Genomic DNA, 144,179 nt, shown 5'->3' on the forward strand with positions numbered 1-144,179 from the left:
TTCTTGCTGAGATTGTGTGCTTGCTTTTGTGTCTTTAATTTCAGTGATCAGTCATTTTAGAACAATTTCAAAGAATAATTCTCTTGAACGCAATAGCCATGGCAACCAAAGAATCTGTTTGGATAATCGAACCCCGTCATTCCAGTTGCAGGTGATGACATGAGCTTTTCAATTGTTAGCAATGACAAACAGCCCTTAGAATTATAGGAATTAGTGGTAGTTGACAAAAGAGTGTTACCATTCATGAGGGCAGTAATCTTTGATGCTTGGTCTGTCATAACCCGACATCTGAAGTGGGAACAGGCTACAAATCAACTTTATGTTCCCATTTCAAAGCAAAACTCAAGATAAGATTCCTGCAAGTTATTCTATTGTATCAGTAATTTACATCGCTGTGTTTCAGGAATTGAATTGACTATGAATCTGTGATGAGACACAAAAATACACACTCAACACACATTTGGCAACAATTTTCAAATAAGGAGATTGTGAATAATGCCTTGCAATTGTTCACATGCAAAATTTCTAGCCACGAAGAAGTAATCGAACTGCAACAAAAATAAACCTACTCTGAACTACCACATGAAGTAGGTGTAAGCCCAGTACTCCAAAATGTTGACCCCGTCTTGGAAGAATTTCCCCAAAAACTGACACTGAGGCCTACCTAATTTGTGTAGTCATTCTCACTTAATCCATTGAATGATCCATTTTCCCAGTATCTGCAGTAAACAAGACAGATGCATATTGATGCTTTAATGTGATTAATAAAATACACTGCAACCCAACATGTGGCGTTATAATCATCAATAAAATAATACCAAACGCAATACAATTTCTCTCAGTAAGACATTCTCAAAGAGGCAACATATAATCAAAATGAATAAGCTGAACAAACTCGATATTCACCAACGTTTCTCCAACTAAAAAGAGCTATTTATGCTGCTTCAACAGTTGTTTCAAGTTATATTCCATGATGCAAGTTGATTTTATTTATCATATTCAATGTCCAAATGTGAAATGGTTTGGTTACTGCAACATCCAACTTTAAGCCAAGCAACTTGATGAAATGTCAACATGTTCAAGATGAACAAAGCCTTTCTTCAAACCATCCTTGTGCTACTTCATTAATACACAGAGCTTAATCTCTAGCCAGGCCATCTTGTGCTTTTTTCATTAATTCACAGGATGCTCTTTAAATGCATACACGACACGAGTCCATTGGTAGCATAAGTTCTAGAGCAAAATTCACAAAAGGAGATGGAAACAGAGATATTCGGATGCTTTTCACAGTTTTCAAGCATTAAAAGGCTCTTCATGTGGGATAAAAACCTTCTGAGTGAAGAATAAACAAAGAACGAAAGATGAGAAAACAAGTCTGATTTCATATCCGTGTATCGATGCCAGTATCTACTACTTGCCTCTGAATACCTTTATGATGTTTCAAATTTTTAAAATCTAATTTTCAAGAAAATGATGGTTTATAAACCACCATGGGTCATGCATTAGCTTCTGTACATTTTTTTATGAGACACCATTCAATTTTGGGACACTTCAGTTTCATTCCCAGTTATCACTTGGCTCTTCCATAATATAGTTCTGAGAACTTCACTTGGATATCTTCAATTCCAACTGTTCATTTCAACTCACAACACCTTTTATCTATAAAAGTCCATATGATTTAGAACCATACATTATAGGACCTACAAGGTTTATTCAACAAACTTGATTGTTTATAATTACATTTATCTTTTTCAAATCAATGACTGAGCAATATGACAACCCAGATCTTCAGACAGCATTTTTATCAAATGCAATAAGATGCATCTACTGCAGGTATATAGATTTTGTTTAGAGAAATGGAAACATTAAAATTCTCATCCACCATCACCCTTAACCAAAGGAAAACTATTTTACACAATTTTAGCATTGGTTTTGAAAGATCAACACATTAATCTTTCCTTTATGTGATTTTTTATAATCAAAATGTTTTTTTAGATGAAGATAACCAACCCCAAACCTTAGTATTTTTTGTTAACTGTTGATCTCTCACAATCAAGGACTAAGAATCAATTCCATCTTTATATGGTTCACTTTGAAGATGAATGATTAGCTACTTATCCCACTTTCAAGAAGTATCTCTATAAGAGCAATGGATATTAACAAGAAGGATCCATTTTGCCTTTCTTCATACATTAATCCCATATTGTACCAAACAATATCACCTAGAGAACCGAGGATGACCCATAAAGTTGGACTGAAATTCATAGACACGGCTGAAGAAGTTGGACTGCACTTATGTTTCTAGTTTTTCTTCCCATGATACTTATCAGAGGAGAAAAACCTTGAGCTGTATTTTTTTCTTTTCTGAATAACCAAGGAAAAACCACCAACACCAAGTCACATGAGATTGCAAAATTACTAGAAAGATCTAGCCGGCAATTGCCTACAAAATATAAATCTTCTTATTCCAACCCACTCTGATACCATGATCAAACACTTTTCTGCCTGTGATGTAAAAGTTCTACAGGATTTGTGTAAGAGAGAGAGATTGTTGAGCAAGTGAAGAAATTCAAGGAGAAGAATAGAGACAAATCCATGGAGTTCTAGTTGACCCCTCTTCTTTTTTTTAAAACAATTTAGGGTTTATTATACATGATGAAAATTGTCCTTGAAAAAGGAAATTCTTTCTAATCAATACACAACCACACCTGGTCAACTCATTCAACTAAAAGTAGACAAAAACGTCCTTCTATACTAAACTGATCGCCTATGGCAAGAAAAATCATTAGATCAGACTGAAATAGAAGCTAGCTCACATACTTTTGTTGGTCCTAGTTCTATAGGTCGGGGACTGACAAAATTCTCAATTTATATGAATCTGAAAAGATCCTAACCGTGCACTTCTTCAGTCATCTTTACAATCCTAGTTTTGGAGGGCCAGCAATTGGTGAAATTTTCATTGCAATTAAATTCATAGGAATTTGAATACCTAGAAGAATAGGTTGGTATTGGCTAGAAATAAAAAATAACAATTTGGAAGAAAGTCAAAACTAGCAAAATTGGATTCAAGTGCCACACAATTCCACCAACCCCAACAGGCCTGGAGTGAAGGGAGTAAACAGATTGGCTTGACATGGAGTTGAAAAACATATGCAAGATAAAAGGCCTCGAAAATGGAACTATAAAACTGCCTTATCAAAAATAAACTGAGAAAATTTACCAATCAAGAGCAGTTAGTTTTATAACCAAGGGAAGAAATTGAAGACAAACACCTTGAGAAAATAACCTGAATGCACATTATGAGAGAACAAGAGAAATAGACAAGTCTCTACCTGGACTCCTTGCAGAATAGTACACATGTTCACATGGGCACATCTGGATCCAACCTTCTTTGGATTGCAGCAGCCGCCTAGCAATAATTGATACTCAACATAAATAACAGAAAAGGATATGATAAGCCAGTTCACACAAAGTAAACTTACCTCATAATTACCAAGTCTGTATTGGTAATTCATTTCTTCTCGCAATTGGGCTTGCTCTTTCATGGCTTGTGCCTGAATATGGACCATGAGAAAATTTCTAAGTTCCCATCTCCCAATCAGTTTAAAAGCAAATGACAAATAAAAAACATTAAAATCACAGTCACCAGTATCGTTCTCAGCAATTTCTTGGCAAGGTTTTTCTCGGAAGTTTTTTTTTTTGGGAAAGTGGATTTTCTTGAGAAAATCTAGTAAGTTTTAAAAATGAAAACAATATAAAGAATATAAAAAATAATAGGTTCTGTTGTATTTCTTATGAAAATATAAAGAAACAGTAAGAGAAGCTAAAATATAAAAGAAACAAAAACTAGAAAATGCATACTTGAAGTATATAAAAATAAGGAATTTTTTTTAATCACACAAAACATCACAATAATATATGTTCTAGCAATATTTTGAAAATATCACGATATTATCACATTGTTTCTGTCCTTGCAAAGAAAATGCCAATATCATGATATTTCCAAAATATATGTGATATTGGTAATTATGATGAAAATACTAAAAGAAAGGGAAACAGATCACTAGCTTGACCAAAGAGGACAAAATATAAACATAATGGCTAAGATATATGTCTTACAACCAAGCACATATTTTATGCTGAAAAAATCCCAAGACCATAAAAATACAAAAAACTTTACTGAGAGTACCATAATGATGACTTTAAAGATGAACTGAACTCACGAAGAAGGAAATGTCTGAACCTACAGTAAGCTAGAACATGTTCAGAAAGATAATTCAATAATGGTCAACCTAGCTTCTTCAGTCTTCGTTCAGACATGTTATGGTGGTCGGATTTAGACAGGACATGATGAACAAAATTCATATTTGATAAGGACAGTAGCAGGTCAGATCTAAGAATTCATACTGAAGTATACAAAGTTCCTAACTTAATAGGTGTAAACTGTGTAATGAAACAAGTGGAAGTGCAAAATACAATGTGCACAAGCACAAGTCTACCAAGGGACAATACAAAACAAAAAAGTGCATACAATAGCCACTAAGGGCACTCACAAAAGAACACAACACAAATAAATAAGTCTGTATTCGGTATGTATGCTTAAGAAAAGCATAAAGAAAAGAGGGGGGCAAACAGCACACACACACACACACACACACACACACACACACATATATATATATACATACATACATATATATATATATATATATTCAGTTATAGACAGTTTTGTAATATGTAAAGCCCTATAGAGGCATTTTAGTCTGTTTACTTGTAATAAGGAATGTTCATTAGGAATATTATTTTTTCCTTCTTATTTATTTTTCTTTATTAGTCTTTTAGATATTAGAGCATGGGCACTATGGTTTTTTGACCATAGAGTCATTGGGAGCTCCCAACAAATCTATTTGGGAGCTCCCAAGTGGCCTCCCTCTCCCTCTATTTTGTACAAATATGGGTGTTACCCCCCTTCATTCTTCAATGCTTGGATCTCAAGCATATGCTCAATAAAGTTATATTTTTTATCTTTTTGTGTTGCCATTATTGGCTCTTGTATTGTCTCATAGTGGACTTGTGTTTGTGCACTTTGTGTTTGCATTCTCGTAAGCCCTTAGAGGCCTTTGTTTATATTTTTCATATATTTTATTATATGGTATCAGAGTCATAGTGCTCTTGGTCTTGTGGAAAGTGGTCATCATGGAAAAGCATTATCAAGTGTTCGTGTGATCGTGGTGCTTACGGTGACTCAAGTGGACGTGTTCTTCCACATTCTCTCTCTCTCTCTCTCTCTCTCTCTCTCTCTCTCTCTCTCTCTCTCTCTCTCTCTCTCTTCTAACATTCAAAATGGAGCACAAACAAAAAATGGATCTCCCCTTCAAGCTAAATGGTTCCAACTATATGGTGTGGGCATCGGCTATAGAAAATAACCTCAAAAGAAAAAAACTTTAGGATATGCGATGGGCACTATCCCAGAGCCTCAACTCAAGCTCACAAAAGTAGAAGAAAATAAAAAAAATCCTTAGAAAGAGATGCTCGAATGAAAGCTATTCAAGATCATCAATCTAAAGTAGAAGATTGAAAAAGTAACCATGCAAAAATTCTTGCATGGTTTATGAATAATGTTGAGCTCAAAATATGTGTCAACATTACAAAGTTTCATAAAGTTAATAAGGCATGGTTCTTTATGAAGGGTATGTATACCTAAAAGAACCTTGCAAGACACTACTACTTATAAGAAAAGATTAGGACTACTAAGCAATTCTACATTGGGTGCCGCAATAGCTTCATCTTCTCCTCCAGGTATGTGTTCTTGGATTCTTGATTTGGGAGTTTCCTTTCAATGACACCACAAGATAATATTCTATCCGATATATGCACTAATTCAAAATTATCTTGTGTTTGTACTACGGATGGTACATCTTTGCAAATAAAAAACATTGGAACCTTAGACTCTAAAAAATCTCAAAAATTTTGTGTTCCAAAAGTTAAGCTGCTTCCAAAATTAAATTTAAATATTTTTTCAGTTTCTCAAATATTCGATCATGGATGTAAAATTTCTTTCTCATCTAAGGGCGTGCAGGGTCTCCGGTCTAGGAAGTTATTGGGCAAGGCCATAAGAGAGGAGATCTCTACTTTATGGATTCTTTAAATCTTCCCTCAAAATCTTTTTGTAATTATGTCAAAGATAAAAACATTGAAACTTGACATTTATTCAAAGATATATCTCTTCCCTTTTGTGAAAAAATTTTGTAATAAAAAAGATGTCATTTGCAAAGATTGTATTCTTGGAAAGATGGAATCTACTCAATTTAGTAATAGAACCATTATTTCTACAAAACCTTTTGAATTAGTGCATTCGGATGTATGGGGACCTTTTTCGGTCATATCAAAATGATGTTACTCGTATTATGTTACTTTTATTGACGATTTTACTATATATGTGTGGATCTACTTCCTCGATCTCAAGTTTAAAGTTTTTTTCTTCTTTAAAGAATTTCATATGATTATCAAAAATCAATTTCAAAGCAATATTTTCATTCTTATATCCGACTCAGGTACCGAATACTTGTTCAATGAATTTCAAAATTACTTAAGACAAAATGGCATTTGTTATAAAAAATTTTGCCTTGGAACTCCTCAACAAAATGGGAAAGCCAAAAGAAAAGATAGACATATTATAGAAACCGCAAGGACCATACTTATTTCTAAAGATATTGCAAAGAGTTTTTGGGTCAAGGCCGTTCTAACGTCAACTTATTTGATAAATAGAATGCCCTCATCATCTTTACAAAGCATTTCACCATATGAAAATTTATTTGAAAAAACATGATTTTAAACGTGTAAGAATTTTTGGATGTAAGTGCTTTGTTCTCTTACATAAAAAAGATAAGTTATCTCCAAAAGTCATTGAATGTGTCTTCATTGGATATGGAAGAACCCAAAAAAGCTATAGATGCTTTGATTTTAAGAATAACAAACTTTATATTTCTAAATATGTGACCTTGGAAAATGAAAATGGGCTTGATAAAATTGAGAATAAAGAAGTAGATTATATTTTTTATTTGATCTTTTACCAAGCAAAGGTAATTCTTGTGATATTTCTTTGAATGATAATGAAGAAAACTTAGTAATGATAATGGGCATTCTAATGAAGAGAATGCTAAATCACCATTAAATATTGGTGATGTTATTGAAAAAACTATATAAATATAGACTCGGTGTGAGCAAAGAAATCCTCCAAGTGCTTTAGAAAGATACACACATGACTACTATAGAAGAAACCTCACTTAGAAGATTCAGTCGCGTCTCTATCCCACCAAGTAGGCTTGTATACTATGACACCTTGACACCTTGACACCAAACTATAGGGGCATGTTTGATAGCCTTACACTCTTATCATGAACAATCACATTATAATGAAGCCAAAAACATTTAACATTGGGTAAGCCATGGATGTAGAATTAGTTGCTCTTAGGAAAGCTATGACTTGGGAAGTAGTTACATTACTCATAAGAAAGAAAGTCATAGGATGTAGATGGGTGTTTAAGGTCAAAACCAAGAGTGATGAGACCCTAGAAAGATATAAAGCTAGATTAGTGGCAAAAAAATATTCTCAGGGATACGAAATTGACTATGAGGAAACCTTTGCACTAATAGCTAAGATGACTAGTGTTAGGACCCTCATAAATGCTGCATCTATTAAAAAATGAATAAATAGAATGCCCTCATCATCTTTACAAAGCATTTCACCATATGAAAATTTATTTGAAAAAACATGATTTTAAACGTGTAAGAATTTTTGGATGTAAGTGCTTTGTTCTCTTACATAAAAAAGATAAGTTATCTCCAAAAGCCATTGAATGTGTCTTCATTGGATATGGAAGAACCCAAAAAAGCTATAGATGCTTTGATTTTAAGAATAACAAACTTTATATTTCTAAATATGTGACCTTGGAAAATGAAAATGGGCTTGATAAAATTGAGAATAAAGAAGTAGATTATATTTTTTATTTGATCTTTTACCAAGCAAAGGTAATTCTTGTGATATTTCTTTGAATGATAATGAAGAAAACTTAGTAATGATAATGGGCATTCTAATGAAGAGAATGCTAAATCACCATTAAATATTGGTGATGTTATTGAAAAAACTATATAAATATAGACTCGGTGTGAGCAAAGAAATCCTCCAAGTGCTTTAGAAAGATACACACATGACTACTATAGAAGAAACCTCACTTAGAAGATTCAGTCGCGTCTCTATCCCACCAAGTAGGCTTGTATACTATGACACCTTGACACCTTGACACCAAACTATAGGGGCATGTTTGATAGCCTTACACTCTTATCATGAACAATCACATTATAATGAAGCCAAAAACATTTAACATTGGGTAAGCCATGGATGTAGAATTAGTTGCTCTTAGGAAAGCTATGACTTGGGAAGTAGTTACATTACTCATAAGAAAGAAAGTCATAGGATGTAGATGGGTGTTTAAGGTCAAAACCAAGAGTGATGAGACCCTAGAAAGATATAAAGCTAGATTAGTGGCAAAAAAATATTCTCAGGGATATGAAATTGACTATGAGGAAACCTTTGCACTAATAGCTAAGATGACTAGTGTTAGGACCCTCATAAATGCTGCATCTATTAAAAAATGGCTCATATATCAACTCGATGTTAAAAATGCATTCCTCAGGAGGTTTGTATGGATCCTCTACCGGGATTTAGTATTGAAAAAAATAAAACTCTTAGACTTAAGAAGGCCTTATATGGTCTTAAGCAGGCTCCTAAAGCCTGGTATGATAGATTTAGTAGTCTTATGACTCATCTGGGTTTTCATTATTGTTATTTTGACACTACCTTTTTTGTCAAAAGTACATGTTATAAAGTTGTTATACTTCTACTTTATGTAGATGATATGATTATAACTAGAAGTGACAACAGAGGTTAGTACTATTAAAAATATTTTAAAAGAAAGTTTTGATATGTCTGATTTGGGTTTTTTAAGATATTTCTTAGGTATGCAAGTTGCTTATTCTCCCAGAGGGTATATTCTTTCTTAAATGAAAGCTTGTTGCTAATATTTGCGCCAAGTCTGTCATTTCAGATGTTAAGAAAGTAGAAACCCCTGAAGTGATCAATACAATGGAACTCTTCTCAAAAACACCACACCTTATCGCCAACTAATTGGGTCACCCACTTGTCTATCACCAGACTTGATATAGCTCATGCAGTTCACTCCGTCAGTCAGTTTTAGCATGCTCTGACCACCGTGCACATAAGTGTTGTGTTTAGAATTATAAGATATGTCAAGAATGCCATAACAAAGGGACTTCTTATCCTCATCATCTTCCTTAGATTTACTTGCTTATACTGATGTTGATTGGGGAAGAAATCTCAATGATAGAGTCTCAATTACGGGTTTTTTGTGTTTTTAAGAGACTCTAATTTTGTGGAGATGCAAGAAGCAACAAAAAGTATCTTTGTTCTCAACATAAATTGAATATCGTGAAATGGCTATGACAACAATTGAGCTTGTATGGCTAAGAAGTCTTCTTAGAGACATAGGAGCAATAATCTCAAAACCTTCGAAGATGTGCAGCGATAATAAGAATGCAATCTACATTGTGAGCAACCACACCTTCCATGAGCGAACCAAACACATTGAGATGGATTGTCATTATGTACGTGACGAGAATTTGAGAGAAACTGTTGAGTCGCCAAATGTTACATTAGAGTACTAAATAACTGATTTCTTCACCAAAGCTCTTTCTGAACCTCGGTTTATCTGTCTCCTTAACAAACTTTCAATTATTCCACCATAAGCTTGAGGAGAGGTGTTATAATATATATATATATATATTCAGTTACAGACAATTTTGTGATATATAAAGCCCTATAAGGGCATTTTAGTCTTTTTATATGTAATAAGGAATGTTCATTAGGAATATTATTTTTTTGTTTCATTTATTTATTTTTGTTAGTCTTTTAGATGTTAGAGCATAGTCTCTATGGTCTTTTGACCATAGAGTCGTTGGGAGCTTCCCAACGGTCATAAATATAACCGTTGAGAGCTCACAACTCTATTTAGGAGCTCCCAAGTAGCCTCCCTCTCCCACTTGTAGTTTGTATAAAAAGGGGTGTTACCCCCTTTCAGTCTTGAATGTTTGGAGCTCAAGCATATTGTAACGCACCAAAATCCCGGCCTTATAAATTTTGGGAAAAATTGAAATTTTAATAATCAATCATTGTTCTAAGTTAAAATGATAGTTCAACAAAAACAATATTTGAAAAGGACAAGCCGACGAAATTATAGGCGAAATTTTCAACCAACAAATTGAGTCCCCAAATGTCTTGAATTTGGGTTCGCATTTCCATACATTCATTCAAAACCATCAAGATTCAAAACAAGATTTTAAATAGAAATAGTGTCATACAAAAGTCCTTATACAAAATTACAAAACGTGTTCAGGAGTGAACAATAGAGAGTAGATTCTTGATATCATGGCGTCATTGCACCATCGCCTTTAACAGTGTTGTTAAAAGCGCGTTTCGCCTTGAGGAGAGGCCCTCTACGCCTCAAGGCGCCAGCCTAAGGCGTGAAGAAGAAGAATAAGAATTTTTCAATTATATAATCAGTTTCTATGAAGAATTTTTCTATATAATCAATTTCTCAATTATATATGTTATATATTTAATTAATCATATAAATTTGTGTATTTGTGTGGAAAATAGATATACATACACATTAGGACATTATATTTTGTTGTTAATTCTGTTATGCTATGTAGTTTTTTTCAAAGCTATATAATTCGTTTCTAAATATATAATTAGTTTCTTAGTTACTTTTTTATAGTTTTTTTAATCAGTTTTTTTTTAATTTTGTTATGATGTGTAGTTTTTTTCACAACTATATAATTTGTTTCTAAGTTATATAATTAGTTTCTCAATTATATAATAAGTTTCTCAGTTATATAAGCAATTTCTCAATTACTTTTACATGTTAATCTCATATTTTTTAGTATTTATTTGAGATTTTCTATTTATTATTGGTTGTTACTTAATCAATAAAGCATTTTTTTATTTATTTGTATTTTTAGATATTTTTTATAGTTTTTTAAAGTTTTCAAAAAAAGATTTGAGGCTTAAGCTTTACACCTTGCCTTAGTTTTTTGTGGAACGCCTCGCTACGCCTCAACCCTTTTCACAACATTAGCCTGCAACATCCATCTATTCATCACATGTATCTTATAAAACGGGTCAGACTCATGAAAGCCTAGTAGGTGCAACAACAACAGACCGTATAACAAGACTAACATATGCATTATCATATTCTACAATGATTTTTAAAAGAAGCAAAGTGAACATCATCATCATCTTGTTTCGATAATTATCGACCTGTGGGTACTCACAGGACAAAACGTAGAAACAACTAAAACCGTTCGGGGGTTTATTATTTTATGTAAATTTATAACCCAAACGACTAGTTGAGTCCGCTCCAATAGGCACAGTTTCAGATACCGAAAGAGAATTCTCCAAAGGCAGGAATAACGAGGGATGCATCCGAACTTCTGTAAAAGTTTATAGGATCTACCACCTAGGATAATATCAGGTAGCCTTTGTAAGGTCCGCAAAATTTTCTATGTTAAATTCTGGTGTTTTATACGAAATCCAAACCTACTTTTTGTTTTTTGTATATATATATATATATATTGGAGGACTGACCTAACCCAATCCAAATTGGGTCCTAAACCCAATCCTTTTTGGGATGGATCTAGGTTGGTTCCGACCGGATCCAGTTGGGGATGTCGAAATGTTGACATCCCCCTCCCCCCTTACTCTCTATTTAAACCCCCTACATGGGGGGTTTTCTTTTTAAAACAAACAAGCCTCTCTCTCTCTCTCTCTCTCTCTCTCTCTCTCTCTCTCTCTCTCTCTCTCTCTCTCTCTCTCTCTCTCTCGGTGATGGCGGCAGTGGCACCACTCGGGTGTTGCCCTCCCTCTTCTTCCTTGCTTTTCGCTGGCAAACCAGAGCCACCAACGGTGGTGGCTCTAGCCCTCAAGAGACAGGGTGCCTAACACCCTCTTCGATGGGTTTTTCTGCAAAGGAAAATCAGGTTGTTGTTGCTTTTCATTTTTGGGCAACCAGTTCTCCCCTCTTGTGTGGTTCAGACGGGGAACCAGAGCCACTGCCCTGTTCCACCAACCTAGGCAGCGGCAACAAGGTTGTCGTTGTGCCAACCTGGGTTCAGATTCGCCAAGGGGGCCCAAATCTTGTCAAGGAGAGGGAGGGGTTCGACCTTGTCGAGCCCACCCATTCCTCTGCCCCGGGGCTTTTTTTACTTTAAGTGGGTTGGGTTGGGCTCGACTCGGTCAAGCCCACCAGCCTAGTCGAGCCAAGGTGTCCCAAGTCGAGGTGCACCCTGGGGCTCAGGTTGGGCTCGGCTCGGCTCAGTCGAGCCACCAAGCTGCCCTGACCCCCTTTTCTTTTAGTCGCTGCCCCTCGTACGTAGGGGCAGCAGCAACTGTTATTTGCCTTGGGCTCAGCCAAAACTGAACTGAGCTCGGTCCCTAGTCGATTAGGGATCAAGCCTGTTCGGTTGGAAACCGAGTCCGGCTCAGTAGTCAATCCATCTCAGTTTGGTCGACTCGAACTGGGTTCGGGTTCGACCCCTGCGACACAATCATCACTTATTCTATTAAATTAAATTTGTTACATCGCTCTATTCGCAACTCGCAACACGATAAAAAACATTTACAGCGCACCATTTGACACAAGAGACGAGACTTCATATTTCTAGCATGGTTACTAAGGCACAGACAATATTATAACTTACGTTCGGAATCGTTAGAGATTCAGACCATCTCCGAGGTAAGGGAAAGTTACAAGTGAGAATGATGACATAACATTTCTAATATATATATATATATATATATATATATATATATATGCTTTTAACTCAAGGACGTAGTTTTGCATATTCTTGTCCATTTTCAGTTACAACATTTACTTTATCGTCGTGTTGTAATGTGCATAGGCTCCAACTTTTTAAAATTTATTTAACTCGATATACGGTTTCACACATCGGACCCTGCTTTTCACTTTGCCGCTACGTTGTAACATGCACATGCTTCTGCTTTATACAATTTACTTAGCCCGATGTACGGTTTAGTACATCGAGCCTCTCTTACACAATTTATTTAGCTCGATATGTGGTTTCACACATCGGGCCCTGCTTTATACCATTTACCTTGTCGTCACGCTATAATGTGCACATGCTTATGCTTTAATATATAGGTATTCTACATACATATATAATTTTATAAAGTACACAATTTTTATGTACTCCTGCCTGCTTTAAATTACGCTAGTATGTATTTAAAAACACAATTTTACGCATCCTCGCTGAAACTCAATTTTCGAAAGAATCCACATGTGCATATTCCCCGATGTCTCGAAAAAACAAAACAAGTGTTTTGCGGTTGCATATTCGCAACATCCAACAATTTCATACATAGCTTATCCCAAGTATAAAGCAAGACTCTCTTGCATACTGGTATCAATATTGTCATGTTCGTGCTTATCGAACAAACTCCCTAGTGTTGGAAGGTTCCTCTAAACACCTTTCCAACCTGTTCAAAACTTTAAATTGACATGACTTAGAAATTTACAACCGAGTTTTTTCTTCAAACGAACATAACAAAAAGGCTTTGACTACGTAGCCCTCGGTGGTACATACGTCAGGTCCTTTTCGGTATCCGGAATAACTCGAATATTCCCCGACTTAAGGCGCTGGATATTGTAATTTTCAATATTATGTTAGGGGTTTCTTTCTGAGAAACTCATATCTTTCCCATCATAGTTAGTACTATCAGACATGCACGATATGTTAGCACAACGATGGATGGACTAGAGGTTTATGATAACCTCAAAGTGGGACATAGCACCTTATTAAAGAAAATCACATAAATGAAAATAATCACCTTCACAGGCAAAATGCTCGATTTGGTTTAAAAAACCAAAGCATGTTGAATGAATCGTCAGTTAATATAAGAACTGACGTACGCATTCATCCTTTAGTTCTGTCAAGAGAGAGGATAGTATGGTACAAAAACTCCGATGGACAAGTTGTTAACAACTACGCTCCTCGAGTAGCAATGACTCGGTGTCCCCGGTCATCGGAATTAGGAGACTGGGCTACCAAATATTATCCTAAGTGATAGAACTCATTGACTTCTCCAGAAGTTCAGATGCATCCCCTGTTGTTTGTCTCTAGGGAATTCTCTCTCGGTCAATAGGTCGTCTCCTTTGGAGCGAACTTAGCTAGTTGTCTGGGGTATCAAAATACATAGAATAATAAACCCTCGAACAGTCTTGGTTGTTTCGACGTATTATTTTGTGCGTACCCACAGGTCGTTAATTATCGAAACAAGATTTTTACGCGCATTTTACTTATTCTGAAACTGCACGTTGTGAAATAACACATACGTTATTGTTCTGACATTTGATATTGATGCACCTACCAGGTTATCATAAGTCTGACCCATTTATGGGATCCAGGTGATGATTAGGTTGATGCAGCAGGCGATGGCATGATAACATCAAGAACTCACTCTCTCTGTAAGGGTTTCTTTTGTAATACCTTCTTTTGTGTAAACTTTATTTATCAAAAACCTTTTTTTGAATCTATGTGGTTTCAATGAATGTATGCAGATACAAATCCATTGTGGAAAGGAAAGTTCGCCCGTAATGCGCCTAAGGTCTATTGACTTGTTCTTTTCAAACTTTGTCTTTCGAATCTCTGGAAAAAGAATTGATTGTAAAAATTTCAAAAATTTTCCTTTCAATCACAATTCTGGAAAAAATCACGATTTTAAGTGCCTTAGGCCGGGGGCATATCCGAGTCATTCCGGATGCAGAAAGGAAGAATTTGACATATGTATGATCGAAGTCTACGTATTCGAAGTCTTTGCATTTTTATTGGTTCGAAGAAAAGACTTAGTTGTGAATGCCTGAGTCATGTGAATCTCAACTTATTTTAAAATTCGAACCAGGTTGGAACGGTGTTTTGAAGAACACTCCAACACTTGAGAATTGTCTGATCAAAACGGACATAACTTTGATGCATGAGAGCATTATTTTGTTTGTAGGATAAGTGGCGTATATGTACGCCGATTATCACGAACGTGCGAATGCAAGACCCTTGTTTTATTTTGCGCAACATCAGGGGCATGCGAACTTGAAATCTCGCATGAAAACTCTTTTGAAATTGAGTTAAAGCAGGGGTGCGCAAATCTTCGACTTTAAATAAATACTTGCATAATTTAAAGCAAGCGTATACAAAACTGCGTACTCTAAATAAATGTGCGCGTAATTGAAATAGAGCAAGAGTACGCAAAACTATGCACTCTGAATAATTTTATACGTATAAATTATATATATTCAAACAGGAGCCTGTGTATATAATAGCACGATGTGAAAGTAAATAGCATAAAACAAGGTCCAATGTATAAAATCACACATCAGGCTAAGTAAATTGTTTACAGTAGGAGCCTGTGCACATAATAATGCGACGACGAAATAAATAGCGTAATTCAAATAGGACAAGAATACGCAAATCTGTGTCCTTGAGTTAAATGAATACACACACACACACACACACACACACATATATATATATATAAATATGTATATATCATAAATATTTGATCGGCATCATCATATGTAACTTTCCCCTACCTCGAAGATGGCCCAAATCTCATGCCTCGGTATGCGTGTTGCAGGTATGGAGTCTCGTCCAATGCGCCGATGTGGTGAGCTCAAAAGATTTTTGTCACTGCATAAAGAACAAGGTTAACATCCCATTTTTGAGAAAGAGGCAACGATCACGTCGCAGGGGTTGAACCCGAATCTAGTTCAAGTCGATCGGACCGAGCAAGGCAGGTGAGGCATAAAATAAGTCGGCTTGGTTCTTGAAAGAACCGAGTTGACTAGGTTTGACCAAGCCGAACTTGGTTTGACCGAGCCGGGCTCGGTGCCACAAAAAGGGATCAAACTGAGTTTGGGCTTTGTTGAACTATGCTTGGCCGAGCCAAGCAAGAGGGGCTGCCTCTTGATCGAGCGGACTTGGTTTAAGAAAACCGAGTTGAGCCTCGGGTCAAGGAAGAACAGGGTTTCACGGATGTCAATCTGTGTGGATCCTCTATTGAGATCCAAAACTATAATGAGTTTGATTAAGCTTTATACCTTTTTAACATCCAAAAGTTCATCGATTTATTCATGGTAGATGATTTTTTCATAAAATACTAGAGATAATCTCAGAAAATTTGCAAACTTTACACATATGCTCAATAAAGTTATATTCTTTATCTTTTTGTGTTGCCATTATTGGCTCTTGCATTGGCCCATAGTGGACTTGTGCTTGTGCACTTTGTGTTTGTATTCTTGTAAGCCCTTAGAGGCCTTTGTTTATATTTTCTGCATATTTCATTACATATATACACATCATGGGCCATTGAGAGCTCCCAATAGAGTTGTTGGGAGCTCCTAACAACTCTATGGTCTTTTGACTTACACAAAAAGGGAAAGACTAAAAAAACATAAAATAAAAAAAATAAAAAGGAAAAAGACAAATCTGTCCCTAATGGACAGAACCTACTACATAGGTAAAATGATAAAAAATACCCAATAAGCATTGCCTATTACATCAATATATACTAAGGTTGCCAAACTAAGAAGTGGAAGCGGAAAATGATACAGGAAGCAGAAGCGAGAAGTGATGCATTTTAAAATGCATAGGAAGTGGGAAGCAAGGAATAAAAAAAGGCAATATAAGAATTGAATGGAAATCAAAATGAAACACAAATAAAAACTAAAATAAAAGTGATTATTCTTAAATTTCATGATTTTTTAATGTAAGAAATAATTTTTTAACAAAATCTAAAAATGATTGCTAATTTAGAGAAAGCACATGGAAGTGAGAAGCCTGAGAGGAAACACATAAAAACATGAAAAGTAGAGTGAGAAAACATACAAGAAGAATAGATGAAGTGTGTAAAAAAAATAGGAAAAGAGTGGGAAAATTGAGATTTCCATCAAGTTTCGAAAGCGAGGAGTATCGCGCTTCCGAAGCGAGTTTCCAGGAAGCGGGCTTCCCACCTATCTAAGATGCTTCTGGTAACTCTAGTATATATACATATATATACATAAACATATTTTAACAATAGGATCCTACATTTGCAATTTCGGTCCAATATCTTCTTAAGAGGAAGGACTGAAACAGCTTCTAAAGGCAGACTCTGATTATCAGATATGTAGATCAAAATCTAATTGTAATGATATTTTCTTTTAGATCAATGGTCAAAGGTGAAAAGAATCCCAAGTGTATGTAGAATCCAAAGCAGATTTCCAAAATAGCTGAAGCTCAAGAGAATAATAAAAAAAGGAATCTTTTTGACATCCACATCAAAGCCCGAATTTGGTCAGCGAGTAAAGGTCCACGTCCAGTAGAAACATATCTAAGTCGACTGGATATCCAACCCATGTCCACATTACACACACCTATTGCAAAAAATAATGAAGCAAGATATTACCATCCCACTCTGCATAGAATGCTTTAAAGCTTGAACCTGTTCTTCCTTCTGTCGTTCACGCTCCCTCAGTAATTCTTGCCTGCAGACCAACAAAATTTTGATTGCTCTCTACAAGATCGGTCTGATCATGATGAAATAGAAAGCTCATAAGATCAGTATTGACTCCCTTTCTTACCAAGTTACCAAAACTAAAAAACATTTAATAAAATGAATTAATCATGTAAACTTGATCAAAACAATAGTTATAATGTGAGTGACAGACAAAAAAATAAACACGAAATTCTCTTTAGGGTGTCTAATATAAAAAGTTTAAAGGTGAACAGATAATCTGTACCATAAATGGCAATGATTAAATTGGCTTCCACAATGATGTCAGGAAAAAAAAAATTACCATCATCTGCATGGATGTGCTAGGTTCAGTGTATAGAATTGTAAGGTTCCCTTTTACTTCCTGGTTCTAAATTTAACCATTGCCAAAAGTTTGCTCTCGATCATGCACTTGCATTATTTTGCAAACTCGCAACCATGTCATATGGTCATGAAAACATTCCATGGTTTATTTTCCATCTTATGCAACCTGAATCAAACAAGACAATTGCAAGATTGTGCTTTGATTAAGTACAAAAACTGATAACCCAGATTGCCAAAGAAGCTGCTGAAGAAATTCAGGTGAGCAATTGTATCTGTTGCAGCATGTGAAAAGCTAAAGCCACCACAACAATCACTTTGATGGTGCTACCAAAAAAAAAGAAAAGAAAAAAAGAGGAGCTTCTACAACAAAAGAATCATTCAAGGTTGTCACTGGTTCTGTAAGGGGCTGGGTTTCTGGAAGCTGGGTTGTTTGAGTTCAAGCACTTTTTTAACTAGTGCAAGACCTATTGGCAAGAATACTTCAGCTGAAGCAGCCAAATACATACTATTGAGGAATTAATTGGCAATTTGAAATACATTTAGAAAAAAACTCTTTATTATAGGACAAAGCAGAGTCTCACTTCACCACCTGGTACCCTAACCTCTCCATTTAACAGCATCTGTCCATTCAACATCCAACCAGCGTCCTTTACCTGCTCTAAGTACTGAGTTGCAACTTGTACCAGACAGATGAGGAGGCCAGCACATCAGAAAAAAAGGAGACCTATTTGTCATCCTCAGTAAGTGCAAAATGAGATGAACGATAAGGATGGTCTGCAGGGGTATTTCTGCCTTTTCAGTCATATTAACATAGCCCAGCTGTATCGTGGCAGTAATGCTACTGAAGCATAAGCTGCAATGCAGCACAGCTTAAATCATTGTTTTATAATCACACTTGTTAGGGGGTTGATCTCTAGCATTGCCCCTTGCTTCGTTGCTGATTCTCACTTCTCAAAACCTTTTAAAACTTAAATATATAGGCTCTTGCTTCCCATGCTGGCAATTCGTCAAACAGTTAACAGCCTAAGACCAGTTACAAATGCAAGACTTCATGAACCGACCCAATTTAACAACTCTCCAACTTGAGAGTTCCACAAACATGACTTACATGATAAAAGAAAGAGTTTTGCGCAGAGTTACCGGAAACGCCTAGGTAAGTGGGGAAGAGTGCTTCCCCGAAGCGCGTTTCGGAAGCACGAAACGTCGCGCTTCCGAAATGCGCTGGGAAGCGTGCTTCTCTTTTATGGGAAGCATGTTTCCCTTTTATGAGAAGCGCACTTCCCCCCGCTTCCCCCATTTTTTTCATTTTGGAACTGCGACAAGCAAGGTTTGACAGCACATATTCAAATATAACAGTCAGTTTAAGCCTTATCAAGATTTACTGCCTGTCCTTTCAACTATATCTTTGAAGCTGAAAGCATAAAGTAAAGCTCAGTTGAACATCTAATTCTTATGACCGAGAGCAACAAACATACAATCACATTTTACCTGGAACTTGCAGGGAATAGCATGAAACAGAAATTCATAAGTTAACCATTGCAGAAATTTAAAGGTTAACCAGCGACTATTTCCAATAGTTCAATCACTTCTTATCTCTTGATCCCCTTTGACATTGCAGTTAACTTTGAAATTCAATTAATGTACCATGCCTTATGAAAACAATTTTAGCACCATGCAAGTATAGGCTGTGTGGGGAGATCAAGTAATACCAACAGTAGTTATCAAATGAGAATGGCAGCATTGAAATATTTTTATTCAGAAGAATTGCCAATGTTAGAAAATTATTTTGCCCTGATAAATCACTAACAAGAAGACATTTGAGAAATGCTCTTTTATGAGTATGTTTACACTAGCATACTTCTTCTGAGATACTTCCACATAGAAGATCTGCATATGGTACTTGGGCAAAATAGAGTATCAACAGCATTACTTGTGCCTATATGTAAACATATAGATGTGATATACCTGGTTATCAAGCTATGCCACTAAGGAATCATTACATGTGCAACCAATGTCACAATAAGAGAAGCAAAATTATGAGAAAACAACCAATTATCAATACGGTCTCTCATTTGCAAGCAAGAATTGGGAAAATTTTAACAATAAGAGTTATGTCATTTTTTCTCTTTTTCACTTCCCCCCTCGCTTCCGATTCACTTCCTAGGTCGCTTCCGGTTCTCTTCCTAGGTCGCTTCCTAGACGATTCCTGATTCGCTCCTAAGTCGTCCCACGCTTCCCGCTTCCTAAAATTTTGAAAGTGCCTCGCTTCCCGCTTCCGCTTCCCATATCGCTTCTTGCTCCCGCTTCCTCGACTGGCAACCATGAATAAAACCAATTCTTCTAATTTGAGGAGGAAGAGAGCCTCCCAGAATTCTCTACAACTTTCATTACTTGGATAATTCTTTGGGTTACAAGACCGTTCACTTATATACCTCTCCTGAGGCTAGCAAAACCAGAGTTACCGGAAGCACCTAGGTAAAAGGGGAAGCGCGCTTCAGAAGCGCGAAACGTCGCGCTTCCGAAGCGTGAGCGGAAGCGCCACTTTTAAATGGGAAGTGCGCTTCCCTTTTATAGAAAGTGTGCTTCCCTTTAATGGGAAATGCACTTCCCTTTAATGGGAAGCGTGCTTCCCCCACGCTTCCCCCATTTTTTTCAATTTTTTGTATTTTTTATTTTTTATTTTTATTTTTTTCACTTCCCCCTCGCTTCCGAGACGCTTCCCGATTCGCTCCTAAGTAGTCCCACGCTTCTCGCTTCCTAAAATTTTGAAAGTGCCTCGCTTCCCTATCCCACTTCCCGTATCGCTTCCCGCTCTCGCTTCCTCAACTGGCAACCATGAGCAAAACTCTGTTTAAAACATGTTCCTTTCAATAAAACTGAAAATGAATAAAACAATTGAAACTTCATCTTTTTCAAAAAATCGACAAAAAATGTGTTCTTTTGAGAGAAGTGTTTAGAACACGAAAACTTATATTCAAGTAAAATACTTTTCAAAAAAAAACTCAATTATGGATTCATTTGGATTGGATCTTGGGTTCGGATCATAATGATTCTTGAATATGAATCTCATTGTTCTGATATCCTAACTATAGAAAATTTTCTTATATATGCCTGTCCTTTTGACCTTGTTTTATAAAATTAAAACCAAATTAAATCCATAAGTATTGTTTGCTGATTTTTTTGCAACTCATTCTTTTATGTCATTTTTGTCAGCCGTCTTTTTTATTGTGAGACCTTTCAAATAATGTATTCAGTATTTAATGATTTTTGCCGCTTCACATATTGCTAACTATGGGCTTACATGACAAACAACCTCTAGTAGCTTCCTCTGTAAGCTTCTTATTAATAGATTACACTACAAGCTACTTATTACAACATGGACTCTGAAACCCAAACTAGTACCTAACTAGGATGTGGACCCTTTATGAACATGACCCATACCATCCAAATGAGACTCCTTTCTAGAATATATACCCAAAATGACCCATACAAAATTGAACCCAGAATACAAACATATAGATCATATACCCAAACATGCTACTAAACAAACCTACGACCACTATCAAGGTGGTGAGTTTGTAACATTTCCAACAACTTATTTTCAAAGAAGATGGTGAAGATTTAATGTTTCCTTCTGACATGGGACCTCATGTGAATGTTGAGGAGAACCAAGCTTGATTGGAACTTGTTCCCCATCAAGAAGTTACTACAAATGTATTTCAAGCTGATGGTCAGAAAGCCTCGGGTCTAAATGGATTCCTTGGACTATTTTACTGAGGATTTTGAAGTATGGTTGGAGATGGTTTCACAAAAGCAATCAGGGATTTTGCGCAAAGGCTAAGACTGCTAAAAAAATTAATGACTATTTTGGTTTTAATCTCAAAAAAGAGAGGATTCAAACACTTTAGATGAGTTCAAACCTATTGACTTATGTAGTTTTCTGTATAAAATAATTACAAAGGTTATGGTTAACTAGGTTTGTATCTTTTAACCATGGGGCCTTTTTAAAGGATAAAGAGATCAAGGATATTTTGCTACTTGCTCATGAGATTCTTGATTCTATAATGCACTATGATGAATTGACTCTTTGTCTTAAGATCGGCTTGAAAAAAGCATGTTGGATAATGTAGTGTGATGAATAGACTCTTTCTCTCAAGATTGCTTGGAAAAAAGGGCATGGACGTCTTTAAGAAAATCACTTGAATTTCTGTAGTTCAATGATGTTCGGATAGATAGAATTATGATTGAAGTATCCACAACATTTCTCCCAGTGGTCAGTAATGCAGCAGTGACATGAAGTTCAAGAATACAGGAGGGTTAAGGCAGGGAGATCCTATACCTCCATCGTGGTTCATAATAGTGACAGAACAACAATCCAGAAGGCCTTGAAGTTGAAAGGAATGGTGAATTGGAAATTCACCATTCCTTTCCTCACTATGATTTAACAATCTTTTACTTCTTTTTCACAAATAATGCACTCATTTCATGTAGAGCTAAGAAACAATTTATTTTATATTTAAGAAAGATCTACAAATTTTCAATAGTGTGTAAGCATGAAGGTGAATAGTGCAAAATCGATAGTGATTGCCTTAACAGTCATCAGGTTGAAGTGAAACACCTTAGAGCAACTATCAGATGACCTCCAAAAAAAACTGTCGTGCAAATATTTGGGCCTCCCGATGTTCCATGGTAAACTTGGTGCAATGTGCATGAAAATTATTTCAAAAGGTTGAAATACAAAATTTTTGTCATGTTGCACGAGGCATTTTATCTAAATTGTCCTTACTAGTATTCCTATTATATTGGTTACTTACTTTTGCCCAAAACATTAACATATTTTGGAGGATACACGCAAAAACTTTCTATGGAGACAGGAAGAGAAAAGGGTATGCACCTTACAAGACAAGATGCAACTTGTAGGATACAACTACAAGGGGGACATGGTCTACACAGGATAATATACACCAATTTGGCGAATCTAGCTAAACTTGCATTGAATATGATGTGCTTATATAGTATTTGGGCATCTTATAGAACTCAACAAAATGGATTAGTCGAAAGAAAACATAGGCATCTTATAGAACCCACTAAGACACTACTTATCTCTAAAGATATTCCAAAAAGTTTTTGAGCCGAGGCCGCTCTAATATCAACTTATTTGATAAATAAAATGTTCTCATCATCCTTACAAAATATATCTCCATATGAAAATTATTTGAAAGAATACCTGATTTCAAGCGGTTGAGTGTTTTTTGTTGTAAGTGTTTTGTACTCTTACATAAAAGAGATAAATTGTCTTCGAAAGCCATTGAATGCATATTGAAAAATTACTCTAAGAAGGATATAAATGTTTTGACTCTAAAACTAACAAACTATATGTTTCTAAAGATCTAACCTTTTTGGAAAATGAAAATGGGCTTAAGAAAACTAAGGAGAAAGAGGAAGTAGATTATATTTTTCTGGTTGATCTCTTACCACAAGAAGAGTTGACTTCTTGTGATGATTCTTTGAATGATAATGGTGATAATACTTTGAATGATAACGAAGATGGTAATAATAATAAGCATTCAAATGATGAGAATGTGAAATCACCAATAAGAAATGATGATATTATTGATAAACCCATAAAAATATATACCTGGCGTGAGCAAAGGAATACTCTAAGTGCTTTAGAAAAATATTCACAAAACTCTTGTATAGGAAAAACCTCACTTAGAAGATTCAATCGTGTCTCCAACCCACCAACTATGTTTGTATCTTATGACACATTGACAACAAATTATAGAGCATGTTTAATAGCTTTGCATTCTTATCATGAACCATCACATTATAATAAAGCCAAAAATCTTTCACATTGGGTTGAAGTAATGAATGTAGAACTAAATTCTCTTGAGAAGGCTAAAACATGGGAAGTAGCTTCATTATCCTTAGAAAAAAAAATTATAGGATGTAGATAGGTTTTCAAGGTTAAAACCAAGTGTGATGGGATGCTAAAAATATATAAAGCTAGGTCAGTTGATACTCTCAAGAATATAGAATTGACTAGTAGCTAGAATGACTAGTGTTAGGACACTCATAACCGTTGCATCTATTAAAAAATAGCCCATATATCAAATATCCTACACCTTACTGCCAACTAGTTGGTTCTCTTGTTTATCACTCGGCCAAATATAACTCATGCAGTTCACTCTGTTAGCCAGTTTCAGCATGCTCCGACCATTGTGCACATGAGTGTGGTATTAAGAATTGTCAGATATATCAAGAATACTATAACAAAGGGAGTTTTTTCATCCTCATCTTCTTCATTAGATTTACATGCTTATATTGATGTTGATTGGAGAGGAAAACACAATGATAGAGTATCAACTACTAGTTTTTGTGTATTTTTATGTGACTTTGATTTCGTGGAGATGCAAGCAGCAGCAAAAAGTATGTTTGTCTTCAACAGAAGCTGAATATCATGTGATGGCTATAACAACTATGGAGCTTATGTGGCTAAGAAGTCTCGTCAGAGATATGGGGACAATAATCTCAAAACCTTCGAAGATGTGTTGCAATAATAAGAGTGCAATTTATATTGCAAGCAACCACACCTTCCATGAGCAAACCAAACACATTGAAATGGATTGTCATTATGTTCGTGATGAATATCAGAGAGAAACCATTGAGTTGTCGTATGTCATATCAGAGTATCAGCTGGCTGATATTTTCACCAAAGCCCCTCCTACTCCTAAGTTTATATTTCTCCTTAACAAACTTTCGGTTACATTGTTGTAAGTTTGAAGGGGGTGTTAAAACATATGTATGTGTGTATATATACTTATGTACATATACATATATTTATTTTTCAGTCTTGTAATAGTGAAATGCCCTATAAGGGCATTTATGTCCTTTCACATACAATAAATATTGTTTATTAAAACAATATTTTTCCTTTTTATTATTTTTTCTTTTTTTATTTTCATACTAATATAATTAGGGAACCATTGGGGGCTCTTAGACCATAGAGTCGTTGGGAGCTCCCAACGGTTTTCCTCTCTTGTTTGGGGATCTTATCCTCTTATTCTTTATATGCTTTTTCACAAGCATATATTCAATAAACATTATATTTTTTACTTGCTTTGTTGCCCTGTGTTAACTCTTTGTATTGTCCCATAGCAGACTTGTGCTTATGCACTTTTGTGCTTGTTGTCGACTCTTGGACTTGTATGTACTTTTGCACTTTGTTCTTGTAATTTTGCATACTTCATCACAATATAGGCAGTTAGTTGGGAGATTGATATATTTGACTATATCCAAACCAGATATCACTTACGTTGTTCATGTGGTCACTCAGTTTATGAGCTCCCTCAGGATGGTTCATCTTATTGCGATTGTAAAGCCTTGAAAAAAAAATCACGTCAGATACGTGCCCTGCACGTGTCAGACACGTGTTACGGTTTGGTCTGCTGTGTCAGGCCCGAATCCGGGTCTGAACCAGACCCGAGCCTGACCCGGGTTCTCAAAGCCTTGAGAACCCGCGTCTTTTAAAAGACGCAGGCGCCTCGGGCGAGGGGCAAAAACCCTCGCCCCCTTCTCTCTCCTCTCCTCCTCTCTCGTCTCCGTCTCGTGGCGGCAGGACACCGACGACAAAAGCCACCGGCTACCCCCGAGTTTCGACAACCTCAGCCCCCGGCGGCAGTATCATCGGCCCCTCTTTCGCCACCACCCTTCTCTCTCTTCTGCTTCGTCCCCTTGCCATTCACTTTGTCGGCAGGGGACTGTGCTTCCCCCAGTCGTTCTTATTGTGCCGACAGGGGGCTCCGTCCCCTTGCCATTCGCTTTGTCGGCAGGAGGCTTCGCTTCCCCCTGCCCTTCTTGTTGTGTCGGTAGGGAGCTCTTTCCCCCTGCCATTTGTCTTGTCAACAGGGGGTTCCTCTCCCCCCGTCCCTCTCGTGTTTTCTGGCAGGGGGCGAGGCTCCCCCTGCTTTTGTGTTTCTCGGTGGGGGGCGAAGTTCCCCCTGCTCTCTAGTGTTCTCCGGCAAGGGGCTTTGCCCCTACCTTGATCTTTCTGCTGGCAGGGTCAGAGCCCCTGCTTGTCTCCTTCCCAGCAGGGGGCTGCGCCCCCTGTCCTAATTTGTGTTCTGACAGGTGTGGCAGGAAGCCTCTGCTCCCTCCCCTGCCTTTCTCTGTTATGGCAGACAGGGAGCTCCTGCTTCATGCCTCTGTTGCGGTTGTCAGGCAGGGCTGAGGCCCCTGCCTTTGGCACCCTTGTCTGCAGGATGCAGAGTTCCTGCCTCTGCCTCCTGCAGGCAGGAGGCCTTGTTGCCTTTGTTGCCTTTTGCAGGGAACTGAGCTCCCTGTCTACTCTCGTGTTTGGGTCCGGTACCACTGCATGTCTTACCGGACCCGCTTCTCGTTTATATTACGACATATACTAACGTTCTAAGCTTTCTAGGTTGAACGGTAGATCTAGCTCGCCTTCGTGGCTCGAGCTTACCTACGCCGCAGGCGTACGAGGACCTGCAACCCCTCAAGGTAGGGGATTCTTGCGTAAAAGGACAATGAACGGATAAATACTAAATAAGGAAAGATAACTAAAAGAGGATGATATATTATACGTATAAAATATATATGTATGTCTTTACATTCAAGGACGCGGTTTCGCAATCCTTGTCCTCTTTACTTTTCTTGCACTTTCCTTTTCTGTTGCCGCCGCGCTATATGTGCCTAGGCTTTTAATTCATGTCTTTACATTTAAGGACGTGGTTTTGCGATCCTTGTCCTTTTTACTTTTTGTAGTTTACTTTCTTGCTGCCCCGCGCTTTATGCGCCTTGGCATTTACTTTCTATCTTGTCTTTTCTGTTGCCCCGCGCTTTATGCGCCATGGCATTTACTTTCTGTCTTATCTTTTCTGTTGCCCCGCGCTTTATGCGCCATGGCATTTACTTGTATACATTTTTACTCCAGGATGCAATTCTAGTCCTCCTTTACATTCTCGCACTTTACTTTCTGCATTTACTTGTTGCCCCGCGCTTTATGCGCCATGGCCTTACTGCTTACTACCTTACTTTTCTGTTGTAGTCGTGTTTGCCCTTGCACTTACTTTTTGTATGTGTCGTTCGTCCTTACTTTGCTGCTGCACTTCGTGCATATGCTTTGCTCGTGCATGTATTCTTATCTCTGTCGTATTGCTCCTTTACTTGCTTACGCTTATCGATCTATCGAGGTACAACTCTATGCCTCACGAGACATCTTTTACACTTGTTTAGTCTGGATAGGATCACATACCTCATAGGTTGCTTACGTAGTTGTCTGCTCGTGTGTTTTGATGGTCGAGGTATGATTTCATACCTCGTGTGTGGCTTGTGCGTTTTACACTTGAGGTGCAACTTTGCACATCGAGTCTTGCTTCTCGATTTGCCACGACACACACTTATGCACTTTGGTTTTCCAAAAATAATGGTCTTAGGTGCAAACCTATTTTCAAAGATGTATAGCCTTGTAAAGCAGATTTTCGAAAGCCTTTTGCGAGATAGTGGCTTGATCTCCCAAATCGATGTATTTGGGAGAGGTGTGTTACAACTTCAGTTCGCCTATCCAATACGACTCGGATAACCCTGTTTAGGAGCATGTGCACGAGTAGGGCGAGAATCCTATTGAGGTACTTGTGTCATCGCTAGATCGACGTTACATCACCTCTGATGTGAAACCTAGTTTCTAGGCTTTCTGGTCAAACCAAGATAGTTGGCGCACTCCCTTCTTTCACGAGATTAGTGTTGGATTTCTTATGAGGAATCCATGCTCCTCCTCTTGTAGTTATACTCTTAGTCACGTACGATATATTTAAACTACGAAGAGCAGGACGAGAGGTCTATAGTAACCTCGAAACGTGTATTGACACATTAAGCTAAATCTTGTTATGTTGATATTCGCCTAATAGGCAAAATGTTTGCGATTGTCTAAAGGACCCGAGCACGATAAGTTGGAACTTGAATGAGTTCATTCTATAAAGCAGATGTGTTGGGAGATTTCCTGCAAGAGATCCTTACCCCTCTCATCGTGGTTGTACTTTTGAACAGGTACGTTGCGTACTGCGGTGAGTAGGATGAGAGGTGTGTGGTTGCCTCGAACGTGCAGTGGCGTGTGTAATTCACATAAATGATAATCATGCGCCATCACATGCAAGATACTCGATTGGGTTGAAAGACTAGAGAATGTAGAATAGGACGGCGGTTAAGAAACCCCCCGTCGTGCCTGTTCGGGATGATTCATCAAGAGAGATGATGGATGGTACAAAACTCCGATGGACAGACCATTAATGGCTATTACGGGCAAAGGTCTGGCTTCTCCAGTCATCGGAGGTTAAGGGAAATGGGGCTACCATATTTATCCTAGGTGGTAGTCGTCTGACACTTCTGCAGAAGATGGATGCATCCATAGGCCCAGTTTTGCCTTTGGGGACTTACTCTCTTGACTATTGGTCGTCCCCTTAGGAGCGGATTCAGTCAGTCATTCGGGGTATAATAAAATACATAGCATAATGGACCCCCGAATCGATCTCGGTTGTTTCTACGTTTTGCCTTATGCGTACCCACAACGGCCTGCTCATAACGAGAACAAAATATAACTTATGCACACGATTATGAGATATGCGTACTGTGATGTGACTTGATTGCTTGCTTAATCTCTTGGCCATATGCTACTCGTTGAATTATGCACGCATGTCGAGACATTACTCTAAGTTGGTTAAACTGTTTATGCAGTTCTTTGCTTAGTGATAACTAGTTTTTCATACTAGTTAAATGCTTATCCGTTGGCTTGCGTCTCTTATGATTGATGTGATTGCATACAGCTCGTAATCTACGAACTGGTGACAACTAGGACTGATGTAGCCGCTTGTCTTATATAAGCCGCTCACATATTGTGATATAACTGCTACCGTATGATTGCTTATCATGTGTAGCTTATGAATTGCTTGTGATGCAATAGCTTGTGCCTTACAATTAATGTAGCTACTTGTCGATGGACTGAGTCATCCAATGGTACTTATATATATTGCGAGCATTGTTATGAATGCTTGTCTTATTCAGTTGCTTTGTTTGATTGGTGGATAGAGTTAGTTACTCTTCACCTATAGAATCTGTTGGACTGTTATAGTTGCTTGTTTAGCACTATGGTTCTCACTGTTCTTGTATTTAGCTGTTTGCTTTACTAGAGTTTTGCTTACTCCAGAGTACGTTTGGTTAGATCGGTTAGTCTTGTTTTTTCCTGCTTGATCTAGCGAATATCTTGCTTATTGCAGCATTTGTTTCTCCTTGTCTTTTGCACTCCTACTAGTCTGTTGTGAGACTGACCTTCATGGGCAGGTAGTGAACAGGTTGAGACAGCCTGCGATGGCACGATGACGTGATGCATTCAAGGCAAGGCCCTTTCCCTGACGTTACGCTCCTGAGGACACTTTTTGGTAAATGTGGCATAAAGTTTCTTTGAAAGCATCTCTTCTGATTAAAACTCTGGATTACTAAAACTGTATTACCAAAACTTTGTTCTTCTTTTCATTTCAATGAAATATATATTTGAGTTGCAAATCAGTTTGTAAAGGGGAGTTTGCGTTGTAATGCGCTCAAGGTCCAAGGACTTGCTATTTCAAACATGATTTTCGTTGAACTTTTGTTTCAAACTCTGATAAATAATCGATTTCAAAGCTTTCAACCTTTTTCATAAAAGGTTTCAAGTCTACGATTTTGGGTCGTTACAGTGATACTCCAGACTGTCAAATATATGAGGGGCACCATGCACTATGGGATGCTTTTTCATCGTCCTCTTCCACATATCTGAGAGCCTTTTGTGATGTTGATTTTGGAGGCTCTACTCGAGATTGCTTCTCCACTACTGGTTTTTGTATTTTTCTTGGAATCTCCCTAATCTCGTAGAAAAGTAAGAAGCAACAAAGAGTTGTCCTATCTAAAGCTGAATTTGAATTCAGAGCAATGACACATTAGAATTGATATTATTTGGACAATGTGGCCATTGGGAGAGTTGGGAGTTCCTATCGATGATTGGACCTTCTTATGTTGTGGCAATATGAGTGTCATTCATATTGCAAAGAATCTAAAATTTCATGAAAGGACTAAACAAATTTAGATAGATTGCCATTTTACAATGAGGGCCTATGAAGATGGAGCCATTTCTCTTGAGCATGTAAGCTCCAAGGATTAGATTGCATATGTGTTTACCAAGAGTCTTGCTCCGCTGCACTTTAGCACATTCCTTTTCAAACTTGGAATGATTCCTCTTGCATCATCTCAAGTTTGAGGGGGAGTGTCAAGTCTTATGTACAATATGTGTATTACATTTTGTGTGCTACCCCATCTATGTTTATATTCTTTACAAGGGTATTTTTATACTTCTAGTAGCATAGAATCAACTGTTTTTGTCCTGTAGTGGAATAGGAGGGACATCCTCTATATATGGTTGTATTCTTTCTTTTCTCACTCAATGAAGTTTCTCTTCTCATCTTCTTTGCTCTCTCACATGGTTGGAACTCCATTACTTTCATAGGAACTTCCTTTTCATCTGGTAATGTTATTGTTTTTATGGCTTCACGAGATATGGATTTGTGGTACTAAAGTGGTGTACCCTATAAGCAACGACTTTGGATTGTTTATTGTTGTGGATGGTATTTTTGTGGAGTCTCGACATTCCTGAGATTTTATTGATGGAGCTAATCAACTTGATCTTATGAGTATTAAAGATAACATTTGTTTTCATACAAACTCAAAAGCGATGGCACGCAATGCTGAAGGGAGCAAGTGAAGGTTGTGGAAAGCATTTTCATTTTTTATCTTCCTTGATGGACAGGCATTTCTGTGGTCAGCAAGAATCAACAATCCTTACCATATTCTTTACCTTTTGTTTTCCATGCCTTAGTGTAAGCTCGATGTGCTATACTGGAAGCACAAACCTTCAGATTGGTCTCCTTTTAGCGACACTCAGCTATTGTGATATGCATCATGTAATTTCTTTTGATTGGTGACATGGAGGGGACCTGAATCTGCCAAAAGAAATCCTAAATCAACATGATCAACTTAGAATTTGTGCTGACCTGACCAACTCATACCCAATTGCACTCGAATCCAGAGGCATATTGACCACCTCTAGAACTTTTATACGTCAATCTAAGTTGTTCAAGCCAAAGAATTGTGAACGGAACTTGACCCAACTGGAGCTGCAATTCCCAACCCAATATTTCACTCATTTTCCATAACAAATGCTCATGGGACGATCAGCTTGTATATCAACCAAACAAACTGCTGTATTAGCAAGATATACACATTAACAGCCCATATCAGTAACATATGTCAACATTATGAAATGACGAGCAGGAACTCAAGAAACGGACAAAAACAAAAAAAATAATGCTCCAAGCTTCTAACTCATAACAGAAAAGGAAAAGAAAAAAGCACCCATCACATATACACAGAAAGATGAAAATTTCTTCAATGTAGTAAACATACCGTCGTTGTTCCTCGTCATTAAATACAGTTCGCTCTGCTTGTAGGATTTTTTTCGAACCTCTTTTCTGTTCTTTCAGAATCATGCGGTGGTGATAAGCATCTAGGTTATAGTACCTAAAGCACATAAGGCAAATGCTTAAATTTAGGAATGTTTAGTATATAGCACACGTCATGCAAGTGCCCTATGATCTATCTAGCAAATTACACTGAAGCTTAAATTTTCTTTTATGATCAATAGCTGTCAATACTAACAAACCTTCTAATCTATATACACCATTCTATCGGAATAGCATGGAAAAAGAAACCTCTACTGTATACAAACATTAAGGTAGGCGCATAGTAGGAAGGAGCAATCATAAGTGCAGCATTAGCATGGTTTTAACTCAAAGCTATAAATAACATGGGCACAAGACAAATCCAGGAAGCTCCATACCATGAATGTATGATCAATGATAGATAGGCCACACACAAAGCAGCAATTCAATGGAAAAAGAAAAAGGATGATGCCCCTTCCCACATTTTTTGCTTTCTGGGATCCATCTAAGTGATGTGCATGGTACATAGTTCATGATGTATCTTTTTATTCATCCTATTGTCAGCCTGTGTAAACAGGACATGGAAGACCTATGAGACCAATCAAAAGCCTTTCCCTGAGTTACAATCACAATGGTGGCACTTTAACCATGGAAACAGAGTCCAATCACTGGCTCTGTTCCACAGCTTTAATGAGAAAAACAGGTGACAAGTGCATTCATGTTTGCATTGCATTCAGGCGTCATGTATGGGACCTGTGGAAAGCAGGGGTACTGCATAAAGTATCCCACTTCCAACAAAGAGCTAACATCTCCAATAAGAAGTATGAAATGCTTAGTTCACAAGGTGGAAAACAGTCTCAGCATAAAAACAAAGTTTCCTTTTGAAATGTCCTTGCATAAGAAAGTTCAATGTTGACTCAATCAACATGCACAAATGTCTTCCAACTACTAGCGAGAGGAAGGCCTAATTTATAAGTTCCAGATTAACTAATCAGTAGCTTAGCAGAAGCCAAACATCTTCTACATTTAAAGGAAATTCACAAAAGTACACAATAAGATATAACCTATGTCACATGGGTGCGGGTGCGGGTGCGGGTGCGGGTGCGGGGATTCGGCACTTCCAAAAAACCCGGGTGCGGGGGTGCGGCAGGGGCAAAAATGTAAAAAAAAAAAAAATTATATATATATATATATATGATTTTGAAGTTTTAACAGTTTAACATTTAAGAGTAAACATTGTCATAAACTCATAATATGATTCATCATGCATGCAATATATCAACCTAAATATCAAATTATCAATCAAATAAGTAAAAGCAATTACATAAATCGACCTAAATATCAATCAAATAAGTATTGCATAAAAGAACTAAATTACATACCAAAGTATATCCTGATGAAGTAATGGATGCTAATAATTTTCTTCTTCATCATCAAATGCATCATTGGAAGAAATACTGGGCTCAGCTAAATTCATGTTCTCTCTCGAAGTCACACTCTTCTGGGTTTACATCCCAAAATTTGGATGTTCTTTGTCTGCATTATAAACCCAATTTGAAAATGATAAATACAATACAAGTATATTTAAATGAAAACTAAGAAATAATCAAATAACTAAGAGAGCAAATTAGTACCTGTATTCATCATTGCTTCGCGAAAGTAATCGAAGATTTGAATGAACATATACTAAATCCTCTGCACGCTTGATGGTGAGTTTGTTTCTCTTCATGTTGTGGATTTGAGAATATGTGCTCCAATTTCTTTCACAACAAGATGAACTAGCAGGCTGCGATAGCAATCTTAATGCAAGACGTTGCAGAAGAGGTGTTTCTGATCCAAATGTTGACCACCATGTGATAGGATCTATATTATCTTCTTCTCTCGCGAATAATGCTGGTGCATATAATCTCGAAGATGAAAATTTTCCAAACTCTTGTGTGACTTGATGTAGAAGATATTCTTCTGGAAAAAGTCTTGTCATACACATATTTCTATGTCTTGATAGCTCTGGGTCTAAATTTGGAGGGACACGACCAATACCACCAGCCTGCCACTTATTTGCATAATATTTTGGATTAAGAGAATGTGTCATGCAATGCAAAGGAGTGTTGCTCTTATCCCATCTTCTGACTAAAATTGAATGAATATGATTAAAAAAATCTGAATCATTCAATGCAGGATTTTTTCCTTCATGCATGAAAACTATAGCTTGTATTTTTTCAATCATATTATCCCACATTTCATAAACTCTGTGAAGCATGGGCACATCCTTATCAACTTCTCTTAACATTTCCCAAATAGGTTGCGTAAATTGAAAGAAGTATACCACTCTGTCCCAAAACTCATCATCAAGAATGAATTTCTTAATTTCTTGAGCCTTCATATCATCATCAACACGATAGAATGTCCAATTTTCATCAGTCACCATGTTAATCAAAGCATTCTTCACTCCTTTAATCCTCTTCATCATCACAATGATGGACGCAAAACGTGTTTCAGCGACCTTCAACAATTTCAAATCAGAATGCCTATTAAATATAGCATTAGCACGATGGTGGTTAACAACAAAATTCCTAATGCTTTTGACATTTCTTTCTAAATCTTCAATCCATGAACATAAAGCATATGCTTGTGAATTTTCTTCTTCTTTGGGGTTGCATATGCTCTTTAGGGCTAGATTTAAGCTGTGTGCTACACAGGGAGTCCAAAAAATATGAGGGTACTCACTCTCCAAACTCAACGCTGCACTTTTACAAACTGGAGCGTTGTCTGTAATGATTTGTACCACTTTCTGATCACCCACTTCTTTTATCACTTCTATAAACAATCCCTTCAAATACTCTGCATTTTTATATTCCCCAGATGCATCAACTGCTTTCAAGAATATTGGGCCACTAAGCGAACAAGCAATGAAATTGATTAATGGACGCCTTTGAATATTTGTCCATCCATCAGACACAATCAGTGTTGTGAAAAGCGTTGAGGCGTAGCGAGGCGCTCAACCAAAAACCGAGGCGAGGCGTAAGCCTCAAAATTTTTTTTTGAAAACTTTTAAAAAATTATAAAAAAATACAAATAAATACAGAAATGCGTTATTGATGAAATTGACAACCAATAAGAAATAGAAAATGTCAAATAAGTACTAAAAAATATAAGATTAACATATAAAAGTAACTAAAACCTGATTACATAACTAAAAAATATATGAGATTAGCCTACAAAAGTTAAAATATATGGGATTAACTTATAAAAGTTAAAATATATGAGATTATTCTAAAAAATATGAGATTAACATATAAAAGTAACTAAAAAATTGATTACATAACTGGAAAATATATGAGATTAACTAAAAGAAATTAAAATATATGAGATTATTCTAAAAAATATGAGATTAACGTATAAAACCTAACATCAAACCATGACAGTATATCATACACCTAACATCAAACCATGGCAGTAGAAGTAAATTTAGCCACAAACAACTTAGTTATTGTATTGTGGAATAATTAAAGATTGATAAAATTGATTAAATACTTAGTATCAAGAGCATTTACATTATTATGCCATAAAATAAGTTTGTTTGCATGTGCACACAGTGTTCTGGCCAATGAATGGAAACTCTAAATAAAGTAAAGTAAAAGGGTAAAGAAGACATGAGAGGGATCCCCAACATGAAAAGAGATCTGATATTTTTTTATGACATAAGAAGCGAACCAATACAATTAGCCAGAATCCTATATATTCCCAAACCTATACCATGTGCTTGAAGTTAGACTATTGGATTTGATTCCTGAATTAGTTATACTTGTCAAATTATGTGTTGAAAACTACGTTTCTATAAGCTAAGTAACCAGTGAAACTATGGTTCTCTTTACTGATCCAACTGTGATTTGCATCTTTTTATGAGACAGCGTGCAAAATACAACACTCCCAGTGTGGATGCTATTGAGAAAGCAAGAACAGTTCAACTGTTACAGTTGTATAAACTGCAGTGAAACAACCGTGACACTTTCATTAACGTGACACCCTTTTCTAAGATCTAGTTATTTAACTAATCCTAGGGATGATGTTTCTATATATATACCTATATATCCATTATTTTTGTAGAATAAGATTTAAGTCTGAGCAGAAAATTGGCCTATTGTTGGCCCATCTTTAAATTCTTGTATAATAGTCTACTACACTTCTAATCTTACTAAAAGTGAATCTAACTTATTGCTTATGACTTGAATAGTAAATTCCAGGACAAACTAATTAAAGTTGAACGATTAAACCTATACAAAGATTCTCACAAAGCACATATGAACAGACACACCACAGGGAGCACTTTGGAGTGGAGATAATAATAGATCGATAAGAGAATCCTGGTATTAATTCTGTGTAAAAAGGTGAATGTGGATATGATGAACATATAAGTGATCACTTTATTGAAGGGGAAAAGTGGGCATGAAAATCAATTATATAATTTCCTTCTTCGATAGGCATGTATCTATGGATTATATATAGAGAGATTCAGATGGCATATGCTAGCTGTTGGAGAGTATAATTTGCTAATGACATAGGATAAAGTTAATTACCCACTTAGTTCTTAATTTCATAAGGGGGTTTACTGTTTTCATACAACTTGCAAAAGATTGGTGTTTGAGTTGGACTCCCACTGCATAAAAGTTAGAAAAAGTTGGAGAGAAAATTCAATAGGACAAAACCAGTGTTATTAAAAGCCTCACCTTGAGGCGCGTACGCCTCACCTTGAGGCACGCCTCGCTCTGAGGCGTACGCCTCAAGGCGTATGAGGCGTGCGCCTCAGGGCTTTTGCGCCTTATGCCTGCGCCTCAAGGCACAAAGCCCCTCGCCTTGAGGCGAGGCGCGCTTTTTGCGCCTTGAGGCGCGTTTTTAATAACATTGGACACAATGGAAACTCCATTTTGCTCCCATGAATATTTTTTAATTTCTAGCAACCTCTCCACATTTGCCCTCTCTTCTGCAAGAAGTGTGGTTCGTATTTTTTCTGAACTTGGAGGCACATAACCACTCAAATTACAATTTGCCAAGGATGTTACTAAATCCTTCCAATAAGGATTTCTAGCCGCATTAAATGGGAGTGAACCAGAATAAAAATATCTCTCAACTTTTCTATCCAATTCTTCTCTTCCATATGTATTGAATGCTGCTTGTATCGTTCATCTACCTCCTACATTGACTTTTCTTTTTTTTTCAGCATCTTCTTGGTGGCTTGCAAATGGCACACTGACTGCAGAAGAATCGACCATTGCCTTTCTCTTCTCATATTCTTCTTGTATTTTCTTGTATTGTCTTCGCATTGCCTCATCAACTTTTCTGCAAGCTGAAATGCCATGTCCTGGTATCTTCAACAAATGAGCCTTCACTCTTGTGTAAGACCCAACAAAATCTCTTTCGCAGAGCTTGCATCGAAATCTCTTGTTTCCACCACCTCCTTCTCCAGTTTTTGCGAGTTTATCTACATGTACCCATAGTGGCCCCACATCATCAATCCCACTGCAACTATCAGCAAAACTAGCAGCAGAACTCGCATGTTGGGATGAGGATGACGCAAGTCCTTTCCCTTTGTCCGTCATTTTTATCCTGAAAACACAAAAAAAAAATACATTACAATTTTCAAATCAATTCGAAAACACAGGGAGAAGGGGGGGCTCAGCCCCTCCCCTGCCAACCCAACAAGAGAGCGAGAGCGAGGGGGGCTCGGCCCCTCCCCTGCTGAAAACAGAGGGAGCAGGGGGGGGGGGCTCAGCCCCTACCCTGCCGACCCAAAAAAAAAAACAGATGGGGGAGGGGCTCGGCCCCTCCCCTGTCGACCCTCAAAAAAAAAAACATATGGGGGAGGGGCTCGGCCCCTCCCCTGTCGACCCAAAAAAAAAAACAGATGGAGGAGGGGCTCGGCCCCTCCCCTGTCGACCCAAAAAAAACAACAAATGGGGGAGGGGCTCAGCCCCTCCCCTGTCGACCCAAAAAAAACAACACATGGGGGAGGGGCTCGGCCCCTCCCCTGTCGACCCAAAAAAAACAACACATGGGGGAGGGGCTCGGCCCCTCCCCTGTCGACCCAAAAAAAACAACACATGGGGGAGGGGCTGGGCCCCTCCCCTGTCGACCCAAAATAAACAACACATGGGGGAGGGGCTCGGCCCCTCCCCTGTCGACCCAAAAAAAACAACACATGGGGGAGGGGCCGAGCCCCTCCCCTGTCGACCCAAAAAAAACAACACATGGGGGAGGGGCCGAGCCCCTCCCCTGTCGACCCAAAATAAACAATACATGGGGGAGGGGCTCGGCCCCTCCCCTGTCGACCCAAAATAAACAACACATGGGGGAGGGGCCGAGCCCCTCCCCTGTCGACCCCAAATAAACAACACATGGGGGAGGGGCTCGGCCCCTCCCCTGTCGACCCAAAATAAACAACACACGGGGGAGGGGCCGAGCCCCTCCCCTGTCGACCCAAAAAAAAACCCTCCTGTGCCAAAAAATGAGGGAGCAGGGGGGGCTCAGCCCCTCCCCTGCCGACCCAACAAAAAACTGAGAGGGGGGGGGGGGGGTGCTCGGCCCCTCCCCTGCCGACCCAAGAAGAGAGTGAGAGAGGGTACCTGCGAAAGGAGAGGATGAGCCGAGACGATGAGCCGAGAGGAGGAGCTGGGGCGGCGGCGGCGGCGGAGTTGGGGCGGCGGAGCTGGGAGAGAGCTCGAGCTCAGGGGGAGAGAGAGGAGAGATTAGGGCAAAAAAAAATTTTGCCCAAATCCTCCTTTTCATCGGGGAAAATTTTTTTTATGCCCAAATCGTGGACAAAAATGACCCTGGGTGCGTTGACCGCACCCAGGGTCGTGTTGACCGCACCCGGTGCCGCACGCGCACCCACGTCGCGTCGCGTCGACGCGGGTGCGGCATATGTTTTACCGAGTCCCTGTGACATAGGATATAACCTATGTCACATGGGTGTGGGTGCGGGTGCGGGGATTCGGCACTTCCAAAAAACCCGGGTGCGGGGGTGCGGCAGGGGCAAAAATGTAAAAATATATATATAAGGGGGGTCCGGGGGTTCCCCCTGGCGCGGGTCCCGCTGCGCGGTCAACGGGCGGGGGTCTAGGGGGGGGGGAGGGGGCTTAGCGGGGGGTTATAGGGGGGCAGCGCCGCCCCCCCCCCTCCTCAAGATTTTTTTTTTAAATTCCGCAGCCCATTTCATAGGGCAAATTTTTTTTTTAAACCAAAAAAATGGACCGAAATGACCCTGGGTGCGGTCAACGCACCCAGGGTCGGGTTGACCGTGTAATGAAGTGCCAAATGAAAAGGGGCAAAGTCTTCAAGCGAAAGCACGGAAGCACGCACATACACAAGAGGCCACAAAGGGGCAAAATAAACCACAAAAGTGGTCAAGCACAAAAAGAGGAAAAAAATATTCTTCACTTCATAGAATGCTTCACAAGAAGCTTAGGAAATACATGGGGCTGTGCCCCTTATTTATACACAGCAAGGGACCCAAGGAGGGGCTCCCATAGAGTCGTTGGAGCCCCTCCAACGGTCATATTTATGACCGTTGGAGGGGTCCAACGACTCTATGTGGACCCCTCTCAAATGATAAAAAAGAAAAAGTAAAAAATAAAAAAGGAAAAAGAATAAAAGAAAAAGAAAGAAAAGAAAAAGCATATCAATGATATGCGTGTAGAGGTGAAATGACAGAAATACCCCTGTCGGGTTTTACAAAATAAATATATATATATTTATATATATAGATAGACACGTAGACATATATATATATCATATATATGTATATGTGTCGTAATCTATATATATATATATATAAATATACATCATATTTTAACACCCCCCCTCAAACACATGGTGAAATCACCGAGAGTTTGCTAAGGAGGAAGTAGAAGCGAGGCGAAGGCAAGGCTTTGGTGAAGAAGTCCGCCAACTGATATTCGGTAGGAACATATGGGAGTTGAATGGTGCCGCGTAGGAACTCATCTCGAACATAATAACAGTCCATCTCAATATGCTTCGTTCGTTCATGAAAAGTGTGATTGCTAGCAATATAGATGGAGCTCTTGTTGTCACAACACAGCTTTGAAGGAGTTGAGAATGAGGCACCCATATCTTTAAGTAAGCTTCTTAACCATATAATCTCAGTTGTGGTAGTGGCCATCGCACGATATTCTGCTTCGGTAGACAAGAGAGAAACTTTACGCTGCTTCTTACACCTCCAGGAGATAAGCGACTCCCCAAGAAACACACAATAACCTGTGGTAGAAATACGATCATCGGAGTTACCCCCCCAATCAGAGTCAGTATACGCAAGTAAAGTAAGAGGTGAAGAAGAGGAGAAGAATACTCCCTTAGTTATGGAATTTTTTAAGTATCTGATAATCCTCATTATTGTTGCCATGTGAGTAGTGGTAGGAGCAGTCTGAAATTGGCTTGCACTATGAACTGCATGTGAAATGTCAGGCCTGGTGATAAATAAATGTGTTAAGGATCCAATTAATTGACGATAAAGCGTGGGGTCTGCTAAAGGAGTGTCATCATTGGCTCTCATCTTGGCATTAATCACTTCTGGAGTCTCCACCCTTTTGTCATCTATCAACCCAGACTTAGCAATAATGTCAGAGGCAAGCTTCATTTGAGATAGGACATATCCCTTGGGGGAGTATGCAACTTCAATTCCTAAGAAATACCTTAGAAAACCCAGATCAGACATATCAAAATTTTTCTTAAGAATATTTTTAATAAGATCAATACCTTTCTTATCATTACCTGTGATAATCATGTCATCAACATATAATAACAAAATTGTTATGTATTCATTAGAAGATTTAACAAACAAAGCAGTATCTGTGTAACATGATGAGAAACCATTATCAAGAACTACTTTGCTAAAAAGATCATACCAAGCTTTTGGTGCTTGCTTTAAACCATAGAGAGCTTTGTTTAATTTTAAAATATTACCTTTCCCAATTTCAAGACCCGACGGAGGGTCCATAAGAACTTCTTCACACAGAGTTCCATTTAAAAACGCATTTTTAACATCAAGTTGATATATTGGCCATTGTTTGATGGATGCTAAAGCAATTAGGGTTCGTACACTAGTCATTCTGGCTACAGGAGCAAAGGTTTCTTCATAATCAATCACATATTCTTGGGCGTAGCCTTTTGCAACCAAACGAGCTTTGTATCTTTCAAGAGACCCATTACATTTGGTTTTGACCTTATATACCCATCTACACCCAATTGCTTTTTTTCCTAAAGGTTGAGGAATAATGCTCCAGGTTTGGGCCTTGTTAAGAGCCTCTAATTCGATTTTCATAGCTTCAATCCAATGTGGGTGATCTTTAGCTTCCTTGAATGAGGTAGGTTCATGATACGAATGTATTAACATGAGACAAGCCCTATAATTCGGCGAAAAAGATTCATAAGACACAAATTTTTGTGGTGGCCTACTAGTACGAGAAGATCTCCTAGGTGGATTGTTATCAATAGATTCTTCTAAAGAGAAGTCTCGAGAGTATCTGTCAATAGCAGGTTGATGTTCATTTCCTATCTGCTGGGTATATACATTTATATCATTAAGGTTTTCATTTTGGGAAGTATTCTCATGTTGTGGTATATCATTATAATGTAAAATTCCATCACAACTAGTATCACAAGTGATTGCCTCAGGAGACTCAATCCTAGGAGCTAAGTCGAATAGAAAAGAATAATCGATGTCTTCCTTAGATGTGTGGATATCGAAACCATTTTGATCTTCAATAAAGTTTACATTTCTCGATACATATAATTTATTGTTTCGAATATCATAGCATCTATAGCCTTTTTTATTCTCACCATAGCCAATGAACACACATTCAATAGCTTTAGGTGACAGCTTATCTTGTCCTAGACTAAGTACAAAACATTTGCATCCAAAGATTCTTAGTCTATTAAAATCAGGAGTAATTTTAAAAAGTTTTTCAAAGGGCGAAACATTTTTTAAGGAAGAAGAGGGCATACGATTCACAAGATATGTTGCGGTAAGAAGAGCTTCGACCCAAAAGTTTTTAGGAACATTTTTAGACACAAGAAGAGTTCTTGTGGTTTCGATTAAATGTCTATGTTTCCTTTCCGCAAGACCATTTTGTTGCGGAGTTTTAGGACAAGATCGTTGGTGCAAAATTCCATTTGTTTTAAAATAATTTTGAAAATCTTTAGACATGTACCCTCCTCCTGAGTCGGACCTAAAAATGGCTATATTATATTGGAATTGATTTTGAACAAGAGCGTGAAATTCTTTAAAATTAATGAAGACATCGGATTTATTCTTGATAATGTAAACCCATGTGTATCTAGTAAAATCATCAATAAAAGAAACATAGTAAGAGAAGCCCCCCTTGGACATAACGGGTGCCGGTCCCCATACATCGGAATGCACAAGTTCAAAAGGCATTTTTGACACAAAATTGCTATGAGAATATGGAAGAGAGTGAATTTTCCCAAGAATACAATCATTGCATGTAAATGTATTTGTATTACAAAATTTTTGATGAAATTGACTACATAGCCCTAGGTGGTACGTACGTCCAGTCCTTCTCCTTGGTATCCAAAATGACTCGAATATTCTTCAATCTAAATCACGAAACAATTGAAATTTCTAAATAAATGTTGGGGTTTCTTTCTAAAAAGTTGATATCTTTCTCATCATAGTAGTACTATCAAACATGCACGGCATGTTAGTACTATGATGATTGGACGGGAGATTTATGGTAACCTCGTAGCATGAAAATACACGATAATTAAAAGAAAATCAAATAAATGGTGATAATCGTCTTTACAGGCAAGATGCTCAATTTGATTTGAAAGACCAAAGCATGTAGAATGGGTCGTCAGTTAAAATAGAACCTGACATACTTATTTGTCTATTTGGTTCCGTCAAAAGAGAGGATGGGATGGTACAAAAACTCTGCTTGACAGATTGTTAACAACTATGCTCCTCGAGTAGCAATGATACGATGTCGCCGGTCATTGAAGTTAGGGGACGAGGCTACTAAAAATTATCTTAAGTAGTAGATCTCATGGGCTTCTACAGAAGTTTGGATGCATCCCTTGTCATGTATGCCTCTAAGGAATTCTCTCTTGGTCAAAGGTCGTCCCCTTAGGAGCGGACTCAACTAATTGTCTGAGGTATCAAAAAATACATAGAATAATAAACCCCTAGGTTGTCTCAATTGTTTTTACGTTTCTCATGTGCGTACCTTCGGGACAGTTAATATCGAAACAAGATTATCATGCTCATTTTACTTATTTTCAACTGCACGTCATAAAAGGAACAACGCATATGTTAGTCTTGTTTTGAATTTTAATATCTATGCAGCTACCAAATTTTTATAAGTCTGGCCCGTTTTATGGAGTACAGGTGATGATTAGGTCGGTACGGCAAGCGATGGCATGATGACGTGATGATATCAAGATCTCACTCTTTCTTTGATATTTCGCTCCTGAGCATGTTTCGTAATTTTGCATAAGGGTTTCTTTTGAAATTTCTTTTTTATATAAACTTTAATTATCAAAAAACCTTGTTTTGAATATATGTGGTTTCAATGCTTATATGGAGATACAAATCTATTATGTAAAAGAATGTTCGCTTTTAATGTGTCCAAGGTCCGTTGACTCGTTATTTTAAACACTATTTTTCTGTTGAACTATTTAAACTCTGAAAAAGGATTGATTGCAAAGCTTTAAAAAAATTCCTAAAAGATTATAAGCTCAGGATTTTGAGGTGTTACACTTTCTGGGTTGAATTTGAAGCAGAATGATCAAGGAGTTTGGTATATTGATTTTGGAGTTGTTAGCCTTATCACAAGAGATGAGGGTAAGCTTTTTATGTTAGTTCTTTATTCTGGAAAGTCTAGTATAATTACAGGGGATGGTACTCGTCATCCAATATCACATATTGGAAACTCTTCTATACCTCTTTCTCATTCTAATACTCTTAATCTCTCTAATGTTTTATTAGTTCCCAATACTCTTAATCTCTCTAATGTTTTATTAGTTCCCAATATTACAAAGAACTTTGCCTATGTTTCCAGACTTATCGATGATTCTGATCTTTGTGTTATTTTTACTCCTGTATATGTCAAGGATCTTCACATGAAGAAGACGTTCACTGAGAGAGAACGTGCTGGTAACATGTACATCTTCGAAGAACGACCTTCTCAAGTATTCAACGACCCTGCAATGAAGACTTTTTATGAATCTTGTTTCTTATTCAAAGAAAATAAGCTAAATGTTTGGCATAATCAGCTAGCCATTGTGGTTGTCCTTTTATTGAAAAGTTAGTTTTTGACAGTTTAATTCTTAAACAAAGTCTTAGCTTTTAATTTCTTGATTCTCTTTGTCCTAGTTGTCAACTATCGAAAAGTCATGTTTTACCTTGTAATATTATTAATAAAAGAGCCTCTAAATTGTTTGAGAATGTTTATTCTGATGTTTGGGGGGCTGCTCCTGTTAGTTCTTCTTCTAGAAGTCGATATTATGTTACCTTCATTGACGGTTACTCCAGATTTACGTGGATTTATTTCATGAAATGTAAACATGAAGTATTCCAAATATTTCGTAAGTTCCATATCATGGTCAAAAATCAATTTGCCGCTCTTATTGGTAACTTCCAAAGTGAAGTGGCGAGTATTCATCAAACGAATTTGTAGACTATCTCCAGCATAATGGAATTACACGAAGGGTTTCATGCCCTTATACTCCCTAACAAAATGGGATCGCTGACAGAAAACATCGTCATATACTTGAGAGTGCTTTGGCAATGATGCACGAAGGAAAAGTTCCCCTTTGGTTATGGACAAAGGCTTTTCATTCGGCAGTATATGTTATAAATTGTGTTCTCATGAAACTACTTGACTTCAAATCTCCCTTCTATGTTTTATATAGAAAGCATCCTGATTATGATTCGTTTCGAGCTTACGGGTGCACTTGTTATATCCATACAGATGATAATTGTTAAATTATATGTATTAATACATATATATATATAATACCTGATAGGGGTATTATAGTCTTTTCACAATTGTTTTAGTAAACAATTGTCTTTCTTCTTTTTCTTTTTCTTTATTTTTCACTTTTCTTTTTTATTTTTATTTTTATTTTATTTTCCTTTTTTCCCATTTAGGGGGGCCCATAATAGAGTCGTTGAGGCCCCCAACAGTCACAAATGTGACCGTTAGGCTCCCAACGACTCTTTGGGAGCCCCCTTTTGGTCTCCCTTTTGTCCCATTCCTTTTTGTATAAATAGGGGTGAATCCCCTTGTATTCTACAAGCCTCGGAGCTCTCTCTCTCTCTCTCTCTCAATAAAGAGATTTTATATTTTAGTTTGTGCCTTTCTTAAAGCTTGTGTATGTATTGTCCCATAGTGGACTTGGCTACTATCCCCTTTATGTATTTGTTCATTGTTGGACATTGTTGGACATTGTGAATGCCTTTTTAGCATTCTTTATCTTTCTGCATACTTCGTTACATGGTATCAGAGTCATTCGGTTCATAAAAGAAAAGGTGTGATATTCAGCTTTACATTCATTGTCTCTATTCTTCACACACTTTGGTGGCATCATGGAATCCAAAATCGACCTATCCTTCAAGCTCAATGGAAAGAACTACATAATGTGAGCATCGGCAATGGAGAACAACCTCAAAGGTAAGAAACTTTGGAGCTATGTAATGGGTTCTATTCCGAAACCTCAATTAGAGCTCACCAAGATTGAAGGAGACCAAGAAAAGGCTCTTGAGGGAGATGCTCTTCTCAAAGTCATTGAAGACCACCAAAAGAAAGTTGAAGATTGGGAAAGCAATCACGCCAAGATCCTTTCTTGGTTCATAAACAATGTTGAACTCAAGGTATGTGCAAATATAGCTAAATTTCGCTGAGCCAATGAGGCTTGGTTCTTTATGAAGGGTATGTATACCCAAAAAGACCTTGTAAGAGCATATTTTTTTGCAAGAAAAAATTAGAACCACAAACAAGGTCATTCAAGTATACAAGTTTACTATAGTGCATTGAACCCACTATGGAATGAGTTGACTCTTTTAGAGCCAAAATGGGTTGCTATAGAGGATGTTGAACTAAGACAAAAACAAATGGAACAAGATCGATTGTTGCAATTTTTGTTTGGACTACGTCCCGAATTTGAGCAAGTGAGGTCATCACTTCTCCGTAGATCTATTTTTCCTCCAATAAAAAGTGTTATAGTTGAAATCACACAAGAGGAAACTAGGCTTGGCATGAGTAAGAACATTGATGAAGTGCTTGTTGTATCCAAACCCGGCAACAATGTCAAAACCTATAAACCACCATACTTTGAAAAACAAGGAAACTATAGTGGAGAAAGAAAAATGATTATATGACATCATTGTTATGAGTCGGGTCACATCAAACCTGCTTACCCAAAGCTAAATGGAACATTCAAGCCTAAGGTGGCCTCTCTTAAAGAATCTACCACCAACAAAGAAGATGAAGGCAAGAGTAGAGACCTAAAAGAAACACTTGGTCAAATATCCATGGCTCTACAACAAATTCTCAAAGTCACTTCCTCCACATCGGGTGTGGCCATTGCGTCTACATTATCACCCAGTACGTATTCTTAGATCTTAGACTCTGGAGCATCCTTTCATATGACCCCTCATGAAAATGCTTTAACCGATGTATGCACCAATTCAAAAGGTTCATGTGTTTCTACGGCCGATGGGACTTTTTTAAAAATCTCAAGTATTGGAACACTTAACTCTAAAGATTCTCAAAACCTTTTTTTTCCAAAAGTAAGAGTTGTTCCAAAGATAAATTTGAATCTTTTTTCGGTATCTCAAATTGCCGACCATGGATGTGAAATATCTTTCTCATATAATGGTTGCTTTGTGCAGAATCTCCAGTCCGGGAAGCGGATTGGACAAAGCCATAGAAAGGGGGATCTCTACTATATGGATCATCTAAACCTTCTTACAAACTCTTTTTGTACTTATGTCTAAGATAAAAGCATTGAAACTTTGCATAAAAGACTTGGTCATCCAAGTTATTCAAAAATGTATATTTTTCCATTTGAAAACAAATTTTGTAAGGAAAAAGACATTAATTGCAAAGATTGCATTTTGGGAAAAATGAAGTCTATTCCATTTCCAACTAGAACTTTTCTTTCTATAAGACCTTTTGAATTGGTGCACTCGGATGTTTGGGGTCCATCTCCGGTTATGTCTAAAGGTGATTACTCTTAGTATGTCACTTTCATCGATGACTTTAGTAGATATGTTTGAATCTATTTTCTCAATCATAAATCAAAAGTGTTTTACTTCTTTAAAGAGTTTCATATGCAAATACAAAATCAATTTCAAAGTAATATATTCATTCTTAGATCCGATTCCGCTGGAGAATATTTGTCTATCAAATTTTAAAATTATTTAAAACAAAATAGAATTTATCATAAAAAATTGTGCCCTAGAACTCCACAACAAAATAGACTAGCGGAAAGAAAACATAGACATATTATCGAAACCGCTAGAACATTGTTTATCTCTAAAAATATTCTAAAAAAAAAAAATAGGCTAAAGCCGTCTTGACCTCAATATATTTAATCAATAAAATGCCTTCTTCTAAACTAAAGAATGTCTCCCCATATGAAAAACTTTTCAAATTTTCTTCCTTCTTAAATCGCCTTCGCATCTTTGGTTGTAAATGTTTTGTCATCTTACATAAAAGAGATAAGTTATCCCCAAAGGCGATTGAATGTGTTTTTTTAGGCTATGGGGAAAATCAAAAAGGCTATAGATGCTTTGATTTCAAAAATAACAAACTATATGTTTCAAAAGACGTAACCTTTTTGGAAGATGAGAATGGATTTGAAAACCTAGAAGAACAAAATGAAATTAACTACATGTTTTTACATGATCTTATAGATGATGTATGTGATGATTCTATGAATCATTCTGAAAATAGAGAAGATACTTGTGATGTATCCAATATTGAAGTATCACCATATGATGGTAATATCAGTAATGAAAATACTAATGTATATACCCGAAGAGACCAAGAAAGGCCTATTAGTGCCTTAGGAGAAATTTTCTCAACTTTTCGAATCTTTAGAAGAAACCCCTATTAAGAGATCCTCTAGAGAATCAATTTTACCCAATAGGTTTGTGTCATATGAGTCTCTTACACTTAATTATCGGGCTTGTCTGATAACATTACATTCATATTATAAACCTACTCATTATAATCAAGCCAAAACAATATCACATTGGGTTGAAGCCATGAAAATAGAATTAGATGCCTTAAAAAAGGTCAATACTTAAGAAATAGTCAAATTGCCTTCACATAAAAAACCTATTGGATGTCGATAGGTATTTAAGGTTTAAACCAAAAGCGATGAATCTTTAGAAAGATATAAAGTCAGATTAGTGGCTAAGGGATATTTGCAAGAATATGGGATTGACTACGAGGAAATATTCGCCCCTTAGCCAGAATGACAAGTGTTAGAACCTTAATAGTTGTCGCATCAACCAAAAATGGCCTATATATCAACTCGATGTGAAAAATACATTTTTAAATGAAAATCTAAATGAAGAAGTATATATGGATCTGCCATCCGGAGTTAACATTGGACAAGGTCAAACCCTTAAATTCTTTATATGGTCTTAAGCAAGCCCGCCCCCAAGGCTTGGTATGATCGATTTAGTGATATCATGATTAAATTGGGATTTCGTTCATGTTATACTGACACTGCTCTCTTTGCGAAAAGTGTAGGCACTAATATTGTTATCTTATTACTTTACGTTGATGACATGATTATTACAGGAAATGATCAAGATAGTATTGTTAATGTTAAAAATATGCTAAAAGATAGCTTTGACATGTCTAATTTAGGTTTTCTTAAATATTTCCTTGGTATTCAAGTTGCATATTCTCTCCGAGGATATATTTTGTCACATATGAAGCTTGTTGCAGATATATGTACTAAGTTTGGCATTTCAGATGATAAAAAGGTGGAGACTCAGGGAGTCATAAATGTCAAATTAAAGTTGGAGGATGGGGTTCTTCTAAAAAATCCCACACACAACTCATTGGATCTCTCACATATCTGACTATCACCAGACCTGACATCGCTCATGTTGTTCACTCTGCTAATCATTTTCAGCATGCTCCTACAAATGTGCATATGAGTGTCGTGCTCTGGGTCATCCAATACATCAAAAACACCATAACTAAAGGGCTATTCTTATTCTTTTCTTCTTCATTAAATTTACTTGCTTATACTGATGCAGATTGAGGAGGTAACCCTAATGATAGAATCTCAACTACTGAGTTTTGTATCTTTTCAGGAGATTCTTTAATTGCTTGGAGATACAAGAAGCAACAAAAAGTCTCACTATCCTCTACTGAAGCTTAATACCAGGCTATGGCAACTACTACAATGGAACTTGTTTGGCTTCGAAGTCTTCTCAAAGATATAAGGGTTGATATTACTAGAGCTTCAAAGCTTTGCTGTGACAACAAAAGTGTCATTTATATTGCCAGCAATCACACCTTCCATGAACAGACCAAACATATCGAAATGGACTGCCACTATGTTCGTGATGAGTATCTACGTGGAACAATCACACTGCCATATGTCACATCAGAATATCAGCTCGCGGATTTCTTCACTAAAGCTCTTCTTGCACCACGCTTCATGTTTCTCCTTGGCAAACTTTCGGTCGTCTCCCCGTAAAGTTTGAGGGGGATGTTAAATTATATGTATTAATACATATATATATATATATATGTGTGTGTATTATACTATAATACCCAATAGGGGTATTATAGTCTTTTCACAATTGTTTTAGTAAACAATTGTTTTTCTTCTTTTTCTTTTTCTTTATTTTTCACTTTCCTTTTTTATTTTTATTTTCTTTTCTTTTTTCCCATTTAGGATTTGTGACCGTTGGAGGCTCCCAACGACTCTTTGGGAGCCCCCTTTTGGTCTCCCTTTTGTCCCATTCCTTTTTGTATAAATAGGGGTGAATCCCTTTGTATTCTACAAGCCTTAGAGCTCTCTCTCTCTCTCTCTCAATAAAGAGATTTTATATTTTAGTTTGTGTTTTTCTTAAAGCTTGTGTATTTATTGTCCCATAGTGGGCTTGGCTACTATCCCCTTTATGTATTTGGACATTGTGAATGTCTTTTTGGCATTCTTTATCTTTCCGCATACTTTGTTACAATAGTCTCATAAACAAGTTTGACCTAAAGGCTAACATTTGTAAACTTATTCAATATTCTGATTATCATAAAGGTTACAGGTGTTTTGATATCGACAAAAGATGCATTCTTGTTTCCAAAACTGTTGTTTTTTATGAACTCTCATTTCAGCCCATTGCTAGAAATCTTGAAAATGATATTAGAAAGAAAGAATATTGTAGTCCTTGGTTGAGCAATGATCTTTTTACCAATGGTGATCGAATATTTGAGAACTTTATACCACCTGATTCAACTCAGCACGGTACAAGAGATGTTAGTGATAATCCAGTCAATATTGATGGTGTCACCTCAAGTACAGATCATGGGAATGCGGAGGCATGTCCAGGTAGATACAAAGATGGTATGGTATATCAAAGAAAGTCAAGATTGAATCGGATGGAAACTAAACAACATGATCAGCAACCTTATGATAATCAAAGTTATTATGGCTCTCCACGAGCTGATGTCAGAAAATTTGTCAAGGTTCAACATCCAATTCAAAGGTGGGTAAGATATGAGAACTTCAGTATAGATCATCAGAAATTCAAAAGCAAGTTGAACCTAGATCATTCATTAAAGCTTATCAAAATAACCGATGGATAGAGGCAATGAATGAATAAATGAATGCATTACATAAATGTGGAACTTAGGATATAGTGAAACGTCCACTTGAAAAGAATGTTGTTGGATCTAAATGGGTCTACAAAATTAAATATAAACCATATGGTAGCATTGATAGATACAAGGTTCGCTTAGTAGCAAAAGGTTTTACACAGAAACGTGGTCTTGATTATGAAGAAACATTCAACCCGGTTGTTAAAATGGGGACAATTCCAATAATTTTATCTGTAGCTATAAATCATGGATGGCCCTTAAGCCAACTTGATGCCAAGAATGCCTTTTTTACATGGGGAGCTCAAGGAAGAAATATATATGGAGCAACCGTCAGGGTATGATGAAAACGATGCTAAAAAACATGTATGCAAGTTGAAGAGAGTAATTTATGGGCTTAAACGAGCATCTTGTTCTTAGTTTGAAAGTTTTTCTTCTGAGATTCAAAAACATGGTTTCTATCGGCCGTATTTGAATCATTCTTTGTTCATTTACAAAGGTAAAGACTTCATTACTATTCTTCTTGTATATGTGGATGACATGATTGTCACAGGTAATTCAGATTCACATATTCAGACGGTGAAAGATGTCCTAAACAAAAGGTTCAAAATGAAAGATTTAGGGGTGCCAAAATATTTTCTTGGTGTTAAAGTCGACAAAAAGGAGAATGAATTAGTCATGACTTAAAATAAATAAACTATTGATCTGTTGAAGAAAATAGGCATGGCCGAGTGTAAACCATGGTTAACTCCTTGTCCAACTCATCAGAAATTTAGCATGTTTGATGGTGAGACATAAGAGAATCCTACTGAATTCAAAAGCATTGTTGGTAGTTTACAATATCTGACTTTCACTAGACCATATGTTGTTTATGTTGTGAATCAAGTATCACAATTCATGCATGAGCCTAAAAATGTCCATATATAAGCAATAAAATGAATTTTGGGATATCTTAAAGGAACCATGGGTATGGTTTAAAATACCGAAAACGTGATGATGAGGGTATGTTAATTGTGAAGGCCTTTTCTGATGTTGATTGGGCATATAGGTTCATGGTAGCAGCTACGTCAGAATTGGTTTGGATTAGATATTTGTTGAATGATGTGGGAGAAAGGATTCTCAAGTTTACTATATTTTGCAACAATCAGAGTGCAATAAAAATATCTTTAAATCCTGACTATCATGGTGGCACAAAACATATTGAAGTTGATCAACATTTCATCAGAAGCAAAATTGAGGATGGAGAACTAGAAGCAAAGTTTGTTAACACTGAATTTCAGATTGCAGATCTATTTACAAAAGGGTTGTCAAAGCGCAAGTTTTGGTTACTCAAATTCAAGTTGTCCATGGTGATAGACAAGTACAACTTGAGGCACGTTGTTGGAATGTGATGATTCTGGACCAGATCTGGTCCGATATTTATAATTTCTTTTTTTATGTGTGTTGGATCATATTACCCTTTTTTCTTGGTTGTATATTTTATTTGTTTAAGGGTATTATTGTCTTAATATACAATTGATTGTATTATAAATATTTGTGATTAATAAAACCCACGTTAAGCAAGGATTCAACGTGGGAACGTTGCAGCCCTAATTCCTCTTCTCTTCTCTTCTCTTCTCTTCTCTTCTCTTCTCTTCTTTTCTTGGGTAACATGATTGAGGCTTGTTCACGATTTGATATTTCTATTACTACATGGGGTCGACTTTACGAGTCCTATTTCTTTATTCTTGTCTATCTAGAGCTAAAACTTCAGTCACTTTGCAATCATTCATGTCACCTCTAACTGCCTCCTTCCAAGTCTTCAATAGTCTTCCTCTTTTCCTAGCTCCTTCTACTGGTACCATGTCAACCTTTCTCACAGGCGCCGTGAGAGGTCTTCATGCATTTTGTCCAAACCATCTTAAATGGCATTCACTTATTTTATCCTTTATTGGTTTGACTCTTAAGCATGTTCTAATATATTCATTTCTAATTTTATCCTTTCTTGTAACCCCAAACATTCATCTTAGCATATGCATCTCTACAATATGCACTTTGTCTTCTTGTCGCTTTTTAGTTCTCCAACATTCAGCTCCATATAATAGTGTTGGTCTTATAGCAGTCTTGTAGAAACGCCATTTCAATCGTAGTACTTTTTTATCATATAACACACAACTAGCATATCTACACTTCACCCAACCGGCATTGATCCTCTTAGTAATATCTTCTTCAAATCCCCCATTTTGTTGACTAATTAGCTTCTATAATATGCAACATGTTATATATAGGGTTGCTTAAATTTGGTAGGATCACGTTCTCAGCCCACAAAGGATCCCTTCACTCTTTAAACCTTGATAAATCGCAACTCAAGGTCATGTTTTAAAAGAATTCAGTAGTACTCTTTTATCACATAACACACAACTAGCATATCTACACTTCACCCAACCGGCATTGATCCTATTAGTGATATCTTCTTCAAATCCCCCATTTTGTTGACTACTTAGCTTCTACAATGTGCAATTGTTACATATAGATTTGTTTAAATTTGGTAGGATCACATTCTCAGCCCACAAAGGAGCCCTTCACTCCTTAAACATTGATAAATCAATGCAGAATATCGCAACTCAAGGTCATTTTCAAAAGAATTCATCTACATTTCATACTTCTCTCCTTGTTTTTTTCTCTTTATGTAGTAAGCAAGCATTTTCTTTATCTATCATGTTTCATTTCAACATAAGAGCAAGACATCTTGTCCTTTCGCATAGGTTGGTTCATACACATTAAAGATACATGCAGTCTAAAAAAAAGAATGTTGACAAAGTAAAGAGAAAAAAGACATACTTTTTTGAAGGAAATGTAGCTGTGTTGTGATCCTCCATGAACCTGTAAAGTAGGTAAAAGCAACTCAATTTGATAAGAAAAAGGATGGCTCAAGAAAGTGATAACTGAAATTGGATAAGGAGAAGGGAACTTTTTTCCCTAATCTTCCTTTTTCTCATGAAGCAAAATCTACAATTTTTGGTAGAAAAAAGGAACTCAACTAAAATAGTAAGACAAACATGTTTGATAGATTTTGACATGATATTCCAAGCCAAAACGTAAAAAAGTAAAACAAAATGCAAAAATATTAATTGAGAGGTTGCACCATACTCCTTGAACATTTGCTTTTCCTCCCAATTGGGCAGTGCTTCCAAGTTTACCTGCAGATAGATCTCATCCAGATGTTAGGTCTGCTATATTTTACAAAATGAAATGAAGTGACAACACTTAAATAACAAAAAATCAAAAAGCTGCTTCATAATTGAATATTACCAATTAAATCATAGTACCAAGACTGCAGCAAATATGCTCATTTATATTGTAACTAAAAGAAAAGAGAACAAAATACCTGTTTTACTTCAGCTAACCATGCAGTGAACTCTGGCCTTTTGTTCCTAAGAGAAGGAAAGCAGAAACAAAACAAATAAGTAAACGTCAACTTGATATAAATATTCAGACAGCAGATAAGTAGAAAATAAACAGCAAGGACAATAATAAACACATTAGCTGAATATCAAGAACAAGTGAAAAGATTAGACATCAACAAACCACTTAACAAGAGCAGTATAGCATAAATAACCCATTAAAAAGATACCCAATTAATGGAAATGCAAGCCACAGGGATGGATTTCCCAGCCATATGAATCCTAGTTTCTCTATTTGGTGAAGCATGGCAACTACAGTGTATGGTTATTTGCACCAGAATGAGGGATGCTGAGATAAGGAGGGATGGCAGAAAATCACATAAAAATCAACATAAGCATAGAAATTGTTCAAAAGAAACAGCATATTTAGATCTTCCATAATCTGAACTCAACTCCATATGCACATAAAGAAAGGATGACTTAAAGGAGTATAAAGTTATGGAATAAAGAGCAAATGGTTCTTGGGCCAAGCATATTCTCGTGATGAGTACTAAAAACAGGGGCCTTTACCTAAAACATGAATGTGTTTGCATCTTGTCCTTTGTGTAAACCTAACATGTTCACAACCTCCAAGAAAGGAAGAGTTACAATCTTAAGAGAAAATTAAGTTAGTCATTGCCTTTGCTACCAATATCACTTTGCTATAACTAAGACAAATGATGTTTTATGTCACATGGGTGCGGGTGCGGGCGCGGGTGCGGGTGCGGGGATTCGGCACTTCCAAAAAACCCGGGTGCGGGGGTGCGGCAGGGGCAAAAATGTAATAAGTAATATATATATATATATATATATATATATATATAAAAAGGGGGTTGGGGAATAGGCGGGGTTTTTTTTTTAAACTTTGCAGCTGTCAGGCAGCTGTGCTGAAAGCTGCTGTCAGCAGCTGTGCTGACAGCTGCTGTCAGCAGCTGTGCGTGAAAACTGAAAAACTTACTTTATGCTAGTCTGTCAGCAGCTGACAGACTAGCATAAAGTTTTTTAAAAAAAAATTCGAAGCCCATTTGGGCAATTTTTTTTTTTAAAAATGGACATTAATGATCCTGGGTGCGGTCAACGCACCCAGGATCGAGTTGACCGCACCCGGTGCGGCACCCGCACCCGCGTCGAGTCGCGTCGACGCGGGTGCGGCACCCTCCTAGCCGAATCCCTGTGACATAGTGTTTAGCAATTGGGACAGTCCTCAAGTCTGTTTCTGGGCACTTTCAATTGAGGTCCAAGAAATAGTCCAAACTTTGTTATAGGAGACCAAAGCAATATAGTGAAAGAAACATATGCGAATGACATATTCTGAAGCTAATGTTGGATCAAAACAAGGTCAAACAAATAGATATTTAAGTGCTTCATGGGCAAGAGATGTTAGAAGAAACATAATACAATGGGATTGATAAGTGACCTTCGATAAAAACCAGAAACGCCACTGAAGATAAGAAAACCGATAAAAAAATAAAATAAAAAAGATACCCTCACTTATAGAAACAGAAAACATACACATTGATATAATTCATTTAGCCTTACGTATTTATTTATTTATTTACTTATAAATGAGTAAGACATGTTTGGGCCATAAATTATAAACACAAATAACCAAATTAGGTGCTGAAGTATGAAAGAGATTAAATTTAACAAAGTACTATCTGCCCATTTCATACAATAACTGAAGTAACCTTGGCATATTTTTCAATTAAGAAAACCAAGAGCTTCAAGCTTAATGTCACACTTCTACTTGAGTGTCCAACAGTGTAGGACACTCAAACTAAAAACTAGAGCATCATAAAGTTACAATCACCCAAAAGAGGTAAGACTAACAAATAGAAGTGCAACACACACTTCTTGATTTCTTTGACCCAAAAAGAAATTACGAAAGTGAACATATTGTCACCCAGTCTAGACAATACAAACTGTCGTTATGGTTAGTCAAATGTACTATGTGCTAGTGGGTGCTAGCCTCCCTAAGCACAAAAAACTAGAGATATAAATAAAATTGATGCTTAAATGAAAATTTTGATTTAATTAAATGTGAAAACTAAATAGCTATAAGATGGTGCTTCCTATTTCATTGACATCATATGTGAATTTTTTCTGATACTTGCCCCACTTGACACTCACCTACCGCCCACCCTTCACCTATGAACTGGTTAGTTGCTGGTAAGTAGACTAAGTCACCTAAATGTGCAGCCACTTAGGTCCAGCCTTAACTATCTAACTCTCAATCAATTCACTTTGTCAAAAACTCCAGACCACATCCACCGACTCCATATCCAAAGGTGATCCCTCCTTGATCTAAATAGTGCAATTCCATGAGTAAGAGGCTGCACACTCAACCGTGGATGTTCACCTGAATCTCCCCAATCTGATCCTTAACATTATAGCCAGTTTTAAGTTTTTTGAACGGTATGCTTTATCTAATTATCACCTGACAGTTCATAACAACCTCATCCACAGGACTGCTGTTACTCGCACTAGACATTCTGATTTATGACACTAGCATTTCTCTTCACGGAAAGCCCCTTTTCACAGGATTTAGTCATAAAGCTACACAATGCTATACATGCCGTAAATGCAACAATTAACAATTTCATCACTAGCTTTACTTTTCCCCACTGAAAAATCTTTTATCTCTTCAAATAACAAACGATTAAGGAAATGTACCATATCAAATTTAGGAGGTTGAGTACGGCACTAGTTCATACGAAAGCCACACTAGGTGTTTACACACCACTGCATCATTTTGGAGTTTCATTAGTATTCCAAATATGTTTCTATATGACTCTACACATTTTCTTCCTAAAGTAGAGGTACATTCTTGCAAGCATTTCATGATCCTCGACAAACAACTGATTTGGCAAAAGGGAAACAAAAAAGAAAAACTACACAGAAGATTATGAGTTCGTTAACCAAAATCATGCTCCAAACACGAACGAGAGAGAGAGAGATTGCGTACCACAAATCCGTCTCCCGAATAATTCCGTATTTTCCCCACGAGTTCGTCACGGCTCCCATTTTCGACTTCTTCTCCTTGTTCTTGTTCTTTTTCTTCTTCTTCTTCTTCTTCTTCTTCTTCTTCTTTTCCTTCTCCTCCTCCTTCTTCCTCCTCTTCCTCTCCCTCTCCTTCTCTTTCTCTTTCCTCCGCCTCTCCCTCTCCTTCTCATGTTCCCTCTCCTTCCTCCTCTTCTTCCGCCGCCGCCTCATCTCGGCCTCGCTCTCCTCCTCCTCCTCCGAAGATCCAGAAGACGAGTTCTCCGTAGAAGAAGAATACTCCGCTTCAGAATCCGAACGATCCGACGATTCTGAAGAAGGCGATCGGCTCTTTCTCCGACCGTGCTTCCTCGAGCTCTTCCTTCTCCTCCTCCTCCTCCTTTCCCTCTCGCTATCGTCATCGCTCGAGCCTCCACTATCCTCTTGTCTCCTTCTTCCGCCTCTTCTGGATTCGTCCTTTTCCGATAGCGTTTCGTTCTTCTCCTTCTCCATTCTCGCCGGAGATCAGCAAAATTTTCGATCAGTTGAGTGGGAAGATGCACAGAACGAGATCGACAGAAAAGAAATGAACGATCGCAAGGGTTCTGTGAGAGCGCCTCAAAAAAACCGAAAAAAAATAATAAACGTTTTTTTCCCTCCTTAATCCTTTTGGCAGTTCGGTGTCAGTCCTGGAAACGGGTCGGGTATAACCCGAATCGGAACCGATGGAACCAATGTCAAAAACATGGATATAGAGCTGTCAACGGGTTGTGTACCCGACCCATTAAAGTATATCCGAACCCGTCCAAAAAAAACAAATCACCAGGTTCGGTTCGGGTTTGTTGGCTCACGAAAAAAAGGAATCTCAGAGCCAGACCGGGATAATTTCATATATATTTTTTATTAAAAATACATATAAAATACTTTGATTGGGTTGGGTACGGGGCAAAAAATCTGGGTTGGTTGGGTAGTCGACAAAAATCATGACCCAAACCTGGCCCGCATATTGCTAGGGTTGGGTTTCAACCTGAATATTATACGGGTCGGCATTTTGCATGCCTATACTTAGGAATTTGGGTTTGAGTCGGGTCGGGCACCTAATATAAACCCGACGCATTGACAACCCTATTATATCATAAAACACGCTATAAATTGAAAATGTTTGTTTTTAAGGAAAATGACAGGTAGACATAAACATATAAATTTTTTAAAGTGCTTTATTAGGTGATTTGTGATTAATATCGCGATATTTTCAAAATACACACTACTCTCAAAATGTTTTGATATTGAATTTAACAAGATCAATCGCAATATTTCAAAATCTCAGTGATATTTGCGACTGTGGATAGGACCCTGATTCATGAATTAATGGATCAGTAGTCTGGGTTGGACTCGCAAGATCAGAGTGGTAAGGTTTTTAAAATTTTAAACCCAAGACTCACTTGAGTCGGCCGAACCTGATTTTAACCCATTACATGGATCTAACTCAATTGCATTGATGTACGGGTTGGTTTGGACACAGAAAGTGTGGGTCTGTTTAACACAATAGGTGATGCTTGGATATGTATTTTTTGGACTCAAACTTATTTATGCTTGACTAGCTTTTATACCCGATCCAATTGGTTATATACATGCATCGAAATCATCCTAGATTATAACCTAGTTTATAGACAAATGGAATTTTACTTGTGCCTGAATCATTTTGAACTAGAACTCAAACCAATTCTATAGAAATCCAAAGATTTTTTTTAGACAGAGAAAGCTGGGGTCAGTTGCACCCCTGCCTGTTATACAACTATATCATAGGGATTCGAACTTGCAACATCCCAACACAAGGTGACGTGCACTAACTGCTCCTTGTTACGACAATGAAGCCATACATGATACTTCAAGAACAAGGTTTTGATGATGAGCAAGTAGAATCAACTGCATTTCAGCTAAGGCTATGAACAAATTGAAGAATTCGATGAAGAATCTTTGAAGACTAGTGTGCAAATGTTTAATTCATTAAAAGTCTTAGATTCTTGTAAGAGCCTTACTTAGAGTGCATATTTAGGTTGCATTCTACCTAAAATGTCTTTAGAAAAACTTTTCTAAAAGAAACCCTCTTGAAAATATTTTTAGAAAACTCTTTTCTTAAATTTTCGTGTTTATTAGTCGACCAATAGACTTACCAGTCGACTAATCCTTTCGCGCCATATTTTCTAAAAAGTCATTTTTGTCAAATTAGTCGACCGAAGGTTTTATCAGTCGACTGGACAGAATGTCTATTTTTTGGAAAATTAGCAGCAGTCGGCTAATGGTTTTATCAGTCGACTGAACAGAACATGTGTTTTCTGAAAATTTAGTAGCAGTCGACTAATGCTTTTATCAGTCGACCGAACAAAATGTTTTTTTTGAAGATTTTAGCAGCAGTCGACTGAAAGGTTTTTCAGTCTACTGATGATATTATCAGTCAACTAATTTTTCTCTAGTCAACTAAGTTTCAAAAGTTCAGATTTTCAAACGGCTTGATTAACAGATCAGTCGACCGACGATAACTGTCAGTTTACTAATAACTAACTATTAGTCGACTAACTGATGTTTCAGTCGACTAATTTTGTCGTTTTCCTGAAAGTTTAAAAATGCGTGTCTTTTCATTTTTAAAACGTTTTGATCGTTCAAAATGAACGATTTTGACACCCTTTCATACTCTCAACATATGGAATCTTTCAACTATAAATATGAGTGCATTTTACACTAAAAAACAAGAATTCAATCGATTTGAATCATTTACTTCTTGTTTTTCACTCATATTTATTCAAGTATTTGTTTTCTCACTCATTTGATATTTTCACTTCAGTTTTTCACTCAAATCTCTTTGAGAGATAGTGAATTCATGAGTAGAGTATTTTCAACAACCTCAAAAGTCAATTGCATCTCATTTGCATTCAAAAAAAAGGCTCATAGGTTGTATTATAAGTTGTTACTTATTTTCTGTAAAAAGAAGGACTCCTTGGTTTAAAGAAGTTGTTACAGCAAATGAAATCTGACACTCTTCTCGTGACCCACGAAGGTACGTCAAAGGTAAAAGAATCTAAAATTGCTTCTTTAGTTCATAAATTTGAATTATTCAAAATGAAGCAAAATGAATCTATATCGGACATGGTAACTAGAATGACTGATATAACTAACACTTTGAAATCCCTTGGAAAAGAATATTCACAAGTGGATTTAGTCAGAAAGATCCTAAGGTGTTTAACTCCTGAATGGGAGAGAAAAACCACTGCTATTGAAGAAGCAAATGATCTTAACACTCTCACTCTTGAAGATTTGGTTAGTAACCTAATGGCATATGAGGTCCAACTTCAAGACAGACAAGAAGAAGAACCCAAGAAGAAATCTCTTGCTTTTAAGGCTACTTCTGACTCAGAAAATTCAAAAGAAGATGAAGATGAAGATATTGCCCTCATCACAAGGCAATTCAGAAGATTCATCAAAAAGGAAAGATTTCAAAGAAAGGTAAAGAAAGCAGATTCTTCCAATCCCAATGAAATCAAGTGCTTTAACTGCAAAAAGGTAGGATATATCAAGAAAGATTGTCCTCTTCTCAAAATCAAGCCCAAGGAACAATCCAAGAAGAAAAAGGCATTTCAAGTATGTTGGGATGATAGTGACTCATCTTCCAATGAAGAATCTAATGAAGAAGTCGCCAACATGTGCTTTGTAGCACAAGAAGATTCGGTAAGTCAAATTGACTATGATGACTTGTTAGAAGCATTCAATGATTTATATGATAAATTTAAGAGTCTAAGTTCTAAAAATAAAGAGTTAAAAACTAAAAATTTAACTCTTGACTCTCAAAATAAAGTGTTACTTCAAGAGATAGAAGATCACAAGAAGGAAAACTCTTGTCAAGCATTTGAGATAAAAGAAATTGGAGTTAGAACCAATCTCTTACAAAAAAAAATATCTAGTCAAAAAGAAAAATCAAATGATCTTCTTTCCATAGTGACCAAATTCACAAATGGTCAAGAGAATCTAGAAAAACTTCTTGGTTCTCAAAGATGCTCGGTTAATAAAACCGGATTGGGATATAGCTTCTTTAATACTCAAAATAGACCTAACTATGTGGTGAAAAATCAAAGACATTATTCTCAACTATTTGTTAATAGAACTAAACTCTCTAGTTCTAATAGAAATGTATCTAATCATGGAAATTATAATACTTATAAGCCTAGACATGATTATTCTAGACATGATAAATTCTTTTATAAAAAGAATATTTATTATCAAAGGAAACCAAAATCCAAATGGATATGGGTTCCTAAGACTAACTCTCATGGACCCAAAAATAGAAAGGGGTCAAATGCTTTGTTTTCTAATTTTGTTATAGGTACACAACATAAAGAGCAAATGGATATTGGACAGCGGTTGTTCCAAACATATGACTGGAAGGCTGGAGTTATTTTCCATCCTCCAAAATAAGGATGGAGAAACTGTCACCTTTGGTGACAATAACAAGGGAAAAGTAATAGGTATTGGTAATATTGGTAATCCAAAATTTTCCTTGATAAAAAATGTTCTTTTAGTAGATGGTTTAATGCATAATTTATTATCTATTAGTCAATTATGTGATAAAGGTTTTCATGTTTCTTTTGAAAATGATTTATGCTTAATTTCTGATTTTCAATCTAAAAAGATCATTTTTAAAGGTAAAAGAAGAAACAATGTGTATGAACTATATCTAGATGAATTACCCACTTTTAATGAAAAATGTCTTATTGTTTCAAATGAAATTCAATGGTTATGGTACAAGAGACTTGAACATGTTAACTTTAAAATTATTTCAAAGTTATCCAAGAATGATCTTGTAAGAGGCCTACCTAGAATATCATATAAGAAAGATCACTTATGTGATGCTTGCCAAAGGGGTAAACAAATCAAAAGTTCTTTTAAAGCAAAAGATATTGTTTCAACAAAACGCCCTCTTGAACTTTTACATTTAGATCTATTTGGACCATCTAGAATTCAAAGTTTGAATGGTAGCAAGTATGCTTTTGTTATAGTAGATGATTATTCTCGGTTTACATAGGTGATTTTTCTAAAAAGCAAAAATGATGCTTTTTCGAAATTTTTTAAACTTTGTAAAAGAATTACAAATGAAAAATCTACATCTATAATTAAAATTCGTAACGATCATGGTGGTGAATTTGAAAATGAATTTTTTCTAAAGTTTTGTGATTTACATGGTATATCTCACAACTTTGCTTTTCCTAGAGCGGCTCCACAAAATGGAGTTGTTGAAAGAAAGAATAGAACTTCGCAAGAATGTGCTAGAACCATGCTTCAAGATAAAAATTTACCAAAATACTTTTGGGCTGAAGCAATAAATACAACATGTTATGTTTTAAACCGTGTTCTTATTCGACCAATTTTACATAAAACATGTTTTGAATTGTATTATGATCGCATACCAAAGATCTCATATTTCAAAATTTTTGGTAGTAAATGTTTCTTGTTAAATACCAAAGATAATCTTGATAAGTTTGATTCAAAATCAGATGAATTAATATTTCTTGGATACTCTTCTAGAAGTAAAGCTTATCGTATTTTCAATAAAAGAACATTTTGTATTGAAGAATCTTTATATGTTGCATTTGATGAGAATTGTGAGCAGATTATACCTCTAAGCGAAGGAGAAGAAGTAATACTTCAAGAAGAACCCTTGATAGAGAGTACTTCTCAAGAAAATATTCCTCTTCAACCGGTTTGGAAAGAAGTTCTTAATCATTCACATGAACAAGTTATTGGTGAAATAAAGAGTGGTGTCCAAACTAGAAGGCAATTAGAAAAATATATTGCAAATGTTGCTTTCATATCTAAATTAGAACCAAATAATATCAATGAGGCTTGTGATGATGAATTTTGGCTTTTGGCCATGTTTGAAGAACTTAACCAATTTACTAGGAATGATGTTTGGGATATAGTTGATAGACCAAAGGATCATCCAGTAATTGGAACAAGATGGGTCTTCCGAAATAAGCTGAACGAAAATGGTGAAGTCATTCGTAACAAAGCAAGGCTAGTAGCACAAGGCTATAATCAAGAAGAAGGCATAGATTTTGATGAAACCTATGCACCAATGGCTCGATTAGAGTCAATTCGAATGATGCTTGCTTTTGCTAGTTACATGTACTTCAAGTTATATCAAATTGATGTTAAGAGTGCATTCTTAAATGGACACATCAATGAAGAAGTTTATGTAGAGCAACTTCCAGGCTTTGAAAATGAGAAATATCTAGAAAAAGTCTACAAATTGAAAAGAGCTTTGTATGGACTCAAACAAGCACCAAGAGCGTGGTATGAAAGACTACAAAATTTTCTAGAACAATCTGGTTTTTCCATTGGTCGGGTAGACTCCACTTTATTTATTAAAAATCTTAATTCAGATATTCTTATTGTGCAAATTTATGTTGATGACATAATATTTGGTTCTACTAATGATTCTCTTTGTAAAGAATTTGCTAAAGCTATGCAGGAAGAGTTTGAAATGAGCTTGATGGGCAAATTAAACTACTTCCTTGGACTTCAAATAAAGCAAACTGAAGAAGGAATCTTCATCAATCAGGCTAAGTATACAAAAGAACTTCTCAAGAGATTTGGGATGGACTCATCGAAATCAAGAAGGAATCCTATGAGTACAACTACTTCTCTTAATAAAGATGAAAATTATAAAAATGTAGATACTAAGCTCTATAGAGGTATGATCGCATCTCTATTATACTTAACTGCTAGTCGACCTGATATTATATTTAGTGTTTGTATGTGTGCAAGATTTCAAGCTAATCCAAAAGAATCTCATTTAACTGCAGTAAAACAAATTCTTCGTTATTTGAAAGATACTTCAGATTTCGGTTCGTTTTACCCAAAATCATCTTCCTTTGATTTAGTTTCATATAGTGATGCAGATTTTGCAGGAAGTAAATCTGATCACAAGAGTACTAGTGAAACTTGTCATTTATTAGGAAATTTCTTAGTCTCTTGGTTTAGTAAAAAGCAAAATTCAGTGTCACTCTCAACAACTGAAGCAGAATATATAGCGGCTAGTTTAGCATGTTCACAAGTACTATGGATGAAACAGACCTTAAAAGATTTTGGTTTAAATTACTCCACAACAACTATTTATTGTGATAACACTAGTGCTATAAATCTCCCGAAAAATCCTGTTCATCACTCAAGAACTAAGCATATTGAAGTTAGACATTATTTTATAAGAAATCATGTTATTAAAGGAGATATTTCGTTAAATTTTATTTCCACTAAAGAACAACATGCCGATATCTTCACTAAACCTCTTAAAAATGAAGATTTTATAAGAATTAGGAGAGAACTAGGTATTTGCTCGTTTTGGATTTGTAAAAATATTGATTTTTGAACAAAATCTCAAAATCGCACTATATTAGTCGACCGATAAAATTCTAGTCGACTGATGTTTTAAAATTTTAGAATGAATCACATCATATTAGTCGACCGATATATTTCTAGTGGACTGATGTTTTTAGAATGAGTCGCACATTCTTAGTCGACCGATAAAGTTTTAGTCGACTAAATTTTTTTTTAAAAAAATTTAAATGAAGGGACCCGATACCCCTTGGATTTTTTTTAACCCGTCTTTTTTTTAAATAGGCATCGTTTCACTTCAATTTCGTACCTTTTCGTTTTTCTTAAAAACGAAAACCCTCTTTCTCTTTTGCCTCTCTCTTCCAAAAAAAAATCCTCAGAGTTTCGTTCGATCCCATCTTCGCCGAGATTTTCTTGCCGTGACAGGGAGACGCCGGAATCTTCTGGCCGTGATCTTGAAACGCCGAAATCCTCTTGCAGTAACTTGCGCATCTTCAAAACATGCCGAAACCCTCTTGCCGTGACAGTGTATTTTCCGCCATTGCTGGAATCTCCTTGTGGCCGACTTCACACTCGCCGTCAGCCATCGTATCCTCCTCTGTTTTTGTTTCACAACGCTGAACAACGTTCTCCTTCTGCCAAAAATCGTTTGGAAGCCGACATTTTTTTGGTAACTCTATTTTTAATCATGCCTCGTACGAAGTCTGCATCTGTAAAAGGTTTAGGTTCTCCTCCTCCTACACCTTCTTCAAGACATGTTTTTTCACTCAGATTACTCAGAAATCCTCTTTTGTATGATACTTTTGGATCAATTTCTGCACTACCTATTTTACCAGGCCGAAATGTTCTATTTCACTTATTTTCTCGTTACAACATAAGAGAATTATTTCCTGCAATTTTATATCTTTTTGATGCTTGTGCAGATACCCTTCACTATCCTTTTCTTATTCACTTGTTTTACACAAATTTACAAATTAATCATGAAACTGGAGTTTTGTCCTCTCTTGTTCATGATGTTGAAATCGAATTTGATTCAAAACTACTTGGAGAAATTCTTGAAATTCCACCTTTAGACACTCTTTTCAACACTATTGAATTAAATGATGAAAGAGTTTTTGAACAAATTCTTCTTCTAGGTGCACCTCACTGCCCTCTTTTCAAAAATACTAATCTTCAAACTCGTGCACGCATTGTTGGACGAATCCTTGCCCACAATGTTCCTCCTAAAACTGGTTCTTTTGATTATTATTCCACAGATCTATCTATGGCTCTTTATGTTTTATTTGGAAATATTTCTGTAAATTGGGCCAATTTGTATTTTACAAATTTGTGGAAACAAAAACCATTTCTTCCTTATGGTTGTCTTCTAACTCGTATTTTTAGACATTTCAAAGTTCCCTTAACAAATGAAAAATATATTAAGCAAAAAGAGTTCTTTGATCAAACAATTTTTAAAAGAATGAAAATTAAATATCTGCCTCCTTTAAATGTTGATCAAACTGAACCATCTGATCCTACTGAACCATCAATTTCTGAACCTTCACCTTCTGCGACACCTTCATCTCATGCAAAAAGAAAGAAATTTTTTACAAATCAAGACAATGATGAAGTTATGCAGAGACTGAAAGCTTTGGAGCTGCATCAACACACTTTTCGTGAAGATGTGACTCAACAACTATCTTCGATTCAGAAAGAGATTACTTCAATCAAGGATTTGCTCAACTCACTTTTCTGATCTTTGTTGTCTAAACTTTCATACTTTATGGGTTGTAATATTTTAAACTTATATCTCTAGTTTGCTTATGCTATTTATGCCCTTATTCTTTTTTATTATGACAAAGGGGGAGAAAAAGAGAAAAAGATAAAAGATAGCATTACATTGAAATTGCAGGAGATCTTGCAAGAGAAATGCGAAATTAAGAGAAAAAGTAAGCTTTGAATGAATGCATAAGAGAAAAAGTAAGCTTTGAATGAATGCATTTGTAAATGCATGAAGTAATGATGAATGGAAATGCAAACCAATCAATATGTGATATATGTGCTTTAAATGTGCTAACTTTTAATGTTTTGCAGCATATTGATAGGGGGAGTAAAATCTCCATCTATGCATCTAAATGCTTCATCTTTGATTAAGTTTGTCATCATAAAAAAGGGGGAGATTGTTACGACAATGAAGCCATACATGATACTTCAAGAACAAGGTTTTGATGATGAGCAAGTAGAATCAACTGCATTTCAGCTAAGGCTATGAACAAATTGAAGAATTCGTTGAAGAATCTTTGAAGACTAGTGTGCAAATGTTTAATTCATTAAAAGTCTTAGATTCTTGTAAGAGCCTTAGAGTGCATATTTAGGTTGCATTCTACCTAAAATGTCTTTAGAAAAACTTTTCTAAAAGAAACCCTCTTGAAAATATTTTTAGAAAACTCTTTTCTTAAATTTTCGTGTTTATTAGTCGACCAATAGACTTACCAGTCGACTAATCCTTTCGCGCCATATTTTCTAAAAAGTCATTTTTGTCAAATTAGTCGACCGAAGGTTTTATCAGTCGACTGGACAAAATGTCTGTTTTCTGGAAAATTAGCAGCAGTCGACTAATGGTTTTATCACTCGACTGAACAGAACATGTGTTTTCTGAAAATTTAGCAGCAGTCAACTAATGCTTTTATCAGTCGACCGAACAAAATGTTTTTTTTGAAGATTTTAGCAGCAGTCGACTGAAAGGTTTTTCAGTCTACTGATGATATTATCAGTCAACTAATTTTTCTCTAGTCGACTAAGTTTCAAAAGTTTAGATTTTCAAACGGCTCAATTAACAGATCAGTCGATCGATGATAACTGTCAGTCTACTAATAACTAACTATTAGTCGACTAACTGATGTTTCAGTCGACTAATTTTGCCATTTTCCTGAAACTTCAAAAAGGCGTGTCTTTTCATGTTTCAAACGTTTTGATCGTTCAAAATTGACGGTTTTGACACCCTTTCATACTCTCAACGTATGAAATCTTTCAACTATAAATATAAGTGCATTTTACACTAAAAAACAAGAATTCAATCGATTTGAATCATTTACTTCTTGCTTTTCACTCTTATTCATTCAAGTATTTGTTTTCTCACTCACTTGATATTTTCACTTCAGTTTTTCACTCAAATCCCTTTGAGAGATAGTGAATTCATGAGTAGAGTATTTCAACAACCTCAAAAGCCAATTGCATCTTATTTGCATTCAAAAGAAAGGCTCATAGGTTGCATTGTAAGTTGTTACTTATTTTCTGTAAAAAGAAGGACTCCTTGGTTTAAAGGAGTTGTTTGCTTTCAGTAGGGTTGTTACTGAAAGTGGGACCGGTTTTGGTCTGTGTGATCTTGTAGTTAACAAGGTTGATAGTGGAAATCTCAAGCGAGTTTTGCTTGGGGACTGGATGTAGGTCGGGATAGACCGAACCAGGATAAAATCTTGTGTTCTTTGTGTGTTTGCTTTTCAAATTGCAAAATCCTTCAATATTCCGCAGACAATTTTTAAAAGCACTATTCACCCCCCCTCTAGTGCTTGTTGCCTCGATCCTAGTACACTTTCACTCCTGCCACACAAGTGGAGCCCAATGGTAGAAATCCAAAGAAGATTAATATGAGCCTAAGACGGATAATTCAGGTAATGCATACAGGTGAGCCAATTATGTTGCGATCCAGGGATAAGCAAAGCAGGTTATATGTCCCCCCCCCCCAAGACGGCTGTTAGCTACAATGGGTGTTCAGGGGTCTGATTGAGTGCCATGTATATAAGCACGTGGGGCTCGTATTCTTGTGTGTGTCCGCATCACTTAGCATCAGAATCTGGTGCGGTTGCAAAGACTTAAGTACCCTTTCCCACCATTCTTGCCATGAAACGATGGTTCGAAAAGATGACAAAAATGTCCTCCATTCAAAAAAAAGAAAACGACGGTTCGAGATCCTCCATCTAGAAAAATGAAACGCCGGTTCGAGAATAATGTTAACTCTTTAAAGTCCAAACGTTCTATTTTCGCCCTAAGCAGTAAACTTTTGCACAATCTGTTGTAACAGGAGCTCCCTTTGACGACACACCCTTTGCCGTCGTCTGCTGCCACCAGACTCTCCTTTGTCATCGTCTGTTGCCTCTGGTGCATCCTTTGTCATCGTCTGCGCTGAAGCACCCTTTGTCATCGTCGGTTGTCGTCGGAGCACCCTTTGTCGTCGTCTACTGTCGCTAGAGCACTCTTTTTTGTCGTCTGCTGTCGTCGGAGATTCCTTTGTCGTCATTTGCGTAGTGGAAGCATCGTTGCCACCATCGGCTACGTCTACCTTCTGGGTGTTTCTCCTCCACTGTCGGATTACCAAGGTTTCGTTATGCAAACAAATCGATTTGTAAATCTGAATGTTAAATCTTACAACTGGTTTTACTATTCATGTTAAAGTTTGATACCACGATTTGTACTTAAGTTTGATAAATCGTACAACAATGTATATATATGAATCCAAACGTTACAACGATATGTACTTATAAAGGTTGTGATTTATACAACGATTTATAAGTTTGAAGCAGCAATGATTTATACATCTAAATCACTAGCGATGTGTATTTATGAAGTTACCTCGATTTGTACTTAAGTTTGTTAAATCTTACAATGATGTTTACTTATGAAGCCAAATATTACGATGATTTGTAATGTTGGTGATTGTTTAACGAATGAGATAATTTGTATTATTATATACTTGGGGAGGCGATTGTAACATATATTAATGCAGTTAAATTTATGTGTTGTGCAGGTTAGCAATGTCTAAAGCTCGTCAAACAAGAAATCCCCCGGCATTCTATGGGATGAATATTAGAGAAGTATTTCGCCAGTCTCATCTATATGAGCGTTATGAAAGGTACCAAAATATAATAAAGATTAAGAATAATAAAGATAGAAACAAAGTGTTGGAATTGTATTATGTGGAGGATTATCCATCAGATATTGAGGCTGAAGATCAAAGGAAGAATGAGGAAGAACTAAAGATGATGAAGAAGAAGAAGGATGATGCAGAGAAGGAAAAGCAAAGGCAAAGGCAAAGGCAAAGGCAAAGGCAAAGGAAGAAGGCGGAGGAGATGGACAGACAAAGAAAGAAGGAGGAAAAGAATGAAAAGCAAAAGGAGGAGGAGGAGGAGGAGAGGGAAAGGCGATTGAAGAAGAAGAGGAGGAGGAAGAGAAGGAAAGGCAAATGATGAAGCAAGAATATTTTGAAAAGCAAAGGAGGATAAGGCAAATGAAGAAGGAGGTGGAGGAGAGGGAAAGTCAAAAAAAGATTAAGGAGGAGGAGAGTGAAAAATAATTGAAGAAGGAGAAGGAAGAGAATGAAAGGCAAATGATGAAGATAGAAGAGGAAAAGCAAAGGAAGAAGCATCAGGATGAGGAAGAGAAGGAAAGGCAAAGGAAAGAGAAGAAGAACGATGAAGAAAAGAAGAACGAGGAAGAAAAGGAAAGGCAAAGGAAGAAGAAGGAGGATGAGGAAAATAAGGAAAGAGAAAGAAGAAGCAGGAGGAGGAAGAGAAGGAAAAAGCAGGAGGAAGAAGAGAAAGAAAAAAGCAGGAGGAAGAGATGGAAAGGGAAAGGAAAAAGCAGAAGGAGGAAGAAAATAAAAGGAAAAAAAAGTAAGAAATTGAAAAGCAGAGTTGGGAGGCGAAGGAATAAAGAAGTAGAAAAGCAATGGAAGGCGGCAGAGCAACAAGAAATGCAGAGGACGGAGGGAGGGGATAAAGAAGAGAAAAGTGTGACCAAGGTACGTAAATTGATCTTGTCTGTCATGATTTACTGTAAAAGGTACTATTGTGATAGCGATTAATGTATAGCGATTATTGCGATAGCAATTAATGTATAGCGATTACTGTGAACGATTTACTATGATAGGTATTACTATGTATAGCGATTACTGTGATAGCGATTACTATGTATAACGATTATTGTGATAGCGTGTGTGCAACGATTATTATTTATAGTGGTTACTGTGTACAACGAGGTTTAGAAGTACAAATAGGACTAATTTATAATTGATACGAATAATATGCTATTTTATGTTACAGAAATGTCTGAAGAGAAGTAGAGCACCAGGTGAAAAGCTCGAAGGGAGGTGTCAGTGGCCTGTAGTTCTGTTGTGGTATGGACAATTGAGTGAATATCAGAATGATCGTTTATAAAATATGAACTTCGGCAGCCTTTTGGACCAACATTATTTTGAAACGTGTTGGAACACCATGACCCACCTGGTAATTAAGTGGAACCATCAGACGAACACATTCCAGTTTAATTCTTTTGAGATCACCATGACCCTAGAAGATTTGGTGTGAATTACTGGTCTTAAGTGCCATGAAAGTGTTGTCCTATTACAAGATTCAAACTATAATGCAAGAAAAAAGTGCACGACCCTTCTAGGAATGTCGATGGATGACTAGAGTCAATGTATTTCTGGTGGAAGCAATTCCACATCGATGAAAGTTTCTTCTTTCTGTAATAAATGGGAAGGCCGATCCGCTATATGTGCATCTGAAAGAGCTGACCAAGAGTTGTGCGACTTCCTTTTTTATTTTTTTGGTCTTAATTTATTTTTTGATTGTTCTGGTTCGAGAATAAGTTACTTGCGACCGCAATTTTTAGAAGACTTAGATAAAGTCGACAACTATGCATGGGGTGCTGCTATGCTCGCACACTTGTACAATCAACTTTGCCATGCGAGTAAGGATACGAAAACCGTCGGGGGGTTTTGGCCATTTGTTCAAGTATTTGTTTGTTACATATTTAGTACTTATAAAATAAGCTTGTTGAAGGTTGCAGTGTTACTAATATATTATTTTTGTAGACCTGGGCGTGAGAGTATATTATCGCGTTACGTGCTTAGTGTGGCCCTATGATTTATGGTTTTTCAAAGATCGGTAGGTGGACTAGAATAAATGTCAAGGAGGATAATGCTAAGTTCATTTTAGATGGTCTGTAATTAAATGAGGTAAATGGCTTAAAATAGTTTGCAATCATGTCAGCATTTATCATTTATTAGTATAAATTGTTGAAATGTTTAGCATTCTTAAGTAATCATCACTGCCAGATTTTGTTTTCATTAGTACAAATCGTTATCGCTTTAGCATTTATCTTTTAGTACTGTAAATCGTTGTAATCGTTTGCATTAAGTAATGATCATTATAGAATTTTGTATTCCTTAATACAAATCGTTATCCCTTGAGCATTTAACTTTCGTTAGTGTAAGTCGTTGTAATCGTTAGCATTCTTAGAAACAGTCATTGTAATATATTTAGCAATCATTTTTATAAATAATTTTAATATTTAACATTCATTTGCATGAATAATTGTCTATACCTAAACCATAATCTCCAATGTACAAGTTGTGTGGAGACTGTATGAAGATAGAGAGGACGAGGACCAAGAGCTTGTTGCTGAGGGTGCGAGACTGTCTGACCGCAATATTTGGTTGTTTAGCAATTATGAAGCTGAGTTACAACATGGTAGTTGAGTTCTCCTACAATTTGGCTTGGGACAGTCTATCCCAAAGAAGCATGTGAAAGTAAGGAAGATGAATAGTGGTGGGTCAGGAACGTGAATTGGCACAAACGCTATAGGGAACAATTGGATAGCTGAAACAAAGGAGGTGTTCATGCCATAGCGTATGATTATAAAGAACAACAATATGATCCCAACTATTTTCAAAAATATTGGGAACCCATGCATCGAAATCTGGAGATTGAGAATATTGAGAACCCATGTCTACCTTCTGTTTCTCATCATATCGCATCTCAGTTTAGAAAATACTTCTATCGTCTCTCTCCGGCTACAACAATGACTACCTCAGTAACAGTACATGATGAGGAACAAATACAACTCACAAAAAAGAAGAAAGTCTCCAGCACAAGGTTCGAGATGTTGAAGAGGGAGAATAAGGACTTACGAAAGGAGGTGAGGAATTTAGGGAGACAAATACGATCGCTGGTAGAGATGATGACCAATGTTTATAATAAGATCGAGGGAACCAAGAGGCCACCGAGAATAGAGAATCCACTAAGAAAAAGAAAGAGATGATTTGTATGTCATCATAGTCCATCTGAGTCGTCAAGTGCCACTGAATAAATGACAACGATTCTTTTTATCTGAATAATTATTTATTGTAATTTTATAATTCTTTGTTATAACTCTATAATTATTTTTTGTAATGTGACATCCTTTAATTATTTATTTCTTTTTTTAATAAGTGTAACACATAAGTACCACTGAACAGATCGTTGTAATGTTCGACCTTCATAAATAAAAGTGATCGCATTTGTTTTTTTATAATAGATCACGATTGGCTTGCAACCAGTTGTATATAAGAGATCACGATTTATTTTTTATAGAAGGTGTTCTATCACGATCTGTAAAACCATTCGACCTAAACCCATCAAATAATCGAACCAAATTTGTTTGAATATTCTAATGTGATTTTCCTTCATGAGCTTTGTCCTAGAGAACGATACGTTCCATCGCGATTTACATAATGACATTTAAAAATAGTGAAAAATAAAAAATAAACAAATTGACATGATGTTTAGACCTAGTAAAGAACAGATCAAGTTAACTTCACCGATACAGACGTCATTATGTATATCGCTCTGGGACATTATCTGGTATAATGATTCAGATACAATAGATGTACAACGATTTATCTTATCGCGATTTACACAATGACTGATAAAAATTGAAAAGTAGAAAGAAAAAACAAATCGACACAATGTTTATTGGTGAAGTCCAAATCTAGGTAACTTGATAAATATAAATCGAGTTAACTTCGATGATACATTACAACCACATTCATTTACATGAGTATTTAGTTAGAATACATCATGACCAATGGTTTGGCTTAGATATAATACATGACCATCATCATTAGCATCAACCCCTTGTCCAAATAGTGATGTGCTTCGAAACAGACATCATCAACATTAGCATCAACATCAACACCTTTAGTTTACTGAGTGGCCTTCGCTAGTCACTGAGAATGATAGAGGGCAAATCTATCTACCAATGGAGGTCCTTATCTATTTGCAAGTTTTTTTGTATGAAGTATATTGGCAACAGATTAAGGTATGGATCCCAATAGGCAGAGAAGATGCAACCCACACGACTAGCATATTTGTCAAGATTAGGTAGATATTTTTTCAACTACAAAGTATGGTTTGCGAACGATTGAGGTCCGACAGTAGGAATAGATCAAATAGATGGTCATTAGCGTTCCCCTGTCTATCATGCAGAATATATGTGCTTGCTCTGGTATGACGGCAAAGATTGAGGATGATTATGGTTGTTATATTATGAGTAAGCTTCAATATACTTCACGATAAATTCGCCACAGTCGCATGTGTCATGAATATATTGATGTATCTATAGAAGATAACCACTATAATCATCATCAAAGATTATACAGATATTTTCTCACGGCATGAAACAACTATGGTATCAGCATCAAACCCCATTCATCAAGCATAGGTAGAAGGAACACAAAAGAACAAAGAAGAAAAAAAATACAAGGAAGAAGAAGAAGGAAAAGAAGAAAACGAAGGCGGAGGAGAAAAAAGAAAAAGAAGTTGTTCTGCCACAGAAAAGAAAGAGGAAGAAAGGTTAAATAGATTAGGGTTTTAGACCTGAACAACAGGTTTGGGTCAATCCCCCACCTAAATTCATCACACAAATCGAGATGTTGTTCAGACTAGATAAAGTAAAAATCAAGGCAACTTGATAAATACAAATCAACATGATGTTTATTGGTAAACTACAAATCTAGGTAACTTAATAAATACAAATCGACTTATAACCAAAATACTTTAAGTTTTATAATTTAACATTATTTATCCTATTGTGATTTGTTGTTATGAGCTTTGTTAATGTGAACGACATAGTCTATCGCGATTTACATATTGATTGATTCATAAATGATGAAAAAGAAAAACAACAAACAAATCAAGATGATGTTCAGAGTAGATAAAGTAAAATCGAGGTAACTTCATAAGTGCTATCGTGATTTGCTCGATATGTCATATCGCATTGACTAGTTTTATAAAAGACAGATGAAACAATGTTTTTTCATTTAATTTGTGCACGGTTTTTTAAAATGGGTGGTAGGTGAAGCGATGTTTCCTTTATATATGAATGACACATCACACAAGTTTAGGAGGGTATCATTTCGCTTTGCTTCGTGATTAAAGAATAGACGAACCAACATTTTCTTTAGAAACAATGTGTTCTTGAAATGAACATATAACCTGCTTCGTCGCAAAGGGGGTATCAATGTCGAAGAAAGAGACACCGACAGCTACATGACCAGCGATATCGAGAAAGGAGACGACGACTGCTACACCACCAACAATGGCGATGAAGGAGATGACCACAACTACATGACCAACGATGGCGACAAAGGAGACGACCACAGCTACAAGACCAATGATGGCGATTCAATATATATTGTCTAAACAGTGTGACTAGTTTCTTCAATATTTGCCTCTTTTATGGCGTATATTCGATTTGTATTATGTACTGTAGAAAGCAATTTCAATGTTGTTTACTGAATACTCTACTCAAGTCAGTGGAATATCCACAAAAAAACGTGGGCAAAAACTCTGTAAAGAGCTTCAAGAGAACATCGATCGACTGCAAGATGAATTTGCAGAAGAAAACACTATCAGTAATTTTGTACGTATGAAACCACTATCAGTTATATATTTACGTATGCCATGGGTATGTATGTTAACAAGTTCATATTTGTTGCAAACAGACTATATCTGATTTCATCGTGCATATTAAAAGCAACACAACAAGCAATACTAGATGCATCGTCACCCCTTATTTCATGGTATATCGGTTCTCTTATTTATTTATTTATTTTTGATTTAGTCTTGTTGCTTCATTTTTTAACCTTACTATTATCACTGTTTCGTTCAACAGACTTACGTACGCCGAAAGCCATACACCATTGGATTACAGGATGCACTACCATGCTGGGGTAACGATGATCACTGCAGAAACTTTTGGTCAAGTGAAAAGGTAAGTGAAGAAACGTCTTGTCCAAGGTTTAGGCCTGACATTCCTAACATGATTTGTACTATCGATTTGTAAGATATTGTATCGATTTGTAGATATTGATTCCTACACTCTGGCAAACTACTGAGCATTGGGTCTTATACGTGATGGATTTACTGGAAAAACAACTATTGTGCTACAACTCATTGAACTTTCATACTGGTATACAACGTGATATTATGCATTTGGTAAGTTTGTGTCTATAAGTGTATCGTATCTTTTATGGTGGCCCAAATTTTACTTTATTTTGCATTAACCATTTGAGGGATTCCTAGAAAATGTTTTGGGTGTCAACATTGGTGAGTGGAGCTTGCTTTGTGCAGACCAAACTCCTTTATAAAATAATGGCATCGATTATGGCGTATTTGTAATAAAGTATATTGAAACATTATACAATAGACGAGAACTTAATTTCAACATTGTATGCTCTTTATTATCCTCTATTATTGGGGACTCAATTTATATATTGGTGTCACATTACATTTTCATTGCAGGATGATATACCTGGATTCCGCACAGAACTATGCCAAAAATTGATGGAGTTTCTAATTGCGGAAGAGAAAAAAAAATCAGCCGGCAAGAATACTTACAAGGCAACAAACGATGCGACCCTACCCAGGATTAATATGATGTACAAAGATTTCTAACAGATTTTGTTGACTGTGTATACCAAATTTTGTATACAAATTTTGTAAGACTGTATACAAATTATGTAAATCTCTCTAGGTTGAAATAAAATTTCAATTTTACTAAACACGCAAATAAGTTGGACGCTTATTTGTCAACTCTATAGACTACTATTGTCTGTACATGTATCTCTACTTATAATTTGAGAAATCTAAAGTCTTTCAGGTTATTAAGGACTTCAATAGAAAACTATAGAAACAAACTAGTAAAGTTATAAAAGTAGTCAAGCCTGATAAAGGAAGAGAATACTAGAAGAGCCATTAATGTGGTTTCTAAAAGAAGAAGGCATTAGGCCTCAGTATACCATGTGTAGGTTGGCTCCGACATAGACAAATACTATTTGCAAAATGACATCTATGTGAACAAATTATTGTAATGTTCTTCCTTTGTAAATGAAAATCGCAAAAGGGATTAGCGATGTGTACGGTGAACAAATCGGTGTAATGTTCGCCATTCATTAATGAAAATCGTAAAAGTGAATAGCATTGTGTACTATTAACAAATTGTTGTAATGCTAACCCTGCGTAAATGAAAATCGTAGCGCAATTACCGTTGTGTACAGTGAACAAAGCCTTGTAATGTTTGCCCTTCGGTTTTTGAAAATCCTATAAGTGATTAGCATTGTGTACAGTAGAAACAAGTTGTTTTCTGTAACATGACATTATATAAGTGTAGCACACAAATGTCACTGAATAAATTGTTGTAATGATCGGCCTTCATAAATTTAAATCGAACAAGCACTTATATAAGTCTGAAAAGATTTGCACAAACATTCATAAACGACTGAAATGATTTGCACAAACATTGACCGTGCACTTTTATATCATTTTGTACTCATGCACAAACATTCATAAGTGGTTTAGGGTTTAGGGTTTAGGGTTTAGGTTTTAAGATTTAGGGTTTAGGTAGTAGGGTTTAGGGTTTGGGTAGTGGGGTTTATGGTTTAGAGTTTAGGTAGTAGGGTTTAGGGTTTGGGTAGTAGGGTTTATGGTTTAGGGTTTTGGGTTTAGGTAGTATGGTTTATGGTTTATGATTTATGGTTTATGGTTTAGGGTTAGGGTGTAGGTTTTAGGGTTTAGGGTGTAGGGTTTAGTGTTTAGGGTTTTAGGATTTAAGAAGCTACCATGACAAAAATATATCTTTGTTTGTCTTTATGAACGATATCAATATATAATATCGTGATTGACGGGCTTTGTGCTTTAGGTTTATGGGTTTTTGGTTTAGGGATTTGGGTTTAGGGTGATGAGCGTTGTCAATGTGAATGATATATCCTATCACAGTTTACAACTCGATACCGATTTAAGTCATAGTTGCAAATCGATTTCGCTGCAATGATTTATCCTATCGAGATTTGTTTTCATGAGCTTTGTCTAAGTTAACAATTTTCCTATCGCGATTTACAAAATGACATATAAAGGATGAAAAAAAGGTTCAAAAATAAATCCACACGAGACATGCTATCGTGATTTGACTGATACATCCTATCGCGTTGATTAGTTTTATAAAAAGGTAGATGAAATGACATTTTTTAATTTAATTAATACGCAATGCAATTTATTTGGTTGCGCTTTTTGAAAACTGACATTTTTTTTTTAAAATTGGTGGTCTGTGAAACAACGTTCCCTTTGTATATGAATGACACATCACACAAGTTCTGGATGGTGTGGCTTCGCTTTATTTCGTCAACAAGGAATAGACAAACCGACGGTTCCTTTAGAAACAACATGTTTGTGAATCAAACATATAACCTTCTTCGTCGCAAAGAGGGTATCAATATCGAGGAAGAAGAGGACGACATCTACACGACCAATTATGGCGAATCAGGAGTATATTGTCTAAACATCATGTCGATTTTCTTCAAAATCTATCTCTTTTCTGGCATATATGCGATTTGTGTTGTGTACTGTATAACAGAATTTCAATATCGTATCTTGAATATTCTGCTAATGTCAGTGGAACATCCATAAAAGGTGGTGCTCAAAAACTCAGCAAAAAGCTCTAAGATAACATCAAACGAATGCAAAACGAATTTACAGAAGGGAACACTATCAGTGAATTTGTACGTATAAACCACTATCAGTTATATATTTACGTATGCCATGGGTATGTATGTTAACAAGTTCATATTTGTTACAAACAGACTATATCCGATTTCGTCAAGTATATTCAAAGCAACGCAACAACCAATACTAGACGTATCGTCAGCCCTTATTTCATGGTATATCGGTTCTCTTTTATGTTTATTTTGTTTTTTGATTTACTCTTGTTGCTTCGTGTTTTAACATTACTATTATCACTTTTTCGTTCAACAGAGTATCGTCCGTCGATTGCCATACTTCATTAGATTTCAAGATATACTACTATACTAGGGTAATGATGATCATTGTGGAGACTTTTGGTCAAATAAAAAGGTAAGTGAAGAAACCTCTTGTGCAAGGTTTATGCATAACAGTCCTAACATGATTTGTACTATCGATTTGTAGATATTGATTCCTACACTCTGGCAAACTGATAAGCATTGGATTTTATACGTGATGGATTTACATGAAAAATAACTATGGTAATACAATTCATTGGACTTACACAGTGGTGTACATCGTGACATTTTGCATTCCATAAGTTTCCATCAATAAGGGTATCGTATCATATACGGTGGCCAAGAATTTAGTTTATTCTGCATTAACCACAGGTGGGATTCATCAAATATATTTTTGGTGTCGACATTGGAGAGTGATTCTTTTGCTCAGCACACGATACTCCTTTATAAAATAATGGTGTCGATTGTGTCGTATTTGTAATAAAGTATATTGAAGCAATATACAATGGACGAGAACCTAATTTCGACGTTGTATGCTCTTTATTACCCTCCATTATTGAAAACTCAATGTATATATTGTTGTCATATTAGATTTTTGTTCCAGGATGATATGCCCGGATTCTGCATAAAACTATGCAGAAAATTGACTGAGTTTCTAATTGCGAAAGAGAAAAAAACTTAGTCAGCAAGAATACCTAGAAGGCAACTAACGACGCGACCCCCCCCAGGAGTAATATGATGTACATCGACTTCTAACAAATTTTATAGATTGTACAACCAAATTTTGTATAAAATTTTTTGTAAGACTATGCATACAAATTATGTAAATATCTCTAGGTTGAAATAAATAAAATTTCAATGTTACTAAACACGGCAATAAGTTGGACTGTTATATAGTAAAAGCAAATCATTGTTATGTTTGCCCTTCGTAATTGAAAATCGTAAAAGTGATTAGAGTTGTATAAAGTGGAAACAAGTTGTTTTCTTTAAGGTGACTTTCTATAAGTGTATAAATCTATTTTAATCAGTGTAGCACACAAATGTCACTGAACAACAAACTGATGGTGAATTAACTGCACATTTTCAAGTAACTCCCTTGATGCTTTTCTCATGCATACACAGGCTTCTTCACTTTTTGATGCCAAATCTGCAACATGCATAAATGACCTACACAATTGTTGGTAACGGGAGGCTATGTGACACTTCTCATCAACACCAGATTGACTGACATTATATGTATCCAACAATTCAATCTTTGCTTGTCTCCTTCATCTTCACATTAAATATGACTCAGGTATTTCTTGTATCTTCTCTTGATTAAGTGCTTTTAATGTATGATGACATAAAATACCTTTGAATTCATACTTTTTGCATGTACATTCAACTGTTCCATTGTCAACATTGTACGTGACATGTGCTTCTTATCTTTTCTGATGCTCTTCGCCCTCCCATACAATATGGTATTTGTGCATATTCTTGGTTGTGCATACAATATGTATTCATGACCTATATAACCTCCTTAATCCATTCAAATACCATTAGTGTATACAGATCTGCAGGTTGCATCAATATTTTCATGTCCAAAGTTATAGGGCGTGTATTGAAGCATTTCATATCTTATTAAAGCTTATTCTGTCTAAGACCGTCTACAAATAATTCTTCCATAAAGCGAAACATTGTTAAACATGAATACATGGTTTTCTTCAGTGTGGCATGCATAAATTCAACTCTTTGTGTGCTTATCATACCTGCACAAAAGTATTGTCTTCCATATGCCAATGCCCACTTCTCTTTTTCTGCATATAATTTTTGTAACCACAAACAGTCTTCAAGGTCGTATATCTGAATCATTTCCTCCCAATCAGACATAAAGATGACCTCATCTACGCTCTCAAGTACACACCTTATAAACTTTTTGTCAAACCCTGTCTTTTGATTAAATATGCATCCTGTGTTCTTTGCTGCATTTTGAAAGATATGTCACAAACATAGGCGATGATATGCATCTGGCCACACATGAATCACTACCGCCATAATTGCGTGATCACCATCTGTAAGTACAATTTTAGGTTGCTTCTCATTCATTGCCTGTATAAATACTCTGAATAACCACTCAAAGCTTTTCTTGGTTTGGTCATACAAAAAAGCGCCGCCTAATATACAATTCTGTGAGTGATGGTTCACTCCGACAAACTGCACAAATGGCCACTGTTCGGTATTAATCTTCATTGTTGTATAAAAAATAAGTACATCATTGAAGCATTCATAATCTACTCTTGACTTTGAATCTGCCCAAAACATATTCACATTGTATCCATCTTCGTCCAGTTGCATTGCACTAAAGAAACCAGGGTCAATTCTTGATTTTTTCTGTAAGTAATCAACCAAAGAACATATTTCTCCATTCTTCATGTTATATGTCCTCTTCCTTCTCAAGTGGTTTCTTAGATCCATAGGTGTGAATGCCATATTCTCGCGACCATCATCTATGTGCACACATAAATTATATGTCTTCCTTGGTGCAATGCCGACGCTATCAACTATTTCAGCAATTACAACATACGCTTTAGTTACTTTACGATGTGACCTTAACATAGGAGTCATAAATGAAGCAGATAAATCATGGTTATGATCACTGATTAAAGTATGAACTACATATTTCTCATTCAGAACTCTTCTTAACACCATTCTCGTTGGACATCCACATCTTGATTCTGGCTTGCACCTTGTTGAATTTCCACTTGACTTCTTCCAACCTTCTTTACAACAAACATATGTCTTTCTCACCATGATACCCTGTGCATTTTTTGACCAAGAATACCTTCTAACACTGAAGCCAAATTTTAAGGCATAATCATTGTAAAATTTATATGCAGCATCCTCATTATTAAACTGCATTCCTTCTACGGGAACAAAGTTAGGTGTACTATCAAGTACATTCCTAGTACCTGCACATTTATCAAGTATACTGTCACGATGGTCTACCTTATTATTGAATTGTATTTTTTCTGTTGGAACATTCAAGTCAAGTGTGAATCCACTGCCTGCACCCTTCTTATCATGTGCATCATTAGTGCACATGTTCACTTCTTCAGGTGCGTCATTAGTATAGATGTTCGCTTCTCCATAACTTTTAAATGATTGGGATAGATCATCTTCATTACAACCAGATGATAAGCTCACTACTGTTATAAGCAAGATATCAATTTGCGTTAGCCAGCGCATACGTTTACTACGTTTTATTCAAGATCCATATAACAACAGATACTGATAAGGTTAAGCAAGTCAAAAAAACGATTGAATGAATCACAATATAAAAGCAACAATGATTTGTTATTTGCTTATACTATATATCGAGTTGTTATTTACCATGCCAATAAAAGAAATGATTTGTCTTATATGTGTGTTGACGATAGCGATTCACGTGACAACGATTTAATTATATCTACGACACTATGAAGCAATTTCAATATAGATCGCAAAAGGAGCAGCGATTTGAATACAAAAATCGCCACTGCAAGCACACAACAATGTATTTCCGCACGTGTTTTAAAATTCTTTCTATAAATATCTTACAAATTGATACTAGAAAATATATAATATATCATAAATCGATATACATATCGCATAATATATTATAAATTGATACGGAAATTCAGCATAATAGCTTACAAATTGACATTACAAAACACATAATATCTTACAAATCGATATACATATCGCAAAATACATTACAAATCGATACAAAAATTTAGCATAATAGCTTACAAATCGATATTAACAAACAAAACAATATCTCACAAATTGGTAGTATGTTACTAAAATCCTGATTTGTGATACATTGCATATACTGAGTGAATGGAGGATACCAGATGGGGTAGAGGCCCTTCCTCACACCTGTAAACAAGCATTCTTGTCAACAGGTCCTGGCGTCTTATAAATATCATTAAGTTTCCAATGATCGAAAGGACATGATCCACCTGTAATAACAAAACAACGCTTTCATGGCACTCACGATGACATACGTTCTTCAATAATAACATGATGAGATAGAAAGGTACTCACGATGCCTTAATGGCACTTGTTGGAATGTTTGTGCGTCATTGCTTTTTTCCATACTGCCTAATGACAAGGAAAAAGAAGAAAAGACTGTAAAAAGAGATGGTCGACAAATGCCCCTATGACGCCCACCAATGATCAAACCATTCGATTGTGAACCCAGGAATATTTTGTAACACAAGGCAGGAATGAGAAGGCGGCAATGTGTTGTAACACAAGCTAAAAACTAGGGCAAGAACCTGGACTCAAGACAACGGCAAAGGCTGCTCCTCCAATGGCAGTAGACGACGACAAAGTTTGCGTCGTCAAAGGGAGCTCCTGTTACAGCATATGGTGCCAAAGTTTACTGCTTAGGGCGAAAACAGAACGTTTGGACTTTAAAGAGTTAACATCATCCTCGAGTTTTTGAATGGAGGACATTTTTGTCCTTTTCTCAAACAGTCGTTTCCCTTTTTTGAATAGAGGACATTTTTGTCATTTTGTCGAACCATCATTTCATGGCGAGAATAGTAGGAAAGGGTACTTAAGTCTTTGCAACCGCACCCGATTTTGATGCTAAGTGATACCGACACACACTGGAATACGAGCCCCACGTGTTTATATATATGGCGCTCAATCGGACCTTCAAACACGCACTGTAGCAAACAATGCATCTTCGGGGGAGAACACACAACACCCTACCAGAGATAAGTGATCCCTTGTGTAACACCTGCCAATCACAAGACAACATTTTGAGTGGGGCCTGCTTTCTATTGTGGGGCTCAAAGAATGTTGTCATGTAATAGGTTGTTGTCACATAAGGTATCCCTTAAGCGATCACTAAATTCTTATTAGTGGGTCACTAGGTCTTTTTAGCCAATATGCTCAACTCCATGGGCAATGATAGGGTTAGGGATAAAAATGAAGTTGAATGTTTGTAATGAGAGGAAAATGAATGATAAATTAGAATTGGTTTGGAGGTGAGGTTGCCTTTTCTCTCTCTCATGTAATGAGAGGGCAATGAATGATAAACTGCAATTGGTTTGAAGGTGATGTTTCCTACTCTCTCTCTCCCTCTCTCTCTCCACTCCTACTCTAAAACTGAAAGGAGCATGAGAAATAGAATACATGCACTTGAAACCACAAGACAAACTATTTTTATGTGGCTCATTTCAGTATGAACCTGTCGACAGTGTAACTCTCTCTCTCTCAGCTCTCTCTCCTTGATTTACGGGATCTAATCTCGACGGTTACAGGAAATATCTCTGCGTATCAAGTTGGTTATGGAAACTGTATATCGTACCGCTATGATTTTTTTCCAAGTTAGTTATATGCTGTGTATTATAAATATTGTATCCCTGATGATTCAAATATAAAAAAAGAGAGAGCGAGAGTGTTTGCCATGGATGTAGGTCTAATATGACCGAACCACGCTAATTCCTTCTTGTGGCAAATCGTGTTCATGATCCATCTGGTATAATGTGTAAATCATTACACAGTGATACCTTCAAATCACTTTCTATCTACATATCGCTACATGGTGGTGTGAGTCATCTCATAAATCGCTACATCGCGATCTCTCATAAATCGCTACAGTGGTATCTCTCATAAATTGCTACATGTCGATATCTCGCAAATCGCTACATGGTATCAAAGCCTAGTTAATCTCTGGCTGATGCATCTTTCTCTCATTCTTGTTAAGTGTTTCTAGCAACTGTGTGTGATTCCTCTTCATGGAAAACAGCTTGTCAGAACAACCTCTCAATCTCCATCATCAACAGAGTGAATTCTCGTTCAAGATCAGGTACCTAATACAAAAATCACATCGATATTATTAAATGGTACAAATTATCTTTCGTGGTCCAAATCGGTTTCTCTATACTTAAGCGGTAGATCTAAACTCGGATATATTAATGAAGAAATAACTAGGCCAAGCATAAATGACCCCAAATATCCTGATTGGAGGTCTGTCAATGACCTTGTTATGTCTTGGCTTCTTAATTCAATGAAAAATTGAATTGTTGAGGGTTTCTTATTTTTAAATACCGCTCAAGAAATATGGACCACTACTGAAGAAATGTATAGCGAGCAAAACAATATAACTCGTATGTATCAATTGTTCTGCGATATTCATAACCTTAAGAAGGATACTCAAGGTTTCTTTGACATTTTTTAGAAAAATGAAGCGTCTATGGGATGAATATGAGTCATATACATCTACATGCACAGATATGTTTTCCTTTAAAAAACTCTGTGAAAAGGAAAAAGCATTCCAATTGCTCATTGGGCTTGGGAATGAATTTGATCAAGTTGGAAGCTAGATCTTGTTATCAATCGAATTACCATCGGTTAACAATATATGATCTATCATAATGAAAGAGGAAACTCACCGTCGAGTAATGAATGTGGAGAAGTCTCTCCTCGAAGCATCCGATAGAGCTCTTTTTTCTGATGTTGTAGCTTGTGCAACAAAAAACTATGAGTCATCAGGCCAAAAAACAAGAAACAAGATTTCTTGTACCTTTTATAAAAAAACTGGACATACCAGGGCTAGATGCTGGAACCTTCCTAGTAAACCAGGAACTGCTCCAGCTCGACGTCCCCATGAAGCCTCACCATCTAGTCATGTGGCTACCATTTCAAATCCGAATGATAAAGTTAGCTCAGAAGATTTGTCTACTCAATTGAAGAATATTGCTGAGCTGCTTAAAATCGTTTGTCAGAAAAATGATCAAGTAGCTATGACGGCCTCGACATCCTCTCCTTCAAATCCAGGTAATATTTCTGCTCATCACAATGATAAAAATTAGATCATTAATTTGGGAGCAAGTGAACATATGTGTTCGACTATAATTGATAAATTCATGCTAAAACTAATTTGCGGTTGCAAGCATGTTGTCATTGAGGATGGAACAAAAGTTGAGGTAACAGGTATTAGTAGATTTCAGCCGTTTGATCATGCAAAAGAACTAGATGTTATGGTAGTCCCAAGCCTATCGATTAACTTATTACCTGTGTCAAAAATTACAAATGAGCTTATATCACTTTCTCATCATATAATGTGATATTTCAGGACAAGGCGACGAAGAAAGTGATTGGTGAAAGAAAAATTTCAGACGGTCTTTATATGCTTGGAAGACATGAAAGGGCCATGCTTGCTGGAAAATATGAAGGATATCTGTGGCATAAATGCCTAGGACATCCATTAAGCCAGTCATTGAACATTTTGTTTTCTGATTTTTAATTTGATTGTCATTCATGTGATGTTTGTAAATATGCTCGAATCACTAGACTTCCCTTTCCTAGATAAGATAATATTGCTGAAAAACCATTTGATCTAATTTATACTGATGTATGGAGACCTTCTCCTGTGACGCCTTACTCTGGTTTTAGATATTATCTAACATTCATTGATGATTTTTCAAAGGCTACCTGGATCTATTTACTTAAGACCAAAAATGAAGTTCTTGGTAAATTTAAAGAGTTTTTTTCTATGGTAGAAAACCAATATGATACAAAAATCAAGATCCTAAGATCTGACAATGGAACTGGGTATAAGAATACTCAGTTTGACGAATTTGAAAAACAAAAGTGTGTAAACTATAAATTTATCTGCGTAGGTACTCCTCAATAAAACGGAGTAGCCAAAAGAAAACAAAAGGGTGGAGCCAATCGTTCCTACTCAGCATTCAGACATTTCAAGGTTGGGGTTCACCGGCCAGGATTCCAGCAAAAGGACAGTTTTCGTCAGGGGAAACAAGTGAAGATGATGCCTTAGTTTTCCTGCTTTCTTTTTCTTCTCTTTTATCTTGTAGGGACAATACAGTCCCATCTTTTGTTAAAATCTTGCAAATACTTTACTTCAATCAATGAAAGATCAAAATTCTCTCTTCGAGTATCCATCATTTCTTTCTTATACTTTTGTCTATATCATTGCTCTTGCTTTATACAAAAAATTTGATTTGGCTCATACTTTCTCTTAAAAACAACCTCTTTTTGGCATTTACAGGACCATTAACTCCTGAATCGATGACAAGATTTGTTATCAATCCCAAGTATCTAAAACTGGCAAGGTTTACTGAGATGAAAGACAGAGCAGAAGTCAGTCAGGCAGCAGAACAGACTGAAGAGCCAGCCGAATTTGATTCCACCATTCAGGAATTGCCAGAATTTGCTCACATTCAGAAGCAGGATGAACCATCAGCTTTGGTTCAAGATCCAACTGAGGATATCAACATTGGGTCAGAAGATGATCCGAAAGTTCTCAAAATCGGGTCGAGTCTAAGCGAAGTTGAAAAAGCTAGACTCATTCAATTCCTCAAAAGGCATCAGGAAGTATTTGCCTGGACTTACGAAGATATGCCAGGATTGGATATCAAACTGGTTGAGCATCGACTCAAATTGAAGCCAGAAGCCAGACCAATCAAGCAAAAATTGAGGAAGTTAGACCCTCGAATCGAGCAACAAGTCAAGGAAGGACTTGAAGATTTATTGAAAGCAGGCTTTATCCGAGCCATTGATTACCCAGATTGGTTAGCAAATATCGTAGCAGTCCCTAAAAAGAACGGAAAAGTTCGGATTTGCATTGATTTCAGGGATCTCAATAAAGCTACCCCAAAAGATGATTATCCACTTCCTAATATTGACCTGTTGATCGATAGCACAACAGGTCATGCCATGTTTTCTTTCATGGACGGATACTCAGGTTATAATCAGATCAAGTTGGCCGTTCGTGATCAGTCAAAGACTTCATTTACTACACCATGGGGAACCTTCTGCTATACTGTGATGTCATTTGGGCTCAAAAATGCCGGAGCAACTTATCAAAGGGCAATGGCCGTCATTTTCCATGATCAAATGCACAAGAATATGGATGCATATGTGGATGACATTTTGGTTAAGTCTAAAGAAGAAGAGGATCACCTCGATGCCCTTAGTCAAGTTTTTGAAAGACTTATCCTCTACAAGTTAAGACTTAACCCTCAGAAATGTGTTTTTGGAGTTGAGTCTGGCAAATTACTCGGCTTCATTATCAGCAAGAAAGGGATTGGGGTGGATCCGGCCAAGGCAAAAGCCATTATTGATATGCCGCCTCCAACTAATCTCAGGGAACTGCGAAGCCTTCAAGGGCGTATTCAGTCTATTCGCAGGTTCATCTCCAATTTGGCTATGAGATGTGAGCCTTTTAACCATTTTCTAAGAAAAGGAGTTAAATTCGAATGGGGATCAGAATGCCAACTCTCGTTTGAGCGCATCAAGCAGTATCTCCTTAATCCACCAGTTTTGAAGCCTCCTAAGCTGAGAAAGCCTCTCTTGCTATATATTTCAGTCAATCAGAATGCTTGTGGTGGATTCCTCGCGCAGTATGAAGAAGGCAGTCTGATAGAGCACGCCATCTACTACGTGAGCAAAACTTTCATTGATTATGAAAAGAAGTATTCTCAGATGGAGAAAACTTGTCTAGCTCTGGTCTGGATGTGCCAGAAATTGAGACATTACCTATTGGCTTCTGAAATCAAATTCCTATCGAAGCTTAATCCTCTCAGATACATTTTGGAACAACCATTTCTTACTGGACGGATTGCGAAGTGGCAAGTACTTCTGATGCAATACGACTTAGAGTATGTTTCTCAAAAGTCGATTAAAGGCCAAACAATCGCAGATCAGTTGGCAGATTTCCCTTTGACGGAAGAAACTAAAACAGAAGATGATTTTCCTGATGAGCACATCTGTAATATCCAACAACCCCCAGTTTGGAATATGTTCTTCGATGACTCTAAAAATATGTCTGGCATTGGGATTGAAGTCTTGCTAATCACTCCAGAAAAAGAAATGATCCCTTATTCTCTTAAGCTTGGTTTCCAATGCACTCATAATATGGCCGAGTATGAAGCTCTAATACAAGGCCTCAAAATCTTGCAAAATTTTGATGTCAAGAGAGTGCACGCCTTTGGCGATTCACTACTTGTTGTCAGTCAAGTTAACACTGAATGACAAGTGAGAGATTCCAAATTGATCCCATATCAGAAGATCGTCTTAGCTCTTGTGGACAGCTTCGAAGAATTTCAGCTCAGTCATATCAGAAGAGAGCATAATCAGATAGCTGATGGTTTAGCCAGTCTAGGCTCCATTTTATCCTTCAAAGGCAGTGAATCATGTCGTTCTTTCGAAGTTGGCAGACTTGAGCAACCTGCTTTCGCTTCAATTATGCAAGTAAACCAGGTCGATCAGAAGGAGAAACCTTGGTATCAAAATATCAAAAATTTCATTGAGTCTGGTGAATTTCCACCAGAGATGCCAAAAAGCGAACAACGTGTGATTCAACGTATGTCTACCCGTTATTTTATTCTGGCCAATGTTCTCTACCGCCGTGGGTTCAATTCTGAGTATTCAAGGTGCTTAGACAAAGAAGAAGCTATGGAAGTTATCCAAGAGGCACATGAAAGGGTTTGTGGTGGCCATGTCGGCTATCAGACTCTTGTCAAGCAGATCGTTCGAGCAGGGTACTATTGGAATACCATGCAACAAGACTGTCATCAATTTGTGAAGAAGTGCGTCAAGTGCCAATTACACGCGCCTTACATTCATGCTCCGGCCACATATCTTCAATCAATTGTTTCTCCTTGGCCATTTTCTATGTGGGCTTTTGACGTCGTCGGCCCGATTACTCCTTCTGCTTCCAACGGCCACAAATACTTTTTGGCTGCGACGGAGTACTTCACGAAATGGGTTGAAGCTGTTACTCTACGCACGGTAGAAGGCCGCCATGTGGTTTCTTTCATTCACAAGAACATTCTTTGTCGCTTTGGCATACCACATGACATTGTTTCAGACAATGGAACCCATTTTAAAAATGAGAGGATGAAGATATTTTGTTCTAAATTCAGAATTTCCCATCATTTCTCAGCTCCTTACTATCCTCAAGGGAACGGCCAAGCAGAGGCTACCAATAAGATTCTGATCCGTATTTTAGAAAGGACTGTGAAAACAGGTCGAGATTAGCATGAGCGAATTCATGACGCACTTTGGGCATATCGGACCACCATTCGGACCCCGACTAATGCCACCCCTTCAGAACTTGTTTACGGAACTGAAGTGGTGTTACCTCTCCATATCCAAAAACCCGCTCTCAAATTTGCCTCCCTTATAGAATTGCCACTTGATCAGTATCAACAGCAGAGATTGATGCATCTAGATTTACTGGATGAAAAGAGGCTCAAAGCAGCAGAGCACGCTCAAGCTTATCGGCAGAGGATAGCTCGACATTATGCCAAATCTGTCATTGAGAGAAAATTTCGAGTTAATGATTTGGTACTCAGATCGACGGCTCATCTCAAGCATCGACCACGGGGCAAGTGGTCACCCAACTGTGAAGGCCCTTATGTGGTTAAGGAAGCACTTCCTCGCAATTCATATCGTCTAATCAATGCAGATGGAGTGGAAATGCCATATCCCATCAATGCTCTGCATCTGAAGAAGTTTTACACCTGAAATGTTCATTCTAAAAACCTTTGTACTATTCAAAAGAGCCATTTCAATAAAATAATGATCTTCTATCAATTCTTACATTCCTCTTCATGATGCTGGGGCATTTTATTTTTATTTGTATTCATCTTCTTCCATCATACTGTAAACACCCCAAATTTTCACTCACCTCCTCGACAGTTCCACCAAGCATCATCATCCAGCCTCTGAAATCGTTGGAGGGCGAAATGGTCATTTTCTGAGCCCGGACCTTGCAAAAGTCCAAATTTCATCTGAAACTCTCAAAATTTCCCTATTTTTAGCTCAGATGTTCAAAATTTTATTCCTGACAGGAGACAGACAGCTCCAAGTCTTGGTTCAAGATTATATTGCATAAGACATGACATTGCATATCATTGCATGAGCATCTCATATCACTGCACTGCACAGCATGTCATTTCGAGGTCCAGAACTCTTGATTTCAAAATTTTCAATCCAGATTTGAATTTTAACTATTTTCAAAATTGATTTCAAAACCCTGGGTCTTCAAAATTATCAATTCTTCCCATTTTACCCCCAGGACTCTGAATTTCAAAATATTTCCTCAGGAAAACAATCTGGATAATTCTCAATAAAGTTCAACTCAGATTTTGCCTTTTGTCAACTATTTCAACTATCATTTCTTTACAAAATCGCCCTACAGGGGCCAACTCTTTCCAAAAATTCCTGTTTTACCCATTAGTCCAGATTTTATGAAAATTCCAAAAAGAAGTTGTTGTTTTATCCTTATTTCAATAAAGAAGCAATGTGGGACCCACACTGAGGTGGTGTCACACAAGCTTTTCTTTTGAAAATTTGAATTTTGAAAAACCCAAAAATATAGGAGCCTTGTCCCCTGGATTGGTGCCACTTGTCATTTCTCTCTCCTCCCATTTCCATGCCAAGTGTCAGTGTTGGGCTACCTTAAGAAGCCGCCACATGTAATCCCATTTATCTGCCATGTGTCACCCTATCCATCCTGCGCCATGTGTCATTCCAAGAGTACTAGGAGATGCCAAGGGTCATATGTTGTCCTGTCTAGAAAAAGTGGAGCTTGTCTCCTCTGAGGTGGCGCCACTTGAAGTGTGTCTCCTGCAAAGAACACGTGTCAACCTCTCCCTCCTTCTAGAAAAGTAGCCTGACACATGTCTCTCCCTACTTTTCTCAGAAAAGTAGGAGACATGTGTCACCCCTAAATTCCTACAGAAAAGGTAGGCTTGTCTCCTCTGAGGTGGCGCCATTTGGAGTGTGTCTCCTGCAGAGGATACATGTCAAGCTCTCATTTCCTCAGAAAAAGCAAATGCCATGTGTCGTTTCCTGCTTTCTCCAGAAAAATTAGAATTCAAAAGTTCAAATCTCCTCATAGGTGGCGCAGATCCTGAACTTCAACTTTTCCATGTTGTCTGAGATGGTGCCACATGGCTTGGCCCTCCTTCTCTCCCCTCTGCCACGTGTCATTCTCTGCTTCTTTCAGAAAAAGCAGGTGACACATGTCTCCTTCTAACTCCTTCAGAAAAAGTAGAGGACACATGTCTTCTCCCTACTTTTTTCAGAAAAGTAGGAGACACATGTCACTCCTGGCTTTCTTCAGAAAAAGCAAACCATTCAAATATTCAAATCTCCTCCTAGGTGGCGCAAATCCTGAGCTCTGACTTTTCCAGATGGCCTATGAGGGTGCCACGTGTCCCCTTTCCTCCTTTTCCTCCCTCCTGCCACATGGCACTGTAGGAGCCACCCTGAGGTGGCGCCACATGTCCATCCTCCATTCCTCCAGGACCAACCACCATTTGAAATTCAAATTCTCCTCTGAGGTGGCGCCATTTGAGAAGGCCTCTCCAGACAACTGACACTTGTCCGCCACATGTCCACCCTTCATTCTTCCAGAGCCAACCTCCACTTGAAATTCAAATCCCCCATGAGGTGGCGCCATCTGAAGGACCTCCTCCAGCAGCTGACACTTGTCCACCACATGTCCAGATCTCCTTCCCTACAGAAAAAGCAAAATTTTAAACATTTGAACTCCCCAAGAGGTGGCGCCACATGGCATGCCCCTACTGTTCCAACTTTACACCTCAGAACACCTTTTGAGGTGGCGCCATTCCAGGACTCCACTTGGCTCCATTTTGATTTTTATTTTATTTTTAATAAAGGTAGCCCACCATGAGGTGGCGCCACCTGAGGGCTCCCTGCAAAAGCCAAATTCGAATTTCAAACCCCCAGATGGCACCCCCTGAGATGGCGCCACATGGAGGGCTCAGATTGAGCCTGTTTGAATTTCAAATTTCTTCAGAAAATTTATAAAAACAAGGCTCCACGCCCAGGAGAGGAGAGCATCTTTGGAGACCATTTTGTGAACTTGAAAATCCGACCTAGCCTCCCTAAAATCTGATTTTGAACTTTGGAAATCGTGCCCCCTTTGGCTCATTGGAGAAGGTGGAGTAAAGCTCGTGCAGTGGCCAATTCGATTCCAGCGGAGGTCGATTTTGGTGAACCATTCAAAGCCCGAAGCGAAGGACGAAGGAAGTTCATGATAGCCGCCCCTTTCAAGAGCTTCTACGCTGCGTAACGAAGCAAGGTTCACTTCTTTTCCCATTGATTTGATTCCATAATTCGAATCGGGAGTCGTTTGAAGAAAGAGCTCATCCAAGGGATGAATTGAGCTATTCTCATAAAACAACATATATAAAAATGTTTCATTATGCTTCCTTGATGATTTTTAACATCCATGTAGTTAGCTAGGTTTAATTTGCATTTTATTTCATTCATTTAGCATATTTCATGAATTAATTAGGATTAATTTAGCATTTATTTCAATTCTGCTTATTTTCAGTAGGTCTCTGTTTTTGTCAGTCAGTCCACATGTCATTTTATACATTTATTTTTTATTAAAAATCCCACAAAAATCACGGAATGCGCCCTTGGGTGTCCCTGAAATTTTGCCAAAAATTCGGAGGCATTTGAATTTGTTTACTATGGTAAACATTCAAAATGGCAAGTCGGGTTTTGTTACCCGGGATGCGTTTTGAAAATCATTTGCCAACTTGTAAAATCGAGATATCCCTCATGGGAGATCTGAGTTTTGATCCGAAAGATGTTATGAACTTGGGAGAGTGTTTAGTTTTTAATATGATTTTCTCAGATTTTTCGAAATTTTGTTAATGTCTGACAAAAATCCGAGAGTTCGGGACACGTGTTAGAGCCTAATTTGGGCCTCTGAGATCTTGGATCGACTTAGGGCTATGATTTCTCTTTGTGTGTTGCTCCAAATCCAAAAATATAAAAAATGAAAGTTATGTCCGAGGTGTCCTCTGTTTGCATCTGAAAGCCTGTGATTTTTTGAACAGTGTTGATACCTGGTTCGGATTTTTCTTGTCAGTCCCCTGTTTTTCTACATTCGTCTGTTCTATTGATTTAGGTAGAAATAGTTACATTGTTATCTGTGTTTATGTTGATCAAATGCCAAAGTCATATACTTGAAAGTTGTTCATATAGGTGTCGTGAGTAGCTCTGATTAATTTCATAAATTTCCATGGCTGTTTTATATTTTTTTGGCATTTTACATCAGATTAGGGTGATTTTTACCTCTGTCAGAACTAAATCCCTGTTGCCGAACTCACCATGGCTCAAATTCCGAGGCTCTAAAAACCAAAAATGTTCCATTTAGGGTCCTTTAACAGTATGCAAAATATCATAAGTTTTCATGATGTAAATCTTGCATTATCATATTAAGCATTGCATTTGGTTCGGATCCATAGGCAAAATCCACCATTTTAGGACTTTCTTTAAATTTTAGCATTTAAATCATATCATTTCGTGAATTTTAGAAATCTAGGCTGTTTATCAGAGTGTTTAGATGCTTCATACCGAATTTGGTGCAATTTGGAATCCATTTGAGGTTCGAATTAGCCACAATACCAAAATAGGGTCCCGCAGGACCATATCCATGTGAAAAACAAGCGAAATTCGTTATTTCAGATAAATTGCAAAATGTCAAATTCTGATTTTACAGTCCTAATGTGTTTAGCAGCATGTCATCATGTCTCTTACTGCATTTCATCATCATTTGATTCAATTTGAATTTCGAAAATCTCAATTTTACCAAGTTTTCCTTCAAAAAACCTGATTTTAAAGGTGTAACTTTAATTTTAGGGGTATTTTGGTCATTTTGACCCCAATTCCGAATGTCAAACTCTTTTCTACTGAATTTCCTGCATTTACATCATTTCAAATATCAAGGAAGCATGAGATTAGGGTTTATATCCAATTAAATCCAATAATTTCAGAATATTATTGGAAAATCTTGGAAAAACCCACATATTTGAGCTAACCTTATTTCAAGTTTGGCAGGGACATTCCAAAGAAGAAGTTGAAGTCTGCATTTTCTTTTTATTTCATTTATTTAATGATGTAATAATGTAAATTTTGGAATAAGAGAGTTAATTTTCTGCTTAGACTAGGATGCATATCATATAGTTTAAATTCATGCAATATCCTGTTTCTATGATTCATGCATTTTATTTCAAAAGCACTATGGATGTTCACGAATGGCACGTGCACCAACTCTTAGGGAGTTGATGGACTCGGTGGGATTCATATTTATGGCCCTAGTCGGAATATGGACGAGACCCAGATCCGTCATCTTTCTACTAGTCACATTGAGCCTACACTCCTAGGCTATCTTAAAATGCACATCATATTTCCAAAGTTCTCAAAATCATGTGCATCAAATCAACTAAATTCTGAACATATTCATGGCCACAGTCAGAATATGTGAAGGATTTATCTTGACTTAATGCACATTTTCCCAACAAATCTCTTAGAAAATCTTTTCAAAGTGCATTCATTCACTCATGTCATTTGCATCATTGATTTTCTCAAGATTTTCTCAAGAAAACTTCATTCTCAAGAAATCGATTTCTCAAGAAACTCTAAGGATTTTTTAAAATTGGTTTTCCAAAGACAAGTTTTTCCACAGTTTTCCCTGGAAAATGATATTTTCTTAAGAGATTCAAAAGAGTTTTCCAATCTTTCTCCAAGATCCAAAATCGATTTCCAAGTATTTCAAAAGGTAAAATTCCCAGGATTTCGATTCCCCAAGTTTTGAATTTCCTTCTCCCATAAGTTTTTCCTATGAAATTTTCATCATTTTCTTAAGAAAACCCTCAAAGTCCAAGTTTTCCTAAGACGTGTTTCCCTTTTCAAAGGTTCACCTTTTTCTCAAGAATCACTTCCATTTTCCCAGGATTTTCAATCATTCATGATTTTCCCAAGCCTTTATTTCAAATCTTTTCATCTGAGTTTCCTGAGAAATTGACCTTTTTCCTGAGAAATGTTTTCAACTCCAAATATTTTCCAAGCATACATCATGTTTTCCCAAGCTGCATTTTCAAAAATCTCATAGCACATGCCTGAATTCTCTGTGCATTTAGGATAGAACATAACTTTGATAATTTCACTAAGTCAAGCATAGTTTTGGTCCTTGGTTTGATTACCCCTGTTAAAGGCGGCAGGAACGGTCGAACCTCGTACCGACAGGTCGAGCCCCATCCCATGGATTTTCCCGCAATTTTCAAAACGGAGGCGAGTATTTCAAAAACAATTTTCCAAAATCCGGTCAAGTTTGAATCACGAAAGCATTCCTTCTCTCTCTCTTCCGCAAGGAAGGGAAGACGGGGGAAAAATTTCGCGACGAGAACAGGTTTGGCGACCGAGATGGGACCTGTCCTTGTCTGACCTAAATTATATTTGACTTAGTTTAATTATCAAAATTATGTTCACAAAATGTCAGTTCTTTTACTTTCAATATCATGTGAGCCTAGGAGCCTAGATTCTGACCTAGCTGACATTGACTGCATATAGCCTAGGCATGGTTTGGTAGGACCAGATTGAGGAGAAATTTTCATGTTCACATAGACTTAGGTCTAAATACAACCCTTCTCAATTTAAGATATGAATGCAAACAATGTATGCTTCTTCAAAGTTTTTTAAAAATCTATCTCTCTAGGATTTAGAGCCATCTATTTCTTGCATGTGATCATTTTTCAAAATCTCCAATTACCTATCATTACCCGGTCTTCACGTTGCTGGGCTCTCTTCCAGAACCCTAGTTCGGGACAGAGCCTCACAACTGGGCCAACTATTTGGGTTAACACCCCCTACCACGTACCGCGGGCCACAGTCCGAAGTATATCGGTAGGCGCTCAAGGATGTTGGGAAACCTTACCTTAGAACCGGAGTTGAAATTCTATGCCACGTACCTCGGATTTCGATTCGAGTATATCGGCATAACTGGATTGGACAAAGATGATCTGAACTTAGAGTTAGGATTAAGGTCCTACAACTGTTTTCAAAATGATGCATCTAGAGTCAGCCTTTTAGGGAATGCTGAATGTGCATAAGTGTTTGTGCAGGATGTGATTGTATGTATGATTTTCTCAATTCTTTATATTTCCCAATGTTTTTAGGTCTTTTTCCAAATATCCTTATTTTCCACAAGATCTTTTTCTCAAACCCTGGATGATTTTTCCAAATATCCCATTTCTTCCAAAACTCCAGGCGATTTTACATTCTACCTTTCTACTGGATCTCGAATTTCTAGCTGTATTTTTATCCTGCCTGCAAAATTTTTCAAAATTTCTCACATTTTCCTAAGTCTCCTTCTGAGTCTTTCTCTGTTTTCACTTCGATGGCATCCAGTCAAGTCGATCCTATCTTTCCTGAAGGTCACATCTCCTTCGAGGTGCGACAAGGTCGTCCTGAACATCGAGCTCTTAGCACCGGAACTTTCATTCCCCGGTGGTATTACTCCTGGCTAAAGAGCTTTTCCCGAATGTTCCCGGACCATTTGAGCGAGTGCGGATTAGAACTGACATCAGCAGTCGGAAAGCAGACCATCAATGGCAACCTAATCCATGCAATGGCGGAGCGATGGAATCCTCGAACGTGTACCTTCTGGTTCCCATGGGGAGAGATGACCGTTTTAATGGATGAATTTTCAGAAATCATGGGGTTACCAGAACCAGCCGGTCAACCAGGAGACCCATTAGAGCATCAATTCCTTATCAATGTCAAGGGTTTGGACCCCCGAGACTCCTTTGCTCGTATGACAGGCCGCCGATCTTGGCCCCTGATCCAGTTAGAAGGAAATGAATATGTCGACCTACTTGAGTTGTACCGCCAGTACGGGACTTTCATGGAAGTCAGTTCGCTATCAAGGACAGCTAAAGAAAGGATCCAGAATGCAATGGTTCTGTGCACTGTAGGATTATCCCTCTTCCCAGATGGACAAAACTACATGGACATCAGAATAATCCAGCTTATGAGAAGATGGGGAAGTCGGCAAACCAATCGCCTCTCTATAGCCATGGCAGCGCTCGCCTTCCTATATCGAGGACTGACTCGATTCTCACTTGGAGAATCCATTTTAGTTGAATGATGCATCTACGCACTTCAGTCCTGGGTTTTCCAACACGTTCCAGCCCGAGCAAGCTCTTTTAGATACAATGGTCAAGAACTCCTTCCGGTGGCGCAGTACCGGTCTATGATCAACAACATTCAAGAGAATGACGTTGTTTGAGACTATTTTGATCGGCAAATATCTCCTCCCAGATATACCTACGCTTATGGCAAGCGGTTCAAGTTGCTAGGACCATTCTTCTGCACTTACTACCAACCAGAGAGATGTGTTCGGCAGTTCTCCCAGAGGCAGCAGTATGTCGAAGCTCGACTGTTATCAGGAGCTATGGCAGAGTTCGACCTCACTTCCGCACAATGGTCCATGGCATATCACTCTGCCCGCTACGGCTGGGATTCCTTTGTCTCTCTTAAAATCTTTTCAGGTCCTAGAGTGTCTGCCGACTATCGTGAATGGTGGCAAATTGTTTGTCCCCCACCTCTTTGTCAAGATCAATAAAATCTTATTCTTTTCATTTTAATAAAATTCTCTTTCCTTCCATTGTGGTTTGACGACCTCGCCTAGGTAACAAGGCATATTTTCGTTGTTTATTTCTTTTGCAGAAGGAATGGCAACACAATTGTCGTGATTCCCACGACGACTCAGTCCCTAGTAATGGGACATCTTTTCTAAATTGTCTACCATATTTTCAGCAAATATTTCTTCCAAAAGCTAATTCCTTCAAAATTTAATTAGGTCTTTGCCCTGCAGAGAGCATCCAGACCATTTGATGGTTGAAACAAGATCAGGCAAAAGAACCACAACATCCCAGTACTCGTCAGCCTTGGAAGAAGAAATGGGTTCTCCTCGATCCGAGAAGAGTCAAGAGCAGCAGCAAGAAGACGATGGCATAGACCCTCAAATGTATGCCATGTTCAGAAAAATGATGAACAAAATGATGAATGAGCAGCCCGGGACCAGCTCGAAAAGGAATCCATTCAGAGAAAGGTTCCATGGTCGCAAGAGTAAGAAGGCTCCCAAGAAGCAGATCCAGCCAGAAGAGATTTCAGATGAATCAGACTCAACTGAAAGCACAGATGAAGAATATGAGGTGCCTCCGGCATTTCAGAAGCGTGGCCAAAGTAAAAGCCGCAGATCAAAGAGCAGAGATAAAGAAGAGCCTTTGCAAGCACAGTTTAAAGAAATGGCCCGAGTTGTCAAGGATCTGCAAGCCCGCGACAAGGGCAAGAAAGTCTTCACCAGTGAGGACTTTTACGACGGCTTAGAAGGGGATGACGATCTGGAGAATCTCCCTCATAAATTCATCAAGTTCGATGGTTGTGGCGACCCAAAAGCGCATCTCGCCACGTTCTTTGCTGAATGCTCTCAGTTTAAGAGGGATAACCGAGCATTGTTTCTATGCTTCCCCCGCAGCTTGGAAGGAGTTGCAGCTAAGTGGTATGCTGAGCATATCAACCCCATCGAGCTCAAGGAGTTCGACAAAGTTGTGAATCTCTTTATTGAACGCTTCTTGTTCAACACAGAAGCGCTGCCTACACTAAGTCATCTCTGCAATTTAAGGCAGAATGAGAATGAAAAAGCACGGGACTTCATTCACAGATGGAGATCAGCCTGTAATAAGATGAGAGATCCTATCTCGGAAAGGCATGCATTGTCCTTAATCCTCAACAATTTCTCGCAGCCGTTAAGAGGATTAATCTCCACAGCGCCGTCCAGTACCTTCATTGAGCTGACTGAACGAGCCGAATGACTCGAACTGAGTGTGGAAAATGGAGTCTATGAAGGCTTCACATTTTCCAAGAACAACTCCCATGGTGAGCAGAAGAAGAAAGCTCACTTCACTTATTCTGCCAGCAACAGCAACAAAGGCCAAAATCGACACAGGCAGTTCGAACAACAAGGATCAGAAATTAAAGCCTGCTCCTCAGTACAGCAAGCCTCCTCTGCAGGATCAAGGGCCGAAACTGCGTGAGAAGACTAGACATGAAGGATGGAGTTACGACAGAAAGTTTACTCCTCTTGACCAATCACTCGAGGACGTGCTTGAGTACATGCTATCAAAAGAGATGGTCAAATTGCCCAGATTGGCCGATCCCCCTGTGCCCATGGGGAAATGGAAAGATCAGTTCTGCAAGTTCCACAAGATAGTGGGACACAACACCGAGAACTGCCTTGTTCTCAAAAACATCGTGCAAGATCTCATTGAAAAGAATCTATTGGTAGAAGGAGAAGAAGAAGAGAAAATGGACATTCTCAATCACCCCTTCCCTTCACACACCACAGCAGTAGTATCTGCACAACCCTTTCTACCGCATGAGCATATCAAGCCGTGTTCTGCACAAGATCTACAAGTTCAGCATCAGGTGACGGTGCTACGACAAGCAGCTCCAGATTCCAAGAAGATGGACTTAATTTCAGCATTCGGTAAAATGAAAGTTTCGGAAGCACCTGTGAAGTCAGTTCCCAAATCAAAAGGAACTCCTGACTTCTTCAAACAAATCGTTAGACCAAGGCCAGAAAGGTCAAGTCAGAAGCCTCTGACCGCTCTATCCAATGTCTCCATCCTTGACTTGGCTAAGAATTCTAGCAAGCACCGACAAGTACTGGATGATTTACTCAGGAAAATCAAGGTTAAGTCCAGTACCACTCTAGAAGACATGGCACAGATTGTGAACTCTGCCATGACCAATGCACCAATCACTTTTTCGGATGAGGACCTTCCAAAGCCTCATTCCTTTCACAATAATGCTCTTTACATCGTCGTTCGAGTCAGAGGAATGACGGTTCCCCATATGCTGGTCGATGGAGGCAGCAGCCTCAATATTTGTCCCGAAATGGCCGCAAAAGCATTAGGGATCAAAGATGAAGAATATATTCCAGATCCCATCACTATCTATGGATTTGACAATCATGGTCAAACAGCCAAGGGCAAGATATTTCTGGAAGTGTTTATCAATTATTCGGTGCACTCCGTCCTTTTCCATGTGGTTAATGTACCACCAACCTACAACTTGCTGCTCGGAAGGACGTGGATTCACAATAAAAATGCAGTGCCTTCCACTCTCCATCAATGTGTGAAGTGGTCAAAAGGTGGAATGATTACCACAATATTGGGAGAAGACCCAGAAGAAAGACTCCCGCAGCCCATGATTCCCCGGCCATCGTTCAATGCAGATATTCCCAGCATCAGGGAAAGCGGAGAGATCAATCTCGGAGAGAATCGAGAAATACTTCAGGCACCATCAGAGCCATCTCTACACACAGTAGCCACGACCCGATGGAAAGGTCCTCAATTCTTCAAGGTTGGAGGTCGAATCGACTACAGCACCATTAAAGATCATCCGTTGTTTTCGCAATTTATGAAGTCAAAAAAGGGATTCGATTTGCTCCTGAAACATGGTTATCAACCCTTCAAGAGACTCGGCAAGAACGAAGATGGCCGCATCGAGCCAGTGATCCAAAAACATCGTCCCCACAGAGCAGGACTAGGGTTTGCCGGCGGAAGCTCGTCAAAGGAGACTGTTTTTGTCAAAGGGGCACAATGAAGACCATTTGTTATTTTCTTTCTATTCTTTTCCAAATAAATGTCTCATTTTACCAATGTCATTGGTCAATTCAATCAATAAAATTCCAAGTTTCTTTGTCTATCCGCATGCCATCTACTCCCTTTCTGTCTGTCTCATCATTTTATAAATTCAATGCCATTTTATGCATGGTTCTCTTCAAATGATTGCTTGTCTTACTATAGGCCGATTTGTCTGAACCAGATTTCTTCTCCAAAATTTCAGAATGACTTCTCGGACAATCAAGAAGCTCGTCCTCAATCCCAAGGCCTTTCAGAAGTCGACAACAATTCACAGAATCAAAGCAAGCACCGGAAATGATAAGATTGCAAAGCGGTCAGATGATTATACAGAATACGATCAATCTCTTCAGGAATTACCAGAGGTTGCCGCTGTTCAGAAGCAAGATGAACCATCTCTTCTAGTACAAGATCCAACTGAAGATGTCAATATCGGTTCAGAGGAAGATCCCAAAATTCTCCAGATCAGAACCAGTCTGAGTCTGGAAGAAAGGAAAAGGCTTACAGATTTTCTCAAGCGACATGAAGAAGTGTTCGCATGGACATATGAAGACATGCCAGGCTTAGACCCCAAATTAGTCGAACACCGTCTTGTCTTAAAGCTGGATGCTAAGCCAGTCAAGCAGAAGCTGAGAAAAATGGATCCCAAAATAGAACAACAAGTCAAAGAAGGACTTGAAGATTTGCTCAAAGCAGGATTTATTCGAGCTATTGACTACCCGGATTGGTTAGCCAATATCTTTGTTGTCTCAAAGAAAAGTGGCAAAGTAAGGATCTGCATAGACTTCAGAGACCTCAATAAGGCAACTCCGAAGGATGACTATCCACTCCCAAGCATCGACCTTCTAGTCGATAGCACAGCAGGACATGCCACGTTCTCTTTTATGGACGGATATTTCGGCTACAATCAGATTAAGTTGGCCGCCCGCGACCAATCAAAAACTTCCTTTACTACGCCTTGGGGCACTTTCTGCTATACGGTCATGCCCTTTGGGCTCAAGAATGCTGGAGCAACATATCAACGGGCAATGACTGTTATCTTTCACGATCAGATGCGCAAAATCATGGATGCATATGTTGATGATATTCTCGTGAAATCTAAAGAGGAAGAAGATCACCTCGAAGCACTTGATCAAGTCTTTAAGAGACTCATTCTTTACAAATTAAGGCTTAACCCTCAAAAATGTGTCTTTGGAGTCGAATCAGGCAAACTGTTGGGTTTTCTGGTCAGCAAAAAGGGAATTGAAGTTGACCCAGCCAAAGCAAAGACTATCATTGATATGCCACCCCCGAAGAATCTCAAAGAACTATGTAGCCTTCAAGGACGTATGCAGTCAATCCGGCGATTCATTTCCAATTTGGCGATGAGATGTGAGCCCTTCAATCACTTACTCAGAAAAGGAGTGAAGTTCGAATGGGGGCCAGAATGTCAGCAATCATTCGATAGAATCAAGAAGTATCTTCTCAATCCTCCTATCTTGAAGCCGCCAGAATTGGGAAAACCTCTTTTATTATACATCTCAGTCAATCAAGTCGCATGCGGTGGATTCTTGGCGCAATACAAAGAAGGCAACCTGATAGAACACGCCATTTATTATGTGAGTAAGACTTTTATAGATTATGAAAAGAGATACTCTCAAATAGAGAAGACTTGCCTAGCTCTAGTATGGATGTGCCAGAAGCTAAGACACTACCTGCTGGCGTCAGAAGTCAAAATTTTGTCTAAACTCAATCCCCTCAAGTACATCTTAGAGCAACCTTTCCTCAGCGGGCGAGTCGCAAAATGGCAAGTCTTATTGATGCAGTATGACTTAGAATATGTCTTGCAGCAATCAATCAAAGGCCAAGCAATTGCGGATCAATTGGCGGATTTTCCTCTGGCAGAAGAAGTGAAAGCCGAAGATGACTTCCCCGATGAGCAGATTTGCAATATCCAGCAATCTCCAGTCTGGAATTTATTTTTCGATGGTTCTAAGAATATGGCGGGAATAGGCATCGGAATCCTATTAATCACTCCTGAGAAAGAGATGATTCCATTTTCTCTCAAGTTAGATTTTCAATGCACTCACAATATGGCTGAATATGAAGCCCTGATTCAAGGTCTAAAGATTCTATTAGACTTCAATGTCAAGAGAGTGCATGCCTATGGCGACTCATTACTCGTTGTTAATCAAGTTCGAGCCGAATGGCAGGTCAAAGATCAGAAGTTATTTCCCTATCAGAAAATTGTTTCGGCTCTTGTCAGCGAGTTCGAAGAATTTCAGTTATTCCACATCAAGAGAGAGTTCAATCAAGTGGCCGATAGCCTAGCCAGTTTAGGCTCCATTATGGCATTCAAGAATGGAGAATCTTGTCGCTCTTTTGAAATTGGTCGACTTGACCAACCTGCTTTCATTCCAGCGGAACAGGTAAACCAGGCTGAGCAAAGGAAGAAGCCTTGGTATTACAACATCAAAACTTTCATAGAAACCAGTGAATTTCCTCCAGAACTCTCAAAGAAAGAGCAGCGGGCAATCCAGCGTATGTCTACTCGATACTTCATTCTGGCAAATGTCCTCTATCGTCGTGGATTCAGTTCAGAGTATTCCAGATGTTTAGATGAAGACGAAGCCAAAGAAATCGTGCGAGAAGCACACGAAGGTATCTGTGGTGGTCATGTCGGCTACCAAACCCTTGTCAAGCAAATCATAAGAGCAGGGTACTACTGGAAGACTATGCAACAAGACTGTTATCATTATGTGAAGAAGTGTGTGCAATGCCAAATACACGCACCTTCTATTCATGCTCCGACAACTTATTTACAGTCTGTTGTTTCTCCATGGCCGTTCTCCATGTGGGCCTTCGATGTTGTAGGTCCCATCACTCCTTCAGCTTCAAATGGCCACAAATACTTTCTTGCCGCAACAGAATATTTCACCAAGTGGGTAGAAGCCGTCAGTCTCCGCACAGTAGAAGGCCGACATGTGGTCTCTTTCATTCACAAGAACATCCTTTGCCGTTTCGGCATCCCGCATGACATTATGTCAGACAACGGCAGTCATTTCAAGAATGAAAAGATGAAGACATTCTGCTCAAAATTCAAGATCTATCACCATTTTTCCGCTCCATATTATCCTCAAGGGAATGGTCAGGCAGAGGCCACCAACAAGATTTTAATTCGTATCTTGGAGCGAACTGTGGAAACAGGCCGTGACTGACATGAGAAGATCCACGATGCACTATGGGCCTATCGGACCACCATTCGAACTCCAACGAATGCTACTCCATCAGAACTGGTCTATGGAACAGAAGTAGTATTGCCGTTACATGTTCAGAAGCCCGCTTTGAAATTTGCTTCATTACTGCAATTACCTCTTGATCAATACCAGCAGCAGCGACTAGTGCAGCTAGACTTACTCGACGAGAGAAGGCTAAAAGCAGCAGAGCATGCTCAATCCTATCGCCAGAGAGTAGTCAGGCAATATGCGAAGTCTATCATCGAAAGAAGATTCAAAGTCAATGATTTAGTACTTCGATCCACAACTTATCTCAAGCATCGTCCCGGCGGCAAATGGTCGCCAAATTGGGAAGGTCCCTATGTTGTCAAAGAAGCATTACCCCACAACTCATATCGGCTCATCAATGCCGATGGGGTAGAATTGCCAGATCCTATCAATGCTCGACACTTGAAAAAGTTTTATACTTGAAACATTTATCCTTCTCTTGTAATCCTTCCTGTTTCCTTCAAATAATGATCCAACTTTCTTTCCCAGTTACACTGGGGCATTTTTAAAATTTTGTTCTATATGCAGGCAGGATAAACAAATTCCTCATTTCATGCATTCATATGCATCAATTCATATTCAGTTGCATCCAGCTGCATTAACAACAATCTGGTCAGTATTGGGATTTCAACAAACAGTCCCATCACAATTCTCAATGATTCAAAATTGAAAGGTCATCACCAATACTGAACCAAAACCCAGCGCTCAGACTGGTATTATTTCAAAATCCAGTACTCAAACTGACACATTTTCAAAATCCCAAATTTTCAGAAAACTGAGTTCCGACTCAGTTTTTTTTTTATTATTCAGATCATTTTCATTTGTTGATCCGGGTTCCGACTCGAGATCTCTCTATTTTATTCGAGCTCAGATTCGAGCTCCTCATTTTCATCTATTGATCTGGGTTCTGACTCGTGATCTCGTTACCTCGTTCGAGCTCAGATTCGGGCTCTTCATTTTTTTCTTCTGTTGATCCGAGTTCTGACTCGTGATCTCATTATCTTATTCGAGCTCAGATGCGAGCTCTTCATTTTCTTTTGTTGATCCGTGTTCCGACTCGAGATCTCTTTAGTTACTCGAGCCTTGACTCGAGCTCTTCATTCTCTTTTGTTGATCCGGGTTTCGACTCGAGATCTCTCTATTTATTTGAGCTCAGATTCTCTTTTGTTGATTCGGGTTCCGACTCGTGATCTCTCTATTCATTTGAGCTCAGATGCGAGCTCTTCATTTTCTCTTGTTGATCCGGGTTCCGACTCGTGATCTCTGTATTTTATTCGAGCTCTGACTCGAACTCATCATTCTCCTTTGATTAATCCAAGTCACTTCAATCATCAAAGTCTGTCAATTGCTCGAATTTGACATTTTGACCTCCAAATTCCAATTTAAAACTTCAAATCAGGCAATTCTCCAATTTCGACGTTCGGGTCACCCAATTTCCAATTCTCAATTTCAATTACCAATTTCCAATTTTCGACCTTCGGGTCAATCAATTTCCAATTCTCGACCTTCGGGTCAACCCATTTCCAATTTTCGACCTTCGGGTCAATCAATTTCCAAATTTCGACCTTCGGGTCAATCAATTTCCAAATTTCGACCTTCGGGTCAATCAATTTCCAATCTTTGACTTTCATTTCTCAATTTCGACCTTCGGGTCACACAATTTCGACCTTTCGGTCAACCAATTCTCAATTTCGACCTTTTTGGTCAAATCAATTCTCAATTTCGACCGCCAGGTCATCCAAATTTGTGACCTTCGGGTCATTCAATTTTCAGCAACCATTTTTTCAATTTCCAATTTCGACCTTTCGGTCAACCAATTCTCAATTTCGACCTTTTTGGTCAAATCAATTCTCAATTTCGACCGCCAGGTCATCCAAATTTGTGACCTTCGGGTCATTCAATTTTCAGCAACCATTTTTTCAATTTCCAATTTCGACCTTTGGATCAATCAATCTCAATATCCAATTTCAATCATTTTCTCTTGCGAGAGACCCTTTTTAGGGAGAGTTCGAGGGAGCTCGTTCTTTTCGCATGCTATCCAACTCGTTCACTTAGCCCCTTTTCAGGGAGAGTTTGAAGGGACTCGCGTCTTTGTGAACTGTTTGCAAAACAATTTCCAATTTCACACAAGGAACCCTTTTAAAAGGGAGAGGCTCGACGGAGACTCGCTTTTCTTGTGACCCCCCAATTTCATACTAGGCCATTTTTGTCATGAAGGACCCTCTTTGCAGGGAGAGTGTGATGGACTCGTTCCTTTCATGACCCAATCTTCAGACCTCACTATTATCGGCCCCCTTTCTATAAGAGAAGCCTAATATTAGGGAGCTTTGACGAAAGCTCAATTTCTCTTCGAAAGTTCGTTTTGCAAACACCTCCTCTTTAGGGAAGAGAGGAGTATTTCCCATTTCCCATTCAGGTAAGGGCTAAGCCTGAGTCTCTCTTTTTGGGGAAAAAGAGAGGAGAATTTTCGTCACGGATGTGTTGAGCCGGATTTCAAATACTCACTTTCACTAGGGATTTCAAGAAAATTTTGTCAATTTGACAATCAATTAATTGTTGATTTCAGAAACTTTATTGCACCAATCTTTATTTCAGTTTACCTTCAGCATTACTTCCAAAAGAGTGAAGCTTTTGCGAAAAGAGATTCAAACTTCAAATTCTTTCTATTGGCCAACCAAAAGGATGAAGGATAAGTCTTCAATATGGCCAGCAAAGAAGATTCAATGTTATTGAAAAGCCGTAGATGATCGATATTGATCGCAGTCAATGGCGCATCTTTAAAGGCTATTCTTGTAAGGACGAGGCAGTGGAAATATCCTGAGTGCTAGAAAAGAGAGAATTCACCCAAACCCTGTCTCCTCTAAATCACCTAAGCTGCAATTAAATATCCACAAAAGGGATCTCTCACCTGTCGTCAAGATGAAGGCGAATTAGGCGAATAGACCCCCGGGGCCAAAGAAGATTCGAAACATCTCCAAGATGACGGAGTTTGTGACGGATCCTTCCAGGGAAAGTCCAAAGCACTGTCAAGATGAAGGCAGATGCGATAGACCTCTCGACAATCCCTAAAAGATATTTAATTTCAGCTATCGCCCAAAGATCTCCAAACCCATCATCCAAGAAGGATCGAAACATCTCCAAGTTGAAGGAGTTTGTGACGTACCCTTCCCAAAAGAGAGAAAGAGAGGAAAAAGAAAGAGAGAAAAAGTCAGAACATCTCCAAAATGAAGTAGAATGTAGCAAAAAACCAGAGAGCCAAAAGAGTGCACAAAGATTATCATGAGAGAAGCCCTCAGGATATCAAACTGCCAGATCTATCAAGAATCCTCTTTAAATTTGTGAAATTCTATTATCAATACTCTTTCATCAACTGCTTTCACAATATCAAATTCTCTTTCCCGCTCATATCAAGGAAATTGATAACTTCCTTGGAGAAGGTCAATTGCAAGCAATTTGGGTTTCCAATTTTGATTCTACAAAGTGAACCTTGTTTGGAGGTAATGCTTTGGGTAGAAAAGAAAGAATATCTTTGCAAAAATGTGCAACATTTTCAAATATCTTGAATCAACAATAAAATTCTCAATATTTTGACAATATTTTCTAGCTATCTTGACGTGAAGTGAGAGCTTGATGTCCCCTTTTGATACATCCTGACACCAATTTTAAATCCCTCTTAAGGACTTGATTCCTTCCCTTCTTTGAGAGCATGAACTCTTAGATTGCACACTTCCCTGTGTCCCCACTGTCCCGCCATAGACAGTCTCATTTCGGTTCGAGGTCGAACCACCAATCATTTTCTCGCAAAAGGCAATTTCAAAAGCTGATTTTAGTCTCAGCAATAAGACGCCCAAAACCAATCCCTTTTCAAGCGTTAAGGACCCCATTTTCCTTCCTTTTGCAAAACCCCTGTCGGATTTACTGTGCACAATCTGAAGGTTCTATTATGGTCTCTTCCTTCGAGGATTCCAGTCCATTTTCCGCCCGATCAGGATAAGGGTACAAACCTGAGCCTCATTCAAAGAGGTATTTCATTTTCCGCCCGATCAGGATAAGGGTACAAACCTGAGCCTCATTCAAAGAGGTATTTCATTTTCCGCCCGATCAGGATAAGGGTATAAACCTGAGCCTCATCCAAAGAGGTATTTCATTTTCCGTCCGATCAGGATAAGGGTATAAACCTGAGCCTCATCCAAAGAGGTATTTCATTTTCCGCCCAATCAGGTTAAGGGTCAAACCTGAGCTTCGTTCCATGCAAGATATTTCTGTCCCATCCAGGTTAAGGGCAAAAACCTGAACTTCGCTCTCACAAAGCAAATCTTTCCTCTTTATTCTTCGCTTCATATCTACCATCTTCCTCGGGCTAATTTCTTCACACCCAGTCAGATCCTTCTAACTGGGGCATTTTTTTATGTATAGCCCAAATTTGGTGTGTTTTTCTTTGCCACTAAGCTCAGCCATGAGCCGGCTTAGTAGCAAAGAGGGGCATCTGTAAACACCCCAAATTTTCACTCACCTCCTCGACAGTTCCACCAAGCATCATCATCCAGCCTCTGAAATCGCTGGAGGGCAAAATGGTCATTTTCTGAGCCCGGACCTTGCAAAAGTCTAAATTTCATCTGAAACTCTCAAAATTTCCCTATTTTTAGCTCAGATGTTCAAAATTTTATTCCTGACAGGAGACAGACAGCTCCAAGTCTTGGTTCAAGATTATATTGCATAAGACATGACATTGCATATCATTGCATGAGCATCTCATATCACTGCACTGCACAACATGTCATTTCGAGGTCCAGAACTCTTGATTTCAAAATTTTCAATCTAGATTCGAATTTTAACTATTTTCAAAATTGATTTCAAAACCCTGGGTCTTCAAAATTATCAATTCTTCCCATTTTACCCCCAGGACTCTGAATTTCAAAATATTTCCTCAGGAAAACAATCTGGATAATTCTCAATAAAGTTCAACTCAGATTTTGCCTTTTGTCAACTATTTCAACTAGCATTTCTTTACAAAATCGCCCTACAGGGGCCAACTCTTTCCAAAAATTCTTGTTTTACCATTAGTCCAGATTTTATGAAAATTCCAAAAAGAAGTTGTTGTTTTATCCTTATTTCAATAAAGAAGCAATGTGGGACCCACACTGAGGTGGTGTCACACAAGCTTTTCTTTTGAAAATTTGAATTTTGAAAAACCCAAAAATATAGGAGCCTTGTCCCCTGGATTGGTGCCACTTGTCATTTCTCTCTCCTCCCATTTCCATGCCAAGTGTCAGTGTGGGGCTACCTTAAGAAGCCGCCACATGTCATCCCATTTATCTGCCATGTGTCACCCTATCCATCCTGCGCCATGTGTCATTCCAAGAGTACCAGGAGATGCCAAGTGTCATAGGTTGTCCTGTCTAGAAAAAGTGGAGCTTGTCTCCTCTGAGGTGGCGCCACTTGAAGTGTGTCTCCTGCAAAGGACACGTGTCAACCTCTCCCTCCTTCTAGAAAAGTAGCCTGACACATGTCTCTCCCTACTTTTCTCAGAAAAGTAGGAGACATGTGTCACCCCTAAATTCCTACAGAAAAGGTAGGCTTGTCTCCTCTGAGGTGGCGCAATTTGGAGTGTGTCTCCTGCAGAGGACACATGTCAAGCTCTGATTTCCTCAGAAAAAGCAAATGCCATGTGTCATTTCCTGCTTTCTCCAGAAAAATTAGAATTCAAAAGTTCAAATCTCCTCATAGGTGGCGCAGATCCTGAACTTCAACTTTTCCATGTTGTCTGAGATGGTGCCACATGGCTTGGCCCTCCTTCTCTCCCCTCTGCCACGTGTCATTCTCTGCTTCTTTCAGAAAAAGCAGGTGACACATGTCTCCTTCTAACTCCTTCAGAAAAAGTAGAGGACACATGTCTTCTCCCTACTTTTTTCAGAAAAGTAGGAGACACATGTCACTCCTGGCTTTCTTCAGAAAAAGCAAACCATTCAAATATTCAAATCTCCTCCTAGGTGGCGCAAATCCTGAGCTCTCACATTTCCAGATGGCCTGTGAGGGCGCCACGTGTCCCCTTTCCTCCTTTTCCTCCCTCCTGCCACATGGCACTGTAGGAGCCACCCTGAGGTGGCGCCACATGTCCATCCTCCATTCCTCCAGGACCAACCACCATTTGAAATTCAAATTCTCCTCTGTGGTGGCGCCATTTGAGAAGGCCTCTCCAGACAGCTGACACTTGTCCGCCACATGTCCACCCTTCATTCTTCCAGAGCCAACCTCCACTTGAAATTCAAATCCCCCATGAGGTGGCGCCATCTGAAGGACCTCCTCCAGCAGCTGACACTTGTCCGCCACATGTCCAGATCTCCTTCTCTACAGAAAAAGCAAAATTCTAAACATTTGAACTCCCCAAGAGGTGGCGCCACATGGCATGCCCCTACTGTTCCAACTTTACACCTCAGAACACCTTTTGAGGTGGCGCCATTCCAGGACTCCACTTGGCTCCATTTTGATTTTTATTTTATTTTTAATAAAGGTAGCCCACCATGAGGTGGCGCCACCTGAGGGCTCCCTGCAAAAGCCAAATTCGAATTTCAAACCCCCAGATGGCACCCCCTGAGATGGCACCACATGGAGGGCTCAGATTGAGCCTGTTTGAATTTCAAATTTCTTCAGAAAATTTATAAAAACAAGGCTCCACGCCCAGGAGAGGAGAGCATCTTTGGAGACCATTTTGTGAACTTGAAAATCCGACCTAGCCTCCCTAAAATCTGATTTTGAACTTTGGAAATCGTGCCCCCTTTGGCTCATTGGAGAAGGTGGAGTAAAGCTCGTGCAGTGGCCAATTCGATTCAAGCGGAGGTCGATTTTGGTGAACCATTCAAAGCCCGGAGTGAAGGACGAAGAAAGTTCGTGATAGCCGCCCCTTTCAAGAGCTTCTACGCTGCGTAACGAAGCAAGGTGCACTTCTTTTCCCATTGATTTGATTCCATAATTCGAATCGGGAGTCGTTTGAAGAAAGAGCTCATCTGAGGGATGGATTGAGCTATTCTCATAAAACGACATATATAAAAATGTTTCATTATGCTTCCTTGATGATTTTTAACATCCATGTAGTTAGCTAGGTTTAATTTGCATTTTATTTCATTCATTTAGCATATTTCATGAATTAATTAGGATTAATTTAGCATTTATTTCAATTCTGCTTATTTTCAGTAGGTCTCTGTTTTTGTCAGTCAGTCCACACGTCATTTTATGCATTTATTTTTTATTAAAAATCCCAAAAAAATCACGGAATGCGCCCTTAGGTGTCCTTGAAATTTTTCCAAAAATTCGGAGGCATTTGAATTTGTTTACTGTGGTAAACATTCAAAATGGCAAGTCGGGTTTTGTTACCCGGGATGCATTTTGAAAATCATTTGCCGAATTGTAAAATCGAGCTATCCCTCATGAGAGATCCGATTTTCGATCCAAAAGATGTTCTGAACTCGGGAGAATGTCTAGTTTTTAATATGAGTTTCTCAGATTTTTCTAAATTTTTTTAATGTCTGACAAAAATCCTAGAGTTCGGGACACGTGTCAGAGCCTAATTTGGGCCTCTGAGATCTTGGATTGACTTAGGGCTATGGTTTCTCTTTGTGTGTTGCTCCAAATCCAAAACTGTAAATAGTGAAAGTTATGTCCGAGGTGTCCTCTGTTTTCATCTGAAAGCCTGTGATTTTTAGAACAGTGTTGATACCTGCTTCGGATTTTTCTTGTCAGTCCCCTGTTTTGCTACATTCATCTGTTCTGTTGATTTAGGCAGAAATAGTTACATTTTTATTTGTGTTTCTGTTGATCAAATGCCAAAATCATAAACATAAAAGTTGTTCATATAGGTGTATTGAGTATCTCTGATTAATGTAATAAATTTCCATGGCTGTTTTATAGTTTTGTGGCATTTTACATCAGATTAGGGTGAGTTTTACCTCTGTCAGAACTAAATCCCTGTTGCCGAACTCACCATGGCTCAAATCCCGAGGATGTAAAAACAAAAAATGTTCCATTTCGGGTCCTTTAACAGTCTGCAAAATATCATAAGTTTTCATGATGTAAATCTTGCATTATCATATTAAGCATTGCATTTGGTTCGGATCCATAGGCAAAATCCACCATTTTAGGACTTTCTTTAAATTTTAGCATTTAAATCATATCATTTCGTGAATTTTAGCATTCTAGGCTGTTTATCAGAGTGTTTAGATGCTTCATACCGAATTTGGTGCAATTTGGAATCCATTTGAGGTTCGGATTAACCACAATACCAAAACAGGGTCCCGCAGGACCCAGATCCATGTGAAAAACAAGCGAAATTCGTTATTTCAGATAAATTGCAAAATGTCAAATTCTGATTTTACAGTCCTAATGTGTTTAGCAGCATGTCATCATGTCTCTTACTGCATTTCATCATCATTTGATTCAATTTGAATTTCGAAAATCTCAATTTTACCAAGTTTTCCTTAAAAAAACTTGATTTTAAAGGTGTAACTTTAATTTTAGGGGTATTTTGGTCATTTTGACCCCAATTCCGAATTTCAAACTCTTTTCTACTGAATTTCTTGCATTTACATCATTTCAAATATCAAGGAAGCATGAGATTAGGGTTTATATCCAATTAAATCCAATAATTTCAGAATATTATTGGAAAATCTTGGAAAAACCCACATATTTGAGCTAACCTTATTTCAAGTTTGGCAGGGACATTCCAAAGAAGAAGCTGAAGTCTGCATTTTCCTTTTATTTCATTTATTTAATGATGTAATAATGTAAATTTTGGAATAAGAGAGTTAATTTTCTGCTTAGACTAGGATGCATATCATATAGTTTAAATTCATGCAATATCCTGTTTCTATGATACATGCATTTTATTTCAAAAGCACTATGGATGTTCACGAATGGCACGTGCACCAACTCTTAGGGAGTTGATGGACTCGGTGGGATTCATATTTACGGCCCTAGTCGGAATATGGACGAGACCCAGATCCGTCATCTTTCTACTAGTCACATTGAGCCTACACTCTTAGGCTATCTTAAAATGCACATCATATTTCCAAAGTTCTCAAAATCATGTGCATCAAATCAACTAAATTCTGAACATATTCATGGCCACAGTCAGAATATGTGAAGGATTTATCTTGACTTAATGCACATTTTCCCAACAAATCTCTTAGAAAATCTTTTCAAAGTGCATTCATTCACTCATGTCATTTGCATCATTGATTTTCTCAAGATTTTCTCAAGAAAACTTCATTCTCAAGAAATCGATTTCTCAAGAAACTCTAAGGATTTTTCAAAATCGGTTTTCCAAAGACAAGTTTTTCCACAGTTTTCCCTGGAAAATGATATTTTCTTAAGAGATTCAAAAGAGTTTTCCAATCTTTCTCCAAGATCCAAAATCGATTTCCAAGTATTTCAAAAGGTAAAATTCCCAGGATTTCGATTCCCCAAGTTTTGAATTTCCTTCTCCCATAAGTTTTTCATATGAATTTTCCATCATTTTTTTAAGAAAACCCTCAAAGTCCAAGTTTTCCTAAGACGTGTTTCCCTTTTCAAAGGTTCACCTTTTTCTCAAGAATCACTTCCATTTTCCCAGGATTTTCAATCATTCATGATTTTCCCAAGCCTTTATTTCAAATCTTTTCATCTGAGTTTCCTGAGAAATTGACCTTTTTCCTGAGAAATGTTTTCAACTCCAAATATTTTCCAAGCATACATCATGTTTTCCCAAGCTGCATTTTCAAAAATCTCATAGCACATGCCTGAATTCTCTGTGCATTTAGGATAGAACATAACTTTGATAATTTCACTAAGTGAAGCATAGTTTTGGTCCTTGGTTCGATTACCCCTGTTAAAGGCGGCAGGAACGGTCGAACCTCGTACCGACAGGTCGAGCCCCATCCCATGGATTTTTCCGCAATTTTCAAAACGGAGGCGAGTATTTCAAAAACAATTTTCCAAAATCCGGTCAAGTTTGAATCACGAAAGCATTCCTTCTCTCTCTCTTCCGCAAGGAAGGGAAGACGGGGGAAAAATTTCGCGACGAGAACACATACACAGGCAGAATTAGACGAAAGCTCTTTTCCTCAAATTTTGATAGTTCTTAATTAGTCTTTTGATCTTTATTTTTCATTTCGTTTGATTCATTTTGGTTTGATCAAATTTACATCAAGCTAATGCTAATTTGTGTCAAATTTTAACAAATTTTTCAAACTTATTAAAATCTCATCTACTTTTATCTTTAAAGAGTACCCTTTCAGGTTAAGGGATAAACCTGATGCCTCCTTTCAATGAGGTATTCTTTTCATTATTTCCCCCGTTCAGGATAAGGGGATAAATCCTGAATTATCTTCTAAAAACTCATTTTGAAAATCTAGCTCATCTTCAAAACCCAGCTCTCGCACTGGTTATTTCTCAAACTTTTCAATCATATATTGAGCTCATTTGGAAAATTCGGTTCCCATACCGGTAACCTTCTAAAATCAGTCTTCTGATCAAATACCCTTCTTTTGCAAAATTCAAGTTCTGACTTGAACTTCCCAAGATTTGATATTTTCAAAAGATCCGGCATCTCGCTGGTCATGTATTTTTCCAAAAGGATCCAACACTCGTTGGTCATGTCTCCCAAAAGATCAAGCATCTCGCTGGTCATGTATTTCCAAAAAGATCCAACACCAGTTGGTCATGTATTTCCAAAGGATCCAGCACCCCGTTGGTCATGTATTTCCAAAGGATCCAGCATCTCGCTGGTCATGTATTTCCAAAAAGATCCAACACTCGTTGGTCATGTATTTCCAAAAAGGATCCAACACTCGTTGGTCATGTCTCCCAAAAGATCCAGCATCTCGCTGGTCATGTATTTCCAAAAAGATCTAACACTCGTTGGTCATGTATTTCCAAAAAGGATCCAACACTCGTTGGTCATGTCTCCCAAAAGATCCAGCATCTCGCTGGTCATGTATTTCCAAAAAGATCCAACACCAGTTGGTCATGTATTTCCAAAGGATCCAGCACCCCGTTGGTCATGTATTTCCAAAAGATCCAGCATCTCGCTGGTCATGTATTTCCAAAAAGATCCAACACCAGTTGGTCATGTATTTCCAAAGGATCCAGCACCCCGTTGGTCATGTATTTCCAAAGGATCCAGCATCTCGCTGGTCATGTATTTCCAAAAAGATCCAACACTCGTTGGTCATGTATTTCCAAAAAAGGATCCAACACTCGTTGGTCATGTCTCCCAAAAGATCCAACATCTCGCTGGTCATGTATTTCCAAAAAGATCCAACACCAGTTGGTCATGTATTTCCAAAGGATCCTGCACCCCGTTGGTCATGTATTTCCAAAGGATCCAGCATCTCGCTGGTCATGTATTTCCAAAATGATCCAACACTCATTGGTCATATATTTCCAAAAGATCCAGCTTCCGTTGGTCGTGTATTCCAAAAGATCAAACCCTTAGGGTGCGATTCCTCAATTCTATCATTTTCAAAATCTTCAATCTCTCAAATTCTATCAGTTTCCCAACCTCTGGTTGTAATATCTTCAAAATCTTATCATTTCCTCAAACCGTCGGGTTATAACCTCCCAAATTCATTCACTTTCAAAACATCAGATTAAATCCTTCATTTTCAAATCCAGTTCCTATAACTGGTCGGGATTTTCAAATCCAGTTCCTATAACTGGTCGGGATTTTCAAATCCAGTTCCTATAACTGGTCGAGATTTTCAAATCCAGTTTTTATAACTGGTCGGGATTTTCAAATCTAGTGTTTCACTGGTCAGGATTTTCAAATCCAGTTCTTATAACTGGTCGGGATTTTGAAATCCAGTTTTTTATAACTGGTCGGGATTTTCAAATCCAGTGTTTCACTGGTCGGGATTTTCAAATCCAGTTCCTATAACTGGTCGGGATTTTCAAATCCAGTTCCTATAACTGGTCGGGATTTTCAAATCCAGTTTTTATAACTGGTCGGGATTTTCAAATCCAGTGTTTCACTGGTCGGGATTTTCAAATCCAGTGTTTCACTGGTCGGGATTTTCAAATCCAGTTGTTATAACTGGTTAGGATTTTCAAATCCATTTTTTATAACTGGTCGGGATTTGAAATCCAGTGTTTTCACTGGTCGGGATTATCAAAAAAATCTAGTTCCTCATAACTGGTCGGGATTTTCAAAACCTAATGTATTTCATCAATCCAGTTTCCTAAAGTCTGATTCTTACACCATTTCTTTAAATTACAGCTGAGTTCTCATCAAAATCTATATTGAGTGATTATTTCACAAAGAATTCGTGAAAACTTTGCCAATTTGCTAAAAACACTTGTTGATTCTAAATATTCTTACTGTACAAAGAGAATTTCCTCAGACTACCTCTAGTATTTCTTTCCAAAAGGGTAAAACTTTCTGCGAAAAGAGGTAAAATTCAAATCTTTTCCTGATTGATCAACCAAAAGGATGTAAGAAACACCCTCGATATGATCAATAAAAGAAATCTTCAATGATATTGAAAAGCCAGAAGCGAATTGATATTGATCTTGGCTATGGCGCATGTTTTAAATAACTTTCTTGCAATCAGGCAGTGAAAATATCTTGAGCTATAAAAAGAATCCACTCAACCCATATCTTCTCATTTTCGTTTAAAAAGTTGCAATCAAATATCCGCAAAAGGGATCTCTCAATTGTAGTCAAGATGAAGGCGAATTAAGCGAGTAGACCCCCGGGGCCAAAGAAGATTCGAAACATCTCCAAGATGACAGAGTTTGTGACGGATCCTTTCAGGGAAAGTTCAGATCACCGTCGAGATGAAGGCGAGTGTGATGAACCTACCGACAAACCCTGAAAGATATTTGATTTTTGCTATCATCTAAAGACCTTTTGAGCCAGTCAGATCAATAGAATCCCTGAGATAAAAAAAAGGATCGGAGCATCTCCAAGATGAAGGAGTTTGTAACATACCCTTCCCTGAAAAAAGAGAGAAAAGTCAGGACATCCAAATGAAGGATGATGTGAAAAACCGAGAAAGCCCAATGACTCCAAAAGAGTGCAAAAAGATCATCGTGGGAAAACACCCGGATATCAAACTGCCAATGTTGCCAGAAATCATCTTTTCTCATGCAAAATTCTTTTATCAATATCTCTTCATTTCCTGCTTTTTTGAAATTAAGAATATTTCTTCTATTCTCATATCAAGGAAATAAATAGCCTCCTTGAAGAAAATCATCAGTGCTAAAATTTTGAATTTGACTCTTAAGAACTGAGAGATTAACCTCATTTGGGGGAAATACTCTAGGTAAAAGAGAGAATATCTTCGCACATACATGCATATTTTCAAGCATTTGAATCAGCTATAAATTTATCCTATTGGCAAAATTTTCTAGCTATTCCAAAAATGAAATAAAACATTCAATATCTATTTTTGATGCAACTTAGCATTGTCTATATCTTTCAGAAGAGTTGCCTCACTTAGAAGAAAGTATCTCTTCCTGTCCCATCGCAGTTTCTTCAGTCAAGGATTCCGTATGGTGTTCCCACTTAGGTTAAGCGTCAAAACCAGAATTTTCTGCGAGAGGTCATTGATTTCAAAAAGCTATTTCAGTCTCAGCAAATGAGATGCCCAAAATCATTCCTTTTTCCAAGCTTTAGAGAACCCTATATTTTCCTCCTTTCGCAAAACCCTTTTCGGATTTGTTCGTCCAAACTCCGAAGGTCCCATTATGGTTTCTCCATTTGAGAAATTTGTATGGTAGATTTCCTATCCAGGTTAAAAGTTAACCCGGAACCTCGTTTTGCGAGGTATCTTCCTTGCAGGTTTGGGTTAAACCTGAGTCTCGTTCCAGTGAGATTCCTCGTTTGGATGAGATGATTTCTTCCAGTCCCATCATGACTCCTCCCATCAAGGAACCCATACTTCATACATTCATCCGAAGAAAGGATCATACTCGGGCTTCATTTCACAAGGCATTTTCCAAAATGTCCCATCAAGATACTCATGCATTCCTTTCCTCATTTCCAAATTCGTTTTTGATATATCTTTGTCCCATCCAGGTTAAGGGCTGAACCTGAATCATTCCAAAAAGAGTATCTTGTCTCACCCATGAGACCTGATCAAAAGTTTACTGCTTAGGGCGAAAACAGAACGTTTGGACTTTAAAGAGTTTACATCATCCTCGAGTTTTTGAATGGAGGACATTTTTGTCCTTTTCTCGAACAGTCGTTTCCCTTTTTTGAATAGAGGACATTTTTGTCATTTTGTCGAACCATCATTTCATGGCGAGAATAGTAGGAAAGGGTACTTAAGTCTTTGCAACCGCATCCGATTTTGATGATAAGTGATACCGACACACACTGGAATACGAGCCCCACGTGTTTATATATGTGGCGCTCAATCGGACCTTCAAACACGCACTGTAGCAAACAATGCATCTTCGGGGGAGAACACACAACACCCTCCCAGAGATAAGTGATCCCTTGTGTAACACCTGACAATCACAAGACAACATTTTGAGTGGGGCCTGCTTTCTATTGTGGGGCTCAAAGAATGTTGTCATGTAATAGGTTGTTGTCACATAAGGTATCCCTTAAGCGATCACTAAATTCTTATTAGTGGGCACTAGGTCTTTTTAGCCAATATGCTCAACTCCATGGGCAATGATAGGGTTAGGGATAAAAATGAAGTTGAATGTTTGTAATGAGAGGGAAATGAATGATAAATTAGAATTGGTTTGGAGGTGAGGTTGCCTTTTCTCTCTCTCATGTAATGAGAGGGCAATGAATGATAAACTGCAATTGGTTTGAAGGTGATGTTTCCTACTCTCTCTCTCTCTCCCTCTCTCTCTCCACTCCTACTCTAAAACTGAAAGGAGCATGAGAAATAGAATACATGCACTTGAAACCACAAGACAAACTATTTTTATGTGGCTCATTTCAGTATGAACCTGTCGACAGTGTAACTCTCTCTCTCTCTCAGCTCTCTCTCCTTGATTTACGGGATCTAATCTCGACGGTTACAGGAAATATCTCTGCGTATCAAGTTGGTTATGGAAACTGTATATCGTACCGCTATGATTTTTTTCCAAGTTAGTTATATGCTGTGTATTACAAATATTGTATCCCTGATGATTCAAATATAAAAAGAGAGAGAGTGAGAGTGTTTGCCATGGATGTAGGTCTAATATGACTGAACCACGCTAATTCCTTCTTGTGGCAAATCGTGTTCATGATCCATTTGGTATAATGTGTAAATCATTACACAGTGATACCTTCAAATCACTTTCTATCTACATATCGCTACATGGTGGTGTGAGTCATCTCATAAATCGCTACATCGCGATCTCTCATAAATCGCTACAGTGGTATCTCTCATAAATTGCTACATGTCGATATCTCGCAAATCGCTACATGGTATCAAAGCCTAGTTAATCTCTGGCTGATACGTCTTTCTCTCATTCTTGTTAAGTGTTTCTAGCAACTGTGTGTGATTCCTCTTCATGGAAAACAGCTTGTCAGGACAACCTCTCAATCTCCATCATCAACAGAGTGAATCCTCGTTCAAGATTAGGTACCTAATACAAAAATCACATCGATATTATTAAATGGTACAAATTATCTTTCGTGGTCCAAATCGGTTTCTCTATACTTAAGCGGTAGATCTAAACTCGGATATATTAATGAAGAAATAACTAGGCCAAGCATAAATGACCCCAAATATCGTGATTGGAGGTCTGTCAATGACCTTGTTATGTCTTGGCTTCTTAATTCGATGAAAAATTGAATTGTTGAGGGTTTCTTATTTTTAAATACCGCTCAAGAAATATGGACCACTACTGAAGAAATGTATAGCGAGCAAAACAATATAACTCGTATGTATCAATTGTTCTGCGATATTCATAACCTTAAGAAGGATACTCAAGGTTTCTTTGACATTTTTAGAAAAATGAAGTGTCTATGGGATGAATATGAGTCATATACATCTACATGCACAAATATGTTTTCCTTTAAAAAACTCTGTGAAAAGGAAAAAGCATTCCAATTGCTCATTGGGCTTGGGAATGAATTTGATCAAGTTGGAAGCTAGATCTTGTTATCAATCGAATTACCATCGGTTAACAATATATGATCTATCATAATGAAAGAGGAAACTCACCGTCGAGTAATGAATGTGGAGAAGTCTCTCCTCGAAGCATCCGATAGAGCTCTTTTTTCTGATGTTGTAGCTTGTGCAACAAAAAACTATGAGTCATCAGGCCAAAAAACAAGAAACAAGATTTCTTGTACCTTTTATAAAAAAACTGGACATACCAGGGCTAGATGCTGGAACCTTCTTAGTAAACCAGGAACTGCTCCAGCTCGACGTCCCCATGAAGCCTCACCATCTAGTCATGTGGCTACCATTTCAAACCCGAATGATAAAGTTAGCTCAGAAGATTTGTCTACTCAATTGAAGAATATTGCTGAGCTGCTTAAAATCGTTTGTCAGAAAAATGATCAAGTAGCTATGACGGCCTCGACATCCTCTCCTTCAAATCCAGGTAATATTTATGCTCATCACAATGATAAAAATTAGATCATTAATTTGGGAGCAAGTGAACATATGTGTTCGACTATAATTGATAAATTCATGCTAAAACCAATTTGCGGCTGCAAGCATGTTGTCATTGAGGATGGAACAAAAGTTGAGGTAACAGGTATTAGTAGATTTCAGCCGTTTGATCATGCAAAAGAACTAGATGTTATGGTAGTCCCAAGCCTATCAATTAACTTATTACCTGTGTCAAAAATTACAAATGAGCTTATATCACTTTCTCATCATATAATGTGATATTTCAGGACAAGGCGACGAAGAAAGTGATTGGTGAAAGAAAAATTTCAGACGGTCTTTATATGCTTGGAAGACATGAAAGGGCCATGCTTGCTGGAAAATATGAAGGATATCTGTGGCATAAATGCCTAGGACATCCATTAAGCCAGTCATTGAACATTTTGTTTTCTGATTTTTAATTTGATTGTCATTCATGTGGTGTTTGTAAATATGCTCGAATCACTAGACTTCCCTTTCCTAGATCAGATAATATTGCTGAAAAACCATTTGATCTAATTTATACTGATGTATGGAGACCTTCTCCTATGACGCCTTACTCTGGTTTTAGATATTATCTAACATTCTTTGATGATTTTTCAAAGGCTACCTGGATCTATTTACTTAAGACCAAAAATGAAGTTCTTGGTAAATTTAAAGAGTTTTTTTCTATGGTAGAAAACCAATATGATACAAAAATCAAGATCCTAAGATCTGACAATGAAACTGGGTATAAGAATACTCAGTTTGACGAATTTGAAAAACAAAAGGGTGTAAACCATAAATTTATCTGCGTAGGTACTCCTCAATAAAATGGAGTAGCCAAAAGGAAAAATCGTAATTTGCTTGAAGTTACCAGAGCCCTGTTATTCCAAATGAATGGTCCAAAAATATTTTGGAGTGATGTTGTTCTGACTGCTTGCTATATTATAAATCGTCTGCCTAGCCGAATTTTAGAAAAACACTCTCCTCTTGAGATTCTAAAGGAACAAAAACTCAATTTAAATCACATGAGAACCTTTGGATGTGTTGTATTCATAGCCAAACAAGGATCAGATAAACTTAGCAGTCATGCTTCCAAATGTGTCTTCTTGGGGTATTTTGTGTCTCAAAAGGGATATAAATGCTATAATGTAGAAGAGCAATGTCTTTTTATCACCAGGGACGTCAAATTCAATGAAAATGTTTCATACTTTCAGTAAAATCAATGTCAGGGGGAGACAACATCTAGAGACATATTTGAGAAAAAACTATTCTCAGGAAGAAGTAGTTTTGCCTGCGACCGACTCATATGAAGAAATTGCAACCAACATAGGAAGAACTTTGGACTCATCACAAGAGGCAAACTCTGAAACAGAAAATCAACCTTTGCTAAGAAGGTCAGAGCGTCAATCCAGAGCTCCTGCTCATTTAAATGATTATGTTACATTCTCAGTTATGTACCCTATTGAAAATTATATTGGGTATCACAAAATTAGCAGGACTCACAAAGCCTACATCAATCGCATTTCTTAGATTAAGGAGCCATCCACATATGAGGAGGCAAGAATTGACCCAATATGGGTTCGAGCTATGAATGAAGAGCTACAAGCTCTTTATAAAAATAAGACCTGGGAAGTTTTTTTTTTTACCTCTTGAAAAAAAGGTAGTTGAATGCCACTGGGTATATAAGATAAAACATAACAGTGACAGGACTATAGAGAGATACAAGGCCAGGTTGGTAGCCAAAGGGTATACTCAGACTCAAGGTCTTGATTACGATAAAGAATTTGCTCCTGTTGCCAACTGAATACCGTCAAAATTCTATTATCTGTTGCTTGTAATTACAATTGGCCTCTCTATCAATTAGATGTTAAAAATGCTTTCTTACAAAGAGACTTAAAAGAAGAAGTGTATATGAAACTTCCACCTGGACATCCTGAAGAAGAAAATACTGATAGAGTATGCAAACTACATAAAACCATTTATGGCCTGAAACAATCTCATAGAGTACCATCAATTGAGCAGTTGCTTGGAACAACATAAATTTGTAAGAAGCAATGCTGATAATTCAATGTTTGTCAAAGGAGAAGGTAATCACTTGGTTATTATCTTAGTATATGTGGATGATATCATTGTGACATGTACAAATGATGAAGGCATTCAAGAAATAAAGAGGCTTTTGCATAACACCTTTGACATAAAAGATTTGGGCAAACATCACTACTTCTTAGGCATCAAAATAGCTCATTCAAGAAAGGGTCTATTTTTATCTCAAAGGAAATATATGTTAGATCTTCTTAAAAGTGCAGGAAAAACAGGTGTAAGCCCATTGAAACTCCGGTTGAAAGCGGACAAAAAACTATTATCTCTCTTGATGATGCAACTGTTAATAAGGAAAGATACCAGAGATTAGTTGGAAAACTAATCTATTTAACTATTACTCGGCCATACATTACATATGCCGTCAACCTCGCAAGCCAATGTATGCATCCTCCTCAGGACCTACATTGGAAAATCATAAATCGAATATTACAATATTTTAAAGGAACGCCAGGCCAAGGATTATGGTACAAGCAGACCGATTGTCATTAAATTCAAGGGTTCACAGATGCAGACTGGGCAGAAAGTTCAGAGAGAAGGTCTACCACATGATATTTTGTTTTTGTTGGTGGCAATATGGTTACCTGAAAAAGCAAAAAGCAAGAGGTGGTTGTCAGATCTAGTGCAGAAGCCGAGTATAGGGCCATGACAACTACTGCCAGTGAAATAACCTGGGCCAAAACTCTACCTACTTTCATGTTCTGTGACAATCAAGCAGCAATACATATTGCAACAAATTTAGTTTTTCATGAACGGACTAAGCATAGCAAAATTGTTTGTCATTATGTTCGTGAAAAGGTTCAAAGATGAGAGATCTCTACTCCATATACTAAAAGTGCAGAACAACTTGCTGACGGATTCACCAAAGGACTGAGTCGAGATCATCATCGTGACCTTCTCGACAAGTGGGGTTGTGCAAACATCTACACCCCACTTGAGGGGGAGTGTTGACGATAACCCTTCTCACCTCTCTCTCCTTGATTTACGGGATCTGATCTCGACGGTTGTAGGAAATATCTCTGTGTATCAAGTTGGTTATGAAAACTGTATATCGTACCACTATGATTTTTTCTAAGTTAGTTATATGCTGTGTATTACAAATGTTGTATCCCTGATGATTCAAATAAAAAAAAGAGAGCGAGAGTGTTTGCCGTGGATGTAGGTCTAATATGACCAAACCACATTAATTCCTTCTTGTGGCAAATTGTGTTCGTGATCCATCTGGTACACTGTGTAAATCGTTACACAGTGATATCTTCAGATCGCTTCCTATCTACATATCGCTACATGGTGGTGTGAGTCATCTAATAAATCGCTACATGGCGATCTCTCATAAATTGCTACATAGCAATCTCTCATAAATTGCTACGATGGTATCTCTCATAGATCGCTACACGGCAATATCTCGCAAATCGCTACACTCACTCTCTCTCTACGTTTTTTCAAGAGAAAGAGGTTTCTTTTATAATTAATGAGATACACAATTATCAAGATTCTCTTTATTATTACATCCAAAGTTGAGAGTGTACAGACATGTTTTGAAACAATGTTGACTCCTGAAGCTCATAGGAGTCTTAGACATATTGTGCTTTTCCTTGAGGACTCCCAGGTGGGTTAGAAGTTCACAAGATTCTACCTTGAATGACTTGTGCTTCTCTTTCAAGACTCTCAGGTGGGTTAGCATCTACCCTTGAATGCCTTCTCCTAAATGGTTTGGGAGTCTAGAAGCATCTTCCATGGATGCCCATGCTTATGTGGATGCTAATGTAGCCTGCCCTAAGTCAAGTTGGCCCCAAACTCAACTCTTGATCAGTGAGATTGAGCTTGGATCTGATAAGATTGAATTATGTACTTAAGATAGGTTTAGTCATAATATTTGCTAGATGCACTTTACAGAACACAAATTGTATTTTCAACCTGCTTCTTCTAACCTTTTCTCTAACAAAAATGGAAGTTTGTTTCTATGTGCTTTGTTTTGGTTAGCAGCAAAATAAATTGTACCCAAACTGTTACATCAAATAGTAAGCACACTCTTTTGAGAGACCTTGAGCTCTTTCAATCAGGAGGACAACCAAAGTATTTCAAAGGCCACAATGGTAAGGGTTTGTATTATGCCTTTGCACTGAGCATCAGTTCAATGTTTTGAAAAAATCCAAAACAATAAGTTTGGTACAAGGAAAGTAAGATACCCACTTGTTGACATTCTTTCGTATGGACATCCAACCCAATCAGCATATGCATAACCAACAAATTTTGTTGGAAGGAATTTGATATCTTAATATGCAATCCACACATAATTGTCCGTTTTAGATATCTTAAAATACACTTAACATGGCTTCAATGACCATGAGTTGGTTGGTGCATGAACTAACATGGTTTACTCACTGAATAGGCTATGTATGGTCTCGTAAATGTGATATATTGCAATACCCCAACAATACTATGATAATGTGGCATCTTCAAAAGGCTCTCCCTTGTGTTTTGAAAGTGAACATTAACTTCAGTCGGAGTAATCATAGGCTTAGCTTTTGTCATACATGCTCTTTTCAAGACATCCGAAACGTAGTTACACAGAGATAAAATTGCCCCATTATTAGTAGGAACAACTTCAATAACCAAAAAATATTGAATAGCACCAAGATCCTTAATAGAAAGTTCTTTATCAACATACCCTAGTTGAACAAGATAGATATTCAATCACTCAAACCAGGCTCTGGGAGCCTTTTTAAGCCCATACAAAGCACAATTCAACTTGAACAAATTATTTGAAACTGACTGCTCTCTAATCTAAGAGGTTGTTTCATATAGACTCTTTTTTTAACCATGAAGAAAAACACTATTCACATAAAGTTGGTGCATAACCCAACCTTGACTTGCATCAATAGAGAGCACGGTTTCCACAATGGTGGGTTTGACAACGGGACTGTAAGCCTTAAAATAATTTATTTCTTCTTCTCGACTATAAACATTGACAACCAATCGAGCTTTATAGCGAGCAAATCATTCAATTTTGTAAATTCACTTACAACCAACAAGATTTTGAGCTTTATTAGAGGGCACAAGTGTCCAGGTATCATTCCTTAGAAGGGAATCATATTCTTCTTGAATAGCTACTTGCCGAAGCAGGTTATATGTCCCACCCCGAACACGCAACTGCATCTTCGGGGGTCCGAATGAGTGCCACGTATATAAGCACGTGGAGGTCGTATCCCCATGTGTGTCGACATCACTTAGCGTCAGAGTCTGGTGCTATTGCAAAGACTTAAGTACTTTTTCCCGCCATTCTCATCATGAAACGATGGTTCAAGAAAAGGACAAAAATATCCTTCATCCAGAAAAGGGAGGATGTGAACATGCAAATTTTTTCCTCTCGTTCTTCTTTTCCTTTCTCTTCGCCTTTCTAACCTCTGTTCCCTTTTTGAAGGGGAATAAAAGATAGAAAAGAAGAAGAGAGAATGAGAAAATGAGAGAAGAGTGAGGAACTCTTTTGCAAGGTCTCATCTGACCAAAATTTTGAAAAGTGTTTTTAAAATCACTCACCTCCATTTTGAAAATCTGCGGAAAAATGGAGAGACGGGATTCGCTCGTCGGTACTAGGTTTGACCGTTCCTGTCGCCTTTACCAGGGGTAATCAAACCAATGATCGAATTTATGCCTTTTTGCTTTGCTAAAATATTATCTAAGAATTTATTCTAAGTCTAAATGCACAAAGAATCATGCTTGTGTGAATGCAAAGATGTATGCTCTTTTGAGAAAATGATTTGGAAATTTCCAAGTGTTTCTGAGATGAACTTGATAGTGGAGTGAAGAAATGGTTTTTGAAAGTTGAATCTAACTTAGAACTTGAGATAGATCTGGAAGAAGAGACTGGAATCTACAAGTCAGAATTTTGGAGAGATAAGTCTGTGGATGAAGAGAAAGGGAGTTGAAAATTTTGAAATAAGGATGGATTTTCAAAGTCATGATGGACTTTGAATTTGGATCGATTGTCAAGAATCGATTTTGAATTCAATATCTAAATAGGAATTGAATTTGGATTTAGACTTGAAAAATAGATTTGAAATTGGCTTTGAAAATTGAGAATTTTGGAAATAAATGAAATTTTGATCTGAAGTCTAGTATCCAAGATGAAACTGGATCCGAAGTCTGAGATCCACGATGGAGTTGGATTCGAAATCTGGAATCCTAAATGGAATTGGATATGAAATATGAGATCCAAAATGAAATTGAATTCTGGAATCCTAAATGGAATTGGATCCGAAGTCTGAGATCCAAAATAAAGTTGAATTCTGGAATCCTAACTCGAATTGGATCTGAAGTCTGAGATCCAAAATGAAGTTGAATTCTGGAATCCTAAATGGAATTGGATTTGAAGTCTGAGATCCAAAATGAATTTGAATTCTAGAATCCTAAATGGAATTGGATATGAAGTCTGAGATCCAAAATGAAGTTGAGTTCTGGAATCCTAAATCAAATTGGATCTGAAGTCTGAGATCCAAAATGAATTTGAATTCTGGAATCCTAAATGGAATTGGGTTCTAATTTTGGATTTAGAAAGCCCAAATGGGACTTTGGAAGATGGATCTGGGTTTTGAAAACCCAGATTGAATTTAAAACTTTAGAAAAGAATCGAATTTTGAGATTCAGAATCAATCTCAAAACTTTTGATTTCGAATTTTGAGAATCAAGACTCAATGAGAAAAAAAGGAAGAACTTGATTTAAAGCTTTAGCTTTGAAATCAGAAGATGAATCAGAAATTTCAAAGTTAAATTGAACTTTGAATTGGATTTGAATGAGAATTTTGAATATAAAATGAACTTGAAATTTCAAAGTCAAATTGGACTTTGAAATTGGATTTTGAACTTTTGAAATGAGATAGAATTGATGAGTTGAAATAGAAATTTGAAGAAAAGATAGTCAAGATCACTTGGATTTTGAAAAGAATTTTGAAAATATGATGCAATTCTATCCTAAATGATGAATGAATTTAAAGAATTTTGAAATTGGATTTGAAAAGCGTATTTCATTCTTTAAGTGAATTAAAATAAGATTGAAGATATAATACATCCCTGACTATGGTCATTGAATGTATTATATAATAATCATATTTGAATTCAGGTGAAGAATGAAACATATTTTGGTGCTTTTATAGAGTTTAAAATGAAATTAACTCTCAATATATCCTGACTATGACCATTGATATATATTTTGAGTTAATTTTAAGTTAAACTCTGATAAAAGAAGAAGATATTTGAAAATATGATGATTTTTTAAAAGCGACTCACTGTGGATCCCGTGTTATTCCATAAAAGATGAAAATCCTAAGTTTTGTTCACACCTTGACTATGGCTATTGGCATAAATCATCAACTTAGAATTTGATCACCTCCTATTAGAATGGTGCACGTGCCATTCGTGTTCCCATTCATGAATTTTTGAAATAAAAGAGGAAAACGATATGAAAACAAGCCATTTCTAAGACATATATGCTCATACATTCTAATCTAGGACTGGAAAGGAAAATTTCTCATTGATATCTAACTATTACAACTCTTGGAATCGAAATTGAAATTACAATTTCCAAACTAGGGAAGAAAATAACATTTCTCTCTTTTTTTTACATGTATCTTCTGCGAAAAGACAGAGTTAGTGCTAGATAATAGACAAAATATCATATTGAATGGGCAATAGAATACTGCGTGTCTTATTCTAATGGAGCTCATAATAAAAATTTCAAACAAACCCCATCAACCATATTTAAGGAGATTGACAAACCCATGATATATAAGCCAAGCATTAGCAAACCAGTGGGATTCGATCCGGGCTTTAGTGAATCAATGATTTGCTGTTTTGGATCTCAGGAAACAAAAATTCTGATTCGAATTTCAGCAAATCAATGATTTGCTGTCTCAGCAAACGAAGACTCTGATCCACACTTCAGCAAATCAATGATTTGCTTATTCAAATTCAGATCTCAGCAAACAAAGACTCTGATCCACACTTCAGCAAATCAATGATTTGCTTATTCGAATTCAGATCTCAGCAAATAAAGACTCTGATCCACACTTCAGCAAATCAATGATTTGCTTATTCGAATTCAGATCTCAGCAAACAAAGACTCTGATCCACACTTCAGCAAATCAATGATTTGCTTATTCGAATTCAGATCTCAGCAAACAAAGACTCTGATCCACACTTCAGCAAATCAATGATTTGCTTATTCGAATTTAGATCTCAGCAAACAAAGACTCTGATCCACACTTCAGCAAATCAATGATTGGATCCAAACATTGATAAATCAGCAAATCAATGGCTCAGTATTCAAACAGGATCCAGGCATCCGGTCAGAACAGTCCAGCAACAAAAAAAAAATATTAACCTCCGGTTGAAAATCTGGAACCCGATCAAGACTTCAAATATTCAGGCAATCGATTGAAATTTCGGAAATCAGATGATCCAATTTCGAAAGTCTGCCGACCAAGCATACATCCAATAATTAAACTGGCGATCAAACGATCAGAAACTCATGTGTTAACTCGTTACTGATAATCAAGTGATCGAACTAGAATCCCAACAATTGAGTTTGAAAGTGAGATGATTACTAGGACCACGCTTCAGATATCGGGCCGAAACTCAGACCATTAGCTTCCAGAAGTTTGTCAGTGGGCTAACCATTGCTTGCTGGAGTTACGGTGGTGCCAACAAATTCTAAATTTTAACGGCCAAATTTTCATTTGGTCAGAATCCAACAAATCTTTGACTGCCAGAAAATGATTAGAATCTCACGAATTTCACGGCAAAGTGATTGATCGAATTGAGCTAAAGATCAGTAACTCAGGGATTACGAGCAATGGTGCGCTCGCCGGAAAAAGGGACATCAACAGGAATCGCTTTGACAAGCTAACATCAATCCGACAATCTGATCGAAATGGTCCGACAATATGACCATTAGCATGAATATGCTGCCGCAAAACAAGGAAAAGCAGGGACCATTCCGACAGACAAAATCGATCAGAGAATTGGGCTGGATTGCAGTCATGACAGGAACCTGACGAGAGTCCGGCATCCACCCGGGAAACCGATCAAGGTAATCCAACAACTCGACTATTTAGCACGAGCACGGTTGCCGGAAAGCAAAAACTGATGGGGACAATTCTGACGGAGCATTGTTGATTCAAAATTCCAACCAAGACAATCCAGCAACACGACTATCAGAATGAGCACGATCGCCAGAGAATCATCGGATAGTCGTCCAATTAAATAAATAAAAAAAAAAATCAACACACCGATGATTAATTGGACATTATCCAACTCAGGTAATCGGACGATTGCCGGATTCCGACAGAACTCAGCGACAAACGAACGGGAAATCAGAATTTTAAAGAAAAATTAAAGTACAAATAAGCAATTAAAAATTAACAAAGAGGGGAAAATTAAAGCAAAGTAGGAAATCAAAATATGATGGGGGAAAACATGCGATCAAAAGCACTGTCGGAATGCAAGGATTCTGCCAATATTGCACAGGGAGGTGTTGAGGTTTCCATAGGCAACCCAACACCTTCAATGGTGCATTTACGGGTCCGAAATACGAAAAACCGAAAACAAAGCAGAAGAAAGAAAAAAAAGAAAAAATGAAAAGGGAAAGGGACGACGCTTACCTTTCTGATGGAGCAGAGAGATTCACCCTTCTGGCTTGCTCGTATTGCGTAGCCTTGTGTAGGGATTGACCTCCTTCAGCCAATTGGGGAAGAACCAGAGGAAGAAAGAAGAGAGGTTAGCAGAAACAGAAGAAAAGGGAAAGCAGGAGGGAAGGCGATCGATGCAGGGGAAGCGATGAAGCTTCGATAGGAAGGAGGGGAATGGATACCAGAACGATCGATGATCAAATGGAGGCCTGCGACTTCTGTTTAATAACAGAAGGCCGTTAGGCCTTCTTCTCATTTGGTCCTGGATTTTCTGAAATTTTACAAAAAGGGTGGCTCTTTTCAAAAAGTTTTTTCTAAAAAATGGTTTTTAACAAAAACAATCTTCAAAAAGGGGCCTTTTTACGATTTCTTTTTCAAAAAAGGGTGGTTTAAGAAGCCATTTTTTATATATATATATATATATATATTGTATTTTCTCTCTCTCTATATATATATTTATGTTTTTGATGTAAAAATTCTAAAACTAAGGGTTTTTTGAACTATTTTTGCAAAAATTTTGGAAATATTTACAAAAGAAGGGTTTTCTAAGAATATGGGTTTGTTTACTTCAGAAAATGGGTTTACATCCGGATTTTAAGGAAATATTTGAGGCTTAATCCTCAAATCGAGAAATACAGAGATGTGGATCCAACAGGATAACAGACAAACTGTCTGAGCCTTTCTAAAAGTTTTTTTGGTAATTTTGAGAATTTGGTTTAAAAATTGGATAACGAAGCTCAGATTTGGATTATGATATTGGATCTGGATCCAAAATTGAGTCAGACATATAAAAATGAATTTATATTCAGTAAAATCTGAGAAAAAATTGGAATTTAGATTTAAAAGTGACTCAATTACTCAGAAAATGGGGTCAAGGGCTGTGAACACCCCAAATTTTCCAAAAAAATCCAAAAATTCCCTTTTTGTCCCTAAACTCACATTTTCTGAATAACCGGGTCAATTTTTAACCAAAAATTCCATTTATTCCTCGGATTCGCGGGAATCCAAACTCATTTTTTATTCTTAACCCATTTTTCTGAAGGGTTTTCCAAGGAACAACGTTAAAATTCTCAGAAAACCCCTCTTTTGTAAATATTCCTCAAAAAAAAAAATCCAAAAATAGTTTTTAATCTCTCATTTTCCCTAGTTCTAGAGTTTTTATACAAAAAAATGTAGAAAATTTCGAGAAAAGAACAAAAACATAGGAAAATCAAAATACAAAAAAAATAAGCTCTTAAAAACCACCTTTTTGAAAAATCATCCTTTTCATAAAATCTATCTTTTTGAAAGAGCCTCGTTTTTTAAATTTTCGATAAAATTGAAGGGTGTGCTTAAAAAAAAGGGAAAAAAAGAGAAAACCCTAAATCATGTTTCTCATAAGAGGGGGTGTCTCTCTCGTTCGCTCGAAACCCTCTCTCTCTCCCTCCATTGCACCCTATTCCTCCTCCGCCCATCTCCAACAACCTCGATCCTCTAGATCCTTCTTCTCCATCCTTAAAAGGGGCACGCAGAGTCTCTTCTCAACCATCGCTTCTTCACCCCTCCACCCGTTCCTCATTTTCTCCTCCCCCTTTCTTATTGTCCTGGTTCTTCCCCAGACAATCGAAAGGAGTCGATCAATCCCAAAAGCTGTAGGTCTTCTTCTTCACTCTTAGCTGATCCACGAAGAGTCTTGAGCCCTGATATCAAAAGCAAAAGGTAAGTGACTCACCTCCTTCCGTGTTATTTTATATCATTTACCCCCCATTTTCGCTTCATCATACTCTTTCTGATTTTAAACAATTTTTCTCCTTTATTTTGTTCTGTTGAAGAAATTTTCCTTTATCATGTTATTTCTCTGCATTTTTTATTATTATTATAAGGCATTAGAGGCATGATCAACCTGCATATAGCAGTGTCGATCTACCCAATGCTACAGCAAGGAGAACGATTGTATTCCGACATCTTCTTCTTTTTTTTTTTTTTTTTTTTTTTTCGCTATTTCACCTGGATTACTATTCACTTTTTGAGTTTATTCCTTCTGTTCAATTCGACTTCCCTTTCGATTTTGATCCCCTGTTTGTAGTTTAAATTCCATTTTGATTTTACGTCTTGACCTCTATCATGATGCGTGATTTCTTATCTTCATTGTGTTCTTTTTATTTTCAATTATCCACCCTATCTAATTTCCTGTTTTTCCCAATTTTAATATTTGATTTTCAGTTCTGGGGCAGCATCGAAGGATTTTGTTTGCTGCACGTCCATTAATATCTGATTTCATTCTTTCTTTTTATTTTTTATTTTATTTCTTGTATGTGAATTGATCTTTTTCGTGATTTTCCCATTTTTGTTTTGGGACCTTTTCAGTTTCTATTGCCCACTAGCAGTTGGATTTCCAGTTTATATTACCACTTCCCATTCTCAATGTCCGGCTTCTTATAAAATTTCGGGAGAATCTTGCAATGTGCTTGTTACGTATAAGTTTGAACCTTTAGATATATTAGACTGCACATAATCTTCGATGCACCATTCTGCATCCTTGTGATTTCGGTAGCTTGGTTCCCCTTTTCATCCAACACTTACGTTTTGACTCTCGATTGTTGGCTTGAATTAATGTGGATCCTCATTTTGATCGATTGTAAAGCATCTGCTCATTTATTTCTTTTACTTCCTGTAGCATATAGCTTAGAGTGACTTGCTATGAATAGATTTACTGTAATATTGAGTGGATCTTCAAAAAAAAAAAACAGTAAAGATCCATTGATCCACTGTATGGCATATATATCTGTTTCATTAATTATGGTTTAAGTCCATCGATTTTTTTAGCATGCTTTCATTGCCCTTATCAAAATTTAAGTTGATTGAGTGGTGACAGTGCAGGAGTTCCAGGCTGAATATGAGCCTGCAGTAAGACCAATCTGTTACACCATGCTAAATCTGTGAAAATTGACTGGTTACCCAATCTATCTGCTCAATCTGTAAAACCAATCTTGATTTTTAAAACTCAGTGGGTTGTGTAAAACTGAGTTAAAATTTCATGGTGTAGGATCAATCTCCTGAAATTTGGTTACAATTAATGGCTGCTTATACCCTGTTAATATCTCTGTTATTGGAAACATGATTTGGTCAATTTTTCATTTGTTGTATGTTATGTTCATACCATGTGCCCAAGTTCAATCGGGCCTCTCAATGAATCAAAAGGCCATCAGGTTTGTATAGAAGATGCACGATGCTTTCCACAATTCCCACGTTGATGTTTGGTCAGCATTTGATTTTAAAATTTCTGCTTTTACTTCAATTATCTATTTTTCTGTTATAGCCATCTGTTGTATTATATTTTCTTGCATTACTAGCATGAATCTAGTCTTTTTTCTACATGTTTATGTCATCTTCAAAGTAGAGGAGTTATAGATTGAAAGGAGAGCATTCAATAAAATATTATCTGTTGTTGAGTAGAAGGAATCCTGCAAAGAGATGGCTTAACCAGATTAGTGGGTGTGAACACCCCAAATTTTTCAAAGTTTTGTAAAATGACTCTTTTGCCCCTAACCCCATTTTCTGAGAAAATTAAAGCAATTTCAAAGCTCATTCTTCAGATTGTCTGTATTAAGTTCCATATTGGTATATTTAAGGATCCGAATCCAGGGCTTTGAATCCATATTTTCTCAAAAACCGGATCTAAACCCATTTCTGAAGAAATTTTCTCCAAATAGCTTTAAAATTCTCAGAAAAAAATTTCCTTTTGTAAATATTTTTTACAAAAACACAAAAAAATTAGTTTTAAAATCTTTAACTTCTCGTAAAGCTTTAGGATTATTCTAAAAATACAAAAAAATAAAAAAATAACATGAAAACCCCCAAAAAAAAATCGAGAAAAAGCTACAAAGAAAACGGATGATTTTCAAGCTTATTGAAGCCATTCTTGCCAAAAACCTCATTCCTTAACCATTTTTTAGAAATTTCTTAAAAGAGGAACCACCTTTTTGAAATATCAAAAAGCTGCAACGGACCCCTCCCGCGCATGCTCTCTCTTGATTCACGATCGTCCGATCCTCAACCAAATTTCTTCTCTCCTTCCATTCATCTTCAACCGATTCCCTTCCTCTGGAATCTTCCTCCTCGTCTTTAAAAGGGACACTCGAGGAACCCCTAGGGGCATCCACTATCCGCATCTTCGTCACCGAGCTTTCTCTGCAAAATATATTGCAATCCACCAACCCCATCGATTACCGGCATTTTTCCATATTATTATCGAGGTTTTTCTGAAGAATTCATTGCCAATATTCGGGAGCGACATCCATTATCGAGTAAAAGGGAAGCTAATCTTCCTTCTCCAACATCCGCTTCTTCATACCTCTTCTTCCTGATCAGAAGAAGAGCTTCGAAAGAGATAAAAAGGAAAATCCTCCTTCCTCGTCAGGGGACCTGCGAACAAAAAGATCAATCCGGTCCCTTCCTCAATAAGGTAAGTCATCCTTCCTGGTTACCACTCCTCCCTAGTAGTATCGTTTAATAAGTATCGTTCATCTGCTTATCTTCTTTAGTTTTCTCTTTATTTTTCCTCACTATCTTGAACTTCTTTTTTTTTATCTCTTAGTTCGGCCCCTTTTTTTGAAGCACCACGGTAGTCCTGGTTTTTGCTTTTTAGCAAAACCAATCTATCTTTCGTGCAATAGCAACGGAATGGCCATTCCTATATCTCATTTTATCCCTTCTATCTATCTCTTTATGTTGCGATTCTTGGGCTCAAATTCACTGGTCCGATGGGGCCAATCGGCATTCCAATCTAATTTTTGCATACTAGGATTTACCTTTTCTCGTGAAATACTGTTGGGTTTTAGAACCTCTGTAGGATCCTCGTGTAGACGTTTGGATTTATCGCCTCTGTTGGTCCTGATGCTTTGACTGCAATATCATCAGACATAGATTTAATTTTGGTATTCATTACAATTATCTGTGCCGCGATAGACTCCCCTTTGCTTTTATCCGGGTGATCTTATCTACCTATTTCTCACTCAGATTCATTTTCCCTTCCACGGTTCTGGGGGATGGCAGAGACTTACAATAACAAAATCTAGTTTGAAAGTCTGATCTAGTTGCATGGTGTGGATACATCATCGTTTGCAGGAGGTAGTTTAGCAGATTCAGAAGTTGCTGAATCTTCCTTTATTCAGAGATATGGATCCAAACGTAGATTATATCAAACTCCATGTAATTATTCTGATTTCATTAAGCTCTCCGCATCAAAATAGAGTCAATCCAGCAATCACTAGAATGTTCTGTGATTGCCGAACCATAGCTTCCTATTAGATGGAGAAATCCATTGTTTCGTTCATTATAGTGTCCCGTATACTATGCATATACTGTTCATTTGGCTCATTTCTTTTTTTTTTCTTTTCCCATGGTAAATCCGGATCTGATAACTTCATTTCAAGAGTCATGTTTTTTTTATTTACCATTTTGTAGTTAACCCTTCTTATTTCCTTTTCATGTCTATATTTCATGTTTTCATAAGCATTGACATGAGACTCTGTTCCATTTTGTGTTGATCCAAGGGTTTATGAAAATGATTCGGAAGAAAGAATGTTCTGCAAGGTGAGCTTTATAAGAAAATGATTTTCGATTTTGTATATCTACAGAAATTCTCTGCTGTTCGAGCATCCAGGGAGTTGGATTTGAGATTCTTTGGAATCAATTATCACTAATGTGCTATAACTTCCATTAACAAATACAAGATTTCTTTTTTTTTTTTAAAAAAAGTATTCAATAGGTTTCCATCACTCGATGAGACCTCCTGTCAGCATAAGGGTATGATGATACTGTTGGGGAACTAATGGTGTAGCATCGAATGTTGGGGAAGTCCCTTTTTTTTTTTTTTGAGAGAGTTCACCTTCTGCTTTTATTCCATCATGGCAGATGGTGTCATATAAAAATTTTCCTCCTGGATGTATTCTATTTTCCAGCCAATCTCCCCATATAGATGAGTGATTACGCAGTCTTGTTACATTCACCATTCTGTGTAGGGTAGCTTGCCCTATGAATCCATGAATATTCACTGTGTATTTTGCAAATGTGTCAATGGCAATAACAAATTATCAAGTATTTCACTATGTTTTAATGTAACAATGTTGATACGTGCTCACAAGTTTGCTAGGGGCAGAAGCACGATAATTGTGTTTGAAGAGCGAAGCTGTGAAGCTTGATGGGTGTGATTTACTGAAGCCAGACAAGGAGAACGATTCCTGAAGAGGATTGATTTGCCTAAAGCGCAGGGTCGCAATATGACAAATTCTATATACCCACTCCTGCAACATTCATTTTACTGTTTTACACCACGTTTTGTTCACAGCATATCTCCATACATTCCATTATACTCCATATTTACATTTGTGGCATCTCTGTATCTACTTCAGCAATTAGCATTGCACCCTATCTTTACCATATATCATGTCATCCCTGTCACTTATCCCTATGATGCTACAGTGTCATTTGCAGAAAATCTGAATATATGGTAGTATATTTCCCCTGTTCCAAACATCCAGCTCCCTGCCTTTGTTAGCATTAGTTATACAGCATGTCATTCACTTTTCATAGTCGATGTGTGATATATCATTCATGTGTTTTCTCAGTGCACTTCCATAGTACCTTCATTTTCAGCATACATTTCTTGGCATCGTGTCTTGATACTAATAACGTATCTATGTACATCTTCTTGCTTATACTACCCTCACTGTTTTCACTCATTGCACAACATCAACCAACTGATGTGGCCCATTCACATTCTCAGCGGCTAAAAGGCTACTGCTAGTGTTGTTGTGGTCTTTTTACAGCAACTCACAACAACTCACAGAGTTGTTGTGATCCTTTTATTTGCATAACAATCTTTGCATCAGTAGGCATCGCAGCCTCCCCTACTTCTTCACCTTACATTCATTTCATTTTCTCACGTCAGATTGTTGCATCTCACATCTTCACAATCACCATCTATCACTTTCCTCTTCCACATTGGCTTATTGAAATCAATATGTTGGCTGAAAACAAAACCACTATAGATTATTTTAGTGCTGAAGTCTTTTCTTGCTAGGAAAAAGAAATTTCCTGGTTTGATAAATCAAAACCAGATTTGCCATAGAAGCATAAGTTGAGTCGAATTCTTTGTTTGCATGTTCACTCCTATAGCCACATTCATCCACAGTCTATTTCATTACTCCTTTTATGGTAATACCATCACGGTCATAAGGCATTAGCACTTCGCCACTCTCACCCACCTATGTCACATACATGATATATACACATATATATGTATACACATATGTACATATATATATACATATATATATATATATTAGTATATAGGTATATATATGTATCTCTCATAAATATTGTGGCATATGAGTATCCCACCGTCTGCATTTTGAAATCAAAGTGATATGTGCAAATTCCCTTCTACTTTCTAACCAGGTGTTTTGCAGGAAATATGTGGAAAATATCATCATTGGGAGTTGTAATTTCAATTTTATGTATTGTAATAGCTAGACTTTAATGAGAATTTACATTCCTGCTTTAGGTAGAATGAATGAGCATTGTAAATATCATTGAATTACTTGTTTTTCATGCATTTTTCCTTTACTTTTCAAATTCTCACCAATGGGAACACGAATGACACGTGCATCATTTCGTAAGAGATAATAAATACTAAGTTGATGATCTACATCAATGGCCATAGTCAGGGTGTGGACAAAACTTAGTATTTTTACCTTTTACAAAATAACACTGGATCCACACTGGATCCATTTTCAAAATTCATCATATTTTTCTTAAATATTTTTCTTCTTTTATTAGAATTTAACTTAAAATTAACTCAAAATATATACCAATGGCCATAGTCAGGGTATATTGAGAGTTAATTTCATTTTAAATTCTATAAAAGCACCAAAAAAGTATTTTATCCTTCATTTGAATTTAGATATGACTGTTATATAATACATTCAATGACCATAGTCAGGAGTGTATTATATAATTAATCCCATTTAAATTCATTTGAAGAATAAAATATGATTTTTAAAATCCAATTTCAAACTTATTCAAATTCATTCATCATATAGGATAGAATTGCATCATATTTTCAAAATTTCCTTTTCAAAAATCCAAGAGATTCTTTTTCTCAGATCACAATTCAAATCCAATTCTATCTCACTCCAAGATTCAAGAATTCAATTTCAAAGTCCAATTTGACTTTGAAATTCCAAAATCACTTTTATATTCAAACTTCCAACTTAAATCAAAATTCAAAATCAAAGTTCAATTTAACTTTGAAGTTATCTTCTGATTTCAAAATCAAGTTCATCCCCTTATCTTCAAATCAAGGTTTTTCAAGTTTAAATTTGGGTTTCTAAAACCCAGATCTATTTTTAAAGGTCCTATTTGGACTTCTCAAAACCCAAAGACAAATCCGAGTCTCAACTTGGATCCAGATTTCCAAGTATAAAACTCTATTCCATTTTAGATCTCCCATCACAGATCCAAAATCCATTTAGGATCAAAATCCTTATACCACTTTGGATCTCCCATCACGGATCCAAATTTCATTTAGGATCCAAATCCTTATTCCATTTTGGATCTCCAAATCACAGATCCAAATTCCATTTAGGATCCAGACCCTCATTTTACCATTGGATCTCAGATTCGGATCCAAAAATCTATTTCTTTAGGGTCCAGGATCCAATAATACATTGGATCTCAGACTTCAGATCTAAGTTCACCTTAGGATCCAAAACCAATTCTACCTTTGGATCTCAGATTATAGATCCAAATTCCAATTCTTAGGATCTAGATCCCCATTCTACATTGGATCTCAGATTCAGATCTAACTTCCAATTCTCAGGATTCAGAATCCAATTCTACTTTGGATCTCAGACTTCAGATCCAACTCCATCTTCCAAACCCATCTTGGATCTCGAACTTCAGATCCCAATTCCATTCCAAATCTTGAATCTGATTCCATTCAAAATTCCAAAATCCAAAATCCCACTTTAAATTCCAATTCTTAAAGCCAATTCCATTTCATTCAAACCAAGTTCCTATTTCGGATCCTAAATCCAAAAATCAACTCAAAACTCTATTCAGAATCCAGAACTTGGATTCGGATTTCATCTTGAAATTCCAACTGTTACAAATCCCATTCCTCAATTCCTTTAGATTTCCCATATTTTCTTCTAAAATCAAAACTTCAAAATTGGAATTCAATTCCATTCCAAATATTCATCCAAGTTCAAACTTCTAAATTCAAAGTCCATTTATGACTTTAAAAATTTCCTTCATTCTCTTTTTTATTTCAAGACTTCAAGATCAATTTCCAAATTCCAGATTTATTTTCCCAAGCTCTTGATTATTCTAAAAACTTAGAACTTTAATCTTAAGTTCTAAGTCAGGAATCATTTCTTCACTTTATCAGATTCACTTGGAAATTCTTTAAAATATTTTCAAAAGAGCATACATCTCTGCATTTGCACAAGCATGATTCATTGTGCATTTTAGACTTATGATAAATACTTAGATAATTTCTTAGCAAAGCAAAAGGCATTAATTCGACCCTTGGTTCGATTACCCCTGGTAAAGGCGCCAGGAACGGTCGAACCTCGTACCGACGAGCGGATCCCGTCTCCCAGTTTTCCCACAAATATTTCAAAAACGGAGGCGAGTTATTTCAAATATTTTCAAAATTAAGGTCAAGTGAAACCCGCAAAGTAATTCCACTTCTCTCTTCTTTTTCTATTCTCTTCTCTCTTTCTTTTCCTATCTTTTATTCTTCTCCCTTCAAAAAGGAGGAAAATAAGAGGTTGGAAAGGAAAAGAGAAGGAAGAGAGAGAACATTATGAAGAGGAAAAATTTTGCGATGATCACAGTGGGTCATCTCTAAACTGAGGGACCCTAATTTTTCTTTGTTGGCAAGAGCAGAAGCAAGCCAGATTTGCTTCTTACCACTCCTAATCAAAGTAATAGAATGTAAGAAGACCTTGGGTTAGAAGCTTTAGGAGGCTCCAGATGGGTTTATTCAAGCAACGGATTCTATCGTTATTATTATAGAATTCATTTGAAAGGAGGAAATGTGGTTCTAGCTTCTTTAATTGGGCAACTTCCTCATGGCATATCTGCTCATTATATCCATCAATTTTGCATTAATAGCATCATTCTGTGTATACAGCTAAAAAGCAAATTACAGGTATGGTTTCCCCTTTTCTGCATTTTTTGTTTTACTGTAATACACATTCCCATCATCACATTTTTTGTTTATCACTCTCTATACTCTACATTTGCTTACAAATGCAAGCTATCATAGCATCACTGATCTTTGCCTAAATTCCATGTCATACATTTTACTTTATTACATATCATCTAAATGTCTTTTCATTTTTTTATGCAGCTCATATGTTATGCCAGTTGATGTTAATTCTTTCCCTGTAGGTTAAATAGTATTAAATCTATCCTCTCATTTCATTAGCTGTTCATATCGAATATATTATTCTGATTATACCAGCAATACCTACCATTCACCCTCATGCATTCACTGTTGCAACACTCAGCTGCAACCTCTGTGCTTCTTGCTGCACATGCCATGGCCTTTCACAACAACCATCTTGCACATATCCACCTCCACGCTTAGAACCATCCAATTACTATAATTGTAGCAGTGATCTTTCACTTCATACTCCACCATACACCTTTGCTACTGCAATTTCCACTTACATAACATCTACTGTAACTTTCTGCATGCATGCAACAGTGCTTAGGCACTGCTGTAATTTCCTTAGGGGCATTAGCAGAGGCGCTAACCACTGTAGCATGTACACAGCACCCCTGTGTACCCCCACCGTTTTCTGCCTTCACTACCATCAAACACACACCCTCCTTCACCTACAGTGGCACCACATGTGGGTTGTCTTCACAACAATACTATGACCATCCATCTGTGAAATCAATTTAGTGTGCTGTGTGAAAAACACTTTAGCTGAAATCATTTCTACTTATTACACAGGGTGCAAAACCGTATAACTTAATATCTAGTGATCCAAAATCAGGTTGTTACATACTATGATCAGGGGTAAGCCATTTTTCTCATTTCATCTACTGTTGAAGGTTTATATTTTGTGAGATATTTTTGTTAAAAACTCTTCATATTAAGTTGGTCTTTAGCAGGTACAACATTGCATTGGCATGTTCATTTTACATATAGATGTTAATATTAAGTACAATACACAACCCATGCACCTTCCCACTTTCTTATTATCCCATGTGTGTGCAACTTTCCTTTTTTAAGTCTGATGCAGCTATGTTACCTATCAACACTCAATGACATTTATCACCTGTTGTCCTTTCATCCTTTACATCACTATACCATTTTGCACATTTCTTGTTCACCAAATGGCGTCTTCATCACAAGCACACCCACCTCGTAACCATCTACAGGCATTGTTATAGTAGAAACTTGGGTGATCACTTGTTACAACACCTTGCACCTTCCAGCACATTATCCCACTTTACCATCCACACACTCCCAGCATATCCCTGTTGCACCTATTTGATTACTCTAATGGTTACACTTGTATAAGCATTTCACCTAACCACTTGTGCATTCGAGGCATTCCCAATCTCCACTTAGGCATAATAGTCCATATCATGCAATATATCACAACCACTTGCATTTTCATTTACAAGACCACCTGCTGCATATACATTTCAGCATCACCATCTTCATGTTTTTCCCAGCCCATAACATAGTGTTCCACCCACTATTTGCTTTTTCTTGCCACCAATGCTATGCATCCACGACTATCATACCTTTTGTTTGAGATGTCAACATCTTCATTCACATATTTATTCATTTTATATGTATCCTTTCTAGCCTTGTACAATTCCAATATGCCATACTTAGCTCACATCATATATGCATATTAATTAGCTTAGGATATGATTCATATATCTCAACATTTATTTTCACCATTAGTTTAGATATTTTAGGTATATCTTGATATTCAATCCTCATTAGTTTAACATATCATTCTCATATGCGTTTTGTTATTTACGTCGCATTTGTTAGTATAGAATATGTTAGTGGCATTCTAAGGTCAAGAATGATATTTTGCAGATTTCCACCTGTGATCTCTTACTAAACCTGTTTTGCAGAAAAAATCATTGAATTTCTTTTCTAGGTTAGGAATTTGAGTTTCAATGCAATTTCAATGATGTAATAGCTAGATATTAATATGAACTTTACATTTCTAGTCCTACATTAGAATGTATGAGCATGCTTGTTTCATATCATTTTCTTGTTTATTTCAAAAATTTCACGAATGGAAACACGAATGGCACGTGCACCATTCTAATGAGAGGTAATTAATCCTAAGCAAATGACTCACATTGATGGCAATAGTCAAAATGTGGACAATGCATAGGATTCTTATCTTTTATGGAATAACACTGGTTCTACATTGGATCACCTTCTAAAAATCATCATATTTTCTGAATTTTTCCTACTTTATTAGAGTTTAACTTGAAATTAACTTAAAATATATCAATGGCCATAGTCAGGATATATTGAGAGTTAATTTCATTTTAGACTCTATAAAGGCACCAAAATATGTTGTATTCTTCACCTGAATTTAAATATAGATTATTATATAATACATTTTATGACCATAGTCAGATATGTATTCTATCTTCAATCATATTTTAATTCATTTAAAGAATAAAATATGCTTTTCAAATCCAATTTCAAATTCTTTAAATTCATTCATCATTCAAGATAGAATTGCATCATATTTTCAAAATTCTTTTCCAAAATCCAAGTGATCTCGAATATCTTTTTTTATTTCAAATTCATCGTTTCTATCTCATTTCAAAAGTTTAAAATCCGATTTCAAAGTTCAATTTGACTTTGAAATTTCAAAATAATTTTATATTCAGAACTCCAATCAAATTTCAAAGTTTAACTCAGCTTTGAAACTCCAAATTCAAATTCAAATTCAAATTCAATTACAATGTTCAATTTAACTTTGAAATTTCTCATTCATCTTCTGATTTAAAAAAAAATCAAGTTTATCCTTTATCTTCACAGTGCTATCTAAAGAATGAGTCTTAATTCTCAAATTCAAAATCAAAGTTTCGGGATTGATTTTGAAATTCAATTCTTCCTAAGCTTTAAATTCAATTTGAGTTTTCAAAACCCAGATCCATCTTCAAAAGTCCCATTTGGACTTTCAAAACCCAATTCTAGATTTAGAACCCAATCCCAGATTTTGGATCCAAACTTCATTTAGGATTCCAGATTTCAAATCCAAATCTATCTTGATTTCCAGATTTCAAATCCAATTTGAGATCCCATCTGGAGTTCTTAAATCCATTTTCTATTTTTAAATTCCATTTTCTCAAATCCAAATCCTGTTCTGATTTCAAACTTTAAATCTGGAATTCAATTCCACTTTAAATCTCAGGTTCAAAATTCAAAATTAAAGTCCATTTTTGATTTTGAAACTTCATCCTCAAATCATTCTTTTCAAATCAAGATTTATCTTCCCAACTCTGATTATTTCAAAGACTTAGAACTTCAAATATCTTTCCTGATCTATCTCAAGTTCTAAGTTAGATTCAACAATTTCTTCACTCCATTATCAAGTTCATCTCAGAAACACTTGGAAATTTTCAAATCATTTTCTCAAAAGAGCATATATCTTTGCATTCACAC

General features: G+C 37.3%; 1 protein-coding gene across 3 annotated transcripts; it reads right to left on the reverse strand.

The window, feature by feature from the left end:
• Positions 1–307: 307 nt before the first annotated feature.
• LOC149813214 (uncharacterized) lies at positions 308–57,463 on the reverse strand. Of its 3 annotated transcripts, XM_089991542.1 has the most exons (9): positions 56,805–57,463; positions 53,785–53,830; positions 53,547–53,596; positions 53,238–53,279; positions 31,505–31,618; positions 17,594–17,672; positions 3,483–3,554; positions 3,333–3,409; positions 308–719 (listed from the first exon to the last, which is right to left on the reverse strand). In XM_089991542.1, exons 1-8 carry the CDS (start codon positions 57,329–57,331, stop codon positions 3,362–3,364), a joined length of 978 nt encoding a protein of 325 aa, XP_089847668.1. In that variant the 5' UTR covers positions 57,332–57,463; the 3' UTR covers positions 308–719; positions 3,333–3,361. The 3 variants fall into 3 exon arrangements, with proteins under 3 accessions (XP_089847668.1, XP_089847670.1, XP_089847669.1); XM_089991544.1 differs by lacking the exons at positions 308–719; positions 3,333–3,409; positions 3,483–3,554 and having other exon boundaries at positions 17,642–17,714; XM_089991543.1 differs by lacking the exons at positions 308–719; positions 3,333–3,409; positions 3,483–3,554; positions 17,594–17,672 and adding an exon at positions 17,999–18,170.
• Positions 57,464–144,179: the final 86,716 nt, after the last annotated feature.

Source organism: Nuphar pumila, chromosome 16 (assembly GCF_984573655.1).
Source record: "Nuphar pumila chromosome 16, dmNupPumi1.hap1.1, whole genome shotgun sequence".
Lineage (NCBI taxonomy): Eukaryota > Viridiplantae > Streptophyta > Magnoliopsida > Nymphaeales > Nymphaeaceae > Nuphar > Nuphar pumila.

What these genes read in the sequence shown, in the direction of transcription:
- LOC149813214 (XM_089991542.1), bottom strand. Translation starts at nt 57,331, where the DNA reads ATGGAGAAGGAGAAGAACGAAACGCTATCGGAAAAGGACGAATCCAGA. An exon ending in ATTCGGGAGACGGATTTGTG is followed by an intron (nt 53,831 to 56,804) that starts GTACGCAATCTC and finishes TCCTTCTCTTAG; the next exon opens with GAACAAAAGGCCAGAGTTCA. An exon ending in GGTTAGCTGAAGTAAAACAG is followed by an intron (nt 53,597 to 53,784) that starts GTATTTTGTTCT and finishes ATCTATCTGCAG; the next exon opens with GTAAACTTGGAAGCACTGCC.